Source organism: Phoenix dactylifera, unplaced genomic scaffold, assembly GCF_009389715.1.
Source record: "Phoenix dactylifera cultivar Barhee BC4 unplaced genomic scaffold, palm_55x_up_171113_PBpolish2nd_filt_p 000857F, whole genome shotgun sequence".
In the NCBI taxonomy this organism is placed as follows: Eukaryota; Viridiplantae; Streptophyta; class Magnoliopsida; order Arecales; family Arecaceae; genus Phoenix; species Phoenix dactylifera.
The window spans coordinates 1-144,179 of record NW_024068220.1 but is presented as its reverse complement, the minus strand read 5'-3'; the positions used below and the strand labels follow the sequence as shown (position 1 = coordinate 144,179).

The 144,179-nt window shown below is 38.6% G+C and overlaps 2 protein-coding genes and 1 non-coding gene across 3 annotated transcripts; 1 reads left to right on the top strand and 2 right to left on the bottom strand.

The window, feature by feature from the left end:
- Positions 1–25,896: 25,896 nt before the first annotated feature.
- On the bottom strand, positions 25,897–26,528 carry LOC103697639 (flowering-promoting factor 1-like protein 3). Its single transcript, XM_008779546.4, has one exon. It carries the CDS (start codon positions 26,462–26,464, stop codon positions 26,144–26,146), a length of 321 nt encoding a protein of 106 aa, XP_008777768.1. The 5' UTR covers positions 26,465–26,528; the 3' UTR covers positions 25,897–26,143.
- Positions 26,529–49,332: 22,804 nt separating this feature from the next.
- Positions 49,333–143,834, bottom strand: LOC103720437 (NADPH--cytochrome P450 reductase-like). Its single transcript, XM_039120689.1, is given in 15 exon segments — positions 49,333–49,720; positions 50,193–50,306; positions 50,422–50,544; positions 50,658–50,735; positions 50,827–50,976; positions 52,096–52,192; positions 52,279–52,430; positions 52,507–52,590; positions 52,687–52,864; positions 52,866–52,904; positions 139,742–139,834; positions 139,936–140,130; positions 140,707–140,776; positions 143,616–143,652; positions 143,771–143,834. Coding segments are annotated over 12 exon segments (1,251 nt in total). The 5' UTR covers positions 139,998–140,130; positions 140,707–140,776; positions 143,616–143,652; positions 143,771–143,834; the 3' UTR covers positions 49,333–49,639.
- Positions 132,580–132,650, top strand: TRNAG-CCC. The gene has a single exon. It is a non-coding gene; the product is annotated as a tRNA-Gly (tRNA).
- Positions 143,835–144,179: the final 345 nt, after the last annotated feature.

Below are 144,179 nucleotides of genomic sequence, written 5' to 3'. Positions count from 1 at the left end.
ATTTACTTTTCAGAGCATTATTGCATGTTGAGTGGCTATACTGGTAATGAGAACAAGATAGCTCTTCACTTTAGTACTGCCTTTTGGCCTAATGTAGAAGTTTTAGGAATGGTTGCTCCAACATCATATGTCTGTGGCTATTTTCTCAATCTCCACAAAGCAACAGGACATCCTGTTCTTATGTACATGGCTGCTGGAAGGTTTGCTCATGACATTGAGAATCTATCTGATGAAGAAGCTGTTAACTTTGTGATGCTACAACTTAAGAAAATGCTACCATATGCCACAGAGCCGGTAAGATTCTATCACCTGTATTCATTTGTATTTGTGTTGTACTCCAATGGTGATTTTAGCTTCAGACTAATTTTTTTAACTGTAATTTTTCTTTTTCAGGTTCAGTATTTGGTTTCTCGGTGGGGTACAGATCCAGATTCCCTTGGGTCCTATTCTTGTGATCTGGTTGGGAAGCTAGCTGATTTGTATGAGAGATTTCGCACTCTTGTGGATAATTTATATTTTGCTGGGGAAGCAGCAAGTGTTGATCATTCTGGGTCTGTTCTTGGAGCTTATACATCAGGTATCTTGGCTGCGAAGACTGCCGAAGGCATATATTATTGCAGCATGGTATCTCGGATCGTTTCCAGATTGTATTAAGGGAGGCAATGTCAAAAATGATACCCTTCCAAATATCTAGGATGTAGTTTATTTTTTGCTGGATCAATAACGAAACCGTGTATTATCTGAGAATAAATGAAAGTAGATTTTTGTTTTTTTTGCCATATTTCAAATGGTGCCTTCATCATCCTCGAGTCTTTTTGTTGATGGTGGTGCTGTGCTCTTTTTGACACTCTCAATGCTACATAGGCCTTTGTCAGCCAAAAAAGTAAAAGAAAAAAAAATGCAGCTTTCATTCAAAATTATTTTTTAAATATATTTTTTTTAAATATTTATAACGACACTTTAAAGCGTCGTTAACTAAAACCAAAAGGTTAAAAGCCGATGCTTTAAAGCATCGCTAGCTGGGTTTTTAGCGACAATTTTTAGCGACGCTAACTGGGTTTTAACTAAAAGGTTAAAAGCGTCGCTAAATAATGTTGCTAAAAACCCCTTAGCAACGCTTTCTAAAGCGTCGGCAATTCTTTTTTCCACCGCCGACACTTTGGCGACGCTTTTAAAAGCGTCCGAAGAAAACTTACTGACGCTTATAAGCATCGGTAAAAGCCTTAAAAAGCATCGCCAAATCTTGTTTTTCTTGTAGAATTTTATTTGGTTCGCGGGAAGCATTTTTTCTCTTAGAAATATAATTCTTAAGAAGCAGATTTCTAGAAAGAGTATGCCTGAAAAAATACTTAATAAAAATTAGGTTTTTAATGCCTCTTTAATGTTAAAGGGCCTTTTTGGAAAAAAATAAAAATAAAATAATTTTCGGCTCATGAAAAAGTAACTTTTCCATGTTTCTCATGTAAAAGACTTTTTCATAAAATGTGTAAATCATATTTCTATGAGAATACAACTTTTTCGTCTCTCTCCTTTGAAAATTCCAACCAAACAAAAGGCATTCCATTACTTTTCCATTGAGCATACTTTTTCTCCTCCTTTTCCTGCAAACCAAACGAGCCCTAAGGTTATTAGAGGAATATGGCTTTCGGGAAGTGCCAGCAGCGCTCATTAATGCTCTTCTAACTACTGCTTAACTTTGGACAACCCTTTATATCCTTTTTGTTACTTATATATATGAGGTAGGCATACTTTCCATACAATTCAAAAGCAATGATAGCTAATACATGTTGATATGACATAATAGAAGGGTTTTGGTCGTTTTTGACTTACAAAAAAAAGAAGGGGAACTAATCAAAAGTTCATTAATTGTCTTATTTTGAGATAGTAGAGTGACATTATATAGAAAGTCATAGAGGAAACCAATATGACAATGATGGCATGGTCATTGAATCTAAAAAGCTAATATTGGCAGTATATTTTTTTGGCTTGCATCTATCACTACAGGAAAAAGAGGTATTAACGACCTATTTTTGTCGATGCTTGTATAAAGCGTCGGCAATTTCCAGCACAGCGCCAACAATAGCCAACGCTTTTTAAAAGCGTCGGCACTATACGACGCTTATTAGCGTCGTCGTAGACTTGGCCTATGACGACGCTTATTCGCGTCGTTGAAAACCAGATTCCCATCAAAACTCGCGGCCGTCCCCCCTCCTCCATCCTCGATCGATCAAGCCCTAAAATAGCCGACCCTCCTCTCCCTCCTCCTCCCTTCTCTCCGGCGCCGATCCTTGTCCCATCCTTCTCCCTCCTCTCCGGCGCCAAGCGACCTCCTCTCCTACTCCCTCCTCTGCGGCGCCGACCGGGAGAGCCTTGAAGGTATTATTGTTCTTTCCCCTTTTCGATTCCATTGTTTTCGTTCGGTTTGATCAGATTCTTGGTATGTTTGATTGAATCCCTCCTGTATTTGATCATTTGGGTAGAAACCTTTTGTTGGATTTTTGTTTTTGTGGATCCCTAGAAGGTATTGGATTAGGGTTTTTACGGCTTATTTATAGATAAGAGCATATATTCCATCTTGCGCCATTTACTCCGCTCCCAGATCAGATTTAGCTGCATAGGGACATCTAGTTTGAGCATATATTCCATTGTTATGCTTTCTGAGTCTAAATGTGCTTCTAAACTGCTGTATGCTCAATGCGGACGATGCATTCTGCTGTTTGATCTACAGTGTCATCATTGGTTTTGATGGTTTGCGCAAGGACAGCTCCTTAGATAATTCTAGCTCGAGGAAGAGATATAAAACCAGCTTTAACTTCTTCTGACTACTATAGAATCAAAGTGACTTCTTCTAACTTCTTCGTGTTCTTCTAGCTCCTTAAAGCTTCAAAACTGGATCATATTATGATCTTGTACAATTGTTCACTGACGTGCATTAATTTATCTATTCGCCGAGAAGGATTCAATTACAGACATTTGGCACCTTTCTCCTAAATCGATAAGCAGAGCCGTTGTCTATATCTGGAGGGGATACGGGATTGATAGCCAAAATTAATATGACACTCAAATAGAAAAACTAAATTAACCCACACAAATAGGTGCAAAAGTACAAAGTTTACCACCATCATGAAATGCATGTTCATTTCTTGTTTAAGCTGTAGTTTATGATGCTTCAAATTTTGTGAGGGAAAAATTTACTTTAGCTGATTTCTAAAACTTCCTGAGTAATTTCTTAGTTGTATTGCTGGCTAAGTGCATTTAAGAAAGTGCCATGATTAATTACTAGGCCACGTATGTATACAATCAATAGGGCTGTTGCAAGGATTTCGTACGAGGAAGTGCTAAGAAATGCATTACATCAAATAGTATTTCTATTATTTATATACAAAGCATACTAATTCTGTAATATCACTAAGATGCTTTGTGATGTAGCATCAGATCAGCATTCTAGGCCTAGGTTCAAAGGAACACCAGTAAGTGGAAGCCATTCATTTTCCATCAATGAACACTCCAACTGTATATGTCTTTGCCTCTTCCATTCTATGCAGTAAAATGCATCACTTTTGAGTTGTCTCGCTTTTGAGCCAGCATAGTTATTTTTATACCATGAGTTCATATTGGTGATTCATACCCTAATTTTGTTTATTATTATTTTATATTAGTTGCAGTTCAATTAGTATTTTAATAGAATGGACAAAAGTTGGATAAATAAGTCGAGATCCAGTGCCGAATATTTGAATGGAGTTCAGAATTTCGTTAAATTTGCTTTTGAGAAATCTGAAATGAATGGGAATATTTTTTGTCCATGTCAAAAATGTGTAAATTGTTTTGCTATCGCTCCACAAACTGTTGAAAAATATTTGGTATGGAATGGTTTTCTGAAGGGTTATACAGAATGGATATTTCATGGAGAGTCTAAATTGTCGTCTTCATCTAACGAACCCTTAATTATAGAACACACTGCTAGTATTGGATCTAGTAGCACTGATAGAAATCCTTTTGTAGAAGATGATATAAGGGGCTTACTCAGAGATGCTCTTGAACATAATATTAGAAATTTAACAGATTTTAGTGGAGAGCAAGAAGAAGCTCCAATAGGTGATGAGCATACCGTTACTGAATCTATACATGTTGAGGAACCTATAAACTCTGAAGATAACACAACTCGGTATCATAACTTGCTGAAAGATTGTGATAAAGAACTATATCCGGGTTGTAAGAATTTTACGAAGATTTCTTTTATGGTGCATTTATTCCATTTGAAATATTTGAATGGATGGTCTGGGAAGTCTTTTACTATGCTTCTTCAATTATTAAAAGATGCATTTCCAGAAGGTGTTATTTTGCCATCAACTTCTTATGAAGCCAAAAAACTAGTAAAAGACTTGAATCTTGGATATGAGAAGATACACAGTTGTCCAAATGACTGTATTTTATGCCGTGGTGAAAATATTAATGAAGATTCGTGCCGAACATGTGGATCTTCACGATGGAAAAAACAAAATGAAGATGAGCATGATTTGTCGAATGAAGTGGATGCTAAACAGTCTAAAAAAATTCCGGCTAAAGTTTTGAGGTATTTTCCTCTCATACCTCGATTGAAAAGGATGTATGCATCATCAAAGACGGCTTCCTTAATGAGATGGCATGATGAAGGACGTACAAGGGATGGAATGTTAAGACATCCAGCAGATAGTTTAGCATGGAAAGCATTTGATGATAGGCATCACGAATTTGCTTCTGATGTTCGCAGTGTTAGGCTGGGTTTGGCAACTGATGGATTTAATCCATTTCGAACGATGAGTTCTACATACAACACTTGGCCAGTTGTTTTGGTTCCATATAATTTGCCACCATGGATGTGTATGAAACAGTCTTCACTTATTCTGTCAGTGGTTATTTCCGGTGATAAGAGCCCAGGTAATGATATAGATATTTTTCTGCAGCCTTTAATAGATGAATTGAAAAAGTTATGGCAGGGTATTGATGCATTTGATGCTTTCACTGGCTGAACATTCAAATTGCGTGCAGCTCTTATCTGGACAATCAATGATTTTCCTGCATATGCTAATTTATCCGGTTGGAGCACTAAGGGGCGTATTGCATGCCCTTCTTGTGGAGATTCAACTCATTCATATTGGTTAAAACATGGAGGAAAATTCTGTTATATGGTCATCGTCGATGGTTAGAAGCAAACCATCCATTTCGACATCAGAATAATCAGTTTGATGGCACCATAGAGTTGCGATATGCACCTATTCCGCCAACTGGAACTGAAGTTCTTAAACAAACTCATGGCACTAACTATATACCTGGTAAGGTATCCAACAATTCAAAGAAGCGGGGAAGGGGGGATGTTGGCAGCTCAATGACACAAGTTTTTGAAGACGCTGACAACTTCGATAATGATGACAACGTTTATGAACAGGAAAATGACGATGGCACAAACTCGGTATCTACACAGAAGCAGTTATGAAAAAAAGAAGAATTTTTTTTGAATTACCTTATTGGGAGTATAATCTTCTTCGACATAATCTTGATGTCATGCATATAGAAAAGAATATTTGTGATAACTTGATTGGAACAATGTTAAATCTTGAAGGAAAGACCAAAGACAACTTGAAAGCGCGTCTTGATTTGAGAGACATGGGCATAAGACAAGAGTTTCATCCGAAAGAACAACCCAATGATAAATATTTTATACCTCCTGCATGTTATACAATGTTTACTCCAGAGAAAGATCTTTTTTTAACGGTTTTGAAAAATATGAAGGTTCCAAATGGATATGCATCGAATATTTCAAGATGCGTTAATCTTAAAGAGCGAAAACTTTCGAATCTTAAAAGTCACGATGACCATATTTTGATGCAAGATATCTTTCCATTGGCTTTAAGATCGTTAACACAGAAACAAGTTCTTGCAATTGTGTCTCAATTATCATCCTTCTTTAAGGCATTATGTTCCAAAGTTCTTGATCCCAAGAAGCTTGATCAATTAGAGTCTAATGTTGCACTAACACTATGCCTTATGGAGAAGATCTTTCCTCCTGGGTTTTTGTAATAACCCCAAAATTTTTTTTATATAAAAAAGGATAGAATAGTCCTTTAAAATTGATATAAGGGGTAAAATGGGAAGGAATCAAAAGTTAATGGCATAACTGTAGATCCGTTGAAGTGGCAAGGGCAAAATAAGAATTTTCAGAGTTTGATTTGACTTAATTAGGGGGGTTTGGTGGCTCAGACGTGCAACAGAGAAGGAAGGGGGGAAGTCTCAGGCGGTGGAAACACAGAGGGAGGGAAAAAGAGAAGAAGAAGAAAAAGAAGAAGAAGAAGAAGAAAGAGGAAGGGGATTCGAGGAGGAGAGGGATCCCGGTTGCACTTCCAGCTGAAGAGAAAAACGTAGATCTCCTTCCCCTCTACGCAAGGACCTCGATTTTCAAAAAGAAAAAGGTAAATATCCATTCCTATCTAGTCTTTTGATGATATTAGGCTATACAAAGGGTGGATGTAGTCTAGAGGGGTCGGATAAGGGTTGTAGAGGTGGTTAAAAGAGGAAGAATCGGATTTCGACAAATTTTTCCGACATTACGAAAAAATTGTGTCACAGTCCCAACTTCGGTGAATTATTTAGGGGGACAAACGGCCTCCGATGATGATGCATGTTATCTCTTTGGAATCCTCTATGAGTGTAGAATGTTAGGTAAAAATTTCATCAAATTTAGAGTCCTGAAAGTAGATCAAAACCGAGATGAAGTAACCCACTATCAGTCCGGGTTACTGTTCATCCGGGTGGAAAATAAGGGATTTCATGCTATAATAGAGTATTAAGCCTAGATCAAGCTAAAAGGGACCTTGTACTCATGCAAGGAAGTCCCTAATACACATAAATGGTGAGTTAATTAATTAAAAAGAAAAAGAGAAAGAAAAGAAAAGATTTAGGGAACGGAGGAGTTGAATCAATTAAAGTTCCCTATATTATAATTGACACGTAAATTATGGCTCTTGATACAAGACTAAATGTATTATAAATGCATGTCACAGTTGGGCAAGAAGCTAGAGAACAAGAAGAAGAAGTTTTTCACTGCCTACTGTAGATTTTTGGAGGTGTATCAGGGCTGTGCCGGATTGACAGGTGAGTGGGAGTCATGTACTTTGCACCATGAGCATCCTTAATTCATTTTCATGAATGTCGCCATGTGTGAATTGATTCTACCTGAGCCTATTGATTAATTGTTGTTGTAGATTTCTCTATATTTTGATTCTCCATGCTTGATTATTCTGTTAATGCATTTGAGGAAACATTGAGAGGAATTACGAGGGGTTGATGAGTAATCAAATTGATTCCGAATTGTGAAATAATTTCTTTTGTAAATTGATTTCATTTCCTCTATTTCAAAAATTTGTAGAGCCTTTTTAGTGGTATATTGAGTTGTATTGCACTTCCTTGACCCTCACTTCTAACCCTGATGTTAGTTTATGATTGGGTCATGATCAAGTGAGTGGTCGTCTTGATTATACTCATTTTTAGTAGAGTATTGGGAGGGTGCATTATGGCATTTATGCATGGCTTGGCAGTATCTGCAGGACACCTATAGTCGATGGGGGTTGAACATCGGCCTTTGTGCACATAGTAGCCTTCTGGGTGGGCGGAGCCCAGTCCCTTCCTAGGGGGGACACGGCCCTAGGCGTAGGATCGGCCGGTCCTACGACTTATATTCTGCTTGCCGCCGGGCATAGTAAGACCCCGCGAGGTGCAGTATGGCTTTCCGCGGATGTAGAATTTCTGCGAGGTGCCGTTTAGTATATTGATGTGAGATGGATTTCTGTTCTGGATACTGGCCAGCATTTACATCATCAGTATGGTGTCTTATCCTGCATATGCATGTGACAGTGGGGAGTTGTTGCTGGTTCGCCTGGGGCGTAAAACCCACCTTCCGACAGCTGTCTAGCATTTACATTATTGATAAAGTGTCTTACCCTGCATATGCATGTGACAGTAGGGAGTTGTTGCTGGTTCGCCTGGGGCGTAAAACCCACCTCCCGACAGCTGTCTAGTGATGATTTACATATTGGTGTGGTGTCATATTCGATGTATTTATATGGCAGTAGGGAGTTGTTGTGGTTCGCCTGGGGCGTAAGACCCACCTCCCAATAGCTATTTGTCGATGATTCAGTATATTGACACCTGATTTGTATGTTCCAGCATTATGATCTATTGAGCATATTCATGAGTAGCATATATGTTTACTTGATTATTCCATATATGCTTCAGATGAGTTGATATTGATTGTGGTGATATTGATGACTTACTCCATATTCTCTATGTTGAGATCATGTTCATCTTGTTATTGATCTTGAGATTTCACCTCGAGCCATGATTATATCTTGTCTCATGTGCATAGTACTCTCTACTCCACTCACTGAGTATTCATATACTCACTCCCCAGTTTGGTGTTTTTGATTGCAGGGCAGGTATTGTATAGAAAGGAGCAGGATTAGTGGTTGCCTGCTAGCTGTGCCGCTCCATAGTATAGTATAGTATAATGTAGATAGAGGGTTATACCTTTTGGTGTATTATAAACCTTCTATTGTATATAGTGCATAGTTACAGTCATAGATCCTGTTGTGGATATGGATTTGACCATGGATGAATTGGGAAGCAGGTATATATATATATATATATGTACAGATCAGTTATATGCCTGAGATAATGTATTGATATATACTGTCCAGGTTCATTATGTGACAGATTATGTGATTGCTGCTCTGACAGGTAGTGTTGTTGTATGTAATGAGATAATCCTGACAGGTCACCATAGAAAAGATGATCATTTTGTGCATGCATCATGCCAAAAATTTCAGAATTTATTGATAATTGATAGGTAGTAGGGTTCTACGTGGTGGCTGGTGGCCTTATGCCTACCCGTGCCCTAGGACCGTCGCGGCGGCCCGCCGGAAATGGGGCGGGGGTCATGACAGTTTTTTACTATTATGATTCATCTACTCATTCACTTGGTTGGGGAAGCTAAATTTGGTGGACCGGTTCACTATCGTTGGATGTATCCTATTGAGAGGTGATATTCTTAAACTCGAATGTCCATATTTATTTTTAATATATAAATGTATCCTATTATCTTCCTCAATGTTGATGTTGAGCATTTAAATTTTTTGTTGAAGGTATCTTGTACGCTTAAAGGAATATGTACACAATCGAGCCTATCCCGAGGGATCGATTATTGAGGGATATATTGCTGATGAGTGTTTGATATTTTGCTCGAGATACCTTGAAGGTGTTGAAACTGCTTTTAGTCGACCGCAAAGAAATTACGATATTATCCATAATGCAGAGGAGTACAAGTTCTCATCTGGTGGAAGATTTATGGGGAAAGCTGAAAGTACTGTAGTTCATCACAAATTATTGGCACAGGCACATCGTTATGTCTTACTTCACAGTGACTTAATATCCGAGTATCGCAGGTCAGTATGGTTATAAGTGTAAAGGCCCGCATGTGGTTGGGCCGGCCTCCAAGTAAGGCGGCCCAACACATGAGAAAGGGGGGAGGGAGACTCCCGATTGGCTCCCTCCCCTGTTTTTTTTTTCAAAACCCTTCTCCCCTCCTTCCGAATCCATCGGAGGGGAGGTTAGAGGGCGATAAACCCTACCATATCGGGTGAGGATCGCCTCCCTTCTCTTCCTAGGGTATCAGCCGAGAGGCTTCTACACACAGAAGAAAAAAAAAAAAAGAGAGGAAGAGATCGGGTTTCTACCTTGCCGTGGGAAGGATCGGAGCTTTCGCCGTCGATCCGGTCGGGAGAACCTCGCCGGAGGCAAGGTGAGCATCTTCTCCCTCTCCTCCATCATCTTTGGCCCTTATCTCTTTGGGGAATGAGGTCGGAAAGCTGCCGGGTTGATGGAGAAGCCGACGCCTTGTTCGGCCTTCTCCTCTCTCGTTCCGGCCGGTCGTCACCGGTCGGGGACACACCGCCGGCACACCGGCCCTGCCACCGGCCGACGACCAGGGGCATTGCCAGCCGTGGGCCACTGGCGGCCGAACCCCCTTCTCCCCTTTCCGTCGGGAAGAAGGAAGAAGAGAGGAAGAGAGAGGGTTTTTCTCTCTCTTTCTCTTATTATATAACCCTTTTATTATATTATTTGTTTATTTGTTGTTGGGTTTTCTTTTACTCTTGGATCCGAGAATATCATGGCTTTAAGGACTCTAGATAGACTTGGGATGCTAGATTTTAGAGGACCCTTTAGAGGATTAAACAGGGATCCTAGATCATCATATATCTTTGATAAATTTTAATAATGACTTGGTTCTGTAGGGGAACAATCTATTGGACGAGAGGACGCTGAGCAGAGTTCTGTACATCTCGGTTCGTAGATCACCGTGAGGGCGGGTGATTAGCTTCCAACAAAGGGTAAGAATCCTTGTACGCCAATCCTACATGATATAAATATTTTGCACTATATATATATGTTTGATATGCTATGATCCAGACAAAGCAAAATGGTTTTTATATTTAAATTGTATTTTGATCGTCTTTGCTTGTGATTGGTATAATGATGGATGTATGCATGCGCATAACCTACACCTGCAAAATTTGACTGATGGATGTGGTGCTCTAAACTAACCATGTGATATTGGTTGCCCCGTCACGGGCTGGAAACGTGACTGTGGTTAGTTTATAGCCGGAAATAAATAAAAGAAAATTGATGTGTAGATGTAAACTGGATTGTATGAAAAGAAACTTTGGGTTTATCTTGTTATTATGGCAGGCCCCGTCACAGGCTGAAAATGTGGTATTTTGGTAGGCCCCCTCACAGGCTAGAAATGTGGAACTATAATGTGCAGGCCCCGCCACAGGCTGAAAATGTGATACTTTGGCAGGCCCCATCACAGGCTAGAAATGTGGAACTATAATGTGCAGGCCCCGCCACAGGCTGAAAATGTGATAATTTGGTTGCGCCACCATAGGCTGAGAAATGTGACCGAGATTTGACCCAAAGTCGGAAAGATAATTAATCCGGATCAAGTTGAAGAAAAGGCATTGAAACTATAATACAGGTTTATAAGCTATCATATGCTATATCATTCTTGTGTGGCTGGACTTTTATTGATGTTTTATGTACATACTTATATTGATTATTTGAGCTTTGATAGTCGATTTATGACTTCATGATATGTGCATCGACTTGTCGTGATTTTCAGATTTATATTATTATTGTGTTGGTGTGGATGTATAGAGATTCTTACTGGGCTGTAAAGCTCATCCCCTTTTCTTCTTTCTTTTTATCAGAGTTGCAGGATGCTTAGATTTGGATGGGATGGGCGCAGAGTGCAAGTATCAGAGTCATTAGCTAGTTAGTTTGTTTGTCCTTGTTTGATGTCGATGAACATTTGAAGATCTTGTAATTGAACTAATTTGTTTATTTGGACATGTCGGACTGCTCTATTTGAATTACTAGATTAATTGTGGATTTATTGGAATTTTTGTTAATCATAGGCCTTGCATGATCTTTAGGGCACTGCTCTAGGGCTCATGCGGCCGGTCGCGTACTGAACCCGGGTGCTGGGTTCGGGGCGTGACAGAGTGGTATCAGAGCTTAAGGTTTAGGTATCCTAAGGTTTAGGTTCAGACGAGTGTGAGTGGAGAAAAAATATTTAATGATTTATTAAAGTACCCTCTAGATACATTTTCTTTGCAATCTTGAAATGTTAAAAGTAACTTGTGTAGGTTGATATGGCACGAGGGAGTGGACGTGGGCGTAATAGGAGGCCGACTCACTTTGCCGATGGCTCCGCTGCTTGGGCGCCCTCCGAACAACAAGAAGGTGCTCCACCCTCGCCGGCCAGGAGTATGCACCCACAGGAACACCACGTCAACCCTGTTGGTAGTGCACTGGAAATGGGAACCCCGGAAACTCCAAGGACGGGAACCTCGGGTGAGCCTGGAATTCAGCCTAATGAACCACTGAGTGCCTCTCAGATGATGCAAACAATGATGCAACAACAAGCTACTTCCCGTTCAGACATGATGAGAATGATGGAGATGCAACAACGCTTCATGGAACAGCAGCAATAGTTTATGCAGCAACAGTTACAACATCATCAGCAGCAGATGACTCCTCAGCATTTACAGGGGGCTACAAGTCGGCAAGAGCATCATGTCAGTTTGGCAGAATTCAAAAAGTTTGCACCTTCAGCTTTTAAAGGCATTTCTGACCCTTTAGAGGCCGAGATTTGGCTGAATGAAATGGAAAAAGTTTTCAATGCTCTGAGATGCCCTGATGAGGATAGGGTCACTTTTGCTACATTTATGCTGCTGGGAGAAGCGGATATTTGGTGGAATGTGGAAAGAGGAAAGATGGGACAGAATGCTACATCTTTGACTTGGGAAGGATTTAAGGAGCTTTTCCGTGATAAGTATATTTCCCAAAGTGTGAGACGACAGAAATTTTGAGAGTTTATCCGGTTAGAGCAGGGGAATATGACGGTCGCAGAGTATGCTGCAAAGTTTGAGGAACTGGCCAGGTATGCCCCAGGACAGGTGGAGAATGAAAGAGAACGAGCTGAAAAATTTGAAAGTGGACTTAGAGCCCGAATCAGACAACAGGTGTCTACCTTCGAGCTTTCTTCCTACAAGGATGTGGTTAACAAGGCTTTAGTAGTTGAAAGGGGCTTGAATGACACTCAAGAAGAGAGGGAAAGAATTTTGAAAAAGAGAAACAGACAAGCTGAGTTACAAAATAAGCATGGCAAAAATACTGAATTCAGGCCCAAGAAACAAACTACTGTGAATGATAAGGCTCAGCGCAAGGATACTGTGAAATGCTATAGATGTGGCGGACCCCACTATCAGAGCGAGTGCAACTGGTTCAATGGGAATTGCTTTTCGTGTGGCCAGCAGGGCCACAAGGCAAATACTTGTCCTAATCGCAGTGAGCAACAGGCTCGACAAACGTCTCAGCCTATTTCGGGAGCTCCAGCAAATCAAGTATCTCAGAATGAACAACAACGAGGAGGACAGCAGAGGCCTAGAACTCAGGGGCGAGTCTATGCTCTTACACAACACGATGCCGACGCCTCTAACACCGTGGTGACAGGTACAATTGAAATCTCATCCATGAATGCCTATATTTTGATTGATCTTGGAGCTACTCATTCTTTTGTATCTGCTAATTTTGTTGGAAGAAATAGTACATAGATTTCTTTGCCACTAAAGACTGAACTGTGTATCTCCATCCCTAATGGAGATGTAATCTTAGTTAACTTTGTCTGCAAAGATTGTATCTTGAATATTGAAGGCAGGGAAATGAAAGTAGATTTACTAATCCTAGGGATGAAGGATTTCGACATGATCCTTGGGATGGACTGGTTGGCAGCATATCATGCCATTGTTGACTGCTTCGAGAAAACAGTAAAATTTCAAATTTCTGGTCAGCCAGAGTTTACTTTTAATGGCAACAGAATGTTACCTGCGCCAAAAGTAATTTCAGCCATACAGGCCAAGCGACTCCTTCGAAAAGATGATGAAGGATTCTTAGCCATGATAATGGGCACCCAGCTGGAAGAACTCAAACTAGAAGACATTCCTATTGTGAGGAAATTTCCTGATGTCTTTCCAGAGGATTTACCAGGATTACCCCCTGATAGAGAGGTTGAATTCTCCATTGATTTGATTCCTGGCACTGGACTGATTTCTAAGGCCCCATACCGGATGGCTCCAGCTGAATTAAAAGTGCTAAAGGAACAACTACAGGAGCTGTTGGACAAGGGTTTCATCAGGCCTAGTGTTTCTCCTTGGGGTGCTCCTGTACTATTTGTGAAAAAGAAAGATGGCAGTTTCCGGCTTTGCATAGATTATTGAGAAATAAATGGAGTAACAGTGCGGAACAAATACCCTTTACCGAGAATTGATGATTTGTTCGATCAGCTGCAAGGGGCACAAATCTTCTCAAAACTTGATCTACGCTCCGGATATCACCAGTTGAGAATAAAGGCTGAAGACATACCAAAGACAGCATTCAGAACTAGATATGGACACTATGAGTTTTTGGTTATGCCCTTCGGGTTAACAAATGCACCAGCGGCCTTTATGGATCTTAAGAATCGGGTGTTCAAACCCTACCTGGATCAATTTGTGGTAGTATTTATTGATGACATTCTAGTCTATTCCAAAAGTCCACAAGAGCATGAAGAGCATTTGAGGATAGTATTACAAACTCTTAGAGAAAACAAGCTTTATGGCAAGCTGCAGAAATGTGAGTTCTGGTTAAACAGTATCACCTTTCTCGGGCACGTGATCTCTAAGGATGGCATCTCTGTCGACCCAAAGAAAGTAGAGGCAGTAGTTGATTGGAGTAGACCTACTAATGTGTCCGAGGTGCGCAGCTTTTTGGGAATGGCGGGATACTATCGGAGATTCGTTGAGGGATTCTCTCGTATTGCCACGCCTCTATCTCGCCTAACCCAAAAGCAAGTAAAATTTGAATGGAAGGAGGATTGTGAGCAGAGTTTTCAGGAGTTGAAAAGACGATTGGTGATAGCTCCGATATTGGCCCTTCCATCTGGATCAGGAGGCTTCAGCATCTATAGTGATGCATCACGCAAGGGCCTCGGCTGTGTTCTTATGCAGAATGAGAAGGTGATAGCCTATGCTTCTAGACAGTTGAAACCATATGAGCTGAATTACCCTACACATGATTTGGAGTTAGCAGCTGTGATCTTTGCTTTAAAAATATGGAGGCACTATTTATATGGTGAACATTGTAAAATTTTTACGGACCACAAAAGTTTGAAGTATATTTATACTCAAAAGGAGCTAAATTTGAGGCAAAGGAGATGGTTAGAGCTATTAAAAGATTATGATCTAACTATCAATTACCACCCGGGAAAAGCAAATGTTGTGGCCGATGCTCTAAGCAGGAAATCTTCAAGTAAATTAGTGGCTCTGATCACTACACAAAGAAACATTTTGTTGGACTTGGAGAGATATGAAATTGAAGTACGACTGCATGATCCTCAAATACGACTTGCTAATCTTATGGTGCAGCCTACCTTGATTGAAAGGATTAAGTCATCTCAAAAAGAGGATTCAGAATTATAGAGGGTAAGGGGAATAGTAGAGTCTGGTGTTCAAAGCGAATTCCATGTGTATGAGGATGGTTCCTTAAGATTCGGTAGCAGATTGTGCGTCCCTAAAGTTCCAGAATTAAGGAATGAAATTTTAGAGGAGGCTCATAGCTCGGCTTATACAATGCATCCAGGAGGCACCAAGATGTATCAGAATTTAAAGAAACATTTTTGGTGGAGTGGTATGAAAAAGGATATTGCTCAATTTGTAGCCCAGTGTCTAGTATGTCAGCAAGTAAAAGCAGAACATCAGAGACCTGCGGGACCATTACAATCTCTACTTATTCCTCAATGGAAGTGGGAGCATATCACCATGGACTTTGTGACTAGCTTGCCAAAAACCCTACGAGGTAATGATGCCGTGTGGGTAATTGTTGACCGGCTAACCAAATCAGCACACTTTTTGCCTTTCAGAGTTGGTTTCTCCTTAGAGAGATTGGCAGGCTTATATATAGAGCATATTGTGAAGTTGCATGGGGTCCCAGTTACCATTGTGTCAGACAGAGACAGTAGATTTGTATCACAGTTTTGGAAAAGTCTTCATAAGGCTCTTGGAACCAAATTGAGCTTTTGCACAGCTTTCCACCCCCAAACCGATGGACAGTCAGAAAGAACCATCCAGATCTTGGAAGACATGTTGAGAGCCTGTGTCATGGATCTAGGAGGAGCGTGGGATGGCCACTTATCACTAGTAGAGTTTGCTTACAATAATAGCTTTCAAGCAAGTATTCAAATGGCCCCTTTTGAGGCGTTGTATGGCCGGAAATGTCGATCTCCTATTTGTTGGGATGACGTGGGCGAGAAAAAATTATTGGGCCCAGAAATAGTACAACAGAATGTTGATAAGGTGCAAGTGATCAGAGAACGACTCCGTACAGCTCAGAGTCGCCAAAAGAGTTATGCTGATAATAGAAGGAGAGAACTGGAATTTCAAATTGGAGATCATGTTTTCTTGAGAGTGTCACCTACAAAAGGTGTGATGAGATTTGGGGTTCGTGGCAAATTGAGCCCTAGGTATGTTGGTCCGTTTGAGATTTTGGACAAGGTTGGGGAGGTGGCGTATCGACTGGCTTTACCACCGGCTTTATCCAGTGTGCACAATATTTTTCATGTATCAATGTTGAAGAAATATGTCCCAGATCCGAGTCATGTGGTAGCATATGAGCCATTACATCTTCAGGAGGATTTGACCTATGAGGAGTTTCCGGTACGAATTGTGGACAGAAAAGATCAGGTACTACGACATCGAACCATTCCTTTTGTAAAGGTACAATGGAATAATCATACAAAAAGAGAGGCTACTTGGGAGCTCGAAGAAGAGATGATAGTCAAGTATCCGCAGCTTTTTGAAACCTCAGGTATGTCAATTTCGAGGACGAAATATTTTTTTTTAGGGGGGGAGAATGTAAAGGCCCGCATGTGGTTGGGCCGGCCTCCAAGTAAGGCGGCCTAACACATGAGAAAGGGGGGAGGGAGACTCCCGATTGGCTCCCTCCCCTGTTTTTTTTTTCAAAACCCTTCTCCCCTCCTTCCGAATCCATCGGAGGGGAGGTTAGAGGGCGATAAACCCTACCATATCGGGTGAGGATCGCCTCCCTTCTCTTCCTAGGGTATCAGCCGAGAGGCTTCTACACACAGAAGAAAAAAAAAAAAAGAGAGGAAGAGATCGGGTTTCTACCTTGCCGTGGGAAGGATCGGAGCTTTCGCCGTCGATCCGGTCGGGAGAACCTCGCCGGAGGCAAGGTGAGCATCTTCTCCCTCTCCTCCATCATCTTTGGCCCTTATCTCTTTGGGGAATGAGGCCGGAAAGCTGCTGGGTTGATGGAGAAGCCGACGCCTTGTTCGGCCTTCTCCTCTCTCGTTCCGGTCGGTCGTCACCGGTCGGAGACACACCGCCGGCACACCGGCCCTGCCACCGGCCGACGACCAGGGGCATCGCCAGCCGTGGGCCACTGGCGGCCGAACCCCCTTCTCCCCTTTCCGTCGGGAAGAAGGAAGAAGAGAGGAAGAGAGAGGGTTTTTCTCTCTCTTTCTCTTATTATATAACCCTTTTATTATATTATTTGTTTATTTGTTGTTGGGTTTCCTTTTTACTCTTGGATCCGAGAAGATCATGGCTTTAAGGACTCTAGATAGACTTGGGATGCTAGATTTTAGAGGACCCTTTAGAGGATTAAACAGGGATCCTAGATCATCATATATCTTTGATAAATTTTAATAATGACTTGGTTCTGTAGGGGAACAATCTATTGGACGAGAGGATGCTGAGCAGAATCCTGTACATCTCGGTTCATAGATCACCGTGAGGGCGGATGATTAGCTTCCAACAAAGGGTAAGAATCCTTGTACGCCAATCCTACATGATATAAATATTTTGCACTATATATATATGTTTGATATGCTATGATCCAGACAAAGCAAAATGGTTTTTATATTTAAATTGTATTTTGATCGTCTTTGCTTGTGATTGGTATAATGATGGATGCATGCATGCGCATAACCTACACCTGCAAAATTTGACTGATGGATGTGGTGCTCTAAACTAACCATGTGATATTGGTTGCCCCGTCATGGGCTGGAAACGTGACTGTGGTTAGTTTATAGCCAAAAATAAATAAAAAAAAATTGATGTGTAGATGTAAACTGGATTGTATGAAAAGGAACTTTGGGTTTATCTTGTTATTATGGCAGGCCCCGTCACAGGCTGAAAATGTGGTATTTTGGTAGGCCCCCTCACAGGCTAGAAATGTGGAACTATAATGTGCAGGCCCCGCCACAGGCTGAAAATGTGATACTTTGGCAGGCCCCATCACATGCTAGAAATGTGGAACTATAATGTGCAGGCCCCGCCACAGGCTGAAAATGTGATAATTTGGTTGCCCCACCACAGGCTGAGAAATGTGACCGAGATTTGACCCAAAGTCGGAAAGATAATTAATCCGGATCAAGTTGAAAAAAAGGCATTGAAACTATAATACAGGTTTATAAGCTATCATATGCTATATCATTCTTATGTGGCTGGACTTTTATTGATGTTTTATGTACATACTTATATTGATTATTTGAGCTTTGATAGCCGATTTATGACTTCATGATATGTGCATCGACTATCGTGATTTTCAGATTTATATTATTATTGTGTTGGTGTGGATGTATAGGGATTCTTACTGGGCTGTAAAGCTCATCCCCTTTTCTTCTTTCTTTTTATCAGAGTTGCAGGATGCTTAGATTTGGATGGGATGGGCGCAGAGTGCAAGTATCAGAGTCATTAGCTAGTTAGTTTGTTTGTCCTTGTTTGATGTCGATGAACATTTGAAGATCTTGTAATTGAACTAATTTGTTTATTTGGACATGTCGGATTGCTCTATTTGAATTACTGGATTAATTATGGATTTATTGAAATTTTTGTTAATCATAGGCCTTGCATGATCTTTAGGGCACTGCTCTAGGGCTCATGCGGCCGGTCGCGTACCGAACCCGGGTGCTGGGTTCGGGGCGTGACAATAAGAAATCACAATTTACGGTCATATCAGATATAATATTCAAAACAAATGTATTTTTTATCGTGCAGAGAATTTTTAGTGGCTCAGCGAAGCGCCAACAATAACATTCAGCCTACTCCAAGGATTGAGCAAAGATGGTTGGTTGAGTTATTTCCTGAATGGTTATTAAAACAAGTTAGACGTTGAATCCTATTAGATCTTTTATTATATTCTACGATTGAAACTTTGTAAAATTAATTATTATTTGACTTAAATTTTTCGGTACCGACCATGATGGAGAGACATTGTTCCAATGAATTAATAGTCCTTGCTCGAGGTCCGAACAATATTGTCAACATATATGATGGGTTCATTATAAATGGTTTTAAATTTCATACAAAAAAACGTGAAAAATTTAGAAAAACCCAAAATAGTAGAGTTATGGTTGAGGCGGACGGAAAAATTTATTATGGTACCCTAACAGATGTTTATGAGTTGGATTACTACGGAAACTTTAAGGTAGTATTATTTCGATGTGATTGGGTGGATATAAACTCATCTAAAGGTTTGAGGCAAGATATAAATGGCTTCACACTAGTAAATTTTTTAAGGTTGATACATACTGGTGTGCTATTGAAAGATGACCCATTTGTTTTTTCATCTCAAGCTCAACAAGTGTTCTTCGTGCAAGACTCTAAAGATAAAGATTGGTCTGTTGTTATTAAGACTAAACCTAGGGACTTGTATGATATGGAAAAAGGGTTAGCAGAGGAGGATGATGAGACTTATACTCAGTGTATGCCTTTTAATGTTCCGCCAATTGATGAACTGAATTCTACTAGTTTGGTTAGAATGGATGTTGAATGAGAGCTAGCTAGTTTCTTAATGGTAAGTAAAACATTAGTTTTATGCATTAAATTATTTTGCAATTTATAAATTATTTCTATACTTTTAATATTTAACTAATATTGATTCTTTTTTGTGCATACTAGATTACAATATGCCGTGAGGAAAACGTTTCAAAGATATTGAGTTTCAGCACACATCCGTGGGACCAAAGACTCATATACAAAAATTAGCAAACAATTGGCATTCTTTTTGATCAAAAGTTCAATTATGATCTTCAAAAAGAACAACTTTTATTATATTTTTTTCATATGAGTGAGGATGGTAGTATTCCTTAAACCCACTTATTACGAGATATCTATTTTGGCGAAGTGTCTGTTTGACAAAGGAGGCAATTTTAGTGGCTTAAGTACAATCTTAGAGTGGGATAATTCTTACTCTTGCAAATTTGCCTTTATATTTTACTAATGGCATTTACATAGGCTTCAGCTTTTGTCATGTATCTTTGCTGTTGTGTGTTTATTCCGGATTTTCAGATATCGTAACTTTTTTGCTTTTATTGTTGATTGAGTTCTTTATTATGTGTGACTGCAAGTACAGGCAACCTAACAAATGACAAGGAGAGCTCTTTCCTACATCATTCTTTATCACGTATTGTCAATTTATGCTTCTGGTGGCTTCACATGTTTATCTTTCATTGATGTTTTGCTTTTTTTTCTTTTTTCTCCTTTCCACATATAAGTTTATGTCTCTTATTTTCTTATCATCAAATAATATTCGCAGAACACCTCCTTGTTAAATGGCATTCCTATTGTTTACATCAAGATTCTTGTACCTTTTGAAGATTAAAATCTGAATATGGGAAAAGGGTTATACTCAGTGTATGCCTTTTAATGTTCAGAAGATTTTGGTATTAAGACTAAACCTAGAAACTTGTATAATATGGGAAAAGGGTTAGCAGAGGAGGATGATGAGACTTATAAAGCGACGCTATAAAGCGTCGGGGAAAACCAACAGGACACCCACGACGGAATTGTCCGTCGGGTTATCGCCGACGCTAAACAAGCGTCGGTAAAGCCAGGTTTTTGCCGACGCTTTCCTCCTGCGTCGGCAAAAACTTTTGCCACTCTGGTACCTCCAACGCTTTGGCGATGCTTGTCGTTGCGTCGGCAGAACTTTAGCGGATGCTAAAAAGCGTCGCTAAAGGTCCAAAAAAGCGCCGGGATAGGTCTTTTTTCCTGTAGTGTATGGATAATCGGCAGATTAATTTTTCGTCATAGTCAAAATATATGGCCATCAAATGACGGGAATGTGCCTGTTATAACACGAATAACAGCATCCTACCACTTGCTTACAGAAGTTGTGATGCTTGCATGTGGTGTCCTGATCCACCGCATATGTCTATTTCAATTTAATAAATAATCAACTACCTACCTGAAGCTAGCATGCATAAGTTCCATGGACCCATGTCAGTTGTCGGAACTATGCAGGTGCATTAATTACGCAAAAAAATAAAAACTATCGGCAAAACGGTCCAACGCTTTCCAAAGCATCGGTAAAGCATCGCCTATATAATAGTAAAAAAAATATTTTCCAATGTTTTCAAAAGTGTCGGTACGTAGCGACGCTTTACCGATGCTTTTTAACATTGGTAATTACTTGCAATTTAGCAACGCTTTTTAGAAGTGTCACCAATGAACCACCAAATTTAGCGACGCTTTAAAGCACCGGTAAATGTTCGGATTTAGCGATGCTTTAAAGCGTCGTTAATTAAAATTTACCGACGCTTTAAAGCATCGCTAATTGATATATCTTCCTGATTTTAACGACACTTTAAAGTGTCGTTAGGGTAATTTTTTTAACAAAATTTTAAATTTTTTTTAAAACTCTGTTTACAAAATCAAATGCATACACAATAAACGCGATATCCACATGTCACAATCAAATATATTTATCTAAATATTCATATTGTCAAATTGCATTCATATTGTCAATTTATATTTACAATATACTTCGAAAAACATAAAAAAAAATACATATAAAACTCCAAAATAAAAGCTATCAGGGTCGATGGCATCATCATCTCTACGCGCAGATAAAGTATCAGGAACCTGTAAAAAAAAATTAAGAACTTAAGAACACGAAAATCGTTAAGCTCATTAAAAAAAATATGATACTTATGTAAAATGTTCCAGTAGATGTAGTTATTTACCTAAGGAGGGACAAACTAATGCAATAAAGATGTAATCTAATCAATCTGAGCCCTCAAAGATTGTATCTCTGTCTGATAGCTCTGCTTCAACTCTTGTATTTCTGCCTTCAGATCATTAACCTCTATAGTGTTACTACTCTATTTGGCATCTTGAGTATATCTACCTACTGCAAACAACTGAGTGGGGTTAACTCCAATGCCAAAACCTCTCACTCGACCATAACGCTCCCATCAATTCGGTAAACACTTGAGCTTCGATATATCTGGTATTGCCGATTAAAGATGACTCCCCGATACGCTATGAAATAAGTGATGTAGCCCTGTCCTATATCTCTAAAAAATAATCAAATTAATTTTTAAAAATTGAAATTCATAAAAAATTATTGCACAAATCATTAATGAATACATACAACTATATCTCTCAACTTCTTCCGGACAAAGCTGCCATCTCGGTGGGTGTGAGTCATCTTATAGAACTCCACCTCACCAGGCTCCCTCCATTACTCTTCCATCTACAACAAAAAGTATATTGGAGTGCTATATATCATGATACATGCTATATGATACAAGAGTTTCAAAGAGTTTTAAAGAAACTTACGAATTCAGCTCTGAGCCTCATATAACTCTTCGAGCTTGAAGTGTAAAGAACTGTCTGAGATGCTCATGCAGCTCGACCAATATCAGAATATGTCTACCACAGAAAAAGTAAACAATGTAATATATTAAATGTATTAAATATTATATAAGGTATCGAGAGAGTATACACAACCTGTCCTCTCTCGAAAAACCAATAGTGAACAAGCTTTCTTCACGAATGAGGGTATACATCAGGAGGACAAACACGAGCGACCTCCTTTGTTATACCCTCGTGCTTCCAGTCAGCCTTCAACTTCGACTTATATTCTTTCTATTTGCGGTTGAGGGACTTTAGCACCCAATCATGGCTCTCTGAAGGGAGCACAAACTGTTTCTACACCAAAGTAAAGAATAATATAACAATGTTAAATCAAAAAGTTAAAATTGTAATAATAAGCAAATTAACATACAATAGGTATCAAATTAACAATATTAAATTCAATTCATTACCTGTACAACTTTAAGAAGCTCAACTTTATATGAAGGAAGCATATTATTCCACTTATAATAGTTGAGCAGACATAACTGACCCCTATGTGCAATCGATCCTAGAAAACTTGATAAAAAGCTTCCAACCTTTTTAATAGGCTGCCCTAGTTCGTTGCATCCGACGACGATCTTCTCATCCTCACGAAGTTGCCACACATCCTTTGCTCGAGAGGAACCCCATGTCGTCCTCACTCTCCCCTGTCCATCTATTAAAAATAATAAAATATCGATTAAAACATTGGAGACAAATTAATTAAAATAATTAGATTGCAACAAAACTTAATATATGAACTTTAAATCAAATTATTCTGGATCTGCAAGTCATAAATATTGGCTAACTAAATAAAAGGGCCCAACTTGCAATTATGGACCTATTCAGATAGGGCCGCCACTGTTCCTTTTTTTTGTTTTTTTGTTTGTGAAGCAACCCGTAGCTGCTACCCATCGCTGCCCTATGGTGGCACCCCGCGGCTGCCACCCATGGCCGCCACCCACGCCGGCCACTGCGAGTGGCCGGCGAGGCTCCCCGGGCTGTCGCGTTGCCATGAGACGCGTGGCCGGCCGTGGGGTGGTCGGGAGAAGGCCCCCATGGCCGAGCCTGGCGGCGTCCCGAGCGACGCCCACGACCTGCGGCCGGCCGTGGGGTGGTTCAGGATGCGCCTGCGGCTTCCCAGCCGCGAGACCATGCTGTTCGCCTCTCGGGGAGGCCGGACACGAGTCCAGGGAGGCCTTGCCTCCCCTTCCTCTTTTTTTTGTTTCATCATCCTCCATGTTTAGATCTATAAGGGAATTTGAAATGGGAAGATGGAAGAAGATGAAGTCTGCGAGAGAAGGAATAAACAAGGATTATTTTTTTTTAATCCAAAAATAATATACAATCATGTTACTGGCAAATCTGAATTAAAATTAAATCAGATATTTGATTATCAATGAAAAATCTGTGTATGCATATTTATGCAAAAGATCCATTCACCAATGCATAAAATTAATCTGTAAGTCCAGATGAAATCATAATTGTGTATGAAGGATTCTAATCTTAGCATGGAGGCTCTGATACCAATTGTTAATTATAAATTATAACATGCTAAGATTTAGAATCACAACAATATAGTATTGAAGTTTGAGAGATATACCTGCGAAAGACATATTGAATATTTTCTTCAATCACCCAAAATAATAGCAGCTAGATCTTCCCTTCTTTGCTCCTCACAAAAGATAGCCGTCAATGGGACAAGCTATCAATCATATGGAGAGAAAAGGAGGACCTAGCCTTTATATAGGAAACATAAAGAAGCCTTCTCATTAAAGGTTCCAAAACCCTAATTAGGTCTCGTGGCCTACATACCAAAATTACCACAATAAATAGGACTCAATCCTATACATTCAAGGTGCACTAAAGCTCATAAAACAAAATGATCACACATCATATTAGGCTTAACCATAATACCATTTTGAGCCATATGTCTGAACCATTTTATAAAACAAAAATACACAATTAGTATAAGCTTATATTTTGAAATTATTCAAACAAGATGATCATCCAAAGCATCGCTGGATCAGATAATTATGTTTGGAGCAAAAGGTGGTAATGGGCTCAAGTGGGCGAGTCCAACCAACGCAAACAAGAGCCAATATATAAGGTGTAAGCAGCGAGGAGTCCGCATTGCGAAATAGGTGGCACATCCCCACGTGAAAAAAACGGAAGCTTAATATTGTTCAAATAATAATAAGAAGAAGCCGAAAATTTTGCTCCAACGTCGCTCTCGCAAAAGATGTGAAGCTGGTCGCTGCCACTTGGGAGGGTCGACACCTTTCAGCCCCGGATAATGATTCGGTACGCCTGGGTGGTCCACAACTTTAAGACTCATTTAGTTCGCGTCAATGGAGGAAAAAGGAGATGCTTTATAATAGATGATAGTTTGCCAAAAAAAAAAAAATCATGCAAAAAAAAATTATTTTATGAGAAAAAATTTATATAGAATATAAAAAATTAATTTCCTCCGATTTGGAATGGGATAATTTTTGTCAAACCTAAATTTAAATTTTTAGGTAGAAATTTTTTTCTTTTATTAATAGAAATTTTTTTCTTTTATTAAGAATATAATAAATAACCAACATAAGCAACTCCAAAATATAAAAAATTATATTTTTATTATTTTTTTAAAATATATTTGAGTACTAAAAAATATTTTTTGCGAAGCAAATGAGTTCTAATCCATCCGGTGTACACACTACGGGATAAGATCGAATAATTTTATATCAAACCTCCTATCGGCTCCCTGGTACTAAATTTGCGTCACGTTTAGTCTGCTTGGATTGTAGGGGCTTTGCTTTTTTTGCACCATCAAGGATAAATTAAAACTAAAGTACATTTTTGCACCAATCATCTCCGTCTTGTACCAGCAAGGTACCATAAACTCAATTCTCTCTCTGGGCGAGTGTGGGTGTGTGTGTTGTGGGCCTGGCAGCAGGATCGACCGACAAATCTTAAAACAATCAACAGTAAGTCGATCTGGATGTCAGCGCACTTTTCTTAGCAATTGAATGCAATTTGTGATGGCAACGACCACAAAGGAAATAGTCCAATGAGAGCTTTTCCCCCTTCTCTCTCTCTCTCTCTCTCCCCCTGGTGCAAGCACGGGGTACCACCAGCTTGAAGGTCAAAAACATCATTTTCGCAATCTATCTGTCAAGAAAACAGAGTATACCCCACAATTTTAAGGGTTTGTCTCTCTTTTGAGTTAACAGGATATTCCCCCTCCACTTTCGGCCACAATAACACCGCCAAATGAGTTATGGATTGCCCTCTGAACCCAAATATTGTCATTTTTTATATAGAATTGCAAGCCAAACAACTCAAGATGGAGACCACGTGTATTTGCATAAAGCGGAGCCATTGATGCCATGGAGAAGCACAGTTCTGGTCCTCCCATTTTTCTTAGTTAGCAGCTCAAATTAAAGGATTTTGCAGGTGTTCGGATTATGGCAGTCCGCTTTTAAAGGATTTCCTTTCGCAGTGCAATGCCTTGATCGATGCGACGATCTGAAAAAATTATGAAACAATGATCACAGACCTAAGAGATAAAAAAGATTCTGACTACAGCAGCAAAGGCGATCATCCATATAATTTTAACATAGATCTTTTTACAAAGCATTCGCCTCTCATGCGTCCCTGAAGCATTGCAAACACTGCAACAGACTGCACTAACACAAGTCGAGATGTTCGGATCTTAATGTAACTAGTATGCCGACACGAGCAAGCTTATTTCATCTATAAAAATTCACTGCTTGAGGCAAGCAGAACTCACGATCCACAGCAGTAGGGCTTTATAGCATTTCTGATCATCATGCATCGCGCACCTCGAAGACATTGCGGCTCTTGACGACGACGTCGTACATGTGCACCGAGGTGAGCCTGGAGAAGTCCCTCGGGAGCGAGATGAGGTGAACCGAGGAGCGCTGGTGGAACTGGACGAGCTCGGGGTTGCTGTGGTACCGCTCCCACCCGAGTGGCGCGAGCTTCTGCTCGAGCAACTCGTACGAGGTGATGACCTCGCCGGTGGGGACGTGCACCAAGACCTTGCGACGGCTGCTGCTTGGCTCACCCCCGGGGACCTCGACGAGGCGGACAACCCCTCTCTTGTTGAACACCCAAACACCTGACATTTTTGAAACTTGCTGTATTTCTAGTAGTGATTAGAATTAATCAATGCTAGGGGGATGAGAGGGAGGAGAGGTTATGGGTGAATGGAAGGAGGTGGAAGGGGGGTTGGGGGGGATTTTATACTGGAGACGGGGGGCGGCAGGGACACAGAAGGAGACCCGTTTGCCACTGGCTAATTAAGGTGGGCCCCGCCTAGGGTACTTATCTGGGGAAAAAAAGAGAGAGACGTAGTTCAGGACCACTTTTAGGGTGCAGATGCGTCCCTCCCTCCCGTCACGAGGATGCGGGACCGGGGAGAAGCTCACCTCCGGATTTTTCTTGTCTCCCCGCACGCGCAGGGTAGACAGCTCCATGGCCACTGCAAATTTATTTTTTTTCCCACTCTTAGATAATATAGCTTCCAATTCTGAAATACTGATATGGACCACCTTCATATGCCTACAAGGCAAGAGATAAAGATCAGAAAACTTGCTTGATTAGCTCCAATCGAATCCTCTGATGTTTAAGTGATACTGGTAGTGGATAATAGTGGAGCATTCATTTTCTATCGAGGTTCTTTTAAGCTTTTTTAATAGTGGGATCTTGCATCGTCAGTGAATCATATGCTCTAACAAATTTAGGATTGTGCTGTAACAAATTGCTAATGTGGCATAATAACCTAGGAACATACCTCAATCGCTTAACACGTAATGGAATCATTGAAGCCACGTGCGCACCTAGGTGACGGTACTAGGTTTCGTCTACCACGACGTAGTTCTGCTTTGCTCGGGTTGATCATCGAAGCCGTCAGGCTGAGTAGAAGGACTCTGATTCTGTAAGTTGGCTGCTTTTGGTTTGCTCGTCTTATCTTCTAAGTCGGCACAAGAGCTCGATCAGAATGCTTTGAAGAATTTTTGCGGCACTTGAGCTACCATATGGATGATAAGTTAGACGAACATGATCGCACTGCATCACCTTGATCATTTATTGACATAATGATGCCCCCAATTTCTTGTCTGAAATGTTGCTTTGGTTTGGAGAACGAAAGTAACCGTTTTGTTAGACTCCATGCCACTTTAAAAAGGGTAATAGCTCTTGGATGATGGTCCTCCGAAGAACAAGTTCTAACTCAGTCTCCTGAGGGAATGCCAACCATCACAGATAAGAAGGATGTGACATGGATCCGCTGATCTGGTCAGATGGATCGATCTAGGCCGTCCAACTCTATAAAAAGTGAGGGATAGCCTCTTGTGAATCCTTGACTATATGATGGTTTTTGCTGGATTTTTCTTGTCTCCCCGCACGCATAGGGTAGACAGCTCCATGGCCGCTACAAATTTGTTTTTTTTTCCACTCTTGGATAATATAGCTGCCAATTCTGGAATACTGATATGGGCCACCTTCATATGCCTACAAGGCAAGAGATAAGGATCATGAAGCTTGCTTGATTAGCTCCAATCGAATCCTCTTATGTTTTAGTGATACCGGTAGTGGAGAATAGTGGAGCATTCATTTTCTATCAAGGTTCTTTTAAGCTTTTTTAATAGTGGGATCTTGCATCATCAGTGAATCATATGCTCTAACAAATTTAGGATTGTGCTGTAACAAATTGCTAATGTGGCATAACAACCTAGGAACATACCTCAAACGCTTAACACATAATGGAATCATTGAAGCCACGTGCGCACCTAGGTGACGGTACTAGTGTAATAACTCCAATTTTTTTTTAATATATAAAGAAGGATAGAATAGTCCTTAAAAATTCATATAAGGGGTAAAATGGGAAGGAATCAAAAGTTAATGGCATAACAGTAGATATGCTGAAGTGTTAGGAGCAAAATGAAAAATTTAGCATTGTGATGTGACTTAATTCATGGGTTTGGCTGTATCGGTGGAGTGAAATAGAGAGGGTGATGGGGAGTCTCAGGCGGTGACAGAGAGAAGGAAAAGAAGAAGAAGAAAAGAAAGAAAGAAAAGAAGAGGAAGAAGGGAAGGGAGCCCCGGTTGCGCTGCCAACTGAAGGAAAAAGCGTAGATCTCCTTCTCCTCTACGCAAAGACCTTGATTTTCCACAAAAAAAGGTAAATATCCATCCCTACCTAGTCTTTTAATGAAATTAGGCTATACAAAGGGTGGATTTGGTATAGAGAGGTTAGATAGAAGTGTTAGAAGTGGTTAAAGGAGAGCAAATCGGATTTCGACAAGTTTTTCCGGCATTGCGAAAAAATTATGTCGAAGTTCCAATTTCGGTGAATTGTTTCGGAGGTCAATCGGCCTCTGATAGCAATGAATCTTACCTCTTTGGAATTCCCCATGAGTGTAGAATGTTAGGTAAAAATTTTATAAAATTTGGAGTTTAGAAAGTAGACCAAAATCGGGATGAAGTAACCCGCTGTCGGTCCGGATTACTGTTCATCCGGGTGGAAAAATAAGAAATTTCATGCCATAATGGGGTATTAAGCCTAGATTAGGCTAAGGGGGACCTTGTACTCATGCAAGGGAGTCCCTAATACACATAAATGGTGAGTTAATTAATAAAAAAAAGTAAGAAAAGAAAAGATTTAGGAAAGGGGGGAGTCGAGTCAATTAAAGTTTTTTATATTTATGATTGGCACGTAGATTATGGCCCTTGATACAAGTATAAATGTGTTATTAATGCATGTCTCAGTTGGGCAAGAAGCTAGGAAACAAGAGGAAGATGTCTCCCACTGCCTACCGTAGATTTTGAAGGTGTATCAGGGCTATGCCAAATTGACAGGTGAGTGAGAGTCATGTACTTTGCACCATGAACATTCTTAATTCGTTTTTCTGAATATCGCCAAGTGTGAATTGATTCCACTTGTGCATATTGATTGATATTATAGTGGATTTCTCTATAATCTTGTTTCTCCATGCTTGATTATTTTGTACATGCATTTGAGGGAACATTGAGAGGAATTACAAGGGTTAGATGACTAGTTAAATTGGTTCCAAACTGTGAAATGACTTTTTTTTTAAATTGATTTCATTTCCTCTATTTCAAAGACTTGTAGAGCCCTTTTTCAGTGGTATATTGAGTTGCATTGCACTCCCTTGACTCTTCACTCCCAACCCTGATGTTAGTTTATGATTGGGTCGTGGTCGAGTGAGTGGTAGTCTTGATTATACTCCTCTTTAGTAGAGTATTGGGAGGGTGCATTATGGCATTTATGCATGACTTGGCAGTATCTACAGGACACCTATAGTCGATGGGGTTAGACATCGGCCTGTGTGCACATAGTAGCCTTCTAGGTGGGCGGAGCCCAGTTCCTTCCTAGGGAGACATGGCCCTAGGCGTAGGATTGGCCGGTCCTGCGACTTATATTCTGCTTGCCGCCGGGCATAGTAAGACCCTGCGAGGTGCAGTATGGCTTTCCACGGATGTAGAATTTCCGCGAGGTGCCATTTAGTATTCAGATGTGAGATATTTTTATGGATTTCTGTTCTGGATACTGGCCAGCATTTACATGATCAGTGTGATGTCTTATTCTGCATATGCATGTGATTGTAAGAGGTTGTGGTTCGTTGGAGCGTAAGACTCACCTCCCGACAGCTGTCTAGTGATGACTTCGCATATTGACATCCTGATTTACATATTGGTGTGGTGTCATATTCTAAGTATGCATATGGCAGTAGAAAGTTGTTGTGATTTGCCTGGGGCGTAAGACCCACCTTCCGATAGCTATTTATCAATGTTTCAGCATATTGACACTCGATTTGTATGTTCCAGCATTATGATCTGTCGAGCATATTCATGAGTAGTATATATATTTACTTGATTATTCCATATGTGCCCCAGATGAGTTGATTGTGATTGTGGTGATATTGATGATTTACTCCATATTCTCTATGTTGAGTTCATGTTCATCTTGTTATTGATCTTGAGATTTCATCTCGAGCCATGATTATATTCTGTCTCATATGCATAGTACTCACTACTCCACTCACTGAGTATTCATATACTCACTTTTCAGTTTGATATTTTTGTTGCAGGACAGATGTTGTATAGAGAGAAGCAAGATTAGAGATTGCCTGCTAGCTGTGCCGCTCCATAGTATAATGTAGATAGAGGTTTATACCTTTTGGTGTATTATAAACCTTCTGTTGTATATAGTGCATAGTTACAGTCATAGATCCTGTTGTGGATATAGGTTGATCATGGATGGATTGGAAAGCAGGTATATATATATATGTGCAGATCAGTTGTGTGCCTGTGATAATGTATTGCTATATATTATCCAGATTTATTATGTGACAGATTATGTGATTGCTGCTCTGAAAGGTAGTGTTGTATGAATTGAGATAATCCTGACATGTCAATATAGGAAAGGTGATCATTTTGTGCATGTATCATGCCAATATTTTCAGAATTTATTGATGATTGATAGGTAGTAGAGTTCTACGTGGTGGCTGGTGGCCTTATGCCTATCTGCACCCTAGGACCGTCGCGGCGGCCCGCCGGAAGCGGGGCGGGGGTCGTGACAACTAGGTTGCCTCTACCACGACGTAGTTCTACTTTGCTCAGGTTGATCATCAAAGCCGTCAGGCTGAGTAGGGGGACTTGGATTCTGTAACTCGGCTGCTTTTGGTTTGCTCGTCTTATCTTCTAGGTTGACTCAAGGGGCTCGATCAGAATGCTTTGAAAAATTTTTGCGGCACTCGAGCTGCCACATGGATGATAAGTTAGACGAACATGATCGCGCTGCATCACCTTGATCATTTATTGACATAATGATGCCCCCAATTTTTTGTCTGAAATGTTGCTTTAGTTTGGAGGAAGAAAGTAATCATTTTGTTAGACTCCATGCCACTTTAAAAAGGGTAATAGATCTTGGATGATGGTCCCCCAAAGGACGAGATCTAACTTAGTCTCTTAAGGGAATGCCAACCGTCATAGATAAGAAGGATGTGACATGGATCCGCTGATCTGATCAGATGGATCGATCCAAGCCGTCCAACACTATAAAAAGTGAGGGATACCTCTTGTGAATTCTTGACTATATGATAGTTTTTGCTAGGATTTTCTTGTCTCCCCGCACGCGCAGGGTAGACAGCTCCATAGCCATTGCAAATTTTTTTTTTCCACTCTTAGATAATATAGCTGCCAATCCTGGAATACTGATATGGACCACCTTCATATGCCTACAAGGCAAGAGATAAGGATTCAGAAAGCTTGCTTGATTAGCTCCAATCGAATCCTCTGATGTTTAAGTGATACCGGTGGTGGAGAATAGTGGAGCATTCATTTTCTATCAAGGTTCTTTTAAGCTTTTTTAATAGTGGGATCTCGCATCGTCAGTGAATCATATGCTCTAACAAGTTTAGGATTGTGTTGTAACAAAATGCTAATGTGGGATAACAACCTAGGAACATACCTCAATCGCTTAACACGTAATGGAATCATTGGAGCCACGTGCGCACCCTGGTGACGGTACTAGGTTGCCTCTACCACGAAGTAGTTCTGCTTTGTTCGAGTTGATCATCGAAGCCGTCAGGTTGAGTAGAGGGACTTTGATTCTGTAAGTCGGCTGCTTTTGGTTTGCTCACCTTATCTTCTAGATCGGCTCAAGGGACTCGATCAGAATGCTTTGAAGAATTTTTGCGGCACCCGAGCTGCCACATGGATGATAAGTTAGACGAACAAGATCGCGCTGCATCACCTTAATCATTTATTGACATAATGATGCCCCCAATTTTTTGTCTGAAATGTTGCTTTGGTTTGGAGAAAGAAAGTAACCATTTTGTTAAGACTCCATGCCACTTTGAAAAGGGTAATAGCTCTTGGATGATGGTCCTCCAAATGACGAGTTCTAACTTAGTCTCCTGAGGGAATGCCAACCGTCACAGATAAGAAGGATGTGACATGGATCCGCTGATCTAATCAGATGGATCGATCCAGGCCGTCTAACACTATAAAAAGTGAGGGATAGCCTCTTGTGAATTCGTCCTGGAGGGCTTTTGAACATCCTTTTTGTAGCTCTAAAAAATTTTCACAAAGCCAATTTGCCGAATCATCCTTGACTATCTCTATATGATGGTTTTGGGGCCTTTTCTCTTTCTTCTTCTCTGAGGAGGTCGATTCTTTTTGCTAATCTTCCTCTTTCAATTTTACATGCCCATTTGCTTTTGTGAAGGGTCATGGAGAAAGTAGTTGAGGTTGAGGCTGAGTTGGGATTCCTCCAAAGCAGGCTAGTGGCCGAGATGGCTCTCATGATACTAATGTCAGTTGAAAGGTGGCTATATGGAGGTCGAGCTGAGGGCCATTGAGGATATGGTAGAGGTGTCCAAACTCTAGGCTGTTGAAATTGGAATGGAATTATAGGCAGCTAGGTGACAAGCCGTTGAGGCTCAAAGAAGGGTTCTCCAAGCAATGGAGGAGTACAAATCTTCGACTGACTTCTGGTAGGAGATCACCAAGTCATTCCTACAAGATTTCTAAGAGTGTCAGAAAGGAGAAACAAAGCTTTAACCCGACCTTATCCATCTTGCACCTAGTGGGAGCCATACTAAGGGTCAAGATTCGATAGGCGAGCATGGTTAATTGGAGTGGGGCGTAGACATCCATGTAGGCCTCCTCCTTGAGCTTCTTCATGCCACCATGGAGACGCAAGACAAGGTGGAGGGTAGTCTCCTGAGCATGGTGACTTTGAGAGAGTCATCGACCTTGCGGGGCTGAAGACGGGTTGGTCTGAACCTCCGTTTCTTGTAATATAGTAGTCTAGTTTGGTCTTTGACTTGTCATGCAATCGAACATTGCCATTGTAACAAAATTATTTTTAGGTGTACCTTTTCTTTTGCTTGTTGTTTAAAGTCATCTCAAGAACGCCGAGGCGGTCTCGGTTAGGTTAAAGATATAAGTTTTTGATGTCGGCTAAATAAAGTCAGAAAATTGAGATAAGGTCTGATTCGAATAGGTCGAAATATCTGAGATCAACCGAATGCTTTGAGATGAGGCCCTGGCATCTTTAGTTGTTAGCCGAGATAAAGATAAGATCATGAGTTTATAGTAAGATGAGATAATAGCAAAACGAGCTAAGCTGAAGTAGAGACTAGCTGAGATAACCATAAGTGCTTCAGAAACATGATTACAGGTAGGCTGAGATATGAGCAAAATTCCATAGTGGTCATAACATTGGCATATGGATATACATTAAAAATATTAGAGATTTTTTTGTTGGAGTAGAATATAATCCTTCATGGGCCTTCGAGTCTTTGATTAGTTGGTTTTTTCAGGTTGGCGATGCTCGAATGATTGAACCAACAGTGCTTCCTCCCATTCGAGCTTAATTTATATTAGAACTTCTAATCAGTTGGGTTCTTGTAGTTGATGATGCTTGAATGTTCGAATCAAGCATGCTTCCTCCCATCCGAGCCTAGTTTGTATTAGGACTTTTGATCGGTTGGTTCTTTTGGTCGGCGATGCTCGGGTGATCAAATCGAGCGCGCTTCCTCGCATCTGAGCCTAGTTTGTACTAGAACTTCTTATCGGTTGGGTTCTTCTGGTTGGCATGCTCGGATGATCGAACCAAGCATGCTTTCTCCCATTCGAGCTTATTTTGTACTAAGACTTCTTGAACTTTCCAGCCAATCCTGAGGTGTCTCTACTGGAGTACCCAGAGTTTAGCCCTTTGGGTTTAGCTCTCCAGCCATGTTGGCTCATGGAATGGTGGTCCCAGGCACTTATAAGATGTCTCCATGGAAGTACCTAGAGTTCGACTCTCTGGGTTTAGCTCTCTAGCCATGTAGGCTCTTGGAACAAAGGTCCCTTGACACTTCTAGGATGTCTCCATGGGTTAGTCATGATTAGACGTTTCAAAATGTTGCTTTGGAGAAGGACTAAAATATATTTTCATTGCTAATTAGTAACATAAGGCACAAAGTTCAATTTAACAATTCTTACAATAGCCAACCTCGAGAATATTAGAGCTTGATTGCTTGATGGTCTCCTTATCCAATAGTCATGATCTTTCCAGGATCTGGTCTTGTTGCTTGGGCCTTTTGATCACAGGCTTAGTCTTGTCAAAGCCCTTCTATGGATGGAGATCACCAAGATGAGTGGTCTGTCGTTGTCTTTCATGTTCGGGATTCACACATTCCGCTCAACACTCTCCCACTGGATGCTGATATAGTGGTGGAATATTCCCATTGAATGATGGCTTTGATCTCATCCCTCACCTGGAGGCATTCTTCAGTGTCATATCCGTGGTCTTTGTGGAACCAGCAAAATTTGTTTGTGTCCCTCTTATTAGCAGGCGCCTTCATTTTCCAACGTTGGCTGAGATATTCTCAATTTTGGACTTCCATCATGATCTAGGCTCTTGGAGCATCGATAGGGGTTGTGCCTCTCGAACTTTCAAGGTGGGCTCCGAGGTCTCATAGCGACCCCTCCTTCTCATCTATTCTTTCTTCTCAACTCGTCCTTCTTCTTGCGGCCTAGGTAATTTTTTTCCATTTCTTCCTTTCACTACCTCTCTTCGACCTGCCACGACCTACTCAGCTTGGATATATTTGTCCGCCTGGGAGAGGAATTTGGCCAAATCCTTCGGGGGCCTCTTATCCAACGAAAAGCTGAAGTGCGAGGTGTTTAGCTCATTCATTGCTGCAGCCACCATGATGGATTGATCTAGCTCTCACACTTCCAAGGTTCTAGTGTTGAGCTAGTTAATATAGCTTCGAAGGGACTTATCCTCCTTCTGCTTGATGGCAACAAATCAGTGGAGGTCCTCCTCTGCTTTTTGGTACTAAAGAAGTGTCCGATGAAGTGGTGGCTAAGTTTATCAAAAGCGCTGATCGAGCTCGACCGAAGGCTCGAAAACTATATTTGAGCATCTTCTTTGAGAGTGGTCAAGAAAGCTCAGCACATCACATGTCATTGACTCCTAGAAGCAACAGAAGAGCTCCAAAGCTTCTTAGATAGTCCACCAGGTCTGTGGTGCCATCATAATGCTCGAAATGCAGCATCTTGAATCTTTTCAGATTAGGCTCTTTCAAGATCTTCTTAGTGAAGGGAAGATCATTGATCGCCTCTAGATCATCTTTTGCTTCAGCCCTTTACTCTCATAAGGCTTTGATCTATTGGTGCATCTTCTCAATCTTGTTGTGGAGGTCAGCCTCCAACCTGTAGTTTCTTCGGACCAACGTGAAGAAGAGTCACTAGAGTTGGAACTTGTACCAGAGGAAACATAATCACACCCTCGGCCTTGCCTAGGACATTTAGGATGACAATGGCTGCTAGCATGAGGGTATCTTGGTGGTTTAGCTGGTTAGGAGGGGGTTACTAGTCTGCCGTTGCAAATCTTGCATTGCTGTTCTTAGGGCTTGTACTTATTGGGCAAGTAGGTCAAATCATTCGACATTGATAGCTCCTGCAGCTGGCCAAGAAGACTAAGATCTTGAGGGGCTGCACGAGGAGCTACCAAAGGATGGCCAGATGGATGCTCGACGATCGCTGCTCCTGAGCCTCATGACCTATCTTTCTCTTTTCCAAAAACACTATTGCTTCTGCTGTGAAGTAGTTTTGCTTAGCTTAGATTGGTCATTGAGGTTGCCAAACTGAGTTGAGGGATTTCAGTTCTGCAATTTGATTGCTGCTAGTCTACTCATCCCAGCTTCCAGATTGGCTAAGGGGGCCCGACCAGAATATCTTGAAGAATTTTTGTGGGTGCTTGGATCGCCATATGGATGATGAGTCGGACAAATTTAGTTCACATCACCCAAATCATTTATTGCCATAATAGATAATATTTATTTTAAATTTATATCTATGGCCTTTTAAAAAATAACTAGTGACTTTTTATTATAAAGTTGAAAATAAGATAACATATGCTTCATCTACTTCTATGATTGATCCGATGCTTAGTGTCAATCAGTTTTTTTAAAGTGCACGAGCACCTCCCCCTCTCGTTGTGGTGTCAAGGTAAGAAGAATCTCACTCGTAATTTTCTCCTCTCTACACGCACTAGCTAGAAAACTACACCAAATGGTTGTTCAAGTTGTCCAAATATATTCCGAAATTGAGTGCGTGCGAGAGAGAATATATTATCAAGATAATTATATACAAAGGAGAACTAGCTGAGATAGATGCATGTACAATAAGATAAAGTTTAGTGCAACTACATATCAGTTATCTCTTTAGAATTCGGAAAATGGTCTTTGTGTGAGGAACACCTGATTATTTGCGTTACCATCGTATCTAAAACTTGGGCTCTTAGATGGATACGCCCAATAGTACATAAGCACCATAAAAATTCTTAAACATATAGATTAGTAAGGAAAAAAGGATCGATAGGCTCTGATACTGTGTTAAAATCGTATTTAAAAATCTGGATGTTTAGTTGGATGGGCTCAAGAGTATATAAGCACCATAAAAATCTTTAACTAATAAGATATGGGACTATTATTCCTCAACACATGATTGTAGGTGATCAGCGTGGTGACCAACGTGTGATGTGCTTTTAGAGACCGTTTAGATGCCCAGTTTTGCTATCCAAGCAATACATGGTGGTAGTAAAAAATAAAGAAAGTTCTATCTAGACAACGAAAATTTGGTCTGTATGATGTCTAATAAAGAGGATGCCAGAACCCAAAAGTCACCTTTCGGAAGGTATCCCGTTTCTCTTTCTTTCTTTCTTTCTTTTTGAAGAGTAGGAACGGCAAGCTTCCCATTTCCTTAATCATTCTCTGCTTCTGTTTCTAAAGATTCAATTTTATGGAGGAGTACTTATCCTTGAATAATTAGTCCAAGCATCCAGCACACATCATGCAATGGAACATCGAGATGGGCCAATGATAACGATCATCTCTAAGTACCATGAAATAATGCATGGACCATGAGATGGAGATTGCAAAGGAAGCAAGGAGAATCATGTCTAGCCATCTTCATAGCTTTTCAAGCCCATGACAAAGATATATACCACCAAAAAAAAGAAAAAAAACCCAGGACAAAGTCCGTGACAAGAACGATGGTGATGACAATAACGATAATGATGAATTCATAAAATCAGTTAAAATTAGCCTTGCCTCAACCATCTTACTTTTAGCAATTCTAGCTCATAATGCCACATAGGGTCCACAGGTAATAATTCTTATTCTAGTAATCAACAAAGGTAATTTTCTTTTTATGTTCATGTTTTATATCGTCAACTGATCATGAATACATGATGTCAAGTTTTATCTTTCCTATATATAAGAACATGCTTATGTAACTCAATTTGGCAGCCTACCTTTCTTAATAGATTCCTATTTTAATTTGCAGGTTTCACTTTTCACAAAGTAGCTTTGTTAGGGATTTGCCGACTCCTCATGTACTTCTATGGTCCTTTCATTTAATTAGATTATTTTAATAGTAAGATCCTTCTTTGCACCTAAATCAAAAACAATTATAGATGCTTTAATGAAACTTCGTAAGAAGATAGCTCGAGAAATATTTGAAGATAGAACTGTGTCCCAACAGAAAAATTGATATTTTTTTACCAACCACAAATCTTATGTTCGACATAGCTTGTCAATACTGAAGAATACATTGATGGGCAATATCCAGAAACTCTTGGACAGATACCGATAAGGCAATTAATTGATACTCAAAATGTTATTTGCTATGTTTTTATATGTTCAGAAAATCAACATCTCCTGCAACTAGCGGTTATATCAATTTGTTCAAACTGAACTCTTTATGCATTAAAATAAACTAAATACCTTTGGGCCCTCCCCATGCAGGTGTGCTAAGGAAGAGAAGGAAGAGAAGTAAACCTGCGAGGTGCTGAAATACAATTCAGAAGGCATGAGGGTGTGGACTCCATTTTGGTAATCTATCATATGGTTACATAACTCATGCTGACTGCTTGTACTTTGGGGATGATCGTCTTTGTCTACATTTCGCTTTTGGCATGCCAGATGCAACAATATATATGCTGTAGCTTCCGTGATGTACCAGAAAATGAAGAAATCGAACATAAATGTGGCAAACGGATTTGAAGACCACAGGCTTCAGGTCAGCAACCAATCACCGCTGGTCAGCTTTTGCTGTTCACCGTCAGATCCGGATCAATATGGCTGTGATTAATAAAGAAAGATATATACATATATATGTGTGTGTGTGTATATATATGTATGTATGTATATATGTATGTATGGTATATATAATACTGTTAGAGAAAAATTTGCAGATTGGTATGTTATCCGGAGCAGAGAGAAACTTGCTAGTTTACGATCCAAAACAAATACCAAAACAAAAAATAGAAGGAAAAATTTAAAATATGTATATATATATATATATATATATATATATATATATATATATATATATATATATATATATATATATTAAAAAAGGTTAAAATAATGAGTTTTTTTTTTTTATAAAGAAGCCTTAAGTCTCTTCAAAACATTTTCTCGTCATCAAAAAAAAAAAAAAAAAAACCCTCTAATGCTTCATATGACTCTCTCTCTCTCTATTTATAAAACTATACTCTTTCTGCCACTACGTATAAAACAAAAAAGTCAACATTTCCTACTAAAAAAAGGTGAAAATATCACTATCCCTATCCCACTCCAACTAAATAATAAACTCAAATATATTAAGTTTAAGGCTCAATCTAATAAAAGTGAACTAGCACTAAAAAGCAAACTATTCCAACATAATTAGAATAAGAAACAAAGATAAAGTAGAAATAGAATCCTAGTATGCTTAGAACTAGATAATCAATCTGAACAAAGATATTGAATATTTAAGTGTCCATGATCTCCCTATCTCAACAGTCACTTCAGTCCAATATGGCCTGATCTGAAACATTTAAAGCATGATGAATTATAGAGCCGGCAACCTGTCAAGATATGAGAACCCATGCGAACATGTGTTTAATCTCGTATTTCACATCGACTATACGATAGATTTATCTTTGATACTTATATAAGATCAAAAAAATTTAAATAATACTTTTTGGTTAATATTTTTAGATGAAGTTCTGAATGATTACAAATAGAATCAAAGTGAATTAAGGGATACCATGACACGAGCTTATTTGAATTAACCACGGACGGGTCAAATTTTAGATATTTATATAGGATAAAAAAAATTTAACTAATACTTTTTAATTATTGTTTTAGGTGAGATTCTAAATTATTATGCAAGAATTTTGTTCTTTTCTACTTTATTCGGTTCGGAGGAAAAAAAAAAAGAAAAAGAAAATTGTTGCTTCACCTAGTCATAGTCGAAATTCCGTCTTAACCGTCCCTTTACACGTCTATGAGTCATGGACCACGCACTCCAGATCTCTCTCCTTGGCTTCTCGGCCATTGCTTTAACTTCTCGAAAAGAAAAAAGTAGTTAAATTTGGCAGAATATATATAAAAGAACACACGCAAACCACGAGAGAGACGTCAGTTGTGTGCGATGGCATGGATCAGGTTGCGGGCCAGAGGGGAGGGAGCTGGAACGGGAACAGTGCCACGTGAAACGGGAGGTAGACGACGGTGCAACAGCGGCCGGGAGCCGAACGGAGACAAATGTTCACGTGAAGACCGGAGAAGACGGACGGGGGAACCACCTTTTCGCCTTCTGATCCCTTCCGACGTTGATGTGGAATTGTTGATGGCGTGGTATAACCGCGACGACGGCGGAGTCTTATGCCACAAAATAAAAAGAAGAATTTAGCCACTTCAAGGGTTGCGTCTCACAAGTGATGTCTTCGATCATGCATGGCAGGCTGGTGTCATGCTGTCGCTTTGGATGCAGGGGACTTGTAGTGTTTTCTTCTAGTGGATAGGAAAGCCCTATCGTTTGATTCAGGTTGTATCTTTCACGCGAACGAATGGTTAGTCTTTTCACAGATTTTTAAGCACCAGAACTTCTGCATTTATCGGTCTGCATCGATCTTGATGCGACTTGCACCATAACGGTGGATTCCTGGGAATAAAGGTAAAACCTTCTTTTGCGTGAAGGATACAACTCTATCCCTATATTGTTCCCTCGAGCAAAGGTAGCAAAAATGGGCGGCAGGGCTTGTCAGTTTTGTGGGAAGGGAGGGTTCAATCTTTACCAATTCACTACTGGATTATGCAATGGTTGCTTTGAAATCTATACAAATGGATATGAATGAATAAATTCAAAGTGTTTGGAGATCTACATAGGATGTGATCTAACAATCGACGTCGTGAAAAAAGATCAATTATTCCTTCATACAAAAGTTGCAACTCTAACCCAATGGAAATATCAATAGTTTTTTTTCTTCTGAGTAAATTATATAGCCCTCGAATAAGTACATCCAAACTCCAAATGATCTGCCCCTCTTATAAGTACATCCAAATTCCAAACTCCAAATGTCAATTGCATGAACTTCCACACATCCTGGAGTTGCATGTATTTGTTGAAAAAATAATTTGTAATTTTCTAGAAGCTGGAGAATTATGGATTGATCTCCAATGTATCTGGAAGCTAAAGAATTAAATAGAAGAACCTAGAAGATGATGGTTTAGTCTCCAATGTATTTTGGATTAAGTGTCCATAGTGAATAGTTAATTTTCTATGTACTTAGAACTTAAGTAAACTAAGAGTCATGTAGAGATCTAAGAGTTACCTTTGTAGTAGTCTAAGAGTCACCATTGTATCTAAACTAGTCTAGAAAATTCTGTCTAGGCTTATAAATATAAGAAGCTGAAGTCAAGTTGAATAAGCCAAAAAATAATATTATCAAAAATATACATTAAGTTGTAGTTAAAGTATTCTACAAAAATTCCTCAAGTTTTTTTCAACCTTGCAACTCTACAATATTTTCTGTCTATTTTAATCCACCATCTGCTGCTTGCCCAACAGGATTACTGTATCCATCCATTCTTGCCAAATTTTCAAACATTGACATTTTAACTAGGCTTTCTGGGAGATATTAGTAAGCACCAAAATTAGCCTTCCTTTTGTCATCAAAAAAAAAAGAAGAAAAGAGCCGGCATCAGCAGTCATCATCAATTAGATAACAATGTAATCATTCAAGATTTTTCAGAAAAGGATTAACCTAATAAATAAGATCGATGTATTCTGAAAAGATGAAAAGAAAAATAGGACCCATGCTTTTTATTGACTTTGATGAAGGAAAATTTAACATATAAGGGTTTCTTTTTCTTCCCATAAGAGGGAGCATTTGAAGTTTGAATGTACCAAGAGATTGCATCATTTTTCTGTGGTCCATAAATAACATCTTTTCAAAAGTAAACAAATACCTTTAGCAAATATTTGATCACAATTTTTGAGCTCAAGATTTTTACCTTATTCAAATTTTATCCTTTCAGTTCAACTTTGATGATTTGATTATTGCTTAATTTTAAGATAGGAAAACAAGGTATAATTTTAATATACAATATTCCTGACAAACTAAGATGTTGCTATTTTTGTAAATTAAAATTTGACTTGCAATTTGTTAATTGTTGTTCAGAAACTTTCAAAAGAGCCTATAACACACCATAATCTTAATGACTCATTTCATACTTGCAAGCAAATTGTTTCTGTTACATCATGCTATGCTATGCACCACCTGTGCACCACAACCATTGGTCTTTATTTTAATAACAAATTAGTACTAATAAAATATATTATTTTTATCACAATCATTGATACGAGCTATACACATATCAAACAGTGATATATCTAAAACACGACTCAATATATAGCTTAACAAGCTTTTACATTTTAATTACCTTATCTCTAGAGCAATCTAGATACTCATGGATCTCTCATCATTGTAGGATATATATGGGAGAGTCGGATCTATGCATGCTCACTCTTTCATGCGAAGAGGTTGTTTTCGAATCTTGAACCGTAATCTCTGAATCATAATAAAGCAACTTTACTGTTGCAAGAAAGTTGATCCTCATCTAAAATGGTGTCCCTTTTTGTCAAAAGGATAGACATTCTTGTTGATAATCCTTTCTTGTTTCTCTTTTTTATAATGTTCTCAACTAGTAGATTCTAGTTAGATCCGAGAATCTATAATTCTTTTACTACACATGCACGCGTATGTGCTAGGTTCAGCTGGTTGCTACGTTTGTCCCAAGTCGACCGTTGACCCTTGGCCAAGAGTTACATGGATCGGACTCTATAATTAGTAGCCCAACTTGAGTACCTTCACACATGCAATTTAGTCTCTATCTCATCTTGTGGGCAACCGAAGGAGTCAAGGCTAAACCCTAAATTGATTTCGGATCTTTATTTTTGAACAGTTGACAAAGTCGATTGGGTAAGTTTTCTAGAAAAGAGAGCTGGCCAAGCCACAAATTGCATTTAAAAGATTTTTAATCACGATTTTGCAAGATTTATTGCTTTCTGATTTTCTACTAATTACCTATGAAAAGCTTCACAAACAACTTTAAAGCCTTGTTTGGAGCATTTAATTACTAGCATATTCTAATGCTAATTTATAAGCAGCAACTCTCTAAAGCAAGGTTAGTCTTATGTAAGTTTCAGCTGGGCTAGTTCTATTTCTTTAGGCATGTCTGCATTAGTTAAGATCAGAATGCTTCGGTGGTCCATCATGTTTCCATCTCAGCCTAATGGGTTTGTAACAATACAGATGGTCATCGATCTGGTATGTATAAAATCTCATTCCATTGCATTCCTCTCTTTCTCTCTCTCTCTCTCTCTTTCTTTCTTTCTTTCTTTCTTTCTTTCTTTTCTGGGAGAAATGGGAGGGCGAGGGCCCACAGAGATTATTATCATTGATGTAAATCAATGTTTCCCTGCATGTCCATTGAGATTTTCTAAGCTTTCTTTTAGTTCTAAATAAAAGAGAAATGTTGTTATTATCATAAAACATAGTTACTTTTAGAGAATGTTATAAAATAGTTATTATAATGGTAAATAGTAGTTAATATAAGTTTTGCTGCATCACTCAATATTACAGTATATTGGTCAGGATCTAAAAACATCTCAATTCTTTCCATCTGTGATTGAGGATCACCCCAAGTTCATCAATTCAGTTTGTGTACAGCCGTGGTGAACTCTAACCAACGTGAGCAAATAATAGATTCGAGCTTAGTAGCTTATGTTGAATGCATGGCCATTTGAGGAAGAGTGATACTATCATGCTGCTCGATCGCAAGAGGAGTTTGTGGTGCAAATGCTGCGCGAGAAAGTTGGTGCAGTTGGTGAATATGGTAGCAACCTTTAGGATTTTTATGTCAAATCATGGAATGCCATGTATATGCCTTCCTATGACACGTGAATGGACCCACATTCTGCACAAAGTCGAGTTGGGTTGAGATCGACTCGACTAATTTGAATCCAAGGTTGGCAAAATATGGACCGACCTGTCAACACGATTTATGTTTGACCTGCTATAAGCAGATTTTGATTTAAACTAAACAAATTTAGATCATAAATAGATCGACCTGTTGAACATTTGGGTCAGATTTGGGTTTCAGACATCTGATCCATTTAACCTGTTTAACTAATTCAATATTGATGTTGGATTGAGCTTGGTAACACATGTAAGATATGTTTAACTTATTTAAAATCTACTTAATCTATTTCTGTCATGTTTAATCAGACCCGCTTAACCTATTTTACCAGTTAAAAATCTAAAACTTGTTTAATTCATTTAATCTGACTTGATCTGTTTAATAAATAAATTATTCAAGTTGGATTGAGTAACTTGTTTAATAAACTGGTTAGGTTTATATCTAAATTTTTGACTTGTTTAATAAATAGATCAAGTTCAGGTGGGCGAATTTTTAATCTGACCTGCATTTAATTCGATCTATATCTAATTGGACTCCATTGCCACCCTTTTCTGCAGCTGGCCCTACTCTCTAGATAAGTGAACCAAAAATAAGGAAAAGCAATGAATTCGCCCGGACCGCAGCCTCCTTTGGAAAAATGGAACTCGGCTTCGACCCCAGTCGCACGGGAGACGCCCTTTCCCTATCCAAAGACCGGTCAATCCGCTTGGAAAGAGGCCCATTTGAGGACATTGCGGCGCCCGTTTCTCTTCCAGAATGCTGTCTAAAATTCGTTGAGTTAGGTTTGACCACCACAAATGGCGCACTCAATTTATCGTTAACATGGTCATTGCTTATACTGTAATCATCTCCTCAAAATTGTTTTTGCAACCATCCTCTGCTCTTACTCATTTTCCAGGAGTTCAAGGGATCAGAAAGGAACGGAATAGCTGTGATATCTTATTTCTAATTTTTTGGAGTGTTAGAGACCTGGATACAACGTTTTAAATTGTGTCTTTCTGAATTGGAAACTACGATGTGATGAGCAAAGCGAGGCATGGATATTATAGTTTGAAATACATCTCATTGGCTTGTCAGCTATGATTGCAGCTGTTAGGTTAATCTAAAATCAAAGTAGGGGGTTATTTTCCAACTATCTTTCTTTGAATTTGGTTTGTTTTGTATTCATGTCATGCACATATGTAGACACATGTTATCGGACCCACCCAAAATAGCCATCTGAAAGGTAATATTTAGATTTCTTGATCCTGTATAAGTATCCAAGTTCTACCTACTGAAAAACAGTTCAGGCTAAGGGTTCAAATCCATTCAGCCTCAATAGATTTGTATTGTATTATCTTCTACTCTACATAGATTATAGGTCGGGTCCGCTCTGATACTATTTGTAATAACTCAAAATTTTATCCATAATGGCTAGCCGGAAGGTATTATTTGAATTTTTTGATCCTATATAAATATTTAAGATCTACCTAGCAAATAATTGATGTGAGACTAAACACATGCCTATATGGATCCTCACAGCAATACAGTTAGAGTTACAAATGCTTTTATAAGTGGATCATCTGATATGTTGATCTCAACTTCCAGATTTCAAGTTATGATTTGCATTAGACATTCAACTGCTATGTTGTGTCACTATATAGTCGTTTCTTTGTTATTAAGGTCTATAATTGTAATGACACGGTTGCTTCATGTTTCCTTTGAGGATGACAGTGAGGTGCTCCTTCTGTTTGCCACCGGTAGGATCGATTCTCATGATTTTGTACGTATACCCATTTATGTTAAATGCAAAGCCATGACCTACAAAATTTTATTATTAATATCATTACATTTGTGACCCAAACTATATGATTGCAGGGCCTGAGGCTGGTCACATCGTAATAACTGTATGATTGCCGGGCCGGCTATTTTTATACTATCATGAAACACTGGGCACCGAAATGTACTTTCCGGCTGAAAGACCTCGTTTTCCGGCCATGTCACTTTGTTTCTAGCCATTGCACTCACTCGGTCTTTTTCTAGAAATTCGAAATAACATATCTTGGATGCTGCACGAAATTTTTTTTAGAAAATAATTGCCGATAAGACTTGATATAAATAATAATTCCTACCATATTTATGTAAGGTAATCTGAATGGTTCTTGTCGTGCCGATGGATGCATGCCTAGTGCCAAACTTTGCACAGTGCAAATTATCGCCTCTCTCATAACTTCCATTCAAAATTTACTTAATTTTATATTATTTTTTCATCCTTCATGACCTTATCCAAATAAATAAATAAATAAATAATATAATTGAGCCCTATGAAGTTAGGCTTGTGAGCTAAATTTTTGATAGAAAAAGAGGAGGAGGAGGAGGAAGAAGATTGACAGCAAAGAGGAGAGCTCCATGCCTTGTATTTTAGCCTATCAATTAATATAACTTGGCATATAATAATAGAATTCATGTGTTCTATATAATGATAGATTTCTTGCATTTTTCGTCAGTAGTGTGCATTGAGCTTAGAGCTGCTTGAAAGTGACTTTCAGCTATATTGGGTGAAAAGAACATCAAAAAAACTCTTCATCAAAACAAAACTATATGTTGGTCTCCAACCCTGGATTTCCTACCACTGGGGCGAAGGGAGCGGTTGATCGGGGGGGGGGGAAATATGTGGGTATTTTTATAATGTTTATTGTGCTTGATACTTAATATATTAAAAGAGTTTTGGACTCCTTTCTAATATATGTGTGTGTATATATATATATATATATATATATATATTGTAAGAAAATATAAAATATATAAATAAATCTACCTCATTCTATAAACTTAAATTTTTAGGATGAGTGGTTATTTTAATATACTGTTGAGCAATATTGATTTTATTCTAGTTCTTAAAATATCCAACAACCATGGTGCCACAATGCGCATCTGGATGCGCATTGATTTTTATAATTTTTCGTTTTTATTGTTTACTCTACAAATAACAATAGGCTTCAGCATGTCTTTTCTGTTAGAATAGTCAGAGTTGTTAGTTTGAAAATATATGGATTAGGTATTATTTCAATATCTACGATGAAAAACAGTGTTCCTTAGTCTCACATTTAGGTTTTACTGCATATTGTAGTTAAATAAAGTTATTTATCAAATTCTTAGTTGACCCTTCACTTGAGAATTTAGTTATTTAACTTGTTTGCTTGGAAAATTATCAATTTTAATATGCATGGATTACTTTTTTCTATTCCGAAAACAATGTGCAGCACATGATATAAATTATTAAGCTCGAAGTAGAATTTAGAAGGAAAAGCAGTATTTTTTCCACTCGGGTGACATAGGTGCGGCAAACTAGTTGATCTTTTTTTTTTTGGCCAATTCCTCAATTGTGACGGATGGAACGTATTTGATGTTTACAAAATTTCTGTCCATTTTCTTCCTTTTAAATTAGAAAGTGTTTGGTTAAAAGGTGCCTTAGATCTGCTTGAGCAAAACTTTGTTGCCATCCTTGACTTTGTTGTATCATAAATTGATTTGAGAGACAAGCTTTTTTTTGAGATATTAAAAGTCATAAATATGTTCGTTGGCAGGGGACTTAGAAAACCTTATTCTATGTGTTAGTTGTATATGAGTTGTATACATGAGCTGTACATAGCAACCCTCAACTATAAGAGGTGGGCTATGACACCGTTTGAAATATAGAATAAAGATCTTATTCTTCTCCCTCTATGTCTCTCTCTTCTTTTCTTCTACATCTCTCTCTCTTCTTTTCTTCTACATCTCTCTCTCCTCCCTCTCTACACTTAACACCATGCCATGGCATTCGGGCTAAATATGCTTATTGTCGGAGGCTAATGCCTAGTATTTTGCTACCCAAAAAACCGCAGTTATGTTGTTTTTCATCCAAGTTTGTCTAAATCTAAACCACCCCCCCCCCCCCCCCCCCCCCCCCCTTCTTTTTTTTTATGGTTGTTGCCGGGGAGGAAAGGGTGGAAAGAGTCCCCTAGACAATGGATACAAAACAGTGATCATCCTTCCTCAATAACCCTAAAAATTCCAACATCCGGTCCCGGAACATTTCATTCGCTCGATGGATTCCGATTGGAATTTTTTCTTTTTCCTTTTTTTCTTTAGAGAGAGAGAGAGAGAGAGGAGAATTTAGATTGGATTTTAGTTTATAAGCCAGAACATTTTTTTATTGGAAAATGCCTATAATTTTCTTTTAAATTTTTGTGTTTTAGTCACAGTGAACCTGCTATAAAAAGTAAAAATCATTGGCTACTCATACATGTAAGACATACTTGGGGCAACGTATACTGAATCACACTCGAATAATAGTTTGGGTCAAATCACATCAAGCGTGCATGAAAATATAGCGTGATAGTGAACTTAAGCTTTTAGGAGATTTAGCAAAATGTTGGCACCTTGTTTAGGTGATTTAGTACCCGAAATTGGGTTACATTGAAATCGGTCCTCAACTTGTGACCAAGATCAACATTATATGTCAACTTGAGGATATCGAAAACTTTCACGTAGTATTTTATTCTCCTAATAATGTGAATATTGACCTAATAATCAACAGCAATTTTGTCATCGTCGTCGTCATTATCATTCCAATTATGATCATTGCTTAGGTCAGGATACAAATCTGGAACCCAAAACCACCACCAAAAAGAGGTGTGACCTACTCAGTGAACAGATACATATCGTATTCAGTGAACAGGCTGCTAAGAGGCATGGGCTAGGCTTTATCTAGCACAATTAGGATCAGAGCTGATCACGGGCCTTCTGGCCCGCCCAGCGCGGCTCGAAATTTTTCGGGCTTGGGTATTAAAAAAAGGCCCATGGGTCGAGCCTGGGCAAGAAAAGCGGCCCGACCAAAAAAATCGGGTCAGGCCTGGTCGGGCCATTCTGCCCCATTTCCAGATTCCAAACAAAGAATACATCGGACCTGTCGCGTCGGGCCTATCGGGTCGGGCCTAGAACCATATTTATAAAGTCGGGTTCGGCCTGAACAAAAATTTAAGCCCGATAGTCGGGCCAGGCCGGGCCGGGGCATAGCCATCGAGCCTAATTTCTGCTGTAGAAACCGGCCCGGCCTAGGTTTTGATCAGCTCTAATCAGGATCATCCATCTTGGGTCAGCCTGAGCATATACTGATCTCTACTCAATCTGGTGATTTAAAATATCAAATGCTAGAGCCGGATACTAAAAATCCAATTTGATTGGTAACTTCATTTGATACAAAACATTATATTAGTAAAGTACTTTTAATTAATAAAAAAGTATTGGAAGACTTAAAACAGATTTGCGCAAAAAAAATTTGAGGGATACTCAAGGATTGCTAATCCAACCTACGTGAAATATTAAGAGAATATAACGAGACTGGACTGCACCTCGTTGACATGACGACGAAGATTTTATGTGATAATAAGCACGATCTCAATCATTGTTCTAATTCAAAACATCACTTTTGTTTTTGTTTTTTTCGACCCACCAGCAGTAAACTGATTCAAAAATGTCGAAATATGTTGATCAAAACGTAACAAGAACACAGCCTATGCAGAACCAAGCTTGGTCACATTGTGATAACAAGCACAATGCTCCACAGTGCATGAAACTTCAGAAAGAAGTGAGTGTCAGAGTTCAACATCGCCAACATCGCTTTATCTGGATGATCTCATCGTAAAATTGATGGCATTATTCATATATTGTTAAAGGCCGACACAGAAAGTTTTCCACATACCAACCTGACCACTCTTTCAACTACACAGAGTTACACTCTTTATTCCTTCTCCAACGAATACATAAAACACAGCAAAATCGTCGTCAGATGGTCAAAAGAATCAAGGAAAAAGATGACACGCACTTCCAGATGTGTGAAATTGGAAACTCATTCTGAGTTTCAAATTGCTGTATTAGGCAACCGAGTGCTACAGCTTTAAGCAATCCACTGGAACGCTTTCTTTTTTCAGGGGAAGCTCACCAGACATCGCGCAAGTACCTCCCTTCCATTTGCAGATTTTTCACCATGCTCTCAGCCTTGGAGCTATCCAGAGAACCCTGAAATCCAATTGCAAGGCAATTGCCAGTGATTTGGTACTTCAATGCATAATTAGAGGGGGGAAGTAGCATTGTTCTACCCAGTAGTTAAGGGCTTGTTTGCTATTCTTGTTGTTTTTGTGTTTCTTATTTCTCTACAAATCAATGAAATATCATATGGAGATTGATGTTAGCATTGTTACAAAACTTTTGCTATTCCTTGCTTTTATTTACAAAACTTTTGAAAGTAACAAATCTTTGCTGCCAAAAATTTTAAGGATTTTATGAACGATCTGTTTCTTGGGCTCTTGAAAACAAAAACAGGTTCATTAATATCTTAAGAACTAGCAAAGCTGGTTCGAAGATGAAAACAAGCACATTCAGCAATTCAATTTTAGAGATTGTATTTTCATGAAAATTCGGAGTTCACGAAAATTCGGAGTTTAATCAAACCAAAGGGTTTGTACCAGAGCAAGATCAATTTTGCCTTTACCTTCTCTTGAACTATGGTGTGAAGATCTCGGTGGATATCTTTAGCCATGCCTTTAGCATCACCACAGACATATATGTAACCACCCTTGGAGATGATGTCCCAAATGTCCACAGCCTGAAAACAAGGAGGAGAAGATATTAATATCAAAAAAAGTTGCAAAATGTTCAATGTTTTTTTGGGATAAAGCATCATGAATAACCAGCATAAGGAAGTATCATTGTTATTCAACCTTTTCAGCCATCTTGTGCTGCACATATTCTTTGGCTGGACCTTGACGAGAGAAGGCAACAATCAACTCAGACAGTGCTCCTGCTTTTACAAAATTGTTCAACTCATCCTCGTAAATGAAGTCCTGCATGCCATCATTCAAATTAAATCCAGCTGAAATTTGCAAGGGTATTTCCAAAAGCGACACAAGGGAAATACCAATTGTACATCAAGATAGATTTATTATTACAAATTTACCATTTCACGATTCCTGCATCCAAAGAAGAGAATAGCAGGGCCAAGTTCAGCTCCAGATTCTTTCAATGCCAACCTTTCCTGGAGATATCAAAGTGGAGGTAGCTCACACTGTAAGGCCTTTATCTTAACCCAAGACAATATTTATGATAGCATCAGTTATGAAACAAACCTGCAGGAAGCCCCTAAAGGGTGCCAAACCTGTGCCAGGACCAATCATGATAATTGGTACAGAGGTATCTGCAGGCAATTTAAAATTTGATTGTCTCACAAAAATAGGAGCCCAGCTACATTCTTGGCTGTCTTCTAATGGAACTGAATTCTGTAAAAATACAAAATCTCAGCTAAGACAAAGTGATCATCTAATAATGGACCCACAATAGTAACTATTCCATTTTCAAAGTAAAATTGAATTAACCTTGGTCTAATCTTTTCTGTTTGTTTTTGAGAGAGAGAGAGAGAGAGAGAGAGAAGATAATGGACCAAAAATAAAATGAAAAGTAATCACAGTCTAATACATAAGAATCATATCACATAAGACCGAAATGATAAAGCCAAAATTAGTGCAGGCAACATAATAGATTTAGAATAAGTAGCCACAAGTTGGGTGAGGACCTTAACTTGCCATAACATGCACTCTTATGACAATTCTAACATGGAGTTTCATATGGAGAATTTGCGTGTCATGTTTTCAATAGGCATAGGATAGGAAGATTTAATTTGATGACATATAGGCAGAATTTTTTTTTAATTTGAATTATAGTTTAATCAAAATTGGTAAGTTGGACTGACAAGAAAAGTGTGCCACAACTAGAAAGAACCATAACCATTCAAGCCTTGTCTCAGCTATTTGGTGAATCCTCATTCACCAAGAATTCTCATTTGCAGTTAGATCAGGTGTTACTTCCTTCCATATTGTTCACACAATTAAGTGCCTCGCAAAAACAGATGGGAGGGGGAAAATGGCAATTGTTTTTCTTATTATTTTCCTTTTCTTTTGACTGAAGAATACAATTTTAAAAAGTTTTTTCTTTCTAAAAACATGGGGAAGTAGTGTTTTTCAAAATCATGAATCACTAAATTCAACAATGACCAAATGAGACAGCAACCAATGTTATTCTAGCATGTTTATTGTGCTCAGCTAGCAGATGGAAGAAGCCATCACAAGCAGCAGAGAAACCAGCAATCAATTGATATACTAACCAAAGGCTGTGAGAACAAAGAAGTTAGATGCATCGCGATGAAATTTAGAATTATGCAATTAGAGATGGAGAGCAGCATCATAGGTCAAAGAATGCTAGATGCTAAGGATACACCTAAAATATCCAGCACTAGCTTTCAAGTCTGCAAATATATTTTGAATACTCCAGCTATACCAATGCTACCTAAATTACTTTCAAAATCTGAAAACATATGCAATCCTATGTTAAATAGTCAATACCTTCATCCAGGTTGAACAAACTCCTTTGTGAACCCTTCCTGTTGGTGTTGGTCCATGCACTAACGCACATGTGACATGAATTCTAGAAGGTACCATCCTGCGTAGGATAATGATAAATTTAGTATTAACATGAGAAAAAATAATAAATAAAATAGAACATATGAAACATGACATGGCGCTCACCTTGGAGAAGATGATATAGAGTAATATCGAGGTTGCAAGCGAGGAGCTATAGCTGCAAAGAAAACACCTAGAGGAGGCTTAGCTGTAGGAAATTCTGCCATAACTTCAAGAAGGCTCCTCTGACTTGCAACTACCCATTGAGAATATTCATCCTGAAGCCAAAAGTTACATGTCAACCAGATTGACACTAATAGTGCAGCATTTCATTTCCTGTCAAATAATACCAACCTTTCCTGCAGGAGAAGCTAGATATCTTAATCGTTCAGCTTCGCTTGGATTAGAAGCATAAGCAGCTAGAGCAGATAAAGCAGCCTGAAGATTCATTATAAATACACAATTAAAAAAAATCAATTGAAGAATTCTGAAGTAAAAATCTTGAAACTGTAAGCTATACAGAATATAAAAGACCTTTTTTGGTGAATTTAGAAGGTCTGCATATCGAGCAAGTGCTGTTCTCAAAGTGCATGGAGATGGGAAAGGAGGCGCTAGAGAGCTGCTACTTAATGGTGTGCCATCCTTTTTGTCTGCATGTATGGAGAAGAATGTACCTGATGAATAGCCTAAGAGCCTTTCAGCCTCCTCCACAATTCTCGGAAAAAACACCAACGTGGTCTCCAGTTTCATACCTGACATTTCACATATGATATATCCTCCAAGGTGAGCAACCACTTATGATAAATTCTGAATACTGTAAATAGTTTCAGCAGCATTCAAATAAAGTATCGGTTCTGAAGCATTAATTATATTGTAACACGAAGCTTTCAATTGATACAACTCAATATCGTCAAGTTAAGAGAATGAATATTTTACTTTGCAGAAACTCTGTCAGGAGAAATTCTGCTTTAAAAAACAATAAGATGACACATTCAGCAAGGGCCTCTAGAATGTGTCGCATGTTCACACGAAGGATCAACTTGCTGACTTATTGACTAAGCCTCTCTTGCATCAACAGTTTTAGCAATTGAGGAATAAGATTGGCATTGCTGATGGATCGCCTATCTTGTGGGGGGCGTAATAAGGATATAGCTCATGACAATGACAATCATGTATATTAATAAATGAGATTTACCAAATCAACTTAATAAAGATATAGCTCATGACAACGATAATCATGCACCTCAATAAATGGGATTCATCAAATCAGCTTGTTGTTGTATTTGTCTATGTGTTTACTATTGTACAGTGCAGTTAGCTTGATCTTAGGACGTGATTGTAACTATACCCATGTGTATATTCCTATGTGAGTAACAGTAATATAAGTTTACAATCTTCTTTATTTTTTGCACGAGGAAGGAATCAGATTGCTTCAAAATCTGTGCAAATGTGCAAATGGATGGATGAAAGAGTTTGGAGTCTTTGGAGATCTTTGCAAAGCGCGATCTATCGGTCCACATCATAAAAAAAGATCAGTCATTCTTTCGTACGGAAGATACCATCCGAATCCAATATGTTCACAATCTTCTTTATCTTTTGCGCGAAGAAGAAATCAGATCGCTTCAAAAACTGTGCAATTGTGCAAATGGATAGATGAAAGATTTGGAGTCTTTGGAGATCTTTGCAGAGCACGATCTATTAGTCCACATCATAAAAAAAGATCAGTCATTCTTTCATACGGAACATACAATCTGAATCCAATATGTTCATAATCTTCTTTATCTTTTGCACGAGGAAGAAATCAGATGGCTTCAAAAACTGTGCAAATGGATGGATGAAAGATTTTGGAGTCTTTAGAGATCTTTACAAAGCGCGATCTATCGGTCCACATCATAAAAAAAGATCAGACATTCTTTCGTACGAAACATACAATCCGAATCCAATATGTTCGAAATCTTCTTTATCTTTTGCACGAGGAAGAAATTAGATCGCTTCAAAATCTGTGCAAATGTGCAAATGGATGATGAAAGAGTTTGGAGTCTTTGGAGATCTTTGCAGAGCACGATCTATCAGTCCACATCATAAAAAAAGATCAGTCATTCTTTCATACGGAAGATACAATCCGAATCCAATATGTTCACAATCTTCTTTATCCTTTGCATGAGGAAGTAATCAGATCACTTTAGAAAGTGTGCAAATGTGCAAATGGATGGATGAAAGAGTTTGGAGTCTTTGGAGATCTTTGCAGAGCACGATCTATCGATCCATATCATAAAAAATGATCAGTCATTCTTTCGTACGGAACATATAATCCAAATCCAATATGTTCACAATCTTCTTTATCTTTTGCACGAGGAAGGAATTAGATCGCTTCAAACTATGTGCAAATGTGCAAATGGATGGATGAAAGAGTTTGGAGTCTTTGGAGATCTTTGCAGAGCACGATCTATCGGTCCATATCATAAAAAAGATCAGTCATTCTTTCGTACGGAACATACCATCCGAATCCAATATATTCACAATCTTCTTTATCTTTTGCACGAGGAAGGAATTAGATCGCTTCAAAATCCATGCAAATATGCAAATGGATAGATGAAAGAGTTTGGAGTCTTTGGAGATCTTTGCAGAGCGCGATCTATTGGTCCACATCATAAAAAAGATCAGTCATTCTTTCATACGGAACAAACAATCCGAATTCAATATTTTCACAATCTTCTTTATCTTTTGCACAAGGAAGGAATCAGATCGCTTCAAAATCTGTGCAAATGTGCAAATGGATAGATGAAAGAGTTTGGAGTCTTTGGAGACCTTTGCAGAGCGCGATCTATCGGTCCACATCATAAAAAGAGATCAGTTATTCTTTCATACAGAACATACAATCCGAATCCAAAAAAAGATATCCTTCCATAGGTGACTAAGTTCCATGGTGCTTATCCAAAGGCATTCGAGATATTATAACTGTGCATCATATGGCCATACATGCCACCAATCACAATCACTCATTTCTGTAGATCTTATTCATCAGACGTTTATCTCGGTATATTGCTATAGAAACAAGAGGCTACGATTGGCGGCGTGCACGATCACATGGTACATGCCGTGTATGATGTAATTTTTCAAGGCAATCAACATGAACATGGAAAGGCAAGCAATAGGAACATGCCGTGTCAACATTTTCTGATAGGTGTGTTAATCATAAATTATAACATGCTAAGATTTAGAATCACAACAACATAGTATTGAAGTTTGAGAGATATACCTACGGAAGACATATTGAATATTTTTTCAATCACCTGAAATAATAGTGGCTGAATCTTCCCTTCCTTTCTCTTCACAAAAGATAGTCATCAATGGGGCAAGCTATCAACCATATGGAAAGGAGAGGGGGACCTAACCTTTATATAGGAAACATAAAGGAGCCTTCCCATTAAAGGCTCCAAAATCCTAATTGGGTCTTCTGGACTACATACCAAAATTACTACAACAAATAGGACTCAATCCTATACATCCAAGGTGCACCAAAGCCCATAAAACAAAATGATCATACATCATATTGGGCTTAACCATAATACCATTTTGAGCCATACATCTAACCCGTTTTATAAAACAAAAATACACAATCAGTGTAAGCCCATATTTTGAAATTATTCTAACATTCTCCTACTTGAGCGAACACGGATCGTCATATTAATTTAAAAACTTTGTTTTGAAAATGACTCTTGAGTTAGACTACAAAAGTGGCCACACATATAGCTCAAATGATAATCACCTTTGATACATGATCCGGTCTAACAAGAACATCAATATTGAACATAGAAGTCGTTACACCATTTAATCGTTGTAAGACCACTCTACAGCTACAAATGCTAACATCCTTATCGATATGGATCCCCATCCTCCAACCAATGTGGTAGTATATAGTATGAACTTAGCACCAAAATGTGATCAAATGTGTGCTAATTCATATCGGTCCTCATAAATGCTTCAAAAGAAGCAACATGTCTCAAAAGAGACTCACATCATGGCTTTATGCATTATATCTTGAGATAAAAATGATATCATAATAAATTAAAGACATATGTGAAATGCATGCTCAAATATAATTATAATTTCTGTGCACAAAATACAAAATTATAAATGGGGAGATAAATGTTATTATTATTGGAAGAGGCTGTACCCGAAGCATATGGGCTACGTACCTTGTAAAAAGGATCAAGCCAAAACATAATTCTTTTACATAAATAACTCCCACTAACCAAAAATATCAAATGTTTCCACAATGCCCATATTGGCAATATGTGTCTTAAAGACTTTTGGTGCGAGTCTTTTAGTCAATGGGTCCGCAATTATTGCCTCTGTATTTATATGCTCTATTTTTGTCAGCCCTTCTTTAACTTTATCTCTGACCACCAAGTACTTGATGTCTATATGCTTAGAGCCACCAGAACTCTTGTTATTTTTTGAGAAGAACACCGCTGCACTATTATCATAGTAGATGGTAATTGGTCTCGAAATGGAATCAATAACTTTCAGTCCAGAAATAAAAATTTCTCAACCAAATGGCTTGGACTGTAGCTCCATAACATGCCACAAATTCAGCATGCATAGTAGAAGAAGCCACTAGAGCTTGCTTAACGCTTATTCAAAAAATAGCACCACCAGCCATCATAAAAACATAACCTAAAGTTGACTTCAGATCATCTTGACATTCTGCAAAGTCAGAATCTGAATAGCCTACCACCTCAAGATGATATGTATGCTAAAAGGTAAGCATATAATACTCAGTCTTTTTCAAATATCTCATAACTTTTTTAGCTGCTTTCCAATGCTCTTGTCCTGGATTCGATTGAAATCTACTAAGGACGCTCACTGCATAGGCTATGTTAGGTCTAGTGCAAACTTGAGCATACATCAGGCTCCCTACAGCACTTGCATAGGGTATGTTCTTCAAAGATTCTCTTTCAAGTTCATTTCTTGGACACTAGGCTTTGCTAAACTTATCCCCTTTTACTATAGGTACATCACCGGATGCACAGTTTTGCATATTAAATCTCTCTAGGATGCATTGTATGTATGTCTTCTGTGAAAATTCCAACAAGCCACGGTCTATATCACGCTGTATCTCAATTCCAAGTACAAAAGAAGCTTCCCCAAGATCTTTCATTTCAAAATTAGCAGATAATATTTTAATTGTCTAATAAAGTAACCCTAAGTCACTATAGGCAAGTAAAATATCATCCATATACAAAACAAGAAAAATAAATTTTCTCCCACTGATCTTGAGGTAAATGCATTGGTCCATTGTATTTTCAACAAAACCAAGAGAAGTCACAACTTCATCAAATTTAAAATACCATTGTCGGGATTCTCACAACTTTAATACTTTTCCCACATTGTTTTTCTACTTCCATTTTAAATATCTCGAATTTTTCAAGAGCGAGGAATTTATCATTAATCAAGTAAATATAACCATAATGTGAGAAATCATCAATAAAGGTTATGAAATATTTGTTTCCACATATAGTAGAACGTAACGGTCCCCTAATATCGGTGTGAATTAGATCCAAAAGACCATCGCTTCTAGTGGATCCCTTCCTTGTAGTTTTAGTCAGCTTTCCCCTTATGCAATCTATGTAAGTGTTAAAGTTCGAAAAATTTAGAGAGGATAGAATCTCAACTTTCATCAATCTCTCCATTCGCTCTCTTAAAATGTGCCCTAAACGCTTATGCCACAATATAGAGGATGATTCACGAATTAAAACCCTTTTCTTTCCAACTTTAGTAACACAAGAGACTTTATCAACTGGAGCCAAATTCAATTTGTACAAACCATCACACAAAATACCATGTCCATGTTGGATTGCCCCACAGCGGCGCGACGTTCGCGGCGGAATCCGCATGCCGGGCCCGGTGCATCGCATACGCCGGAACAGGATCGGGTAGATTTCAAAATTTTTCTGAATCAAAACGATTCAGAACCCTTTTGAATTAAGATGGGGACTAAACTAAGATCTAATAATTAATTATGAATTGTTAAACTACTAGAAAAACAGAAATATAAAAGTTCAAATGAAGATCTCATCTTCACCTTTGTGCGGGTAGAAGAACACCGCAACCGATGATCGTGGTTTGGTTCCTTGTAGCCGCACAAATGTCCGGCCTCTACAAGTATCCACACGAGGTTGCTGAAGATCAGAGATGGGGCTTCACCGGGGTGCTAGCTCCTTGCAAAAGCCTCTCTTGGATGTCGAAGAAGAAGGAAGAAGAAATCACAAGGATCCCACCTTGTGCAGCCTTCAAAAGGAAGAAGAAAACCCTTCACTGTTTTGATTCTTTTCTCTCTCTTTTTGCTATTTAAAAATCCCCAAAAACATGGCCTTGCTGCCCCACGCCTGGGAGAAGAGCTCTGATTTTTCTTGGGGCGTGGGGCTCCCTTTTTATAGGGTTCAAAACCCTATGCGCCAGGAAACTTATTCCTAATAGGTTTCCTGGTGCCTTTCTTTATTGGCGGGCCCCTTGATTCTTGGAAAGAATCAAGAGGCGTTGGCTCCCAGCAAAGAAGGAGAGGGGGCCACGCCCCTCCTTGTCCTCTTGGCTGCCCCCTCTTGCCTATTTTGACCCCTCAAAATAAGGCATCAAGAGGGAGGCTCCAATAATAGGAAAAAGGCTGAATTTGGCAGGATTTTCAAGGACTCGATCTAGCCAACTTTTGACTAGGATTTGAGTCAAATTTCTTTGGGTCAGACCCAACATAATTTGACTCAATTAATCAGCAAATCAAAGACTTAATTATAATCTAATTATAATTATTTAATTCTTCCATTTAACTCACTAACTCTTAGTGGGTTATTTCAAACATCAATCTCATTGACATTGTGATTCCAAATCACAATTCGACAATCCTAATAATCAGAACCCCTAATGTGTGTGACCTCGTAGGTTCTAATCTAACTGGTAATGAGACATATTGAGATCTCCATCTCAATATCACTGAAACACCTTTCAGTGGACTGAAACACTTTCAGTTCTACTCGTCAGGATTTACCGATCATCAGGTAAATTCCTGTGAGTCCCAACATCCACAAGTGACACCTAGCAGTATGTAGTGGCAACCCAGTAGAATAGAATAATGAACCTCTAGGTGCAGTTATCGTGTGATACAGTCCTACTATCGTGGATTCCTACAGGACGGAGGTCATGGACAACTCATCAAACCCCATCGTCTGTCATATGTCAAGATTTATTCGACTTAAGTTCGAGAGTGGAAAACTCTTTCTCCACTGTGCATACTGCCCCGGCCGAGGTCTTACGAACTCAGTCTTATAAATCACATAGGATCTCTCCTTATCTATCAAGGTCGATAGATTCCTTATAGGTGCATACCCTACTCCTACAGTGAACTTACTGCAGCCAATCTACACTGCATGGACCCATATGGCTAGAGACCATGTATGTGTGCAGTCAAACTACAATAACCTCACTGTGAGTAGCCGAAGCACCGCAGGTCAAAGGACCAGTCACACTACTGCAACATCAAGCAAGTCACTGACGAGTGGATAGACATCCAAGTGACTTCTTGTCTTGGTCACGCTCAATACCCTTGTTCTCCAACAAGCACCTGCACTATCACTTCAGTGTCCCTACACTGTGGACTCAAGTCTCGTCCATCCAGAAGGAAAGTGATCTGTGCACCGATCGGATCGATCACCGTCCTCGTTGATGATCCATTGATCAGGAGCATTTAGAAATTAATCACCAATGATACATAGCTCAAATTCTCAACTCTTGAGAATATGCATCGTCATCTTATTAATTTCTTGGACGATTCATAGACACATAAATAATATGAATGAAAAGATGCCTTTTATTTATTCAATAATAAATAGTCAAGTACAAAATTATGCCCCTAGAATTAATAATGTGTCAACTAGATTGGCTTCTAGGGCATACATCTAACAATCTCCCACTTGCACTAAAGCCAATCAGTCATATATCTAAGCCCCATCTTCTCAAGGTGGGCTTCAGTCTTTTGCTGTCTTAGCTGCTTAGTGAACGGGTCTGCCACGTTATCCGCGGAGTCTACTCTCTGCACCTCTACATATTTCTTCTCAACATAGTCGCGTATGAGATGGAAGCGCCGCTCTATGTGCTTGGACTTCTGATGAGACATTGGTTCCTTAGCAAGAGCTATGGCGCCATTATTATCGCAGTAGAGTGTTATGGCATCTAATGACATTACACCTAACTCTGCAATGAACTTTTAACCAGAAGGTTTCCACTGCACCCTTAGATACGGGCTTAACATTCAGCTTCTAAGGTAGAATCTATAATGATCGGTTGTTTGGAACTCTTCCAATTTACTGAACCACCATTGCACATATTCTGATGTAGACTTTCTATCATCAATATGTGTGCATCCTTCTACCTTCAACTCTGATCTTCTCCCAAAGACCAAGAATAAATCTTTAGTTCTTTTCAAGTACTTAAGAATATTCTTCACAGCTGTCCAGTGATCTTCACCTGGATTCGACTGATATCTGCTTGTGACACTCACAGCAAAGCTATATCAGGTCGTGTACATAGCATGGCATACATGAGGCTTCCTATTGCCGATGCATAGGGAATCTTGCTCATGCGTTGAATCTCTTCAGATGTGTTGGGGCACATCTTCTTGGAGCGATGAATTCCAATGCCTAAGGGGTAAGAGACCCCTCTTGGAGTTTTCCATGCTGAACCTCTTCAGCACCTCCTCTATGTACATCTTCTGTGGAAAGGCCAAGCATCCTTTTAGATCTATCTCTATAGACCTTTATTCCCAAAATATAGGATGCTTCCCCAAGGTCTTTCATGGAGAATTCTTTGACAACCAGACCTTGACCGGGGGTTAGCATGGGAATATCATTCCCAATCAGGAGAATGTCATCTACGTACAGTACGAGAAAAAACGACAGCACTCCCACTAACCTTTTTGTAAACACACGGTTCCTCTTCGTTTTTGATGAAATCAAACGTTTTGATTGCGTCATCGAAACGAGTGTTCCAACTCCGAGATGCTTGCTTTAGTCCATAGATGGACCTTTGTAGCTTGCAGACCTTGTAATCTCTATTACTGGAAGTGAAAATCCAAAGGCTGTTCCATATAGATATCTTCATCAAGATATCCATTCAGGAAAGCAGTTTTCACATCCATCTGCCAGATTTCATAATCATGAAATGCTGCAATGGCAAGCAATGTTCGGATGGATTTTAGCATGGCTACAGGTGAAAAGGTCTCCTGATGGTCAATGCCTTCGCGCTGACTATACCCCTTTCGCCACAAGCCTTGCCTTATAGGTCTCTACCTCTCCCATCCGAACCTATCTTCCTTTTGTAGATCAATTTGCATCCAATAGGTACAATACCTTCTGGTGGGTCTACTAAGGTCCAGACTTGGTTGGAATGCATGGAGTCTAACTCTGACTTCATAGCTTCCAACCATTTCTCAGAATCGACATCAGATATCGCCTCGTTGTAGGTTTTGGAATCCTGTATGTGATCCCTATCTTCCACTAGGAACATCTTTCCTCGGTATCTCTCTTCTAGTGATACCTAAGTATCTATCGGGAGGATGGGAGACCCTAACTAGATCTACGAGGTGGTCGAGGGACATCGTGTACTGGCTCTGTATGAATGGGTTCAATAGGATCCATGACTCGTTGCTTTTCAGAGACTTTCTCTTCAAGCTCAATTTTTCCTCCCACTGCCTCTATCAAGATAAACTGGTTTTCCAAGAAGATGGCATGACGGCTCATAATCACATTGTGATCCTCTGAGACGTAAAAATTGGTATCCTAATGACTCTTTAGGATATCCTATAAAACGAGCACTTATGGTCCTAGCCTCTAGCTTGGCCGCCTGTAGTCTTTTGACGTGGGCCGGACATCCCCAAATCTTGAGATGACCAAGACTTGGTTTCTTACCATGCCATATCTCATACGGTGTGGTAGGAACGGATTTAGGAGGGAACTCTATTCAGTAGATATACTGCGGTAAGTAAGGCATCTCCCCAAAGAAACATAGGTAAAATCAGTGAAGCTCATCATGGACGCTGACCATATCCCAATAGGGTCCGATTCCTCCTCTCTGACACCCCCGTTGAGTTGAGGTGTACCCGGAGGTGGTCCACTGTGAGACTATGCCATTTTTCTTGAGATAGTCCCGGAATTCTCCACTAAGGTATTCTCCTCCTCGATCTGATCGAAGAGCCTTAAGAGGTTTTCCAGTTTGTTTTTCTACTTCATTCTTGAACTCTTTGAACTTTTCAAAAGATTCAGACTTGTGTCTCATAAAATACACATACCCATACCGTGAATAATCATCGGTAAAGGTAATGAAGTACGAATAACGTCCCCTGGCTAGCACATCGAATGGGCCACATACATCTGTATGTACTAGGGTAAGTATTTCAGTGGTCCTCTCCCCATGTCCTACAAAGGGCAATCTAGCCATTTTTTTCTTGAAGACAGGACTCGCAAACTGGATATGACTCGGAAGTCAATGAGCCGAGAAGCCCATCTTTATCCATTTTGTTCATCCTATCCTCTCCAATATGGCCAAGTCTGAGGTGCCACAAATATTTTTGGGTTTATCTCATCTCTGGATCTTTTGGATCCTTTGGCACTCACTTCTTGCTCAGACACATTATATAGATACATCCATATGCAAATGATAGAGACTGTCAATCATAAAACCACGTGCGACTATTTTATTTCTTAAATAAATAGAACAGCAGTCTTTGTCAAATGTAAAAAACATGACCTTCCTGTGCTAGACATGAAACAGAAATCAAATTTCTGCTAGCAGCAGGTACATAATAGCAGTCTCTAAGTAATAAACTAAAACCAGACGGTAGTCGCAGATGGTAGGTGCCCACAGCCACAGCAGCAACTTTTGCCCCGTTGCCAACCCGAAGGGTTACCGCACCTTCTGTCAGCCTTCTACTTTCCTTTAGACCCTGCATGGTAGTGCATAGATGAGCACTAGAATCAGAATCTATAACGCCACACTAGAAGTAGAAGGAAACCGTTAGATTAGTTTCAACTATGAGCAAGTCTATACCTTCTGAAGGTGTGTCACCTTTCCTTGTTCTTCAGGGCTCTCGAGGTATGAGGACAGTTTCTCTTCCAGTGGCCGTCGACATTGCAGTGGAAACATTTTCCTTGTCGTTAGCCTTTTTCTTTTGAACTTCCTTCTTTGGCTTCTTGTCTTTCTTCTGCTTCTTAGCAGGCTTCTTTTTCTTCCAAGTAGAACTTTCTCTTGGAACCAGAAGTCAACTCAGCAGCAGGACATTGCCCCTTGAACCTTTCAAGGCTCCCTCAGCAGTTACCAACATGTTAATTAGTTCAGTCTTAGTGCATTCAATCTTATTCATGTGGTAGTTTACTATAAACTGACCAAATGAATCAGAAAGTGACTGTAGGATCAAATCCACTTGTTAATTCCTTGTGCATGTTCATTCCGAGCTTCTCAAGCTCCTCTAGGTCCTTGATCATAGTCAGACCGTGATCATGGACAGACTGCCCTTCGCGCATCTTTGTCTTGAAGAGCCTCTTGACACTTCAAAAACGAGCTGTGCGACTCTGCTCACCATACAACTCTTGCAGGTGGTGCCAGTATGTCCTTAGAAGTCTTCATATTTTCATGCTGGCATTGGAGTTCATATTGACATGGATGCCATCATATAGCATTTAACTGCTAATGTCATCATCCATCCACTTTTGATGCATCTGACGCTGAACATCAGTAGGACGTGTTGGTATGTGGGGCTATCAGAATCGAGTATTGATGACCCACAAAGATTGATTCATAGATTGATTTTGATGATCACAAAACCTTGAAGTATAGATACTAATGTTTATGTTGCAAGGAGAAAGATATTTATTTTGCAAGGAACATAGCAAGTTGGAAGAAACCAAGAAGGGCCTCCAAAGCTCTGCAAGTTGGAAAGAAAGCTACAATTTATTGGGCCCAAGCTTAAAGTTCAAAGGATTCAAATTGGAGGAGTAAAATCAAAGGAAAAATTCGAAAGAATACGTCTTCGAGTCGACTCCTGAGGAATCGAGTCGACTCCAATGTTTACCGAGTCGACTCCGGGGAAGTATGAGTCGACTCCTAGGAGTCACAGGCAGAAAAGTCAGAGAGCAGGTTTTCGGGTCTGAGATTCGAGTCGACTCCAGTGGAACGCGGAGTCGACTCCGATGGTTGGTAAGTCGACTCCAAAGAAAGCAAGAGTCGACTCTCAGCGGAACAACAAGGAAAAAGTCAGAGAGCATTTTTGGGACTCTGAGATTCGAGTCGACTCCCGCATTGCACGAGTCGACTCCGAGACTGCGCGACCATCAACAGACAGAAGATCAAGTTACTGCCGTCTGAGGATTCGAGTTCGACTGCCCCAGACAGCTCGATGTCGACTCCACGATAGCTTCACGTCAAAAGGGAGAAGACCAACTTTCAGAAACTGAGAGCCGAGTCGACTCCGAGGAAGTTCGAGTCGACTCCAAGACTGGACGAGCCAAAAGACAGAGGATCGGAAGTTCGGGCTCTGAGATTCGAGTCGACTCCCAGGACAGTCGAGTCGACTCGAGAGGACAAAATTCAAATTGGATCCACGGACTTCAGTGGATGAGCCGACTCTGAAATTGCCAAGTCAGCTCCAGAAGTTGGCGAGTCGACTCCAGGTTAAGACGAGTCGACTCCCAGTCGAGGCAAGCACATTAATTCAAATTTGGAACAGTGGCCGAGTCGTCTCCGGTAAAACACGAGCGACTCCTGCAACAGGCGAGCCGACTCCTGATCGCGCGAGTCGACTCCAATCCCAACGGTAACATTGTCAGGAAATGCAGACTGTGTCCAACGGCTCTTTTTCTTGTCTCTAACGGCTATATTCTTGTTTCCACGCCATCTAAAGCTATAAAAACAAGAAGAGAGTAGGGGGGAATCATGGAAGTGGGAGAGATCATCTAGGAAAGAGATCTCAAAGAGATTACAAAGGAAATCTCCCATAAGTACAAAAGGGCCATCCAAAACGAAATAGAGAGAAGAAGAGCATCCAAGTGAATCCGAAAGCTTCCTCTCATCCGTGTGCTGCCTCCGGGGATCTCTACTTCATGCCAAATCAGAGGAGGATCAAGTAAAGAAGAAGCCGAGCTCCTCCATCTTCAAAACTCGTTTGAGGGCTTCTTTTTACTCTATTTTGTTTATATTGTCATATTTGCTTGTTTAAGAAGCTTTGATTTGTTTATTCTTTGTTTTAATATCTTGTAACTTGATTCAATCAAGGGATTGAATCAAGGGGTTAAAGATTTGTTGTGAGCCAAAAGGAAAACCACGGTGTAAGGTTGTTGGTGATCCAAAGGGAAACCAACGGGGTTTAGGTTTGTTGGTGAGCCGAGGGTAAACCACGTGTAAGGGTTTGATTGTGAGCCCGGGAAAACAATCGGAGTGGTTCTAGTCGGTGAGCCTGGAAAACCGACCGAGTTCGTTGTGCCGCTCGTAAAACAACAAGTTGGGTTGTGAGCTTGTAAAACAACCGGCTGTATCTGTAGGATTAGTGAAATTTCAAAGGGTCTTGGGGAGTGGATGTAGGTGCTGGGATGCACCGAACCACTATTTTTTGTTGTGTTTGTGATGCTCTTTGTTAACTGACCCTCACTCACTTACTTAGATATTAAGCTTGCTTAACCTTCTTCGTGCATCCTTTAGTTGCAAGCATAATCAATTTACTCAATCATTAAATTGAATAGCATACTAGGGCAAAATTAGACTAATCTTTTATTGAACCCACTGCCTAATAGTTGATTAGATTAGAATCATACTCTTGCTAAGGTTAAGCTTCACTAAGCATCCATACAATTAGCATAATTAATCTAAAGATTAGAAGTAGTTTAAAAGTTTTTAAAAGACCCAATTCACCCCCCCTCTTGGGTTGTCACCTTGGGCAACAAGTGGTATCAGAGCAGGTGCTCAAGATTAATTATTGATCTCACGATCAAGAGCCAAAGATCATGACAACTCAAATAGATAGTTTTCTAGGAGAGGGACAGTTAATTGATAGGCCTCCACTGTTTAATGGCATAGACTACACATATTGGAAAGCACGCATGCGCATTTTTATTCAATCACAAAACTATTATTTATGGAAAATCATAATAAATGACCTTCATACACTCTCTAAAACTATTAATGAAAAGGACTTAGCACAATTGAATGCTAATGCTATGAACATATTATATTGTGCTATTCATGAAACGAAGTTTAATGAAATTTCTGCATGCTTATCTGCTAAGGAGATCTGGGATACATTAGAAAATATTTATGATAAATCTCAGATTAGCTCACATGTGCTTCAATTACATACTAACAATGAGACTGCAGAAAAAGGTGTTGAATCCTCCACAGTAGCCGAGTCGACTCCCCGTTTGTCCGAGTCGACTCCTAGAGAAGAACAGTCTGAAAGGCAGAGACACAGTCTTGAAGACCCTGTGAACGAGTCGACTCCAAGTATTTCTGAGTCGACTCCCAAGTTAGCCGAGTCGACTCCAACAAGGCTGAGTCGACTCTGAGGCAGATTAGTTCAAAAAACAAAGAGTCCGGTGATGGAAACAAGGATCCATTCGCAAACACCGAAAGATTCAAAAGCTTCCTAAAGACAAGGAAGAAGAGGAAGCAAGAAGAAAGGAGGAAAAAGATAAAAAGCAAGAAAGTCTTGACCAAGGAAGAGTCAAGCAAGAAATTGAAAGCTAGAAGCAACAATCAACTACAAGAGGTAACTAACTTATGTTTTATGGCACTAGAAGATAAAGTAGAATCTGAATCTAATGAACTTCATGAAGAATTTTCTTATGATGAACTCTTAAATGCTTTTCATGATTTGTATGGTGAATGTAGAAAATTAGCTATGAAAAATAAAAATCTTAAAAAGCTAAATTTGCAAATTTCAAAAGAAAGAAATTCTATTGCTGAAATACAAGACAAACTAAATTCTGAAAATGAAAGTTTAAGGTTAAATTCAGAACAATTGATTCAGAAAAACCAGTATTTAATTAAAGAAAATCAAAAGTTAAGTGAAGAAATTAACCAATCAAAATCTCTTATTAACAGATTCACTGTAAGTTCAGAGCGATTAAAAATGATGTTTGAAAGCCAATATGTTGCTTATGATAAATCAAAACTTGGCTTGACTCCTTTACTTAACAATAAATCTCTAGAGAAAAAGATTATCAATTCACCAAGCAAATCATTAAATAAGATAACATATTTCAAACATGAAAAGAATGGACATAACAACTTTACCTATCGTTCTAACATAATTAAATCAAGTGGTAAAGTTATTACAATTAAACAAATTTGGGTTCCAAAAGGAACCATATGTCCTAACTCTCAAGGACCCAAGCAAGCTTGGGTACCCAAAATGAAAATATGAGGATGTAGACATAGGTGTGCCAAGATACCCATGGAATAAATAGAACTTTCATACAAATGGGTGTTCTAGACACACGTCAAAAATGAAACTTAAAACATACTTATGAAAAGTAATTTTAAATAATAAAATAATAATAATAATAATGAAATCAGTAAACCTTGCATTTCATCATTATTTTTGCTTTAGTATTTGATTAAAATATGAATTGCAAGTATTGACCAATTTTGTGATATAGAAAATACTTTTGGAAATATAATCAAATCACTTCATTTTATAGTATACTTTACTCACTATTGGATAAGTTGCTAAAAGATTAATCAATTTATTAAGAATAACTCTATGAATTCTCTATATGCTTGATTGAGAGTTTTTATCCATGGCATTATTGTTTATTGATCATAGATATGATAATGTGTACTTGGTGTGCTTTTGAATATATGACTATGAATACCAAGATTAAAGAAACCATCTTTGGCATATAAAATCAACTCATGCTAGTATGTACTTAATCTCAAAAGATCTTGCCATTGGATTACTTAGATTATCTTCTGAAAGGTCAAAGTTTACTATGCATGCTAACTAAGGAAACAAACAAAAATCAATTTCTAAATCTAAAGATGTTGTTTCCATCACTAAGTTTTCAAAAGCTTACATTGGATGTGTTCTTGGCAAATAAAATTGAAATATTTTCTGTATTTGCTAAATCTTGTAAAAATGTTTCAAATGATAAAGGTTTCCAAACTGTGAAGATAAAGAGTATCATGGCACAGTGTTGAAAACCAAAATCCTGATAAAGTTTATACAGAAATTAATTATTTCAGCACCAAGGACACCTTAAGTAAAATAGGATTAATAGAATTCTTGAAGAAATGAAAAAGACAATTGTGTATGATAGTCATCTACTTAAATGATTTTTTTTGGCTATCATCACTGCTTGTCATACATATGACTTCTATTAGATCTATTTTTGATGAAAACTTCTTTTGATCTTCTGAAAAATAGAAAATGAACCATTGCATATCTCTCATATTTTTCAGTCGTACATACTATGCTTGATATGGTCTTATGAAAATAATGCCAAATCTGATAAAGATATTTCTATTCTTGGATATCATTCATCAAGCAATGCATATAGAATATTCAATGAAAAGATTAGTTGCAGAAATATCAATTCATTTTATTCTTATGAGATAATGATTTATTATCAAGATACTAAAATCAAATTATATATGTATATGGTTAATCTTTTACATATAACAATCTGAAAACATGTTAATAATTATAACCAAATTGAGTTTTTCAGAAATGCACTTAATGAAGAAAAATTGATGACTACTAAAAGACTAAATCAAGAAAAGATGAAATAGATCTTGATTCTTGCATGATTAAAGTAAAGATCACCATTATCATTTGCTTGCTCATGAGCTTTATATTCTGTCAAATGATGTGTAGAATCACTCCTATGTGTTATTTATTAAAAAGAGATCTAATAAATAACCACCATATTTAAAAACACATTACATATATGATAAAGCAATATGTGATTTGAAACAAGCATCAAAAGCATGATAAAAGCTTAAGTAACCTTTTTGATAGAAAGTAATCGTGATAAATCTATGCATCAAAAAAAAATGTGATCTTTTTGCTCAAAGTATACATAATTTTTGGTTCTACTAATGAAAGTTATATGAAGATTTTACTTAGCTCATGTTAAGTGAGTTTGAAATATATATGATGAATGAATTAACATCTTCTCTCAAACTCCAAATTAAGACAAACAAGAAAGGGGATCTTCATTGACCAACATTAGTCCACAAGAAAACTCTGATAGAAGATTGGCATGAAGAAGGTATGTCTATGACCCCATCTTGTAGAATTTGTAAAGGATGAGCAAAGTAGATCTATTGTTTAAAGCTGTATTGAAGCATGATAGAATAATTATTTTATCATACAGCTAGTAGACCAGATTGTATGCTCATTATGTGACCTTGTGCAAGACTTCAATCTAACTTTAATTAATCATATTTTATTGATAACAAATACGTCATAATCTGAATTTTGATAGAAACAAACGTTTAAGATAAGTTGATTAAAACTTAGTTAACACATCTTATTGATAATTATCTTAAGCAAATAGAATCTAAACTAAATTGATTTGACCTTGATAAATCTGTCTATTGCCTCACATGCTTGTCCTTGAACATCTTGGTTAATGAACTATCTCTTTAGTTCAAGTGATATGTGCTTGCTTATATTTAGGCAATCTCTTGAGTAAAGTGACTCAACATGCAACTATTGTCATATCTTATATTGAGTCATCTAGTTAAAAATATATATGTTGGATGAATGCTTTGTATCTTAAAGAAACTAATGACCTTCCTTCAAGAAAGAAAAATGAGAAATTTCAACTTGAAGGATATCTTCATGTAAGATACACTAAACATTCACATGCAAACAAGAGAGAGGATCTTCTTCAGCCAAAAGTTCACACATAAGAAATCTAGTTTGGCTTGAAGAACATATAATGAATAGGTAATTTAGATACCTTTCTCACAAATTTTGAGCAAAGTCAATAACTTAAATCTTATTATGGCATGATTAAATTCTTTAATTATTAATTTTTGATATCATGTCTATATGTGTATTGACTGACTTATACTTTTAGAAATTGTTTCATGGTTTGCCCAAACTAAAATATATCTTTGCCTATGTCATAACCATGAAATACACAAGTATATGCTTAAAATTTTGATGTAAAATAACTTGTGAGAAGTTATGAATCCTTGAGCACAATGAAAATGTTGTTTGCATGATATACATCTATATGATACATAAGATTATTCTCTTTATTCTGCTCTTTCATGTAAATTACTTGAGAATACAAAAAGAGAGAGAGATAAAGAAAAGAAAATGGACATTATTCAAGAGATGAAAAATCTGAGCAAAGGCAAGTACTTCAATCTTAAGGAAAAGCAAAACAAGCATAATATATTCGGCACATTTGGAAGGGATAAAATCTATAATTAATTACACTAAACAGGGAGAGTTTGAAGTGAACATTTTAACCTTTCTATATTGCTCATCATAGGGATGGTGCCAATGGGGAGGCTAGTGGTAGTACCCGGCACTATTTGACCCAACTATTCGGTGTAGGGCATATTAGGGACGGCACAAGAGGGAGGCTAGTGGTAGTACCTCGTGCCCCTTCCCAACTCCACCGGATAGGGAGCAAATAGAGTATAGAGCATAAGAAAGTAAAAATGAAAGACAAAGTAAAAAAAGTATATAAGAAGAATCAAGTCAATTTTATCACTTGAAAACATACTTTAAGGATGAAATCAGTGCAAGATTATATTTAAATAGGGGAGTTTATTTGAAAAGAATTGATTTTGATCTTGACATGCTTGTTCTTATATTTTAATGCATGACTTAACACATGATATATTTTGCATATGGTATGATGTCTTGATTATGGGTTCTCAATATTTTGTAATGCTCCATGCTTGGACAACTTGATTGAATGTTTGAATATTACATAAATTTTTGTTTGATTATTGAAAAGAAATTTCAGATTTGTTGTTACAATCATCTTAAAATCTGAAAGTTGAATAAAAAGGAGAAGAGAAGGATATCTCTATTTAGGAAAATAAATTGATTTTGTTCTATCCTTCAACTTGCCTAAATTTGGTATATAATGTTCAAATTCGTACCAAAACTCAACATTTAATACAAAGATTCTGAATATGCTCTTATATGTTTGAAATATGTATTTTCAATCGTAATGATTTAAGATGAGCTATAATGTGGAAGATACATATCTCAAATTATGATTTTGAAAGCCTCAATTGAAAATCCTATGTAATTCAGAATCTGATTTTGTATAAAAGCTTAAACTCAATATGATTTCTAAATAAAATCTTAATAAGAAAAACAGAATTAATTTTGATGCCTTGGTGATTGCTCCGATACGCATCCGAAACATATCATTTCTTATCTTCAAAGTGTACTAATATTGGTCCAAATGATGTGTCTTTCGATGATCTTGATTGCAAACAAAAATTTCTAAATATATGATTTTATTTTGATATTAAAAAGATTTATTGTGCTTCATGTATACATTGTGAAAAACTATGATTAAGAAATTGAGTTCTATAAATATATATACTCAATGATCATCTATATGTTTTTCTCTCCTACATTATTAAAGACTTCCATCTATAATAGAGTGAATGATCTTAAAGCTAGAAATATTTCAGCTCACTCAAATGATTCTAAAAGAAAGAAAATGTAAATTTTTGAAAGAAACTGAGCTTCAAATGAATCATTTTCTGATTAATATTTCTATACATTTTCTCTAAGATTAGAGAAAGCATAACTTGTTCTTAAAGATTAAAAGAGTGATTGCTATAAATTTTGAATAATCTAGATACTCTACATTCTCGATATCAGAATTTCAGTTTATTCACGTTTATCATTAAAATCTGAAATTCAACAAAAAATGATTAAAGAAGAATGCATCTTTTGAGGGGGAGCTTTAGTGATGCATACTTGATTTTATGGATTGATTTTGATGAACCTCCTTATATTGCAAGACATGCTTTAATTACCTTGAGATGAGTTCTATAAAGGTTGTCTTATCTCAAACCTTGAGTCTTATGAAAATAAGCTGAAACTTATAGAAAACATATTTTTGAGATTGACAATTTTATTGAACATTATCTTAGGATTCTAAACTCTTAAATGGAATGATCAATTGAGGGGAGAAAGAAAATTTCAGAAGGAGAGGTCTTATGGAACTTAATCGCATAAATCTATAACTAAAGGAGAGAGAAAGAATACTAAATGAAAAGTGATTCTAATACTCTCCAATATGTATCATCTGAAATTTAAATCTGAAATTTAAAGTGGTACTTCTTGAATTAACCTAAGGAAGATTCCACCTACACTTGATTAGAAAACTATCTGTGGTATCATATTAAAAAAAAACCTCTTGAATTCACACTCGATGTGTTCTGCTCTGATCTTTTTGATGATGTCAAAAAGGGGGAGAAATATCTAAGTATATGCTATATACTCAGAATGCTTTATTACTTTGAATTGAATACAAATCAGCTTAAAATTTAAATATGTTGATTGTGTTAAGCTGATTAAATCTAAAGCATTATCATGAAGTATGTTTTTAAATATATATGTTTTCTACTTCATGCAACTTAGCTATGTATTACTTCTAGAAATCAATATCTTTTATATTGCATATACTCCAAGTTTTGTCATCATCAAAAAGGGAGAGATTGATGACCCAAAGATTGATTCATAGATTGATTTTGATGATCACAAAACCTTGAAGTATAGATACTAATGTTTATGTTGCAAGGAGAAAGATATTTATTTTGCAAGGAACATAGCAAGTTGGAAGAACACAAGAAGGCCTCCAAAGCTCTCAAGTTGGAAGAAAGCTACAATTTATTGGCCCAAGCTTAAAGTTCAAAGGATTCAAATTGGAGGAGTAAAATCAAAGGAAAAATTCGAAAGAATAGTCTTCGAGTCGACTCCTGAGGAATTCGAGTCGACTCCAATGTTTACCGAGTCGACTCCGGGGAAGTATGAGTCGACTCCTAGGAGTCACAGGCAGAAAAGTCAGAGAGCAGTTTTCGGGTCTGAGATTCGAGTCGACTCCAGTGGAACGCGAGTCGACTCCGATGGTTGGTAGGTCGACTCCAAAGAAAGCAAGAGTCGACTCTCAGCGGAACACAAGAAAAAAGTCAGAGAGCATTTTTGGGACTCTGAGATTCGAGTCGACTCCCGCATTGCACGAGTCGACTCCGAGACTGCGCGACCATCAACAGACAGAAGATCAAGTTACTGCCTCTGAGATTCGAGTCGACTCCCAGACAGCTCGAGTCGACTCCACGATAGCTTCACGTCAAAAGGGAGAAGACCAACTTTCAGAAACTGAGAGCCGAGTCGACTCCGAGGAAGTTCGAGTCGACTCCAAGACTGGACGAGCCAAAAGACAGAGGATCGGGAGTTCGGGCTCTGAGATTCGAGTCGACTCCCAGGACAGTCGAGTCGACTCGAGAGGACAAAATTCAAAATTGGATCCACGGACTTCAGTGGATGAGCCGACTCCAAAATTGCCAAGTCAGCTCCAGAAGTTGGCGAGTCGACTCCAGGTTAAGACGAGTCGACTCCCAGTCGAGGCAAGCACATTAATTCAAATTTGGAACAGTGGCCGAGTCGTCTCCGGTAAAACACGAGCCGACTCCTGCAACAGGCGAGCCGACTCCTGATCGCGCGAGTCGACTCCAATCCCAATGGTAACATTGTCAGGAAATGCAGACTGTGTCCAACGGCTCTTTTTCTTGTCTCTAACGGCTATATTCTTGTTTCCACGCCATCTAAAGCTATAAAAACAAGAAGAGAGCTAGGGAGAACTCATGGAAGTGGGAGAGATCATCTAGAAAAGAGATCTCAAAGAGATTACAAAGGAAATCTCCCATAAGCACAAAAGGGCCATCCAAAACGAAATAGAGAGAAGAAGAGCATCCAAGTGAATCCGAAAGCTTCCTCTCCATCCGTGTGCTGCCTCGGGGATCCTCTACTTCATGCCAAATCAGAGGAGGATCAAGTAAAGAAGAAGCCGAGCTCCTCCATCTTCAAAACTCGTTTGAGGGCTTCTCTTTACTCTATTTGTTTATATTGTCATATTTGCTTGTTTAAGAAGCTTTGATTTGTTTTTATTCTTTGTTTTAATATCTTGTAACTTGATTCAATCAAGGGATTGAATCAAGGGGTTAAAGGTTTGTTGGTGAGCCAAAAGGAAAACCAACGGTGTAAGGTTTGTTGGTGATCCAAAGGGAAAACCAACGGGGTTTAGGTTTGTTGGTGAGCCGAGGGTAAAACCAACGTGTAAGGGTTTGATTGTGAGCCCGGAAAAACAATCGGAGTGGTTCTAGTCGGTGAGCCTGGGAAAACCGACCGAGTTCGTTGTGCGCTCGTAAAACAACAAGTTGGGTTGTGAGCTTGTAAAACAACCGGCTGTAATCTGTAGGATTATAGTGAAATTCCCAAGAGGTCTTGGAGAGTGGATGTAGGTGCTGGGATGCACCGAACCACTATATTTTGTTGTGTTTGTGATGCTCTTTGTTAACTGACCTCCTCACTCACTTACTTAGATATTAAGCTTGCTTAACTCTTCTTCGTGCATCCTTTAGTTGCAAGCATAATCAATTTACTCAATCATTAAATTGAATAGCATACTAGGGCAAAATTAGACTAATCTTTTATTGAACCCACTGCTTAATAGTTGATTAGATTAGAATCATACTCTTGCTAAGGTTAAGCTTCACTAAGCATCCATACAACTTAGCATAATTAATCTAAAAGATTAGAAGTAGTTTAAAAGTTATTAAAAGACCCAATTCACCCCCCCTCTTGGGTTGTCACCTTGGGCAACAAGTATGTAGCCTATTTTCTCACAGTCCAAAACAATTTTGAGGTTTCTTAGCCAGTCCTTGTAATTGGTTCCGGTCAGTCGGTTGGTCTCAAGAATACGGGTCAAAGGGTTTGAAGCTGACATTGTACTGCAGAGAGTAAAAGATTCTAGTTAGACTTTTTACTTGATCCTAATCTGTTCTAAGGTCTTTTTAGAACAAATGTAACTCCCTATTTTCTCGAATCCCTCACACTCCCTTGGTAGGAAAACGGAAATCCCACACGACTAGAATTTCTAGTGGGTACTGCGGTCCCACCGATTTACATGCCACCTCACCTAACAGTTATTGGTGACACATAGATTGATGAATGTACAACTCTTGTACAATGCTTCTCAAGCATGTTGCAGTGTAACTTGGTCTCTAAGCCATGAAAACCTCACCTAACAGTTATTGGTCCATTTCTTAGTTAAGTCAGACCCACCGTATAACCGTAGGAATAAAGTCGTCATTGGGTCCTCACCTAACAGTTATTGGTGCCCAACCCCATCTTTACCCTACAACATCTCATGTCTATAGAGAGGTCCAGCCCCCCGATGCAACTTGCCCACTGTGTCCAGCCGAGACAAATCAACATCAGAAAGACCTTAGCAGTCTCTACAGTGGAAGACCTATTGACTTAATATTGGTTAATCAGGTCTTAGTGTTTGCAACTTGAGCTCTTCATAAGAGGTAATCGAACAATTGGCCAGGTAAGCAGGGGAGGAGGCTCCCCTTACTCAGAGAGTAAGGTCCTAATTAAGTAACCACCTTTCATGCTTTCCTAGACACCAATTAGATCAATTAATCTAATATGACTTGCTCATGTCGGTTCACTCTCGACTTGATTGAGGAGGTTTTGATTTAGGTCTCAATTGGGTTTGCTACATCACATGTAAACCTATCTACCCGACTCACATTCACATCACATGCAAACGGCACATTGCAGGCAGTTATAATCGCAGCAATAATTAAAGCTAAACTTTAAATAGGTGATGATCATGGATTCTAGTTAGGTCGTATTACAAGCACATGCACGTCAATCGATCAACTGGTCTTCAACTCTTGAATTGGTTCCAAGCCTTCTTGATTCGATCCTTTACCAACTCTTGATCCAATCGCCATCAACCGCTTAGACCCCTGCTCATTCATGCATCATCTTCGACTTGATCATTGACGTACATCACATCACAGAAATACAACCAGATATAAAATAAAAATAAAAATAAATTACATCTCCCTTTTAGGAGGCACGCAGGCCTCTCAAAATATTAAATAAGATGCATGCAAGCATCTGAAAAATTACATGACATTACAGATCACATCGCAGGTCATTACATTCGATACCAAAAGGGTTTGAATCCTATGATCATCACCACATGCATCTCATGCATGATTTTATCTAATCTGATTTTAATTTTATTATGCAACCATCTGAGATCCAGATCATGCAATACCTTAATTTTAAACATCATAATCATATCATAATTTTAAAACTAACATCGCATGATCGATCTAACAAAATCAGCATGCTGAAAATTTTCAGCATCACGAAATTTCAGCACGCAGAATTTTTCAGCATGCATAATAATTAAAAAATCAGAACTAATTCATAATTAATTAACTATTATCTTAATTGGATCTCCAAAACCATAGATCTGATACCACTGTTGGATTGCCCCACAGCGGCGCGACGTTCGCGGCGGAATCCGCATGCCGGGCCCGGTGCATCGCATACGCCGGAACAGGATCGGGTAGATTTCAAAATTTTTCTGAATCAAAACGATTCAGAACCCTTTTGAATTAAGATGGGGACTAAACTAAGATCTAATAATTAATTATGAATTGTTAAACTACTAGAAAAACAGAAATATAAAAGTTCAAATGAAGATCTCATCTTCACCTTTGTGCGGGTAGAAGAACACCGCAACCGATGATCGTGGTTTGGTTCCTTGTAGCCGCACAAATGTCCGGCCTCTACAAGTATCCACACGAGGTTGCTGAAGATCAGAGATGGGGCTTCACCGGGGTGCTAGCTCCTTGCAAAAGCCTCTCTTGGATGTCGAAGAAGAAGGAAGAAGAAATCACAAGGATCCCACCTTGTGCATCCTTCAAAAGGAAGAAGAAAACCCTTCACTGTTTTGATTCTTTTCTCTCTCTTTTTGCTATTTAAAAATCCCCAAAAACATGGCCTTGCTGCCCCACGCCTGGGAGAAGAGCTCTGATTTTTCTTGGGGCGTGGGGCTCCCTTTTTATAGGGTTCAAAACCCTATGCGCCAGGAAACCTATTCCTAATAGGTTTTCTGGTGCCTTTCTTTATTGGCGGGCCCCTTGATTCTTGGAAAGAATCAAGAGGCGTTGGCTCCCAGCAAAGAAGGAGAGGGGGCCACGCCCCTCCTTGTCCTCTTGGCTGCCCCCTCTTGCCTATTTTGACCCCTCAAAATAAGGCATCAAGAGGGAGGCTCCAATAATAGGAAAAAGGCTGAATTTGGCAGGATTTTCAAGGACTCGATCTAGCCAACTTTTGACTAGGATTTGAGTCAAATTTCTTTGGGTCAGACCCAACATAATTTGACTCAATTAATCAGCAAATCAAAGACTTAATTATAATCTAATTATAATTATTTAATTCTTCCATTTAACTCACTAACTCTTAGTGGGTTATTTCAAACATCAATCTCATTGACATTGTGATTCCAAATCACAATTCGACAATCCTAATAATCAGAACCCCTAATGTGTGTGACCTCGTAGGTTCTAATCTAACTGGTAATGAGACATATTGAGATCTCCATCTCAATATCACTGAAACACCTTTCAGTGGACTGAAACACTTTCAGTTCTACTCGTCAGGATTTACCGATCATCAGGTAAATTCCCGTGAGTCCCAACATCCACAAGTGACACCTAGCAGTATGTAGTGGCAACCCAGTAGAATAGAATAATGAACCTCTAGGTGCAGTTATCGTGTGATACAGTCCTACTATCGTGGATTCCTACAGGACGGAGGTCATGGACAACTCGTCAAATCCCATCGTCTGTCATATGTCAAGATTTATTCGACTTAAGTTCGAGAGTGGAAAACTCTTTCTCCACTGTGCATACTGCCCCGGCCGAGGTCTTACGAACTCAGTCTTATAAATCACATAGGATCTCTCCTTATCTATCAAGGTCGATAGATTCCTTATAGGTGCATACCCTACTCCTACAGTGAACTTACTGCAGCCAATCTACACTGCATGGACCCATATGGCTAGAGACCATGTATGTGTGCAGTCAAACTACAATAACCTCACTGTGAGTAGCCGAAGCACCGCAGGTCAAAGGACCAGTCACACTACTGCAACATCAAGCAAGTCACTGACGAGTGGATAGACATCCAAGTGACTTCTTGTCTTGGTCACGCTCAATACCCTTGTTCTCCAACAAGCACCTGCACTATCACTTCAGTGTCCCTACACTGTGGACTCAAGTCTCGTCCATCCAGAAGGAAAGTGATCTGTGCACTGATCGGATCGATCACCGTCCTCGTGATGATCCATTGATCAGGAGCATTTAGAAATTAATCACCAATGATACATAGCTCAAATTCTCAACTCTTGAGAATATGCATCGTCATCTTATTAATTTCTTGGACGATTCATAGACACATAAATAATATGAATGAAAAGATGCCTTTTATTTATTCAATAATAAATAGTCAAGTACAAAATTATGCCCCTAGAATTAATAATGTGTCAACCAGATTGGCTTCTAGGGCATACATCTAACAGTCCAACCATACGAGAGTCATAAAATAATTCAATCATTCCATTACTAAATTTAAAAGAAAATCTTGATTGATCAAGTTTTGACACAGAAATTAATTCCGTCTCATTGTCGGTACAAAAAATATATTTTCCAAAATAAGAGAAAAACTAGACTCCAAGGATAACTTCACTGCTCAAATAAACTCAACTTTAACTTGAACTCCATTTCCAACGCACAGGTTCTCTTCATTCTCACTTGGCCTTCATCTCCTTATTAATCCCTGTCGAAGTCTTCTTTTTCTCCAACCAAGCCTTAAACTTAAAGCAATCCTTTTGCCAATGACCTTTCTTTTTGCAGAATTTATATTTGTCATTCTTCTTCATAATTCCTTTAGGACCACTAGAAGTCTGCCCACCAGACCTTTTGTTTTTGATTGTAGTGAGGTTTGTTGCCCTTATGCAACTTAGCCTTATGATTATGAGAAGGCCTCTTATTCTGAGAAGGCTGATGGGTCAGTTGCATAGTTTCAACAATCTCACGACGTATTCTATACACCTCTTGGGCACACATAGCAATCAAATTATTCCAATTTTATTTGTCACGCTGGGCATTATAAGCAACCTTAAGCTGATTAAACTGACTAGGAAGGCTATTAAGAATATGATAGACAAGAAAAGGCTCTGCAATGGAAACTTTAAGAGCTTCCAATTTAGAACTTATGTGCAACATTTTCATGATGTACTCCCTAACTTCACAAACACCATCATATTTCATATTCATAAATTTATCCATTAGGTCCCCAGTCTCAACCTTATCAGACTCAACAAATCGCTGTCTTATAGCATCCAAATTTTTTTTAGCATTGTCGTGGTCCGGTATAGCACCCATAATGGAATCAGATATGGAACGCTTGATAATCTTCAAACATAGCCTGTTAGCTCTTTTCCCTTTGACATACTCAGCCTTGTATTTGATAGTGCTCTTATCTGTTGGTTTTGAAGGCTTCTCCTCCAAAGCAAAATCTAAACTCAAGAGACCTAGTGCTTTTTTTTTCGTTTTCATCTCAAATAATTATTTTCAGTCAAGATTTCAACAACAGACAATTGGCTTGAAAGGGAAGAGGCATTCAAAACTATGGAAACAACATATTTTATTTAATATCATCCAAATGTGATGCATGCAATCAATGGATGATAACATATCCATCTAATCAACTTGGGCTATTAATTAGATAGTCCGTAATCAACTTGAAAAACATATAAGTCTAATTACGGTAAGAGCTTCGGTGCATCATTGTAGAGTCGCTTTTGGGCTAACAATACAACACACTATAAAGTACTTTTAAGACATATCATGAAGCCAATTAATAAAATCACATAACTTTCAAACACCATCACCTTTGGGCAGAAGAATGATTCTAGGCTAATGCAATCCCATTAATCACTTCATATTATTTTTCCAAATCATCATACACAATAACACCTTCGGGCAAGTTATTGCATTTAATGATCTGGCAGAATGCAATGCTACCTTTTTTTATGAGAAAATCAAATAAATATCAGTGAGTGTGCCACTTTGGTGGCTACCACCCACTTCAATTTCAAAATATTCTCTTAATGGAAAAAGGATAGTCTTTATGCCCAACAAATTTCAATCACAAGAATAATGGTTCATGTGACAAAAACATAACCATCAAATATACTACAAATATAATCAAAAACATATGTGATTGATCAAACAAAAATATTAATTACAAAAAGTATATATGGTAGCAAGAAATGTCCAAAATTTAACAATTTATTAATTTGACACCTTAATAATTAATATGCATGAGGGCCTTGATTCAGATTATTCAATATTTAAATAAAAATTAAATGGGTTACTAACTCTTAGCCCCAAGTCCAAAACCCATTATGGTCCATTAGGATGCAATGCAAGTAAAATAAATATGGGCTGACTAAATAAAAAGGCCCAAGTTGCAATTATGGACATATTCAGATTGGGCTTAGTAGGCCAAAAAAAAATCCTAAAAATTATTCCTCCCTATTTTCCTTCTTCTTCCCAGCGCCACCACTGTTCCTTTTTTTTTTTTTTGGGAAGCAGCCCATGGCTGCTACCCATTGCTGCCCTATGGTGGCATCCCATGGCTGCCACCCATGGCGCACCCATGCTGGCCACTGCGAGTGGCCAACGAGGCTCCCCGGGCCGTCGCGTTGCCATGAGACACGCGGCCGGCTGTGGGGTGGCCGAGAGATGGCCCCATGGTCGAGCCTGGCGGTGTCTCGAGCGACATCCACGATCTGGGGCCGGCCGTGGGGTGGTTCAGGATGCGCCCGCTGCTTCCCAGCCGCGGGACCATGCTGTCCGCCTCTTGGGGAGGCCTGACGCGAGTCCAGGAGGCCTTGCCTCCCCTTCCTCTTTTTTTTGTTTCATCATCCTCCATGTTTAGATCTATAAGGGGATTTGAAATGGGAAGATGGAAGAAGATGAAGTCTGCAGGAGAAGGAAACAGGGAGATTTTTTTTTAATCCAAAAATAATATACAATCATGTTACTAGCAAATCTGAATTAAAATCAAATCAGATATTTGATTATCAATGAAAAATCTATGCATGCAGATTTATGCAGAAGATCCATTCACCAATGCATAAAATTAATCCGTAAGTCCAGATGAAATCATAATTGTGTATGAAGGATTGTAATCTTAGTATGGAGGCTCTGATACCAATTGTTAATTATAAATTATAACATGCTAAGATTTAGAATCACAACAGCATAGTATTGAAGTTTGAGAGATATACCTGCGGACGACATATTGAAGATTTTCTTCAAACACTGAAATAATAGCGGCTGAATCTTTCCTTCCTTGCTCCTCACAAAAGATAGCCGTCAATGGGGCAAGCTATCAACCATATGGAGAGGAGAGGGGGACCTAGCCTTTATATAGGAAACATAAAGGAGCCTTCCCATTAAAGGCTCCAAAACCTAATTGGGTCTCATGGCCTACATACCAAAATTAGCACAATAAATAGGACTCAATCCTATACATTCAAGGTGCACCAAAGCTCATAAAACAAAATGATCACACATCATATTGGGCTTAACCATAATACCATTCTGAGCTATCACTACAGGAAAACAAACCTATCCCGACGCTTTTTTGGACCTTTGGCGACGCTAATAAAAGTCGGCTAAAGTACAACCGATGTAAAGCGAGCGTCGCCAAAGCGTCGGCGATACCAGAGTGGCAAAAGTTTTTGCCGACGCAGGACGAAAGCATCGGCAAAAACCGGGATTTGCCGACGCTTGCGTAGCGTCGGCGATAACCCGACGGATAATTTCCTCACGGTTTTCCTCTTGGTTTTCCCGATGCTTTTTAGCGTCGGCCATTCCCGACACTTTAAAGCATCGGCAAAAGTGGATCTGCCGACGCTAATGTAAGCGTTTGAAGCGTCGGAATAAGCGTGCCGATGCCGTGCCACGACGTGTTTTACCAACACTTAAAAGCGTCGAATTATTTTTTTAAAAAAATAAAAACACCAATTCATATTGTAAAACACACATTACAAAACATACATTATAACAATATAAACCTGTTACATTGATACATTGACACAAACTCAGATCATTCGAAATATGAATATTGTCATATCTGATTAAAAATTTGCTTAATAAGTTTCAAATTACAATGTACTCTGAAAATAAGAAACATATACATATCAAACTCATAAAAGATAATCTAGAATGCATCAGGGATGGAATTCAACTCCATCATCATCAGCTCTATAAGCGTTTGAAGTATCAGGAATCTACAAAAAAAAAAGAGAAACCTTAGAAGTTAGGAATAATATGATACATTAACTCATATACATAATTAATAATATGTAAAGTAAAATATATATAGTTATTTATCTGAGAAGGTAGAAATCGTTGTAACATGGATGAAATATTCGTAAGCTGAGACTGCAAATTTGCTTGGTTTTGCTTCAGCTTTCAATAGTTGCTTAAAATGACGAACTTCTGCAGTGTTACTACCTTCTCTAGCATTTCTTGTATATGTGCCCACTAAAGACAACTGAGTGGGGGTAACTCCAACGCCATAACTCCTCACTCGACCATAATGCTCTGGGCCCATCAATTCAGCGAGCACTTGAGCTTCAATATGAATTTGTCACGTCAGATGATGATGACCCCCGATGCGCTCTGAAATAAGATTTGTTGCCCTATCCTATATCTCTCAAAAAAAAATTCAAATTAATGTATGTCGATAATAGAACCAAAAAAAATACAGCACAAGTCAAAGATATACATACAACTATATCTCTTGACTCCTCGGACAAAGCTGCCATCTCGGTGGGTGTGAGTCATCTTATAAAACTCCACCCTACAGGCTCCCTCCCATTATCATCCATCTACAACAAAAAGTATATTTCAAGAGTATATATGCTATATGATAGAATAATTTTAGATAAATTTAAAGAGTTTCAAAAAAACTTACGTATTCAGCTCTACGCCTTGCATAACTCATGGAGCCTGAAGTGTAAGAAACAATCTGCGATGCTCAAGCAGCTCTACCAATATTGGAATATGTCTTTCCCAAAAAAAATAAACAATGTAATTTATACAATGTATAAATTTCTAATCTATAATAATAGTAAATACAATCTAAGGTATTGAAAAAATATACACAATCTGAGCTCTCTCGGAAAACCAGTAGTGGACAAGCTCCCTCCACTGATGAGAGATTACATCTGGAGGACAAACACGGGCCACCTCCTCTTCAGTCATGCCCTCGTGCTTCCAATCCGCCTTTAGCTTCGCCTTATATTTTTTCCATTTGCGGTTGACGAACTTCAGCACCCAATCATGGCTATTTACAGGAAGGACAAACTTTTTCTACATCAAAGTAAAAAATGTTATATCAATGTTAAATCAAAAAATCAAATTGTGATAGTAAGCAAATTCAATTCTTTACCTCAACAACTCTAAGAAGCTCAACCTTATACGAAGGAAGCATTTCATTCCATTTCGTATAGTTGAGCGGACACAATTGTCCCTTCCGCGCAACCGACCTAAAAAAGTGGATAAAATGCTTGCAGCATTCTTGATGGGCTGCGCCAGTTCGTTGCAATGGACGATAATCTTCTTATCCTCAGGTAGGGTCCATACGTCCCGTGCTCGAGTGGGCCCTCGTGTTCTCCTCACTCTCCCAGTCCATCTATAAAATAAGAAGTCCATTAAAGGCAAATGATTTAAAATAGTTAGATTATAAGAGAAATTAATATAAAAATATAAATCAAAATACCAGGACGTCCACATCATCGGTGTCTGGACAATCTACAGGTGGCGCATGCGCAGACTGGGACTCGGACTGAGTATGGGGCTTATCGGGCTGTTGGGAACGATCAGAAGTAGATCCCACGATGTGTGCTGAAACTCAATATCTCTGAAATGTTTTCTCGCGGCATGTTGTAATCTAAAATGCACAAAAAAAAATCAATATTAGTTAAAAATTAAAAGTATAGAAATAATTTATAATTTGCAAAATAATTTAATGCATAAAAGTAATGTTTTTCTTACCATTAAGAAACTAGCCAGCTTCATTCAACATCCATCCTAACCAAACTAGTAGAATTCAGTTCATCAATTGGTGGAACATTAAAAGGCATACACTGAGTATAAGTCTCATCATTCTCCTCTGCTAACCCTTTTTCCATATCATACAAGTCCCTAGGTTTAGTCTTAATAACAACAGACCAATCTTTATCCTTCGAGTCTTGCACGAAGAACACTTGTTGAGCTAGAGATGAAAAAATAAATGGGTCATCTTTCAATAGCATACCAGTATGTATCAACCTTAAAAAATTTACTAGTGTGAAGCCATTTATATCTTGCCTCAAACCTATAGATGAATTTATATCCATCCAATCATATCGAAATAATGCTACCTTAAAGTTTCGTAATAATCTAACTCATAAACATCTGTTAGGGCACCATAATAAATTTTTCCGTCCGCCTCAACCATAACCATAACTCCACTATTTTGGGTTTTTCTAAATTTTTTACGTTTTTTGTATGAAATTTAAAACCATTTATAATGAACCCATCATATCTGTTGACAATATTGTTCGGACCTCGAGCAAGGACTATTAATTCATTGGAACAATGTCTCTCCATCATGTCAGTACCTAAAAAAAATTAAAAGTGCTACTTCATTTCAGTTCTCACTATCCTTTAACTTGGGTTTCAGCATGGTATGAACCACCCTAAAACTAAAATAAACATGGAAAGAACAGGAGAGCGGGTTAAACCGAGTAAAGGGGACAAATAATAAAGCTATTTGTGAACAACATAATAACCGAGTAAAGGTTACTAGGGATTAAAAGATTATGTTGCAATGATGTCCAAACTTAAATCTCTTGAATCAGAAGTACCAATTACCAATCAAGTAACTACCTAATATCACACCAACACCATAACAAGTCTGCATCAATTATCATATACTCTTGAAGGAAGATCCTGCGGGCCTGAGTTTTAGCATTTAAATAAAGCTTTTATGCCCTTTAATAACAGTATCAATCACATATACCACTGTCAGCTGCGCAGCCCGGCCTATTTTCTTCCTCCACGAGTGAGACCGTATAACTTTGATGGCAAACTTAAACACGTAAAATTAAGATTCAGCTTCGTAATTTCGACCCCATAATTTATTCTTTCATTATTTAAGTTCTGTTTTACGAGTCCCAAGTACTAGATTCCAATCCGTACCAACAAGCCATTTTTCTCCAAGAGACCACTGCTTAAACCAGTATGGAGCAAACAACACCACCTATAAACGTCTCCACTAATGTCCATATCCAAGCAAGTACTTCTGCCATAGAGACCAACCAATACCTCACAGTTCTGAAGGATCATCAAAGTGGATAGGAGGCGGCAATTTATTACAGAACCCTTATCCAAACGTTGCGAAATTTAGGTTGCAGGTCGCGCAGCAACACACATCTAGTTAACAATTCAACAGGAAAGTAAATATTAATGAACCATGAGGCATATATGGTTTGAATAACATATTTATAACCAAGGGAACTGCAAGATCCACACCATCTCATAATAAAATAAAGATCAGCATAAACAAGGGAAAAAATTTCCTTCCGCTGCTAATGAACCCTTATCAGGCTTCAAATAAAGTTTTTGAAAATAAGAGCAATCATAAAAGAAAACCAGACAAGAAACACATAATAAAGCACACCAAAGATTTTCCTAAGCAAACAAGCAACCAACATGAAGTACTGCAATAACCCTCTCTTGCAATAAAAGCTGACATAACCAATAAAAAACATCCCACTTATGTAGGGTAATGAATTTTGTTATGGTGCTTTTATTTAGAGGTACTGCCAAAAGGGCCTCTTCACTCAGGCCCTCAGTCCATGGGGGCTTCAGCCCACAGTGTGGAACAATCAGAATTTTTGAGGTGCTCATGCAAGGATAGGATTCACCTATCATAGGGTTTTTGGGATTACAGCTTTGTATCATTTGAGGTATCATGGGGCTTCCATGTGCTCCTGAGATTTAAGCAGTTATGTAGCTTAACGGAGAGTATGAGGATCACTTACCTCAGACGACGGCGATGTCGACAGCGGCGGAGTAGCTAGGGCTCGCTCGGGATGGAGGTGAGATGTCGGCGCGCAGCTAGGGCTTCGACCAACAGAGGATGAGGAGACGGGGCCGGGCGAGAGTTAAAGACAAGAAGAAAACAAAGAGGAGGAGGAGGAGGAGGAGGAGGAAGAGGAGGAAGAGTAGGAGGCTTACCTCAAACGATGGCAAGGTCGACGGCGGCGGAGAAGCGGAATCTTCGATCGCCGATCGGGGCTAGGGATGGAGGTGAGATTAGTTTGAGGAGGAGGAGGAGAAGGAGGAGGCTTACCTCAAACGAGGGCGAGGTCGACGATAGTGGAGAAGTCGGCGATGGAGGTGAGAAGTCGGCCCACGCACAGCTAGGGCATCGATCGATAGAAAATGAGGAGAGGGGGCCGAGCGAACGGTTGGGGGTTTTATGTTTTCTAACGACGCTTATAAGCGTCGTCGTTTCTAAAAGTTTTAACGACGCTTCATAGCGTCGTTGTTTCTTGAGATTTTCCGACGCTAGGAAAAAGCATCGGCAAAGGTTGGCGCTGAGTCAAACTTTACCGATGCTTTTCCCTAGCGTCGGAAAAAGACAGTCGGCAAAACCCACATTTGTTGTAGTGTATATGTCTGAACCATTTTATAAAATAAAAATAAACAATTAGTGTAAGCTCATATTTTGAAATTATTCAAACAAGATGATCATCCAAAGCATCGCTAGATCAGATAATTATGTTTGGAGCAAGAGGTGGCAATGGGCTCAAGTGGGCGAGTCCAACCAACACAAACAAGAGCCAATATATAAGGTGTAAGCAGCGAGGAGTCCGAATTGCGAAATAGGTGGCACATCCCCACGTGAAAAAAAACGGAAGCTTAATATTGTTCAAATAATAATTATAATAATAATAATATAAAAGCGGAAGTTTTGCTCCAACGTCGCTCTCGCAAAAGATGTGAAGCTGGTCGCTGCCACTTGGGAGGGTCGACACCTTTCAGCTCCGGATAATGATTCGGTACGCCGGGGTGGTCCAACAACTTTAAGACTCATTTAGTTCGGGTCAATGGAGGAAAAGGGAGATGCTTTTATTAGATGATAGTTTACAAAAAGAAAAAAAATATCATGCAAATAAAAATTATTTTATGAGAAAAAAATTATATAGAATATAAAAAATTAAATTTCCTCCTATTTGGAATGGGATAATTTTTGTCAAACCTAAATTTAAATTTTTAGGTAGAAATTTTTTTTCTTCTATTAAGAATATAACAAATAACCAATATGAAGCAACTCCGAAATATAAAACAATTACTTTTTAAGCATCATATAATTCTGACATTAGTTTTTTTAAAAAAATATTGAGTACGAAAAAATTCTTCAGGCGAAGCAAATGAGTTCTAATCCATCTGGTGTACACATTACGGGATAAGATCGAATAATTTTATATCAAACCAGCTCCATCGGCTCCCTGCTACTAATTTGCGTCACGTTTAGTCTGCTTGGATTGTAGGGGCTTTGCTTTCTTTTGGCACCATCAAGGAAAATTAAAACTAAAGTACATTTTCGTGAGAGTTTAATTCTGTATTTCTGTGCTTCCGTGGACAAACTTAAATAGATTCAACAATTACAATGAGAAAAAAAAAAAGAAAACCAAGAACAAGAAAAATGAGGCGGATGACAGTGAGCATTTTTACTTGGTCTGCCGACAATCAAAACCTGAGGCCTCTCTAATCCATTAGTTCTCTTGGAGATTTAAACTTATCATCTCCCCATTTGGGAAAAAATTATAAATAGAGATTTTCATCAAACATTTTGGTTATTAAGTTGCTGAAAAATCATACTTTCTATCAGAGAGCAAATAGCCTGCAGGGATGGAAAGGTATGGAACGCTTACTACCTCTCTCTCTCTCTCTCTGGGGAAGAAATCAGACAAGGAACCAAACCTTCTTCTGAGGAATCTCTCGTAGGAGAGATCGGGCCTTTCTTCTCCCCTTCTCTTTCCTCGGTGAGTAGAGATGCTGGCTTCCGGGTACTGTTAACGAGGGGACGGTAACAGTACCATGCAGAGACACAGTAACGTAACTATCATCTCTGTCTTGGACCAGCAAGGTACCATAAACTCAATTCTCTCTCTAGGCGAGTGTGGGTGTGTGTGTTGTGGGTCTGGCAGCAGGATCGACCGACAAATCTTAAAACAATCAACAGTAAGTCGATCTGGATGTCAGCACACTTTCTTAGCAATTGAATGCAATTTGTGATGGAAACGACCACAAAGGAAATAGTCCAATGAGAGCTTTTCCCCCTTCTCTCTCACTCTCCCTGGTGTAAGCAAGGGGTACCCCACCAGCTTGAAGGTCAAAAACATCATATTCGCAATCTATCTGTCAAGAAAACAGAGTATACCCCACAATTTTAAGGGTTTGTCTCTCTTTTGAGTTAACAGGATATTTCCCCTCCACTTTCGGCCACAATAACACCGCCAAATGAGTTATGGATTGCCCTCTCAACCCAATTATTGTCATTTTTTATATAGAATTGCAAGCCAAACAACTCAAGATAGAGACCACGTGTATTTGTATAATGCGGAGCCATCGATGCCATGGAGAAGCACAGTTCTGGTCTCCCCATTTCTCTAGTTAGCAGCTCAAATTAAAGGATTTTGCCAGGTGTTCGGATTATGGCAGTCCGCTTTTAAAGGATTTCCTTTCGCAGTGCAATGCCTTGATCGATGCGACGATCTGAAAAAATTATGAAACAATGATCACAGACCAAAGAGATAAAAAAGATTCTGACTACAGCAGCAAAGGCGATCATCCATATAATTTTAACATAGATCTTTTTACAAAGCATTCGCCTCTCTATGCGTCCCTGAAGCATTGCAAACACTGCAACAAACTGCACTAACACAAGTCGAGATGTTCGGATCTTAATGTAACTAGCATGCCGACACGAGCAAGCTTATTTCATCTATAAAAATTCACTGCTTGAGGCAAGCAGAACTCACGATCCACAGCAGTAGGGCTTTATAGCATTTCTGATCATCATGCATCGCGCACGCTCGAAGACATTGCGGCTCTTGACGACGACGTCGTACATGTGCACCGAGGTGAGCCTGGAGAAGTCCCTCGGGAGCGAGATGAGGTGAACCGAGGAGCGCTGGTGGAACTGGACGAGCTCGGGGTTGCTGTGGTACCCGCTCCCACCCGAGTGGCGCGAGCTTCTGCTCGAGCAACTCGTACGAGGTGATGACCTCGGCCGGTGGGGACGTGCACCAAGACCTTGCGACGGCCGCTGCTTGGCTCACCCCCGGGGACTCGACGAGGCGGACAACCCCTCTCTTGTTGAACACCCAAACACCCTGACATTTTTGAAACTTGCTGTATTTCTAGTAGTGATTAGAATTAATCAATGCTAGGGGCATGGAGAGGGAGGAGAGGTTATGGGTGAATGGAAGGGGGTGGAAGGGGGTTGGGGGGGATTTTATACTGGAGACGGGGGGCGGCAGGCACACAGAAGGAGACCCCGTTTGCCACTGGCTAATTAAGGTGGGGCCCGCCTAGGGTACTTATCTGGGAGAAAAGAGAGAGACGTAGTTCAGGACCACTTTTAGGGTGCAGATGCGTCCCTCCCTCCCGTCACGAGGATGCGGGACCGGGGAGAAGCTCACTTCTGGATTTTTCTTGTCTCCCCGCACGCGCAGGGTAGACAGCTCCATGCCGTTGCAAATTTATTTTTTTTTCCACTTTTGGATAATATAGCTGCCAATTCTAGAATACTGATATGGACCACCTTCATATGCCCACAAGGCAAAAGATAAGGATCAGAAAGCTTGCTTGATTAGCTCCAATCGAATCCTCTGATATTTAAGTGATACCGATAGTGGAGAATAGTGGAGCATTCATTTTCTATCGAGGTTCTTTTAAGCTTTTTTAATAGTGGGATCTCGCATCGTCAGTGAATCATATGCTCTAACAAATTTAGGATTGTGCTGTAATAAATTACTAATGTGGCAAAGCAACCTAGGAACATACCTCAATCGGTTAACACATAATGGAATCATTGAAACCACGTGCGCACCCAGGTGACGATACTAGGTTGCCTCTACCACGAAGTAGTTCTGCTTTGTTCGGGTTGATCATCGAAGCCGTCAGGCTGAGTAGAGAGACTTTGATTCTGTAAGTCGGCTGCTTTTGGTTTGCTCGTCTTATCTTCTAGGTCGGCTCAAGGGGCTTGATCGAAATGCTTTGAAGAATTTTTGCGGCACTCGAGCTGCTATATGGATGATAAGTTAGACGAACATAATCGCGGTGCATCACCTTGATCATTTATTGACATAATGATACCCCCAATTTCTTGTCTGAAATGTTGCTTTGGTTTGGAGGAAGAAAGTACCGTTTTGTTAGACTCCATGCCACTTTAACAAGGGTAATAGCTCTTGGATGATGGTCCCCTGAAGGACGAGTTCTAACTCAGTCTCCTGAGGGAACGCCAACCGTCACATATAAGAAGGATGTCACATGGATCCGCTATCTGGTCAGATGGATCGATCCAGGACGTCCAACAATATAAAAAGTGAGGGATAGCCTCTTGTGAATCCTTAACTATATGATGGTTTTGGCCGGATTTTTCTTGTCTCCCCGCACGCGCAGGGTAGACAGCTCCATGGCCGCTGCAAATTTGTTTTTTTTCCACTCTTAGATAATATAGCTGCCAATTATGGAATACTGATATGGACCACCTTCATATGCCTACAAGGCAAGAGATAAGGATCAAAAGCTTGCTTGATTAGCTCCAATCGAATCCTCTGATGTTTAAGTAATACCGGTAGTGGAGAATAGTGGAGCATTCATTTTCTATCGAGGTTCTTTTAAGCTTTTTTAATAGTGGGATCTCACATCATCAGTGAATCATATGCTCTAACAAATTTAGGATTGTGCTGTAACAAATTGCTAATGTAGCATATCAACCTAGGAACATACCTCAGTCACTTAACACATAATGGAATCATTGAAGCCACGTGCGCACCCAGGTGACGGTATTAGGTTGCCTCTACCACGACGTAGTTCTGCTTTGTTCGGGTTGATCATCGAAGCCGTCAGGCTGAGTAGAGGGACTTTGATTCTGTAAGCCGGCTATTTTTGGTTTGCTCGTCTTATCTTCTAGGGGCTCAAGGGGCTCGATCAAATGCTTTGAAGAATTTTTGCGGCACTCGAGCTGCCACATGGATGATAAGTTAGACGAACATGATCGCGTTGCATCACCTTGATCATTTATTGACATAATGATGCCCCCAATTTCTTGTCTGAAATGTTGCTTTGGTTTGGAGGAAGAAAGTAACCGTTTTGTTAGACTCCATGCCACTTTAAAAAGGGTAATAGCTCTTGGATGATGGTCCCTCAAAGACGAGTTCTAACTCAATCTCCTGAGAGAATGCCAACCGTCATAGATAAGAAGGATGTGACACGGATCCGCTGATCTGATCAGATGGATCGATCCAGGCCGTCCAACACTATAAAAAGTGAGGGATACCTCTTGTGAATCCTTGACTATATGATGGTTTTTGCTGGATTTTCTTGTCTCCCCGCACGTGCAGGGTAGACAGCTCCATAGCTGTTGCAAATTTGTTTTTTTTTCCACTCTTAGATAATATAGCTGCCAATCCTAGAATACTGATATGGACCACCTTCATATGCCTACAAGGCAAGAGATAAGGATCAGAAAGCTTGCTTGATTAGCTCCAATCGAATCCTCTGATGTTTAAGTGATACTGGTAGTGGAGAATAGTGGAGCATTCATTTTCTATCGAGGTTCTTTTAAGCTTTTTTAATAGTGGGATCTCGCATCATCAGTGAATCATTTGCTTTAACAAATTTAGGATTGTGTTGTAACAAATTGCTAATGTGGCATAACAACCTAGGAATATACCTCAATCGCTTAACACGTTATGGAATCATTGAAGCCACATGCGCACCCTGGTGACGGTACTAGGTTGCCTCCACCACGAAGTAGTTTTGCTTTGCTCGGGTTGATCATCGAAGCCGTTAGGCTGAGTAGAGGGACTTTGATTCTATAAGGCGGCTGCTTTTGGTTTGCTTCTCTTATCTTCTAGGTCGGCTCAAGGGCTCGATCAAATGTTTTGAAGAATTTTTGCGGCACTCAAGCTACCACATGGATGATAAGTTAGACGAACATGATCGCGCTGCATCACCTTATCATTTATTGACATAATGATGCCCCCAATTTCTTGTCTGAAATGTTGCTTTGGTTTGGAGGAAGAAAGTAACCATTTTGTTAGACTCCATGCCACTTTAAAAAGGGTAATAGCTCTTGGATGATGGTCCTCCAAATGACGAGTTCTAACTCAGTCTTCTGAGGGAATGCCAACCGTCACAAATAAGAAGGATGTGACATGGATCCGCTGATCTGATCAGATGGATCGATCCAGGCCGTCCAACACTATAAAAAGTGAGGGATAGCCTCTTGTGAATCCGTCCTGGGGGCTTTTGAACATCCTTTTTGTAGCTCTAAAAGATTTTCACAAAGCCAATTTGCCGAATCATCCTTGACTATCTCTATATGATGGTTTTGGAGCCTTTTCTCTTTCTTCTTCTCCGAGGAGGTTGATTCTTTTTGCTAATCTTCCTCTTTCAATTTTATATGCCCAGTTGCTTTTGTGAAGGGTCATGGAGAAAGTGGTTGAGGTTGAGGCTGAGTTGGGATTCCTCCAAAGCAGGCCAGTGGTCAGATGGCTCTTATGGATACTAATGTCAGTTGAAAGGTGGCTATATGGAGGCCGAGTTGAGGGCCATTGAGGATATGGTAGAGGTCCAAACTCTAGGCTGTTGAAATTGGAATGGAATTATAGGCAGCTAGGTAACAAGCCGTCGAGGCTCAAAGAAGGGTTCTCCAAGCAATGGAGGAGTACAAATCTTCGACTGACTTCTGGTAGGAGATCACCAAGTCATTCCTACAAGATTTCTAAGAGTGTCAGAAAGGAGAAACAAAGCTTTAATCCGACCTTATCCATCTTGCACCTAGTGGGAGCCATACTAAGAGGGGGCAAGATTCGATAGGCGAGCACGGTTAATTGGAGTGGGGAGTAGACATCCATGCAGGCCTCCTCCTTGAGCTTCTTCATGCCACCATGGAGACGCAAGACAAGGTGGAGGGTAGTCTCCTGAGCATGGTGACTTTGAGAGAGTCATCGACCTTGTGGGGCTGAAGTCGGGCTGGTCTGAACCTCTGTTTCTTGTAATGTAGTAGTCTAGTTTGGTCTTTGACTTGTCATGTAATCGAACATTGTCATTGTAACAGAATTATTTTTAGGTGTACCTTTTCTTTTGCTTGTTGTTTAGATGTTTGCATGCTCAAGGTCATCTCAAGAACGCTGAGGTAGGCTCGGTTAGGTTAAAGATATAAGTTTTTGATGTCGGCTAAATAAAGTCAGAAAATTGAGATAAGGTCCGATTCGAATAGGTTGAAATATCTGAGATCAACCGAATGCTTTGAGATGAGGCCCTGGCATCTTTAGTTGTTAGCCGAGATAAAGATAAGATCATGAGTTTATAGTAAGATGAGATAATAGCAAAATAAGCTAAGCTGAAGTAGAGACTAGCTGAGATAACCATAAGTGCTTCAGAAACATGATAATAATGCCTCTTACAGGTAGGCTGAGATATGAGCAAAATTCCATAGTGGTCATAGCATCGGCATATAGATATACATTAAAAATATTAGAGATTTTTTTTGGAGTAGAATATAATCCTTTTTGGGCCTTCGAATCTTTGATTAGTTGGTTTTTTCAGGTTGTCGATGCTCGAATGATTGAACCAAGAGTGCTTCCTCCCATTCGAGCTTAATTTATATTAGAACTTCTAATCGGTTGGGTTCTTGTAGTTGATGATGCTCAATGTTCGAATCAAGCATGCTTCCTCCCATCCGAGCCTAGTTTGTATTAGGACTTTTGATCAGTTGGTTCTTTTGGTCTGTGATGCTCGAGTGATCAAATCGAGCGCGCTTCCTCCCATCTGAGCCTAGTTTGTACTAGAACTTCTTATCGGTTGGGTTCTTTGGTTGGCATGCTCGGATGATCGAACCAAGCATGCTTTCTCCCATTCGAGCCTATTTTATACTAGACTTCTTGAACTTTCCAGCCAATCCTGAGGTCTCTCTACTGGAGTACCTAGAGTTTAGCCCTTTGGGTTTATCTCTCTAGCCATGTTGGCTCATGGAATGGTGGTCCCAGGCACTTAAGATGTCTCCATGGAAGTACCTAGAGTTCGACTCTCTGGGTTTAGCTCTCTAGCCATGTAGGCTCATGGAACAAAGGTCCCTGACACTTCTAGGATGTCTCCATGGGTTAGTCATGATTAGACGTTTCAAAATGTTGCTTCGGAGAAGGACTAAAATATATTTTCATTGCTCATTAGTAACATAAGGTACAAAGTTCAATTTAACAATTCTTACTATGGCCAACCTCGAGAATATTAGAGCTTGATTACTTGATGGTCTCCTTATCCAATAGTCATGATCTTTCCAGGATCTGGTCTTGTTGCTTGGGCCTTTTGATCACAGGCTTAGTCCTGTCAAAGCCCCTCTATGGATGGAGATCACCCCGATGAGTGGTCTGTTGCTGTCTTTCATGTTCGGGATTCACACATTCCGCTCAACACTCTCCCACCAGTTGCTGATATAGTGGTGGAGATGTTCCCATTGAATGACGGCTTTGATCTCATCCCTCACCTGGAGGCATTTATCATATCCGTGGTCTTTGTGGAACCAGCAAAATTTGTTTGGGTCCCTCTTATTAGCAGGCGCCTTCATTTTCCAACGTTGGCTGAGATATTCTCGATTTTGGACTTCCATCATGATCTAGGCTCTTCGAGCATCGATAGGGGTTGTACCTCTCGAACTTTCAAGGTGGGCTCCGAGGTCGCATAGCGACCCCTCCTTCTCATCTTTTCTTCCTTCTCAGCTCGTCCTTCTTCTTGCGGCCTAGGTATTTTTTTTCCATTTCTTCCTTTCACTACCTCTCTTCGACCTGCCACAACCTACTCAGCTTGGATATATTTGTCCGCCTGGGAGAGGAATTTGGCCAAATCCTTCGGGGGCCTCTTATCCAACGAAAAGCTGAAGTGCGAGGTGTTTAGCTCATTCATTGCTGCAGCCACCGTGATGGATTGATCTAGCTCTCACACTTCCAAGGTTCTAGTGTTGAGCTAGTTAATATAGCTTTGAAGGGCTTATCCTCCTTCTGCTTGATGGCAACAAATCAGTGGAGGTCCTCTTCTACTTTTTGATACTAAGGAAGTGGCCGATGAACTGGTGGCTAAGTTGATCAAAAGAGCTGATCGAGCTCGACCGAAGGCTTGAAAACTATATTTGACCATCTTTTTGAGAATGGTCAAGAAAGCTCAGCACATCACATCATCATTGACTCCTAGAAGCAACATAAGAGCTCCAAAGCTTCTTAGATAGTCCACCAAGTCTGTAGTGCCATCGTAATGCTCGAAATGTAGCATCTTGAATCTTTTCAGAGGAGGCTCTTTCAAGATCTTCTTAGTGAAGGGAAGATCACTGATCGCCTCTAGATCATCTTTTGCTTCAGCCCTTTACTCTCATAAGGCTTTGATCTATTGGTGCATCTTCTCAATCTTGTTGTGGAGGTCAGCCTCTGACCTGTAGTTTCTTCGGACCAACGTGAAGAAGAGTCACTAGAGTTGGACTTGTACCAGAGGAAACATAATCACACCCTCGGCCTTGCCTAGGACATTTAGGATGACGATGGCTGCTATCATGAGGGTATCTTGGTGGTTTAGCTGGTTAGGAGGGGGTTACTAGTCTGTCGTTGCAAGTCTTGCATTGCTGTTCTTAGGGCTTGTACTTGTTGGGCAAGTAGGTCAAATCATTCGACATCGATAGCTCCTACAGCTGGCCAAGAAGACTAAGATCTTGAGGGGCTGCACGAGGGCTACCAAGGATGGCCAGATGGATGCTCGACGATCGCTGCTCCTGAGCCTCATGGCCTATCTTTCTCTTTTCCAAAACACTATTTCTTCTGTGTGAAGTAGTTCTGCTTAGCTTAGATTGGTCATTGAGGTTGCCAAACTGAGTTGAGGGATTTCGGCTCTACAGGTTGATTGCTGCTGGTCTACTTATCCCAGCTTCTAGATTGGCTAAGGGGCCCGACTAGAATGTCTTGAAGAATTTTGTGGGCGCTTGGATCGCCATATGGATGATGAGTCGGACAAATTTAGTTCACATCACCCAAATCATTTATTGCCATAATAGATAATATTTATTTTAAATTTATATCTATGGCCTTTTAAAAAATAACTAGTGAGTTTTTATTATAAAGTTGAAAATAAGATAACATATGCTTCATCTACTTCTATGATTGATCCGATGCTTAGTGTCAATCAGTTTTAAAATGCAGAGCACCTCCCCCTCTCGTTGTGGTGTCAAGGTAATCAGAAGAATCTCGCTCGTAATTTTCTCCTCTCTACACGCACTAGCCAGAAAACTACACCAAATGGTTGTTCAGGTTGTCCAAATATATTCCGAAATTGAGTGCATGCGAGAGAGAATATATTATCAAGATAATTATATACAAAGGAGAACTAGCTGAGATAGATGCATGTACAATAAGATAAAGTTTAGTGCAACTACATATCAGTTATCTCTTTAGAATTCAAAAAATGGTCTTTGTGTGAAGAGCACCTGATTATTTGCGTTACCATCGTATCTAAAACTTGGGCTCTTAGATGGATACGCCCAATAGTACATAAGCACCATAATTAGTAAGGCAAAAAGGATCGATAGGCTCTGATACCGTGTTAAAATCGTATTTAAAAATCTGGATGTTTAGTTGGATGGGCTCAAGAGTATATAAGCACCATAAAAATCTTTAACTAATAAGATATGGGACTATTATTCCTCAACACATGATTGTAGGTGATCAGCGCGGTGACCAGCATGTGGTGTGCTTTTAGAGACCGTTTAGATGCCCAGTTTTGCTATTCAAGCAATACATGTGGTAGTAAAAAATAAAGAAAGTTCTATCTAGACAACGAAAATTTGGTCTGTATGATGTATAATAAAGAGGATGCCAGAACCCAGTGTTGCGAATAAAAAGCACTCACCCTTCGATCGTACTATTCCCTTTCCTGGATCCAAACTGCGGAAAGACGAATCGAGAAGAAGAAGTAGTAGAGAATAAAATCAAACAATCACAAAGACAATAATTTTACGTGGTTCACCCCAATACGGGTTACGTCCACGGAGGCCACACACACAGATTCAATATATTCAGCAAGGGTTACAATGATCTCTCTTCCTGTTGGAGATTGCACACCTAGGGCTTACAAGAGAGATAGGACTCCAAAAGAAACTCACTACAGCCGCTCTCATCTCCCTAGGGTTCACAAAAAACCTATTTATAGGTTTTCAACACATAAGGAAACTTCCCTACGAAAACCCTAAGTCAAAAAACCCATCTTGCCACGTTTCAATCAATCCCGTGATCAGGAGTCGACTCTTCACTTTCAGGGGTCGACTCCTGATAAGTTCGAGTCGACTCGGACATCCTCGGGTCGACTCCAAGTATCAGCACCGAAACTGGCACGCTCTGTCTTCCTGAGAGAGTCGACTCCTGCACTGGAGTCGACTCGAGCAGACTGGAGTCGACTCCTGCAAGCTGGAGTCGACTCCTGCAGGACTGGAGTCGACTCCTGCAGGACTGGAGTCGACTCCTGCAAGCAACCCAAAAATGCTCTCTGTTTCTTCACTGTGGCAGATGCGAGTCGACCCTCTCATCCCTGGGGTCGACTCAAGCTTCACATGAGTCGACTCCAGATGCTAGGGTCGACTCCATTCAGTTGGCACAGACTTTTTCAAGCAAACTTGAGCCGAATTCAATTTGCAGTCGTTTCGAGTTTCGAGGCACATTTTCTCAACAATCTCCCACTTGCCGAGAAACAAGCCTGAAGCAACCGTAACCCCATCAGCAACATGATCTCCAATCATCCTCCATGTGTGTGAACCTCTGTCTTCACTTCTAGCTGTGAAGACCAACAGAAGATGCACATATGTGCAACTTCTCAAGAGTAACTACCTTTGTCAACATATCTGCTGGGTTGTCCATTGTATGTATCTTCTCTAGCCGGAAAAAATCTTCTTCGAGGAGTGACCGAATAAAGTGATATCTGATATCAATGTGTTTGGTCCTTGAGTGAAAAGCAGCATTCTTTGCCAAATGTATAGCACTCTGGCTGTCGCTATACAACTTCGCATCGCCTTGCTCCATGCCAAGCTCTTTCATCAAACCTTGTAACCAAACCATCTCCTTGCTCGCTTCAGTAAGAGCAACGTATTCGGCCTCGGTCGTAGACAATGCTACAATCTTCTGCAGTTTCGAAACCCATGAAACTGCAGCACTTCCCAGCGTGAACACATACCCGGTAGTACTCTTTCTGCCATCAATGTCTCCAGCCATGTCAGAATCCACGAAACCATATAGGCAAACATCAGGACCACCATAGCATAGTCCTAAGTCTCTGGTTTCTTTCAGATACCGCAATATCCACTTCACAGCTCTCCAATGCTCCTGGCCTGGATCGCTCATGTATCTGCTCACCACTCCCACTGCATGGGCAATATCCGGTCTCGTGCAAACCATGGCATACATAAGGCTTCCGACCGCTGATGAGTAGGGTACATACTTCATCTCATCTCGATCATCCTGCGTAGTCGGACACTCCTGCTTAGATAACTTGAAGTGTGCGCCCAGCGGAGTACTCACAGCTTTAGCCCCGTCCATATTGAACCGCTTCAGCACCTTATCAATGTACTCTGCTTGAGACAACTTCAACGTTTTAAGCTTCCTGTCCCTGCTGATACGCATCCCAAGGACTTTCTTGGCTTCACCCAAGTCCTTCATTGAAAACTCCTGGGATAATTGTTTCTTCAGTTTCACAATCTCTCCCATGTTGGCACTTGCCACCAACATATCATCTACATACAGAAGTAGAATGATATATGAGCTTTTCAATCCCTTAAAGTAGCAGCAATGATCACCATTACACCTCTGAAACTCATTCTTCAGCATAAACTGATCAAACTTTAAGTACCACTGACGAGGCGCTTGTTTCAACCCGTACAAACTTTTCTGAAGTCGGCACACCCAATCTTTCTTCCCCTTCACTACATATCCTTCTGGCTGCTTCATGTAGATTTCCTCTTCAAGGTCGCCATGTAAAAATGCAGTCTTGATGTCAAGCTGCTCAAGATGTAAGTCTTTGGCTGCCACTATACTCAACACCATCCGGATAGTAGACATCTTCACAACTGGAGAAAAGATCTCGTCAAAATCAATGCCCTCCTTCTGCTGAAAACCCTTGACAACAAGTCTCGCTTTGAACCTCTCAGAACCATCTGGTTCAAGCTTTAGTCTGTATACCCACTTGTTGTGCAAAGCTCTCTTCCCCTTCGGAAGTGGAACCAAGTCCCACGTCCTGTTGGATGATAGGGAATCCATTTCATCATCCATGGCAAGCTTCCACTTGTCACTGGCTTCGACCTGTAAAGCCTCCTTATAGCTTTCTGGCTCACCACCATCCGTAAGCAACAAGTATTGTAGGGAGTCAGCATACCTAGACGGAGTTTTTCTGTTTCTTTTACCTTGCGCAAAGCAATCGGGATATCAGCTGGCAGTTCTTCTTCTTGCTGTGCTTCTCCCACTGGCTCAGCAACTTCTTCATCGTCTCGAGACATTGTTTCATCATCCAGCTCTGCATATTCCGATTTTACAGCTTTGTCGCCTTGGCCCGTCTGTTGCTGCAGGTCCTTGTACAGAACCTCTTCATTGAATACAACATTTCTGCTCCTGATGACTTTCCGATCTGTCGCATCCCAGAGTCGGTATCCAAAATCATCACCACCGTACCCAATGAATGTGCACTTCTTTGACTTTGCATCCAGCTTGGTTCGATTGTCTGCAGTATCGAGCACGTAAGAGATGCAACCAAAGTACGCAAGTGAGATAGTTTCACCTCTTTCCCAGTCCATGCTTCCTCCGGCAGTCCAAGCTCCAATGCAACTGAAGGCCCTCTGTTGATCAGATACACTGCTGTACTGACCGCTTCCGCCCAAAAAATCTTCGGCAACCCCATGAAGCCTCATGCATCGTGCCCGCTCGTTGATGGTGCGGTTCATGCGTTCTGCAACGCCATTTTGCTGTGGCGTTCCTGGAACCGTCTTCAGTCTTCGAATTCCAGCTGAGGCACAAAAGCCTCAAACTCATCACTGCAGTATTCGCCCCCATTGTCAGACTTGAGACACTTCAATCTCTGACCTGTCTCATTCTCCACTAGAGCCTTCCACCTCTTGAACTTCTCAAATACATCGGATTTGTGCTTCAAGAAGTAGACCCATAGCTTTCGGGTAGCATCATCGATGAACGTGACATAGTACCTTGCTCCTCATGAGAAGCCACTTGAGTTGGTCCCCATACGTCAGTATGTACGAGTTCCAACTTAGAATTTTTCTTGGTACTACCTCCTTTTGAAAAACTGACCTTCTTCTGCTTTGACAGTACACAATCTTCACAGAATTCAAATCCACAGATTTCAGATCTCCCAGTTTTCTTTAGGACATCACCTTCATCCCTTTCTGACTCATGTGGCCAGTCTCATGTGCCATGTCCTTGCATCAACAGTCGGATTTGCAGCACTGACGGTGGAATCAGTATCAGCTGTCATGTATAGTGTTCCTGACCTTGCACCTCGAGCAATCACCAAGGCTCCCTTAGTGATCTTCCAAGCATCATCATTGAAGGTGGTCACAAACCCCAAATCCGACAACTGACTTACCGAAATCAGATTTCGAGCCAGTTTGGGTACATGTCGCACATCTTTCAGAGTTAAAGTCATCCCACTTGATGTCTTTATCTGAGCATCTCCCTTCCTACGATGTTGCAACTGTTTCCATCACCAAGATACACCTTGCCGTGATCACCTGCAACATAGTTTGAGATGATTGCCTTGTTCCAGTAGCATGGAACGAGGCACCTGAGTCGACTATCCACGACTCCGGATGAATATCACAGGAAAGTATCAGGGCATCATCTTCACTTGCAGTTTCGGCTAAATTAGCACTTGCTTTAGTGTCAGAACCACCATTGTTCTTCGACACTTTGCAGTCTTTTCTCAAGTGACCCTTCTGCCCACAATTCCAGCACTTTCCAAGAGGTCTAGACTTGTTTCTAGACTTGGATCGTCCACCCCTATTTCTGTCTCCCTTCTTTGAAGTCCTTCCACGTTCTTCAAAAGCCAGCGCGTTCCCAGATGAACTTGCTGATGGATCCAGGGTTTTCCTTCGAGCCTCTTCACTCAGAATAAGAGCTACCACTTCATCAAACCTCGCTGTAGTCTTTCCGAAGAATTACTAACAGCCGTGATAAAGCCTTCCCAACTTTCAGGCATCTGACCTAGAAGAGCCCACGCCTTCACCTCATCAGTGAACGTGATCTTCACAGATTCCAATTGGGCACATAGGGTATTGAATTCACTCAGATGTGAATGAACACTCCCACTGTCTCTCATCTTCAAAGTGAATAATCGTCGAATCAGGAATACCTTGTTCGCTCCTGTTGGCTCATCATACATGGAAGCCAGTGTGTCCATCAAATCTTTTGCAGTCTTTACTTTGGATATATTGGCGAGGATCTCCGATGCCAAGGACAAACGGATAGCGGCGAGCGCCTTCTTATCAAGACGCTCCCACTTCTCCGACGGCATGTCTGTCGGCTTCGCTTCTTCTCCGCCCAGTGGTAGATCCAGATCCTTTGAGAGCAAGTAATCTTCCATCTGCATCTTCCACACACCAAAGTTCTGTCCGTTGAATTTCTCTATCCTCAATCTTCCTTCGTCAGCCATTGGAACACAGGGAACGTTGCTCTGATACCAGTTGTTGCGATGAAAGCACTCACCCTTCGATCGTACTATTCCCTTTCTGGATCCAAACTGCGGAAAGACGAATCGAGAAGAAGAAGAAGTAGAGAATAAAATCAAACAATCACAAAGACAATAATTTTACGTGGTTCACCCAATACGGGTTACGTCCACGGAGGCCACACACAGATTCAATATATTCAGCAAGGGTTACAATGATCTCTCTTCCTGTTGGAGATTGCACACCTAGGGCTTACAAGAGAGATAGGACTCCAAAAGAAACTCACTACAGCCGCTCTCATCTCACCTAGGGTTCACAAAAAACCTATTTATAGGTTTTCAACACATAAGGAAACTTCCCTACGAAAACCCTAAGTCAAAAAACCCATCTTGCCATCGTTTCAATCAATCCCGTGATCAGGAGTCGACTCTTCACTTTCAGGGGTCGACTCCTGATAAGTTCGAGTCGACTCGGACATCCTCGGGTCGACTCCAAGTATCAGCACCGAAACTGGCACGTCTCTGTCTTCCTGAGAGAGTCGACTCCTGCAGACTGGAGTCGACTCCTGCAGACTGGAGTCGACTCCTGCAGGACTGGAGTCGACTCCTGCAAGCAACCCAAAAAAAGCTCTCTGTTTCTTCACTGTGGCAGATGCGAGTCGACCCTCTCATCCCTGGGGTCGACTCAAGCTTCACATGAGTCGACTCCTAGATGCTAGGGGTCGACTCCATTCAGTTGGCACAGACTTTTTCAAGCAAACTTGAGCCGAATTCAATTTCAGTCGTTTCGAGTTTCAAGGCACATTTTCTCAACACCCAGAAGTCACCTTTCAGAAGGTATCCCGTTTCTCTTTCTTTCTTTCTTTCTTTCTTTTTGAAGAGTAGGAACGGCAAGCTTCCATTCCCTTAATCATTCTCTGCTTCTGTTTCTAAATATTCAATTTTATGGAGGAGTACTTATCCTTGAATAATTAGTCCAAGCATCCAGCACACATCATACAATGGAACATCGAGATGGGCCAGTGATAACGATCATCTCTAAGTACCATGAAATAATGCATGGACCATGAGATGGAGATTGCAAAGGAAGCAAGGAGAATCATGTCTAGCCATCTTCATAGCTTTTCAAGCCCATGACAAAGATATATACCACCAAAAAAAAAAAAAACCCAGGACAAAGACCGTGACAAGAACGATGGTGATGACAATAACGATAACGATGAATTCATAAAATCAGTTAAAATTAGCCTTGCCTCGACCATCTTACTTTTAGCAATTCTAGCTCATAATGCCACATAGGTCCCCAGGTAATAATTCTTATTCTAGTAATCAACAAAGGTAATTTTCTTTTTATGTTCATGTTTTATATCGTCAACTGATCATGAATACATGATGTCAAGTTTTATCTTTCCTATATATAAGAACATGCTTATGTAACTCAATTTCGCAGCCTACTTTTCTCAGTAGATTCCTATTTTAATTTACAGGTTTCACTTTTCACAAAGTAGCTTTGTTAGGGATTTGCCAACTCCTCATGTACTTCTATGGTCTTTTCATTTAATTAGATTATTTTAATAGTAAGATCCTTCTTTACACCTAAATCAGAAGCAGTTATAGATGCTATAATGAAACTTCGTAAGAAGATATCTCGAGAAATCTTTGAAGATAGAACTGTGTCTCAACAGGAAAATCGATGTTTTTCTACCAATCACAAGTTTTATGTCCGACGTAGCTTGTCAATACGGAAGAATACATTGATGGGCAATATCCAGAAATTCTTGGACAGATACCGATAAGGCAATTAATTGATACTCAAAATGTTATTTGCTATGTTTTATATGTTCAGAAAATCAACATCTCCTGCAACTAGCGGTTATATCAGTTTGTTCAAACTGAACTCTTTATGCATTAAAATAAACTAAATTACCTTTGGGCCCTCCCCATGCAGGTGTGCCAAGGAAAAGAAGGAAGAGAAGTAAACCTGCGAGGTGCTGAAAAAAAATTCAGAAGGCATGAGGGTGTGGACTCCATTTTCGTAATCTCTATCATATGGTTACATAACTCATGCTGACTGCTTGTACTTTGGGGATGATCGTCTTTGTCTACATTTCACTTGTGGCATGCCAGATGCAACAATATATATGCTGTAGCTTCCGTGATGTACCAGAAAATGAAGAAATCGAACATAAATGTTGCAAACGGATTTGAAGACCACAGGCTTCAGGTCAGCAACCAATCACCGCTGGTCAGCTTTTGCTGTTCCCCGTCAGATCCGGATCCATATGGCTGTGATAAATGAAGAAATATATATACATATGTGTGTGTGTATATATATATGTATATGTATGTATGTATATGTATATGTATGTATGTATGTATGTATTTATGTATGTATGTATAATATTGTTAGAGAAAAACTTGCAGATTGGTATGTCATCCGAAGCAGATAAAAACTGCTAGTTTACGGTCCAAAACAAATCCCAAAACAAAAAATAGAAAATAAAAATTATATATATATATATATATATATATATATATATATAATATATATATATATATATATATATATATATATATATATATATATATAAGTTAAAATAATGAGTTTCTTTTTTATAAAGAAGCCTTAAGTCTCTTCAAAACATTTTCTCCTCATAAAAAAAAAAAAAAAAACCCTCTAATGCTTCATATGACTCTCTCTCTCTCTATTTATAAACTATGCTCTTTCTGCCACTATGTATAAAAAAAACGTCAACATTTCCTACTAAAAAGGTGAAAACATCATTATCCCTATCCCACTCCAACTAAATAATAAACTCAAATATATTAAGTTTAAGGCTCGATCAAATAAAACTGAACTAGCACTAAAAGGCAAACTATTCCAACAAAATTGGAATAAGAAACAAAAATAAAGTAGAAATAGAATCCTAGTATGCTTAGAACTAGATAATCAATCTCAACAAAGATATCGAATATTTAAGTGTCCATGATCTCCCTATCTCAACAGTCACTTCAGTCCAGTATGGCCTGATCTGAAACATTTAAAGCATGATGAATTATAGAGCCGGCAACCTGTCAAGATATGAGAACCCGTGCGAACATGGGTTTAATCTCGTATTTCACATCGACTATACGATAGATTTATCTTTGATACTTATATAAGATCAAAAAAATCTAAATAATACTTTTTGGTTAATTTTTTTGGATGAAGTTCTGAATGATTACAAATAGTATCAAATTGAATTAAGGAATACCATGACACGAGCTTATTTGAATTAACCACGGGCTGGTCAAATTTTAGATATTTATACAGAATAAAAAAATTTAACTAATACTTTCTAATTATTGTTTAGGTGATATTCTAAATTATTATGCAAGAATTTTGTTCTTTTCTACTTTATTCGGTTCGGAGAAAGAAAAAAAAAGAAAGAAATTGTTGCTTCACCTAGCCATCGTCGAAATTCCGTCTTAACCGTCCCTTTACACGTCTATGAGTCATGGACCACGCACTCCAGATCTCTCTCCTTGGCTTCTCGGCCATTGCTTTAACTTCTCGAAAAGAAAAAAGTAGTTATATTTGGCAGAATATATATAAAAGAGCACACGCAAACCACGAGAGAGACGTCAGTTGTGTGCGATGGCATGGATCAGGTTGCGGTCCAGAGGGGAGGGAGCTGGAACGGGAACAGTGCCACGTGAAACGGGAGGGAGCCGACGGTGCAACAGCGGCCGGGAGCCGAACGGAGACAAATGTTCACGTGAAGACCGAGAGGACGGACGGCGGAACCCCCTTTTCGCCTTCTGATCCCTTCCGACGTTGATGTGGAATTGTTGATGGCGTGGTACAACCGCGACGACGGCGGAGTCTTATGCCACAAAACAAAAAGAAGAATTTAGCCACTTCAAGGGTTGCGTCTCACAAGTGATGTCTTCGATCATGCATGGCAGGCTGGTGTCATGCTGTCGCTTTGGATGCAGGGACTTCTAGTGTTCTTCTAGTGGATAGGAAAGCCCTATCGTTTGATTCAGCTTGTATCTTTCACACGAACGAATGGTTGGTCTTTTCACAGATTTTTAAGCACCAGAACTTCTGCATTTATCGTCTGCATCGATCTTGATGCGACCCTTGCACCATAACGGTGGATTCCTGGGAATAAAGGTAAAACCTTCTTTTGCGTGAAGGATACAACTCTATCCCTATATTGTTCCCTCGAGCAAAGGTAGCAAAAATGGGCGGCAGGGGCTGTCAGTTTTGTGGGAAGGGAGGGTTCAATCTTTACCAATTCACTACTGGATTATGCAATGGTTGCTTCGAAATATATACAAATGGATATGAATGAATAAATTCAAAGTGTTTGGAGATCTATGTAGGATGCGATCTAACAATCGACGTGGTGAAAAAAGATCAATTATTCTTTCATACAAAAGTTGCAACTCTAACCCAATGGAAATATCAATAGTTTTTTTTTTCGAGTAAATTATGTAGCCCTCGAATAAGTAAATCCAAACTCCAAATGATCTGCCCCTCTTATAAGTACATCCAAATTCCAAACTCCAAATGTCAATTGCATGAACTTCCGCACATCCTGGAGTTGCATGTATTTGTTGAAAAAATAATTTGTAATTTTCTAGAAGCTAAGAATTATGGATTAATCTCCAATGTATCTGGAAGCTAAAGAATTATATGGAAGAACCTAGAAGATGATGGTTTAGTCTCCAATGTATTTTGGATAAAGTTCATAGTGAATAGTTAATTTTCTATGTACTTAGAACTTAAGTAAACTAAGTGTCATGTGGAGATCTAAGAGTTACCTTTGTGGTAGTCTAAGAGTCACCTTTGTATCTAAACTAGTTTAGAAATTCTGTCTAGGCCTATAAATATGAGAAGCTGAAGTCAGGTTGAATAAGCCAAAAAAAATATTATCAAAAATATACTTTGAGCTATAGCTAAAGTATTCTACAAAAATTTCTCAAGTTTCCTTTCAACCTTGCAACTTTACTATATTTTCTGTCATTTTAATCCACCATCTTTCGCTTGCCCAACAGTATTACTGTATCCATCCATTCTTGCTAAATTTTCAAACTTTGACATTTTAACTAGGCTTCCTGGGAGATATTAGTAAGTCACCGAAATTAGCCTTCCTTTTGTCATCAAAAAAAAAAAAAAAAAGAGCCGGCATCAGCAGTCATCATCAATTAGATAACAATGTAATCATTCAAGATTTTTTCAGAAAAGGATTAACCTAATAAATAAGATCGATGTATTCTGAAAAGATGAAAAGAAAAATAGGACCCATGCTTTTATTGACTTTGATGAAGGAAAATTTAACATATAAGGGTTTCTTTTTCTTCCCATAAGAGGGAGGATTTGAAGTTTGAATGTACCAAGAGATTGCATCATTTTCCGTGGTCCATAAATAACAACTTTTCAATAGTAAACAAATACCTTTAGCAAATATTTGATCACAATTTTCGAGCTCAGAATTTAATATACAATATTCCTGAAAAAGCTAAGATGTTGCTATTTTGTAAATTAAAATTTGACTTGCAATTTGTTAATTATTGTTCAGAAACTTACAAAAGAGCCTATAACACACCGTAATCTTAATGACTCATTTCATACTTGCAAGCAAATTGTTCTGTTACATCATGCTATGCTATGCACCGCCTGTGCACCACAACCATTGGTCTTTTTTAATAATAAATTATATACTAATAAAATATATTTTTTTATCACAATCATTGATACGAGCTATACACATATCAAAGAGAGATATATCTAAAACACTACTCAATATATAGCTTAACAAGCTTTTACATTTTAATTACTTTATCTCTAGAGCAATCTAGATACTCATGGATCTCTCATCATTGCAGGATATGGGAGAGTCGGATCTATGCATGCTCACTCTTTCATGCGAAGAGGTTGTTTTCGAATCTTGAATCCGTAATCTCTGAATCATAATAAAGCAACTTTACTGTTGCAAGAAAGTTGATCCTGATCTAAAATGGTGTCCCTTTTTGTCGAAGGATAGACATTCTTGTTGATAATCCTTTCTTGTTTCTCTTTTTTATAATGTTCCCAATTAGTAGATTCTAGTTGGATCCGAGAGTCTATAATTCTTTTACTACACATGCATGCGTGTGTGCTAGGTTCAGCTGGTTGCTATGTTTGTCCCAAGTCGACCGTTGACCCTTGGCCAAGAGTTACATGGATCGGACTCTATAATTAGTAGCCCAACTTGAGTACCTTCACACATGCAATTTAGTCTCTATCTCATCTTGTGGGCAACCGAAGGAGTCAAAGGCTAAACCCTAAATTGATTTCGGATCTTTATTTTTGAACAGTTGACAAAGTCGATTGGGTAAGTTTTCTAGAAGAGAGCCGGCCAAGCCACAAATTGAATTTAAAAGATTTTTAATCACGATTTGCAAGATTTATTGCTTTCTGATTTCTACTAATTACTATGAAAAGCTTCACAAACAACTTTAACGCCTTGTTTGGAGCATTTAATTACTAGCATATTCTAATGCTAATTTATAAGCAGCAATTCTCTAAAGCAAGGTTAGTCTTATATAAGTTTCAGCTGGGCTAGTTCTATTTCTTAGGCATGTCTGCATTAGTTAGATCAGAATGCCACTACAAAAGAAAGGATATCTCTCGAAGCTTTTTTTTGGTCTCTACCGACGCTTTTAAGCGTCGGCGCACTTCCAGCCCACGCTCCCCAAAGCGTGGGTCAGACGTCGGGCAGGTGGGCGTGGGTCTGGTTTAGGCCGACGCGTCAAAAAAGCGTCGTTGGTCTATGCCGACGCTTTAAGCGTCGTTCATCTTCCAGGAACCCGATGCTTAAAAGCGTCGGCGTACTACGACCAACACTTCACACGGTAGTTACTGTTCGACTATGCCAACGCTTAAAAGCGTCGGCTTATGCTCCTAGACCGACGCTATAAAGCGTCGGTAAAGGCATGAAAGATTGCTTGGTATTTCCGACGCTAGATTAGCGTCGGCAATAGCATTTTTTTTAAAAAATAAATTTGTAAAAGCAATTTTTAATACTCTGTATACATTAATTCCTAACAAAACACATACACTAAATCACATAGATAACAAAATACACATCACAAACAAGAACTTTTCATTCAAAATATTCATATTATCATATTTGATTACATTGTACTTCAAAAACATTCTAAAAACATCCATCTTAAATTCCTAAGTACACAATCTACGATTTATCAAGAGTCGACGGCATCATCATCTCTACGAGTAGATGAAGTATCAGCAACCTACAAGAAAAAAAATACTTTAGAAACTAAAAAACGAAAGTCATCACGCTCATACAAGAATACATTATAATTATATAAAATATCAAATATATTTAGTTATGTACCGGAGGAGCAAATCTCTGCAAAAAAGATGAAATATGGTCAAGCTGATCCTGCAAAGATTGTATCTTCAACTCTTGGCTCTGCTTCAACTCCGCCATATCAGTCATATGACTTGCCTCATCTCCTCTATCCTTGTCTGATATGACTGCTTTATCTGTGCCCATCTCTGTCTTCAAACTACAAAACCTCTGCAGTGCTAGTACCTTGTCTGGCATCTTGAGTATATCGGCTCACTGCAGACAGCTGAGTGGGGAACTCCGATACCGTAACCCTCGCGCGACCATAACGTTCTGGGCCCATCAATTCGGCATAGACCTGAGCCTCGACGCGACTTGGCCGTGTCGGGATGATGATGACTCCCCGACGCGCTCTGAAATAAGATTTGTAGCTCTTTCCCTATATCTCTCTCAAAAAAATATAACAGTCACATTAATAATTTAAAAAGAAGTAAAATTAATAAAAAAATTATGATCAAATAAAAAATGAATACATACAACTATATCTCTCGACTCGTCCCGGACAAAGCTGCCATCTCGGTGAGTGTGGGTCATCTTATAAAACTCTACCTCACCAGGCTCCCTTCCCATGCTCTACTATCTACACATACGGAAACTATATTGGCAAACTATATATCATGATACGTGCTATATGTTAGTAGAGTTTCAAATAGTTTCAAAAAACTTACGAATTTATTTCTACGTCTCGCATAACTCTTCGAGCCTGAAGTATGAGGAACTGCTTGAAGATGCTCGTGCAGCTCTAACCAATATTAGAAATATGTCTGCCAAAATAAAAACACACAGTATAATATGATTCAATGTATATATTTGCAATCTATATTAATAATAAAGATAATAGAAGATATTGAAAATAATATACGTGACCTGTCCTCTTTCAGAAAACCATAGTGAACAAGCTCCCTCCACTGCTGAGGGTATACATCAGGAGGAGTCACACAAGGCAACCTCCTCCTCTGTCATACCCTCGCGCTTGAAGTCCGTCTTCAATTTTGCTTTATATTCTTTCCATTTGCGGTTGAGGGACTTTAGCACCCAATCATGGCTCTCTGGAGGGAGTACAGAACTTATCCTACAACAAGGTACAGAATGTTATAATAATATTAAACCTCTAAAATAAAATTATGGTACTAAGCAAATTAACATACAGAAGGTGTCGAATTAAAAAGAATAAATTCAATTCATTACCTGTATAAGTCTAAGAAGCTCAACCTTATACGAAGGAAGCATGTCATTCCACTTCGTATAGTTGAGCGGACACAGCTGACCCTTGCGTGCAACCGATCCTAAAAAGCTTGATAGAAGACTTCTAGCTCTATTGATGGGCTACCCCAATTCGTTGCATCGGATGATGATCTTCTCACCCGGAGGAAGCTTCCACACATCCTTGCTTGAGTGGGTCCCCGTCTCATCCTCACCGTCCCTTGTCCATCTATTATAATTAAATAAAATATGTCTTAAAAAGTTGAAGACAAATATGAACATAAAATATGAACTTTAAATCGAATTACCCTGGATTCGGAGCTCATCCTCCGGGCAATCAGCAGGAGGCTCGCGCTGAGATCCTAACTCGTGCTGCTGATGCTCACATGACTGCTGGGACTGTAGGGACTGATCAGAAGTAGATCCCACCTGAGAATGCTGGAACTCCACATCTCTAAATCGTCTCCCTCGGGGCATATTGTTACCTGGTATGCACAAAAAAGAATCAATATTTGGTTAAATGATAAATTTATACTAAATAAAGTTCCATTGCCATGGAGGCATCATCATCTTGCTAGAAATTTTAATGCTTTCATGGTCGTAAACATATTACTGCATGGTTGTAAGACTTGAAAAGAATGACATCAAACTTTTGGTTGTTAGACTTTAGGAGGGTAAAGGGTGTGACTTCATCCTTTAATTATGTGGTCCAAAAATCCTGAATAGGGCTGCTACCTTCGTGGCTCTCTTGTACAAACAAAGGTAATGGAGACTCTCATGAATGACGTCACTAAAGATATTACCTCCTATGAAAGTTCTAGTCCTCATCAGCATATTTCCCACAATCTGTGAGGAGTACCAAGCTGCAAAGGAGATATGCCAGCTATATAATTGCTAAAATATGGACAACTAAAGTAAGTGTTAGTGACATGAGTCTACTGCAAACTCAAATTGAACACGACATGCTACATTATAGATGTTCTTTTTGCACTGAAAGAGACCACCAAGCTCAATTAATTGACACCACAGTTGGAGAGCATACAGAAATGATATCTGTATTCAAGATGAAGGATATATGTAAATGCAAGTGGGCAGCACATACTATGCTATTTTAGATTTCCGGAAAGAGAGAAAGGGGCATTTTAGCTAGCCTAGTTAACTACTTTACCTGGATTAGTCGAAGGTACTAGCATTATACATGTATGTCAAATACTATCAATTGTTCCATGGAACGAATCTTGATTTTGTAAAATAAAGAGAGAACACATCTCAGACTTGTCCCAACAAAATGCATAAGAATCCAAAAGCTTCTTACATACTGTTGCTGCTTCTATCCCAATAGACATCAATATCTTGAAAGCATACCATGCATAAGAAAATCTAGGGACATAGCTATAACACATAGACGACATCTAGATATGGTCCATGTGGATTTAAATTCTAACAGATCACTTATATGTATAATGCATACATCATTTTGTGTTAATTGTGGCCTTCCCTAGACCCTGGTATAGTTAACTGTAGATGTTTCCATAGATTTAGACATGCCCTATCTCCTAATTAGTGGAGAATTGCATTAGCACTTCCAGCACTATTATCAACTCAAAAATTGATATACATCCACAAATTTGTCCAAAGCATAGTTGTTTAGTCAGATCCTATCTTACAAATTCAGGTTATTTGACAATGCATGCTAGCAAACAAAAACTCAGCATCCAGCCAGCATAAAAGACAAGTTTAATCCAATTCGCTATTTGAAAGTTTTAGTCCAATCTCTATTAGCTTATCATTTAAACATAATGAGCATTTACATGTTTAACTGCCCATATCCAATTAGGTAGGCTTTGGCTACCTACCAGATATATCAGTCACAGTGCTCAAGTCAACATTCACATTATCATATAGAGTACGAGATGCATACACACGAAATGAATCTTATAAGGTAATAAACATTTCAAATCTCAAAGTATTGGAAGAAATAATTTTTACCACTTGACCATCGGCAAAATGAATTTAGGTTCATTAAGAGGACTGGCAGAAGCATAAAAACATCCTCAAGCAAAAGGATGAGCTTTGTTTAATGGAAGCATTTATTGTATTCAAGTAAGCAATGAAGATGCACTTCTTCCCATTCGCAACCTTAAATACTTTCTGTCCATATGACCTAATAATGCTCCTTTGTGCTAATACGAACAGTAAAGCTTTTATGCTAGTATGAATAGTAACAATGCTGTTAATGGTGAAAAACATTGACATGTTAACAAATATGTACAAGGATGAGATTTAACTTATCCAATTGTGGTCAACAACCACAAAAATGCACTCAACACCTTCTGTATAAAATATAGCATAGCCCTCGATTTGCTGTCGTAGTTACCACTGTGTGACAAAATAAAAATGCCGATGCACATAAATACCACAAATTGCAAAAGCATTAATGTTAATCATACTAAGTTTCATAACAAAAGCAACTTAATAATCCTCTCTGGAAAAGAAAATCAGGGCCAGTTGCCACATATACTGCAAAAGGTGGAATAAAAAAAACAAAAAAAAAAATTATATGACCCCACTGGAGCAGAATCTAGTACAAACTACAGCATTAAGAGTACTAAAATTGTCACTTCATAGCTGCACAGGAAGATCCTCTAAATTCAACAAAGAGCTCTGCAAGCACTTAGCTAACATATGTTTCCTTTTCCCATATATTATTATTTTTCTGTAGAGATTATGAGGACCTAGACATGCACTGAGAACAGATATGCTTGAAACCATTCTATTATCAACTAACATATATATTGCAAGATAGGTATAGTCAAATTGCACTGAGAACAGATATGTTTAAAACCATTCTAATATGGATGTCCAATCCTTTCTCAAATAACAAAATTTAAATCCAACAGAAAGAACAATACAAGAGCATAATGCATTACCTCGTTGCTTCAGGCCGGTCGGTCGACGCAGGTCTCCGGACAGGAGGGATACCGCTCGATCGAGTCTTGAGGCCTGCTCGGACGGCGCCGGAGAGGAGGGAGGAGGAGGAGATCCTCGGGCGGAGGCGAAGCTAGAGAATCAGTTAAAAAAGAAAAAAATACCCACGAAAACACGAACAAGAGGAGGTGGAGAAGGAGTAGAACAAGCGAGAAGGAGGGGGAGGAGGGAGGAGAAGAAAACTACCTAGGGCGGAGCGGGTTGGGGTCGGTCGGTCGACGCCGGAGAGGAGGGAGGAGGAGAGGAGGTAGGAGTCGGACAATCCGCACCGGAGAGGAGGAAGATGGGGGCTAAGGCAGCGCCGGAGAGGAGGAAGACGAAGGCCGCTGGGTTCGGTGGCTTCAGCGCCGGAGAGGAGGAGAAAGAGGGGGCTCGGGAGTAGCTAGGGCAAGCATGCGGGCTCGGGGTCGGCCGCCTGGTTTTAAGGGGCCTTCGGCGACGCTTATAAGCATCGTTTTAGCATTTCGATTAACCACGCTTATACGCGTCGTGTTAGGCCAACAACAACGACGCTTTAAAGCGTCGTTTGGCCTCAGTCTACGACGACGCTTTTAAGCGTCTATCCTTCAAATTGCCGACGCTCACTAAAAGCGTCGGCAAAATTTAGCGCGGAGAAGAATATACCGACGCTTTTCCCTAGCGTCGGCATTTAAGCGTCGGCGTTTCCCCCTTTTACTGTAGTGTGCTTTGGTGGTCCATCATGTTTCCATCTCAGCCTAATGGGTTTGTAACAATACAGATGGTCATCGATCTGGTATGTATAAAATCTCATTCCATTGCATTCCTCTCTTTCTTTCTTTCTTTCTTTCTTTCTTTCTTTCTTTCTTTCTTTTCTGGGAGAAATGGGAGGGCGAGGGTCCACAGAGATTATTATCATTGATGTAAATCAATGTTTCCCTGCATGTCGATTGAGATTTTCTAAGCTTTCTTTTATTTCTAAATAAAAGAGAAATGTTGTTATTATCATAAAACATAGTTACTTTTAGAGAATGTTATAAAATAGTTATTATAATGGTAAATAGTAGTTAATATACGTTTTGCTGCATCACTCAATATTACAGTATATTGGTCAGGATCTAAAAACATCTCAATTCTTTCCATTTGTGATTGAGGATCACCCCAAGTTCATCAATTCAGTTTGTGTACAACCGTGATGAGCACTAACCAACGTGAGCAAATAATAGATTCGAGCTAAGTAGCTTATGTTGAATGCATGGCCATTTGAGGAAGAGTGATACTATCATGCTGCTCGATCGCAAGAGGAGCTTGTGGTGCAAATGCTGCGCGAGAAAGTTGGTGCAGTTGGTGAACATGGTAGCAACCTATAGGATTTTTATGTCAAATTATGGCATGCCATGTGTATGCCTTCCTATGACACGTGAATGGGCCCACATTCTGCACAAAGTCGAGTTGGGTTGAGATTGACTCAACTAATTTGCATCCAAGTTAGCAAAATATGGCCCGACCCGTCAACACGATTCATCTTTGACCTACCATAAGTAGATATGGGTTTAAGCTAAACGAATTTAGATCATAAATAAGTCGACATGTTCAACATTTGGGTCAGATTTGGGTTTCAGACATCTGATCCGTTTAACCCGTTTAACTAATTCAATATTCATGTTGGATTGAGCCAGGTAATGCATTTAAGATATGTTTAACTTATTTAAAATCTACTTAATCTATTTCTGTCATATTTAATCAGACCTGCTTAATCTGTATGTTTTACTAGTTAAAAATCTACTTAACTTATTTAATCTATTTAACCTAACTTGCTCTGTTTAATAAATAGCTTATTCAGGTTGGATCGGGTAACTTGTTTAATAAATTAGTTGGATTTATATCTAAATTCTTGAGTTGTTTAATAAATAGAGATCAAGTTCAAGTTGGCGAATTTTTGATCCGACATGCATTTAATTCGATCTGTATCTAAGGTCCTGTTTGGGGGAGCTGTTGGCAGTAGAGCTGTTGGAAATAGAGCTGTTGGAAGTAGAGCTGTCTGAAGTAGAGCTGTTATAAAAAGCTGTTTGCTGTTTGGTAACTACATTTCTAAAGTGCTATGGCACTTTAACATGTGTTTGGTAAACAAACTGAAAAAGTACTTTTGTATGACAAAATGACCATAAAGGACATTACTAGTATTATAAACAGAGCATAATAAAATATAATATGTATTAATACATAAAAATATGATATAGTATAATATTAATATTAAATAATATAATATTATTATAATATAGTACTATAACACTGTATACTATAGAATAATAATTTAATATAATATTAAATTATTTAACATAACATATCAATATATTATGGTATAATGTAATATAATATTATATTTATAGTATAATCAATAATAAATGTATAAAATATTATAATTATTAGTGTAAATTCATTTTTCATCCTTCTGATGACCATTTGCAGTTAGCCAGCGGCAGTCTCGACGGAAGGGAGCCAAGGCGGACGTACGTTGCCGTGGGCGGACGCCGCCGCCCAAAAGGCACCCCACGATTTCCAATATCATCAAAAATATGAGCATAAATTAATTTTCCATAATATAACATAATATTAAATTATTTAACATAATATATTAACATATTATGATATAATGTAATATAATATTATATTTATAGTATAATACATAATAAAGGTATAAAATATTATAATTATTAGCATAAATTAATTTCTCATAATATAATATAATATTAAATTATTTAACATAACATATTAATGTATTATGATACAATATTATATTATATTTATAGTATAATACAATAATAAAAATATAAAAAAATTTAATTGTTAGCGTAAATTAATTTTTACTCTTCTGATGACTATTTATCTCCCTAACAAATTTTCTAGCTAGATGATAAAATTGGTTAAATAATTACTAATATTTTTATTTATTTATTTATTTATTTTATCTTCTCTATTTTTTTCATTTCCTTTTCTTCTTTTCTTTTTCTTTTCTTTTATTTTTCTTTTCTTCTCTTTTCCTTCTCTTCTTTCTTTTTCCTCCTTCCCGAAGCTTCTCCCCTCCCTTCTTCCTCCCTTGCCTCACTTCTCCTGCGTGGTCATGGAAGGGGCGATCAAGCTCCCGGCGGCACGACGACGGGGGATGGGCGACGAAGCCGAAGAGAGAAGCTTTGAGGAAGAGGGAGAGCGGTCGGGGGAGAGGGAGAGGTGGTCGGGCGAGGGAGAAGAGGCGGAGGGCGTCAGGGGCAGCGACGGGGGAGAGGGAGCAGCAGAGGAGGATGGAGAAGAGGAAGACGACGTCGGAGGCGGCGGTGGGGGAGAGAGAGCGGCAGAGGAGGAGGGCGTTGGCGACAGCAGTAGGGGAGAGGGAACGACAGAGGAGGAGGGAGAAAAGGTGGAGGGCATCGAGGGCGGCGGCGAGGGAGAGGGGGTCGCGGCAAGGGAGACGGAACGGCGGCGGAGGAGGGAGAAGAGGGGGAGGGCGTCGTGGGCGGCGGCGGGGGAGATGGAGAGGAGGGGGATGGGCGGAAGAGGAAGAGGAAGAGGAGGGTGATGGGCGGAAGAGGAAGAGGCGGTGGATGGGCCACTTTGGGAGGAAAAAAGGGTTTTTAAATGGGGGTACTTTTGGTAAAATAACAGCTTTCCGATAAAGCTGAAAACAGCTTTTGGGGGGAAGCTCTAAATTAGAGCTTTCCCCCAAAAGCTGTTTTCAGCTTCCCGCAAAAGCTGAAACAGCTTTTCAGAAATTTTACCAAACACCTTTTTTTGTCTAAAAGTACTTTTGGAGGGCCAGAAAGTACTTTTTGGCCCTCCAAAAGCTCTCCCAAACAGGGCCTAAGTGGACTCGGTTGCCACCCTTATCTGCAGCTGGCCCTACTCTCTAGATAAGTGAACCAAAAAAAAGGAAAAGCAATGAATTTGCAGCCTCCTTTGGAAAAATGGAACTCGGCTTCGACCCCAAGCGCACGGGAGATGCCCTTTCTCTATCCAAAGGCCGGTGAATCCGCTTGGAAAGAGGCCCATCTGAGGACCTTGCGGCGCCCGTTTCTATTGTAGAATGCTGTCTAAAATTCGTTGAGTTAGGTTGGACCACCACAAATGGCGCACTCAGTTTATCGTTAACATGGTCATTGCTTATACTGTAACAACAAGGTCCTCCATTCATGCAACCTTGAATAATATCAAGGCTTTTCGGCAATCATGCATCTCCTCAAGATTGTTTTTGCAACCATCCTCTGCTCTTAGTCATTTTCCAGGAGTTCAAGGGATCAGAAAGGAACGGAATAGATGTGATATCTTATTTCTATTTTTTTGGAGTGTTAAAGCACTGGATACTACGTTATCAAAAGCTCCATTTAAATGGTGTCTTTCTGAATTGGAAACTACGATGTGATGAGCAAAGCGAGGCATGGATATTATAGTTTGAAATACATCTCATTGGCTCGTCAGCTATGATTGCAGCTGTTAGATTAATCTAAAATCAAAGTAGGGGGTTATTTTCGAACTATCTTTCTTTGAATTTGGTTTGTTTTGTATTCATGTCATGCACATATGTTTAATTTTGTTACAAGGTATTACCAACTGCATGCCTTCTTTGTTCCACCTGGGCTTTTGAGCTTGTAATCTTTTCATGCTTCCTATATCAGCGTGCCTTTAGAATTAGAAAAATAGTCGCCAAAAATGAGGCCGAAAATTTATAGATGTTTACTGTACTAGTGTAGCCATAGATAGAGGGGTGTTATTGAGTTGGAATAACTGTTTCTAGTTGCTTGTTTTCTTACTCATTAATAAAATTGCTGTTATACTTTTATTGAAATGGTGAAGTGCCTGCTCCAACAGGTTATGATTGCAAAAGAGGAAGCTTGGAAGATGGAGGTGATGGAAATACTAGACATATGGCCCCGGGGGAGAGGGGTGTTATTTTTTTTTTTTTTTTTTTTTTTTTGGTAAAACGGCTACTCATTCATATAACTCTAACGTGAGTACAACCTGCTAAATCGCGGGAAAGTAAAAGATACAAGTAAGGATGAACATCATCATCAGACGTCCAAGTAAAGTCTCCGGAATGCCGGGCAGCATGAGAGGCGACCCAGTCTGCAGCCCTGTTCGCCTCTCTAAACACATGTCCTATCTGAACGTCGCCCATCATACATACCATCCTACGTATCTCTCTAATGAGGGGATGGCCATCCCCAAACCGATCCGCCCCTCGGAGCCACTCGACAACCACAGATGAATCCCCCTCAAGGCATACCCGCTCCACACCAAGAACCTGCCACACATAGGACATACCCTCCCACGCCGCCCGCAGCTCAGCTCCGACCACAGAGAGTCCAGGCGTACGCCGCCCTCCTGCCGCTATCATCCTGCCATAGTGGTCCCTAACCACAAATCCAACTCCTCCAACCACACCATCCACTGACCGACTGCCATCGAAATTTACTTTAAGATAGCCAAGGGGTGGGGGTACCCAAGAAACAAGGGCAAACCGGGGCGCTGAAGCAGCGTGGAGAGTACCCCAGATGTCCCTGGCTATCCCAGAAGAAAATCGCATGGTAGCCGCAAGAACCTCCCTCGCAGCTAGCGTCGCTCTATCCACCACCCTCCTCGGAGGCGACCTCCTCCCCTCAAACAGACCGGCATTCCTATCCAACCAGATGTGATAGGATAGGTATGCCACCAGAACCCCTACCTCCACAGATCGGGGACTCAGCATGGAGGCTCTCAACATCTGTGTTGCCCAGTAGATACAACCCAAGAGGGGGGGTGAATTGGGTCTTTCAAAACTTTTATGCTACTTCTAAAACTTTTTGATTAACTATGCTAAGTTGTATAGATGCACAGTGAAAGTTAAACTTAGCAAGGGTTTGATGTATAGACTTCGACTTGATTAAATATGCTTGCAACTAAAGGATGTGCGGATAAGAATTAAGCAAGCAATTTATCTAAGTAAGTAAGTGTGTTAGTTAGACAATAACTAGAGGCATTACAAACACAAAGGACATATAGTGGTTCGGTGCACCCCAGCACCTACATCTACTCCCCAAGACCTCTTGGGAATTTCACTATAATCCTACCGATTACAGCCGGTTGTTTTACAAGCTCACAACCCAACTTGTTGTTTTACGAGCGCACAACGAACTCGGTCGGTTTTTCCAGGCTCACCGACTAGAACCACTCCGATTGTTTTTCCGGGATCACAATCGAACCCTACTCGTTGGTTTTGCCCTCGGCTCACCAACAAACCTAACACAGTTGGTTTTTCCTTTGGCTCACCAACAAACCTTACACAGTTGGTTTTCCCTTTGGCTCACCAACAAACCTTAACTCCTTGATTCAATCTCTTGATTGAATCAAGTTACAAGATGTTAAAACAAAGTATAAAACAAAACAAAGCTTCTTAAACAAGCAAATATGACAATATAAACAAATAGAGTAAAGAGAAGCCCTCAAACGAGTTTTGAAGATGAAGGAGCTCGGCTTCTTCTTTACTTGACCCTCTTCTGATTTGGCACGAAGTAGAGGATCACCGAGGCAGCACACGGATGGAGAGGAAGCTTTGGGATTCACTTGGATGCTCTTCTTCTCTCTATTTTACTTTGAATGGCCCTTTTGTGCTTATGGGAGATTTCCCTTGTAATCTCTTTGGAATCTCTTTCCTAAATGATCTCTCCCACTTCCATACATTCTCCCCTAGCTCTCCTCTTGTTTTTATAGCTTTTGATGGCGTGGAAACAAGAATCTAGCCGTTAGAGACAAAAATAGAGCCGTTGGACACAGTCTGCACTTCCTGACAATATTACCGTTGGGATCGGAGTCGACTCGCGCGATCAGGAGTCGACTCGCCTGTTGCAGGAGTCGACTCGTGCTTTACTGGAGACGACTCGGCCACTGTTCCAAATTTGAATTATGGTGCATCCTCGACTGGGAGTCGACTCGTCTTAACCCGGAGTCGACTCGCTAACTTCTGGAGCTGACTTGGCAATTTCGGAGTCGGCTCATCCACTGAAGTTCGTGGATCCAATTTTGAATTTTGTCCTCTCGAGTCGACTCGACTGTCCTGGGAGTCGACTCGAATCTCAGAGCCCGAACTCCCGATCCTCTGTCTTTTGGCTCATCCAGTCTTGGAGTCGACTCGAACTTCCTTGGAGTCGACTCGGCTCTCAGTTTCCGAAAGTTGGTCTTCTGCCTTTTGACGTGAAGCTTTCTTGGAGTCGACTCGAATCTGTCTGGGAGTCGACTCGAATCTCAGAGGCAGTAACTTGGTTTTCTGTCTGTCTTGGGGTCGCGGTGTCTCGGAGTCGACTCGTGCAATGCGGGAGTCGACTCGAATCTCAGAGTCCCAAAAATGCTCTCTGACTTTTTCTTTGTGTTCCGCTGAGAATCGACTCTTGCTTTCTTTGGAGTCGACCTACCAACCATCGGAGTCGACTCGCGTTCCACTGGAGTCGACTCGAATCTCAGACCCGAAAACTGCTCTCTGACTTTTCTGCCTGTGACTCCTAGGAGTCGACTCATACTTCTCCGGAGTCGACTCATACTTCTCCGGAGTCGACTCGAATTCCACTGGAGTCGACTCGAAGACTGTTCTTTTGAATTTTTCTTTTGATTTTACTCCTCCAATTTGAATCCTTTGAACTTTAAACTTTGGGCCAATAAATTGTAGCTTTCTTCCAACTTGAGAGCTTTGGAGGCCTTCTTGTGTTCTTCCAACTTGCTATGTTCCTTGCAAAATAAATATCTTTCTCCTTGCAACATAAACATTAGTATCTATACTTCAAGGTTTTGTGATCATCAAAATCAATCTATGAATCAATCTTTGGGTCATCAATCTCCCCCTTTTTGATGATGACAAAACTTGGAGTATATGCAATATAAAAGATATTGATTTCTAGAAGTAATACATAGCTAAGTTGCATGAAGTAGAAAACATATATATTTAAAAACATACTTCATGATAATGCTTTAGATTTAATCAGCTTAACACAATCAACATATTTAAATTTTAAGCTGATTTGTATTCAATTCAAAGTAATAAAGCATTCTGAGTATATAGCATATACTTAGATATTTCTCCCCCTTTTTGACAACATCAAAAAGATAGTGAAACATTAAGTACAAAGATCAGAGCAGAACACATCGAGTGTGAATTCAGGAGGTTTTTTAATTTGATACCACAGATAGTTTTCTAATCAAGTGTAGGTGGAATCTTCCTTAGGTTAATTCAAGAAGTACCACAAATGATATTCAAGGAAAAGTATGAGTGGAAATCTAACCTCTCTTCACTAAGTATGAAAGCTTGTTCATTTAAGACCTTTTGCCCAATCTATTAAGTATTTTATCAACATGAGAGCAATTTAATTAATTTTCAGAGTAAAAGATCAAAACTTATATATTTGGAAAAACATATCATCATGTTGGATCATTAATTCTTAATGACTTCAAAGTTCTTTTATGATAATAAGAGCATTGGGGCACAAATACCAAAATATGAGTTTATGCAATTTTTGATACATCTTTGAGCTCTTTTAAAGACTTTCTTTTATTCCTTTAGAAAATAAGCACAATTTGATACATAAAATAATGAATTGGCACAAAATAGAAGTTCTAAAGAGCAAGCCAATTAAAACTCATTAGTGAGGTTCAAAATAGATTTTCTAAGAGATACTCAAGAAAATTTAATACATTGTTCTCCCCCTGTTTTATTAAATTAGAGGCTCTTAAGATTTGTAATTTGGTTCATGAGTGATGCATAAGATATACTAACCAAATAACACGCCTCAAGGTGTATCATAAAGATTTTCAGATTTAAATTTCAGATGATACATATTGGAGAGTATTAGGATCACTTTTCATTTAGTATTCTTTCCCTCTCCTATAGATTAAGTTCCATAAGACCTCTCCTTCTGAAATTTTCTTTCTCCCCCTCAATTGATCATTCCATTTAAGAGTTTAGAATCCTAAGATAATGTTCAACAAAATTGTCAATCTCAAAAATATATTTTCTATAAGTTTCAGCTTATTTTCATAAGACTCAAGGTTTGAGATAAGACAACCATTATAGAACTCATCTCAAGGTAATTAAAGCATGTCTTGCAATATAAGGAGGTTCATCAAAATCAATCCATAAAATTCAAAGCATGCATCAAAATAAAGTGTCTTTGGGATAGGATACTGAATATCTAAAGCTCCCCCTCAAAAGATGCATTCTTCTTTAATCATTTTAAATTGTTGAATTTCAGATTATAGTGATAAACGTGAATAACACTGAAATCCTGTAATATCGAGAATGTAGAGTAATCTAGTATTATTTCAAAATTTGTAGTAATTACTCTTTCTAATCCTTTACGAACAAGTTATGCTTTCTCTTAATCTTAGAAAAAATGTATAGAAATATCAATCAGAAAATGATTCATTTGAAGCTTAGTTTCTTTCAACCGCATTTACATTTTCTTTCTTTTAGAATCATTTGAGTGAGCTGAAATATTTCTAGTTTTAAGATCATTCACTCTATTGATGGAAGTTTTTAATAATGTAGGGGAGAAAAACATATAGATGATCATTGAGGTATATATATTTATAGAACTCAATTTCTTAATCATAGTTTTTTAGCAATGTATACATGAAACACAATAAATCCTTTTAATATCAAAATAAAATCATATATTTAGAAATTTTTGTTTGCAATCAAGATCATCGAAAGACACATCATTTGAACCAATATTAGTATACTTTGAAGATAAGAAATGATATGTTTCGGATGCGTATCGGAACAATCAACCAAGGCATCAAAATTAATTCTATTTTTCTTACATTAAGAATTTATTTAAAAATCATATTGAGTTTAAGCTTTTATATAAAATCAGATTCTGAATTACATAAGGATTTTCAATAGAGGATTTCAAAATCATAATTTGAGATATGTATCTTCCACATTGTAGCTCATCTTAAATCATTACGATTGAAAACACATATTTCAAACATATAAGAGCATATTCAGAATATTTGTATTTATGTTGAATTTTGGTGTGAATTAGAACATTATATACTAAAATTAGGCAAGTTGAAAGATAAAACAAAATCAATTCATTTTTCCTAAATAGATATATCCTTCTCTTCCCCTTTTTTTTTACAAATTTTATTCTACTTTCAGATTTTAGAGATGATTGTGAATGACAAATCTGAAATAAAATAAAAATAACTTCATATAGTACTTCAAACATTCAATCATGGAACATTACAAAATATTGGAAATTCATAATTCAGAACATCAGGCCACATGCAAAATATGTTATGTGTTAAGTCATGCATTAAAATAATAAGAACACGCATGTCAAGGATCAAAATCAATTCTTTTCAAATAAACTCCCCCTATTTAAATATAATCTTGCATTGATTTCATCCTTAAATTATGTTTTCAAGTGATAAAAAAAAAGATGACTTGATTCTTCTTATATACTTTCATTTACTTTGTCTTTCATTTTTTACTTTCTTATGCTCTATACTCTATTTACTCCCTATCCGGTGGAGTTGGGAAGGGGCACGAGGTACTACCACTAGCCTCCCTCTTGTGCCGTCCCTAATATGTCCTACACCGAATAGTTGGGTCAAATAGTGCCGGGTACTACCACTAGCCTCCCCATTGGCACCATCCCTATGATGAGCAATATAGAAAGGTTAAACTATTTACTTTAAACTCTCCCTCTATTTAAGTGTAATTCATTACGGATTTTATCCCTTTCACAAGTCAAATATATTATGCTTGTTTTGCTTTTTCTTAAGATGAAGTATTTGCCTTTACTTAGATTTTACTTCTCTTGAATAATATCCATTTTCTTTTCTTTATCTCTCTCTCTTTTTGTTATTCTCAAGTAATTTACATGAAAGAGCAGAATAAAGAATTAATCTTATGTATCATATATATGTATATCATGCAAACAACATTTTCATTATGCTCATGGATTCATAACTTCTCACAAGTTATTTTACATCCAAAATTTTAAGCATATACTTGTGTATTTCATGGTTATGATATAGGCTAAGAAATCATTTAGTTTGGGCAAACCATGAAACAATTTCCAAAAGCATAAGTCAATTAATACATATATGGACATGATATCAAAAGATTAACAATTAATGATTTTAATCATGTCATAATAAGATTTAAAGTTATTGACTTTGCTCAGCTAATTTATGAGAGAGATATCTAGAATTACTTATTCATTATATGTTCTTCAAGCCAAACTAGATTTCTTATGTGTGAACTTTTGGCTGAAGAAGATCCTCTCTCTTGTTTGCATGTGAATGTTTATTGTATCTTATGTGGAGGTGTCCTTCAAGCTGAAATCACTCATTTTCTTGCTCAAGGATTCTGCATTATTACCAAACTCCTTTTCTTTCTTGAAAGAAAGTCTTTAGTTTCTTTAAGATACAAAACATTCATATAGCATATTTCTTAACTAGGTAACTCAACCTAAGATATGATAATAATTGAATGTTGAGTCACTTTACTCAAGAAATTGCCTAAACATAAGCAAACATATGTCACTTGAACTAAAGAGATAGTTTCATTAACCAAGACTGTTCAAGGACAAGCATGTGAGGCAATAGACAGATTTATCAAGGTCAAATCAATTTAGTTTAGATTCTATTTGCTTAAGATAATTATCAATAAGATGTGTTAACTAAGTTTTAATCAACTTATCTTAAACGTTTGTTTCTATCAAAATTCAGATTATGACGTATTTGTTATCAATAAAATATGATTAATTAAAGTTAGATTGAAGTCTTGCACAAGGTCACATAATGAGCATACAATCTGGTCTACTAGCTGTATGATAAAATAATTATTCTATCATGCTTCAATACAGCTTTAAAACAATAGATCTACTTTGCTCATCCTTTTCAAATTTTACAAGATCGGGTCATAGACATACCTTCTTCATGCCAATCTTCTATAAGAGTTTTCTTGTGGACTAACTTTGGTCAATGAAGATCCCCTTTCTTGTTTGTCTTAATTTGGAGTTCGAGAGAAAATGTTAATTCATTCATCATACATATTTCAAACTCACCTTGCATGAGCTTAGTAAAATCTTCATATAAATCTTCATTAGTAGAACCAAAAATGATGTCATCAATGTATACTTTGAGCAAATAAGATATCACAAATTCTTCTTTTTGAAGCATAGATTTATCACTATTACTTTCTATCAAAAAGGTTACTTAAGCTTTTATATCATGCTTTTGATGCTTGTTCCAAATCATATATTGCTTTATCATATTTGTAATGAGTGTTTTCAAATATGGTGGTTATTTGACATATATCTTCTTTAATAAAATAAGCACATAGGAGTCCATTCTACACATTCATTTGATAGAATATAAAGCTCATAAAGCAAGCAAATGATAATGGTGATCTTTACTTCTAATCATGCAAGAATTTCATCAAGATCTATTTCATCTTTTCTTGATTTAGTCTTTTAGTATTCATCAATTTTTCTTCATTAAGTGCATTTCTGAAAAACTCAATTTGGTTCTAATTATTAACATATTTTCAGATTATTATATGTAAGAGATTAATCATATATATATATAATTTGATTTTAGTATCTTGATAATAAATCATTAGTCTCATAAAGAATAAAATGAATTGATATTTCTACAACTATAATCTTTTGATTAAATGTTCCATATGCATTGCTTGATGAATGATATCCAAAAAATAGAAATATCTTTATTAGATTTGGCATTATTTTCAAAAGACCATATCAAGTTTATCATATACTACTGAAAAATATGAAAGATATGCAATAGATCATTTTCTATTTTTCAGAAGATCAAACGGAGTTTTCATCAAAAATAGATCTAATAGAAACCATATATATGACAAGCAATGATGATAGCTTTTAAAAAAAAAATCATTTAAGTAGATGACTATCATACAACATTGCCTGTTTCACTTCTTCAAGGATTCTATTAATCCTATTTTACTCATGGTGTTCTTGGTTCTGAAATAATTAATTTCTGTATAAACTTTATCAGAATTTTGGTTTTCAACACTGTGCCATGATACTCTTTATCTTCACAGTTTGGAAACCTTTATCATTTGAAACACTTTTACAAGATTTAGCAAATACAGAAAATATTTCAATTTTATTTGCCAAGAACAAATCCAATGTAAGCTTTTGAAAACTTAGTGATGGAAACAACATCTTTAGATTTAGAAATTGATTTTTGTTTGTTTCCTTAGTTAGCATGCATAGCAAACTTTGACCTTTCAGAAGATAATCTAAGTAAGCCAATGGCAAGGTCTTTTGAGATTAAGTACATACTAGCATGAGTTGATTTTATATGCCAAAGATGGTTTCTTTAATCTTGGTATTCATAGTGCACATATTCAAAAGCATACCAAGTACACATTATCATATCTATGATCAATAAACAATAATGCCATGGATAAAAACTCTCAATCAAGCATATAGAGAATTCATAGAGTTCTTCTTAATAAATTAATCATTTTGCAACTTATCCAATAGTGAGTAAAGTATACTAAAAAATGAAGTGATTTGATTATATTTCTAAAAGTATTTTCTATATCACAAAATTGATCAATACATGCAATTCATATTTTAATCGAATACTAAAGTAATTTCAATATGAGAGGATGCAATAATAACTTATATCATTATTTCTTTTATTTAACTCATTCTTCTTAATTACATTTTAAATTCAATTCCTTAGCACATGTCTAGAGCACCCATTGTTTAGATAACATCTTTTATTAGAACCTTGGATAGCTAGACATACTTGCTGAAGAATAATCATATTTTCAACTTAGAAATCCAAGCTCTTTTGGGTCCTTGTAGGTTAGCTATAATTGTTCCTTTTGTAACCCATATTTTCTTAATAGCTATTTTGTCCATGAATTTACAGATTTTAGGATTACAAGGGATGTATTTCTGTATCCTCTTGTTGAATTTAACAAACTTAGATCGAACATGAGTAGTAGAAAAACTTTCGGTTTTCTGTTTTTCCCTTTTAGGTTCATCAAATTTGTAATGTATAGATTTAGGAACAACAGAAGAGATTTTACTTAGCTTTTGTTTATCAGTATTATAAGAATCTGTTTTAGAATAATTAAAAACTGTTTTAACAAACATATTCTTAAAAGATTTTTGGGTGTACCAAGGTTGATATCCTAATGTAGCTTTATCAAATTCAGCTCTTTGATTATTTATCATTAGGTTCAATTTTTCAGAGCTAAGGGTAAATCTTTCAACAACAGGTCTTAATTTGTCAACTTCTTTAGTTAATCTTCTGTTATCTTCTGAAAGTAATTCATTGTTTTTCTTAAGTTTATCATGACTTTTAGTGAGAGATTGATCTCTTTGATTTAGTTCTTGATTTTCTTTCATTAAGATTTCAGTTTTACTAGTTAGTTTCAGTTTTTCATCTATTAGAATTTGATTTTCTTTTGAAATTTTCAGATTTAGTTTCTTAAGATTTTTATTCTTTACAGCTAATTTTCTACATTCACTATACAAATCGTGAAAAGCATTTAATAATTCATCATAAGAGAATTCGTCTTGAAAATCATTTGAGGTAAAAGTAGATTCAGATTTTACCTTGTCTTCCTGTGCCATAAAGCACAAGTCCGTTACCTCTTGTAGTTTTTTGGAGCTAATATCATCATTGTTGCTCCTAACTTTTATTTTCTGGCTTGACTCTTTCTTGGTCAAGGCTTTCTTCCTTTTTATCTCTTTCTTCCTTTCTTCTTGCTTCCTCTTTTTCCTTGTCTTTAGGAAGCTGATTTGCCTCGGAGTCGACTCGGACCTTATTGGAGTCGACTCGGCTAGCTTGGGAGTCGACTCGGAACTACTTGGAGTCGACTCGTTTACAGGGTCTTCAAGACTGTGTCTCTGCCTTTCAGACTGTTCTTCTCTAGGAGTCGACTCGGACAAACTGGGAGTCGACTCGGCTACTATGGAGGATTCTGCAATCTCATTGTTAGTATGCAATTGAAGCACATGTGAGCTAATCTGAGATTTATCATAAATAGTTTCTAAAGTATCCCAGATCTCCTTAGCAGATAAGCATGCAGAAATTTCATTAAACTTCGTTTCATGAATAGCACAATATAATATGTTCATAGCATTAGCATTCAATTGTGCTAAGTCCTTTTCATTAATAGTTTTAGAGAGTGTATGAAGGTCATTTATTATGATTTTCCATAAATAATAGTTTTGTGATTGAATAAAAATGCGCATGCGTGCTTTCCAATATGTGTAGTCTATGCTATTAAACAGTGGAGGCCTATTAATTAACTGTCCCTCTCCTAGAAAACTATCTATTTGAGTTGTCATGATCTTTGGCTCTTGATCGTGAGATCAATAATTAATCTTGAGCACCTACTCTGATACCACTTGTTGCCCAGTAGATACAACCCAAGAGGGGGGGTGAATTGGGTCTTTCAAAACTTTTATGCTACTTCTAAAACTTTTTGATTAACTATGCTAAGTTGTATAGATGCACAGTGAAAGTTAAACTTAGCAAGGGTTTGATGTATAGACTTCGACTTGATTAAATATGCTTGCAACTAAAGGATGTGCGGATAAGAATTAAGCAAGCAATTTATCTAAGTAAGTAAGTGTGTTAGTTAGACAATAACTAGAGGCATTACAAACACAAAGGACATATAGTGGTTCGGTGCACCCCAGCACCTACATCCACTCCCCAAGACCTCTTGGGAATTTTACTATAATCCTACCGATTACAGCCGGTTGTTTTACAAGCTCACAACCCAACTTGTTGTTTTATGAGCGCACAACGAACTCGGTCGGTTTTTCCAGGCTCACCGACTAGAACCACTCCGATTGTTTTCCTGGGATCACAATCGAACCCTACTCGTTGGTTTTGCCCTCGGCTCACCAACAAACCTAACACAGTTGGTTTTCCCTTTGGCTCACCAACAAATCTTACACAGTTGGTTTTCCTTTTGGCTCATCCAGTCTTGGAGTCGACTCGAACTTTCTTGGAGTCGACTCGGCTCTCAGTTTCCGAAAGTTGGTCTTCTGCCTTTTGACGTGAAGCTTTCTTGGAGTCGACTCGAATCTGTCTGGGAGTCAACTCGAATCTCAGAGGCAGTAACTTGGTTTTCTGTCTGTCTTGGGGTCGCAGTGTCTCGGAGTCGACTCGTGCAATGCGGGAGTCGACTCGAATCTCAGAGTCCCAAAAATGCTCTCTGACTTTTTCCTTGTGTTCCGCTGAGAGTCGACTCTTGCTTTCTTTGGAGTCGACCTACCAACCATCGGAGTCGACTCGCGTTCCACTGGAGTCGACTCGAATCTCAGACCCGAAAACTGCTCTCTGACTTTTCTGCCTGTGACTCCTAGGAGTCGACTCATACTTCTCCGGAGTCGACTCATACTTCTCCGGAGTCGACTCGAATTCCACTGGAGTCGACTCGAAGACTGTTCTTTTGAATTTTTCTTTTGATTTTACTCCTCCAATTTGAATCCTTTGAACTTTAAACTTTGGGCCAATAAATTGTAGCTTTCTTCCAACTTGAGAGCTTTGGAGGCCTTCTTGTGTTCTTCCAACTTGCTATGTTCCTTGCAAAATAAATATCTTTCTCCTTGCAACATAAACATTAGTATCTATACTTCAAGGTTTTGTGATCATCAAAATCAATCTATGAATCAATCTTTGGGTCATCAATCTGAATCATATCCTGTGCAGAGACTATCGAGTCGGGTAGTAGGACCGGTGATCTCCTCCATATCTCTCTGGCTCTGGGGCACTGCAGGAGGACATGCTCGATCGTCTCCTCACTATCTGCACACTCCAGAGGGGTGTTATTTTCAATTGATCAGATGTTGGCAACAAATGGAAGCCCTTAGTTTTGTTAAGGATACAAAGGAATTAGCTTATAAAGAATGTTAGGCTTGAGACACATGTTATCGGACTCACCTAAAATAGCCATCCGAAAGGTAATATTTAGATTTCTTGATCTTGTATAAATATCCAAGATCTACCTAGTGAAAAATAGTTCAGGCTAAGGGCTCAAATCCATTCAGCCTTAACAGATTTGTATTGTATTATCTTTTACTCCACATAGATTATAGGCCGGATCCTCTCTGATATTATTTGTAACAATTCAGAATCTCATCCACAATGGCTAGCCAGAAGGTATTATTTGGATTTTCTGATCCTATATAAGTATTTAAGATTTACCTAGCAAATAATTGATGTCAGACTAAATATATGCCTATATGGATCCTCACAGCAATACAGTTAGAGTTACAAATGCTTTTATAAGTGGACCATCTGATATGTCGATCTCAACTTCCAGATTCCAAGTTATGATTTGCATTAGACATTCAACTGCTCTGTTGTGTCACTATATAGTCGTTTCTTTGTTATTAAGGTCTATAATTGTAATGACATGGTTGCTTCATGTTTCCTTTGAGGATGACAGTGAGGTGCTCCTTCCGTTTGCCACCGGTAGGATCGATTCTCATGATTTTGTACGTATACCCATTTATATTAAATGCAAAGCCATGACCTACAAAATTTTATTATTAATATCATTACATTTGTGACCCAAACTATATGATTGCAGGGCCTGGGGCTGGTCACATCGTAATAACTGTATGATTGCTGGGCCGGCTATTTTTATACTATCATGAAACCCTGGGCACCGAAATGTACTTTCCGGCTGAATGACCTCGTTTTCCAGCCATGTCACTTTGTTTCTAGCCATTGCACTCACTCGGTCTTTTTCTAGAAATTCGAAATAACATATCTTGGATGCTGCACGAAATTTTTTTTTGAGAAAATAATTGCCGATAAGACTTGATATAAATAATAATTCCTACCATATTTATGCAAGGTAATTTGAATGGTTCTTGTCGTGCCCATGGATGCATGCCTAGTGCCAAACTTTGCACAGTGCAAATTATCGCCTCTCTCATAACTTCTTCAAAACAAATAAATAAATAATATAATTGAGCCCTATGAAGTTAGGCTTGTGAGCTGAATTTTTGATAAAAAAAAAAAAGGAAGAAAAAGAAGAAGAAGATTGACAGCAAAGAGGAGAGCTCCATGCCTTGTATTTTAGCTTATCAATTAAGATAACTTGGCATATAATAATAGAATTCATGTGTTCTATATAATGATAGATTTCTTGCGTTTTTCGTTAGTAGTATGCGTTGAACTTAAAGCTGCTTGGAAGTGATTTCTAGCTATGTTGGGTGAAAAGAACATCAAAAAAACTCTTCATCAAAATAAAACGATATGTTGGTCTCCAACCGTGGATTCCCTACCACTGGGGCGAAGGGAGTAGTTGATCGGGGGAGAAAAAAAATATGTGGGTATTTTTATAATGTTTATGGTGCTTGATACTTAATATATTGAAAGAGTTTTAGACTTCTTTTTAATATATATACATATATATATATATATAATAAAAAAATATAAAATATATAAATAAATTTACTTTATTTTATAGACTTAAGGTTTTGGGGCAAAGGGTGATTTTGGCAAGTTGGGCAATATTTGTTTTATTATGGTTCTTAAAATTAGCCAACAACTGTGATGCCACAATGCGCATCTGGTGTAGTGGTATCATAGTACCCTCCCACGGTACTGACCGGGGTTCGATTCCCCGGATGCGCAATGATTTTTATATTTTTCGTTTTTATTGTTTACTCTACAAATAACAATAGACTTCAGCATGTCTTTTCTGTTAGAAACTTAGAATACTCAGAGTTGTTTGTTTGAAAATTTATGGATTAGGTATTATTTCAATATCTACGATGAAAACCAGTGTTCCTTGATCTCGCTTTTAGGTTTTACTGCATATTATAGTTAAATAAAGTTATTCATCAAATTCTTAGTTTGAGAATTTAGCGATTCAACTTGTTTGCTTGAAAAATTATCAATTTTAATACGTATAGATTACTTTTCTATTCCGAAAACAATGAGCAAAACATGATATAAATTATTAAACTCGAAGTAGAATTTAGAAGGAAAAGCAGTATTTTTTCCACTAGGGTGACATAGGGGCGGCAAACTAGTTGATCTTTTTTTTTTTTTTGGCCAATTCCTCAATTGTGACGAATGGAACGTATTTGATGTTTACAAAATTTCTGTCCATTTTCTTCCTTTGAAATTAGAAAGTGTTTGGTTAAAAAGTGCCTTAGATCTGCTTGAGCAAAACTTCAGCTACAACTTTGTTGCCATCCTTGTCTTTGTTGGATCATAAATTGATTTGAGAGACAAGCTTTTTTCTGAGATATTAAGGTTCATAAATATGCTGATTGGTAGGGGACTCAAAAAACCTTATTCTATATGTTAGTTGTAGATGAGCTGTATACATGAGCTGTACATAGCAACCCCTATGACACTGTTTGAAACATAGAATAAAGATCTTATTCTTCTCCCTCTATGTCTCTCTCTCCTTTCCTTCTACATCTCTCTCTCCTCTCTCTCTCTACACTTAACACTATGTCATGGCATTCGGGCTAAATATGCTTATCGTCGGAGGCTAATGCCTAGTATTTTGCTACCCAGAAAACCGCTTGAAGGTCTGATAAATATAAAAAAAACATAAGGAGAATGTTCTCGCCTTTAGTTGTAATTATGTTGTTTTTCATCCCAGTTTGTCTAAACTTCCCCTTTTTTCTTATGGTTGTTGCCAGGGAGGAAAGCGTGGAAAGAGTCCCCTGGACAATGAATACAAAACGGTGATCATCCTTCCTCAATACCCCTAAAAATTCCAACATCCGGTCCCGGAACATTTCATTCGCTCAATGGATTCCGATTGGAATTTTTTCTTTTTCCTTTTTGAGAGAGAGAGAGAGAGGAGAATTTTGATTAGATTTTAGTTTATAAGCCAGAACCTTTTTTTTATTGGAAAATGCCTATAATTTTCTTTTAAATTTTTGTGTTTTAGTCACAGTGAACCTGCTATAAAAAGTAAAAATCATTGGCTACTTATACATGCCAACATATACTGAATCACACTCGAATAATAGTTTGGGTCAAATCACATCAAGCGTGCATGACAATATAGCGTGGTAGTGAACTAAAATAAAGCTTTTTCGGAGATTTGGCAAAATGTTGGCACCTTGTTTAGGCGATTTAGCACCCGAAATTGCATGAGTTACATTGAAATCGGTCCTCAACTCATTACCAAGATCAACATTATATGTCAACTTGAGGATATCGAAACTATCACGTACTATTTTATTCTCTTAATAATGTGAATATTGACCTAATAATCAACAGCAATTTTGTCGTCGTCGCCAATTATGATCATTGCTCAGGTCAGGATACAAATCTGGAGCCCAAAACCTCCACCAAAAAGAGGTGTGACCTACTCAGTGAATGAATACATATCATATTTAGGGCTCGTTTGGTTCGCGAGAAACATTTTCTCTCTTAGAAATATGATTCCTGGAAAATAGATTCCTAAGAAGAGGATGCTTAGGAAAGTACTTTTAGCATGTTTGGTTAACCATAGGAAAGTGACAAATTTCCAAAGTGCTTATGTTTGGATGGCCATCCACTTTCGTGGAAAGTTATGTATAATTTCTATTATGCCTTTAATAAAAATTAGGTCTTTAATATCTCTTTAATGCTTCTTTAATGCTAAAAGAATTTTTTGAAAAAAATAAAAATTGAGTGATTCACGTCTCATGGGAAAGTAACTTTCCTATGTTTCTCATGGAAAAGACTTTTCCATGAAATGTGGAAATCATATTCCCATAGAAATACAACTTTTCCGTCTCTCTTCTTTGAAAACTCTAACCAAACAAGAGGTATTTCATTACTTTTCCGTTGACCACACTTTTCCCCCTTCTTTTCCTGCGAACCAAACGAGCCCTTAGTGAACCGCTGTTAAGAGGCATGGGCCAGGCTTTGTCTAGCAAAATCAGGATCATCCATCTTGGGTCAGCCTGAACATATACCGATCTTTACTCTATCTGGTGATTTAAAATATCAAATGCTAGAGCCGGATGCTAAAAATCCAATTTGATTGGTAACTTCACTTGATACAAAATATTATATTAGTAAAGTACTTTTAATTAATAAACAAGTATTTGAAGACTTAAACAGATTTAAGCAAAAAAAATTGATTGCTAATCCAACCGAGGTGAAATTTTAAGAGAATACAACGGGACTGGACTGCACCTCGTTGACATGACGACGAAGATTTATGTGATAATAAGCACGATCTCAATCATTGTTCTAATTCAAAACATCACTTTTGTTTTTGTTTTTTTCGGCCCACCAGCACTAAACTGATTCAATAATGTCGAAATATGTTGATCAAAATGTAACAAGAACACAGCCTATGCAGAACCAAGCTTGGTCACATTGTGATAACAAGCACAATGCTCCACAGTGCATGAAACTTCAGAAAGAAGTGAGTGTCAGAGTTCAACATCGCCAACATCGCTTTATCTGGATGATCTCATCGTAAAATTGATGGCATTATTCATAAATTGTTAAAGGCCGACACAGAAAGTTTTCCACATACCAACCTGATCACTCTTTCAACTACACAGAGTTACACTCTTTATTCCTTCTCCAACGAATACATAAAACACAGCAAAATCGTCGTCAGATGGTCAAAAGAATCAAGGAAAAAGATGACACGCACTTCCAGATGTGTGAAATTGGAAACTCATTCTGAGTTCCAAATTCCTGTATTAGGCAACCGAGTGCTACAGCTTTAAGCAATCCACTGGAACCCTTTCTTTTTTCAGGGGAAGCTCACCAGACATCGCGCAAGTACCTCCCTTCCATTTGCAGATTTTTCACCATGCTCTCAGCCTTGGAGCTATCCAGAGAACCCTGAAATCCAATTGCAAGGCAATTGCCAGTGATTTGGTACTTCAATGCATAATTAGAGGGGGGAAGTAGCATTGTTCTACCCAGTAGTTAAGGGCTTGTTTGCTATTCTTGTTGTTTTTGTGTTTCTATTTCTCTACAAATCAATGAAATATCATATGGAGATTGATGTTAGCATTTTTACAAAACTTTTGCTATTCCTTGCTTTTATTTACAAAACTTTTGAAAGTAACAAATCTTTGCTACCAAAAATTTTAAGGATTTTATGAACGATCTGTTTCTTGGGCTCTTGAAAACAAAAACAGGTTCATTAATATCATAAGAACTAGCAAAGCTGGTTCAAAGATGAAAACAAGCACATTCAGCAATTCAATTTTAGAGATTGTATTTTCATGAAAATTCGGAGTTCACGAAAATTCGGAGTTTAATCAAACTAAAGGGTTTGTACCAGAGCAAGATCAATTTTGCCTTTACCTTCTCTTGAACTATGGTGTGAAGAACTCGGTGGACATCTTTAGCCATGCCTTTAGCATCACCACAGACATATATGTAACCACCCTTGGAGATGATGTCCCAAATGTCCACAGCCTGAAAACAAGGAGGAGAAGATATTAATATCAAAAAAAGTTGCAAAATGTTCAATGTTTTTTTGGGATAAAGCATCATGAATAACCAGCATAAGGAAGTATCATTGTTATTCAACCTTTTCAGCCATCTTGTGCTGCACATATTCTTTGGCTGGACCTTGACGAGAGAAGGCAACAATCAACTCAGACAGTGCTCCTGCTTTTACAAAATTGTTCAACTCATCCTCGTAAATGAAGTCCTGCATGCCATCATTCAAATTAAATCCAGCTGAAATCTGCAAGGGTATTTCCAAAAGCGACACAAAGGAAATACCAATTGTACATCAAGATAGATTTATTATTACAAATTTACCATTTCACGATTCCTGCATCCAAAGAAGAGAATAGCAGGGCCAAGTTCAGCTCCAGATTCTTTCAATGCCAACCTTTCCTGGAGATATCAAAGTGGAGGTAGCTCACACTGTAAGGCCTTTATCTTAACCCAAGACAATATTTATGATAGCATCAGTTATGAAACAAACCTGCAGGAAGCCCCTAAAGGGTGCCAAACCTGTGCCAGGACCAATCATGATAATTGGTACAGAGGTATCTGCAGGCAATTTAAAATTTGATTGTCTCACAAAAATAGGAGCCCAGCTACATTCTTGGCTGTCTTCTAATGGAACTGAATTCTGTAAAAATACAAAATCTCAGCTAAGACAAAGTGATCATCAAATAATGGACCCACAATAGTAACTATTCCATTTTCAAAGTAAAATTGAATTAACCTTGGTCTAATCTTTTCTGTTTGTGTTTGAGAGAGAGAGAGAGAGAGAGAGAGAAAGAGAAGATAATGGACCAAAAATAAAATGATAAGTAATCACAGTCGAATACATAAGAATCATATCACATAAGACCGAAATGATAAAGCCAAAATTAGTGCAGGCAACATAATAGATTTAGAATAAGTAGCCACAAGTTGGGTGAGGACCTTAACTTGCCATAACATGCACTCTTATGACAATTCTAACCTGGAGTTTCATATGGAGAATTTGCATGTCATGTTTTCAATAGGCATAGGATAGGAAGATTTAATTTGATGACATATAGGCAGACATTTTTTTTTAAATTTGAATTATAGTTTAATCAAAATTGGTAAGTTGGACTGGCAAGAAAAGTGTGCCACAACTAGAAAGAACCATAACCATTCAAGCCTTGTCTCAGCTATTTGGTGAATCCTCATTCACCAAGAATTCTCATTTGCAGTTAGATCAGGCGTTACTTCCTTCCATATTGTTCACACAATTAAGTACCTCGCAAACAGATGGGAGGGGGAAAATGGCAAATGTTTTTCATATTATTTCCCTTTTCTTTTGACTGAAGAATACAATTTTAAAAAGTTTTTTTCTTTTTAAAAACATGGGGAAGTAGTGTTTTTCAAAATCATGAATCACTAAATTCAACCATGACCAAATGAGACAGCAACCAATGTTATTCTAGCATGTTTATTGTGCTCAGCTAGCAGATGGAAGAAGCCATCACAAGCAGCAGAGAAACCAGCAATCAATTGATATACCAACCAAAGGCTGTGAGAACAAAGAAGTTAGATGCATCGCGATGAAATTTAGAATTATGCAATTAGAGATGGAGAGCAGCATCATAGGTCAAAGAATGCTAGATGCTAAGGATACACCTAAAATATCCAGCACTAGCTTTCAAGTCTGCAAATATATTTTAAATACTCCAGCTATACCAATGCTACCTAAATTACTCTCAAAATCTGAAAACATATATAATCCTATGTTAAATAGTCAATACCTTCATCCAGGTTGAACAAACTCCTTTGTGAATCCTTCCTGTTGGTGTTGGTCCATGCACTAACGCACATGTGACATGAATTCTAGAAGGTACCATCCTGCGTAGGATAATGAAAAATTTAGTATCAACATGAAAAAAAATAATAAATAAAAGAGAACATATGAAACATGACATGGCACTCACCTTGGAGAAGATGATATAGAGTAATATCGAGGTTGCAAGCGAGGAGCTATAGCTGCAAAGAAAACACCTAGAGGAGGCTTAGCTGTAGGAAATTCTGCCATAACTTCAAGAAGGCTCCTCTGACTTGCAACTACCCATTGAGAATATTCATCCTGAAACCAAAAGTTACATGTCAACCAGATTGACAATAATAGTGCAGCATTTCATTTCCTGTCAAATAATACCAACCTTTCCTGCAGGAGAAGCTAGATATCTTAATCGTTCAGCTTCACTTGGATTAGAAGCATAAGCAGCTAGAGCAGATAAAGCAGCCTGAAGATTCATTATAAATACACAATTAAAAAAAATCAATTGAAGAATTCTGAAGTAAAAATATTGAAACTGTAAGCTATACAGAATATAAAAGACCTTTTTTGGTGAATTTAGAAGGTCTGCATATCGAGCAAGCGCTGTTCTCAAAGTGCATGGAGATGGGAAAGGAGGCGCTAGAGAGCTGCTACTTAATGGTGTGCCATCCTCTTTGTCTGCATGTATGGAGAAGAATGTATCTGATGAATAGCCTAAGAGCCTTTCAGCCTCCTCCACAATCTCAACACAATTCTCTGAAAAAACACCAACGTGGTCTCCGGTTTCATACCTGACATTTCACATATGATATATTCTCCAAGGTGAGCAACCACTTATGATAAATTCTGAATACTGTAAATAGTTTCAGCAGCATTCAAATAAGGTATCGGTTCTGAAGCATTATATTGTAACACGAAGCTTTCAATTGATACAACTCAATATCGTCAAGTTAAAAGAATGAATATTTTACTTTGCAGAAACTCTGTCAGGAGAAATTCTGCTTTATAAAACAATAAGATGATTATTCAAAATTTTCGTCAAGAACAGCATAACAAAATATTAAGCAGTAATTAATTGATAGGCCCCAATAAGATGAGATGACTAATTTTAATACTTGACATTCAGAAAATAGGATTCTAGACTATGAAGTTACACATCAAATTTCTGGTTCGACAGAAATCATTTATGCACATCAAACAAAAGATAACATGCTAAAACAGTTTTTACTTGTTTAGACAGAAAGAAGCTCATATATGAGAAAACATAAACGCCTAAAGAAGAATCAAGGAAAAACAAAAAGCACCATGAAGCAATTCCAAAAAGCAAAATGAATTACCACCCATCCCTTATGCACATTATGACCAAAACTTGATGATGGCAATGCACATCAGAATCATTTTTATAATAATGAGAAGTTGCACTATAAGAAGCAGACTAAACGAGGAAGAAATTGCCTCAGTTGCATGTGTGCGAAGCAAATACGAGGAAACTTACGCAAGTCCAGTTCCAGAAATGTCAAACTCAAGATGAATGCAGGAACGATCCGAAGATGGTGTATGTAGCTCCCGCCGCACAGCCACATTAGCTCTTCAAAGTTGAAAATTAGCACTTGTTAGGTTCTAAACTACACAGACAGCAGGTCCTGTATAATAGAAAATCTTGGCAAAATATTGACATTTCTCCAGTACCTGCAAGGATGTTGAAGGTCATGAACAGCATGGCCGTTGGCAAGACTCCAGTTCCTCTCCATATGTAATGCACCTGTGCTGTCAAGAAACACAACCCGGTATTCTGGTATGGCAGCAGTGTAATGGCTAGATGCCCCTGGTGCATCATCTTCATCTCGAAGCAGTTGATCCAACTCTGGCCACACCAGCTCCTTCCTGAAATCAATCATAAAGTAGATTTAGTCAAGTATACAATTTATGATTATATTAGGAGGCAAGGGCTGTTTTAAATGGGCAGTATAAAGCCCTACAATTGGGTTTTTTTAGACTATTGCTAATATAGGCCCCATTTGGGATCACTGTCCCATTTCCAATTTTCAGGTTTTCTTTTCAAAAACACAGAAACCAAGAGAGAAATGACGTTTGGTTTTCACTTTTGTTGAAAACCAAAACCATCCATGATCACCACAACCACCTGTGTCACCACTGCCACCACCAGTCACACGGCCCCCACTAACATCACTGCTGCTTGCCATCGCTGGCCACCGGCTATAGACTGCCACTGCCACTTCCACCACCAATTACCAACTGCCACCATGGCACACCACCACCAGCCATAAATACCACCTCTGTGGCCGGCCACCACCACCACCTCCGCCAAATACAGCCTAAGTGACTACCAAACAAGTTTTGGGTTCTGGTTTTCAAATAAAGAAAACTAAAACCTGTCTCAATTTCTATGAAAACGGAAAATTGAAAGTGATGTCAGATGTATCCATAATGTTTTCATACCATGCAGTAAAGTCATCCTCAATGCATTGATCATCATCTCCAAGGCCCACTGGAACTAGGCGCTTCGCACCTGCAATAAAAAACAAAATTAATTTCAGTAACAAGTGAAACAAAGGGGAATAAGACACATGCAAGAAGACCTTTAATGACCATCATCTAGCAATCAGATTTTAAAACATTATTTTGGTTTTGGTCCTCTAGGTAGAGTTATGGTTTTGGTAGTTTCGATGCTTGCAATAGTTTCACTCCGAATTTCAATATTTTGCTCAAAAAGTCAGGAAAAATTCAAAAGTTAGAAAAAGTTAAGAAAAAAATTGCAAGTTATCACGTTATTTAATTGTTATTTAGGATCATAGTTTGGGTTTCTGTTTTAGGGATTTGTGCATTAGATATATAATACTTATTGCTAACTTTTATAATCATCATACACATTCTCTAAATTTCACAATTTTCCTACATTTTCTTTTTTTGTTTATAGTTTCCATATTTGCTCTAATTTTTTGCATTTAACTAATTTTCTAAGAATATTTTATTTTATTTTATTTTAATAACTCATCTCAGCAAGAAAAAGCCATTTAAGCATATTTCAATATCTGCCAGCAAGAAAAGGATCCATCAAAATAAAAAAAAACCATTTTATATCACTATTTCATTTTAATATAACAATTTATTCTAAAAGAAGGAAAAATTCATTTAAATTGAAAACAAAGCATAGGAATATATAATACTTTTTAATTAGTAAAGATAGACAATAAGATTGCATCTTCCTCATTATAATAGCAAGTCCTAGTCAAAATAATTTAAATGAGATCGTTAGAGACTTAGTTGAATGTGATATTGAACAGTTAAGTACTAGAAAAATATTAGAAAATATTGAACATATATACCTATGAAATTAAAAATAACAAAAATATCAGTATCGATCGGTTTTGGCCAATATTGCCAAAACCAGCCAAAACTAACTGAACTAAAAATTTGGGTCAGTTCTGGACTGGTCTCAGCTCAAACTTCAAACCTCATTTTACAGAAGAGTCCCTAACTCCCAAGTTACTGAGGTAACAGTTTCAAATAATGAAGTTGATTGCTCCAACCAATACAACCATTAATGCATAGTCTTTTGCATTTGGGCAACTGCAACTTGTTTCATTTTTCGTTCTTCCACAAAAAAAGAAAAGCACCCAATCAAAAGAATGACAAACTACTAATAAGCAAACAAAAATGATAGACTGATTAGTAATTGTTTCCTGCAAAACTTTGATCGGATTCATAAGTGTCTAGTTAACTACATGCTATAAAAGGGATATTTTCTATAAGCAAACCTTGGAAAACATATTTAACTTTAAATTGGAAGGTAAGAAGGGGGAGAGCAGGACAATTTGCTATGAGAAAATTTCAGATGTGCAGAAATATTAACAACATATGCCACGACTAACTTAAAGTGAGAGATAATATTCATGGAAGATGGCAACATGCTTCAGTGACTCAATGGAGGAAGAGCTCCTGGAAGGGAACAGTACTAAATCTTCGAATGACCGCACCTAGGGTTTCTGTTTTGGTGCCTCAATCAAAGTGAATGCAATTTTAGAAACTTCAGATTCAAATGTTCTTTAGTTTTATTGAAGTTTTTTCCCCCAAAATGTTTGATAATTGTAAGAGATGATATTTGCTGCCCTTCACAAATAGTACCATAGGACACTCAGTCCATAGGATTAACTAAAGCACTGTACAACATTCACCAGAAATCCAAAACCAGATTTGCTAGATCCCAGAGCACATATGATTTAAGCCCACAAGCTGTGACAATCTAAACCCAAAAAATTTTCTTCTTAACATGTCAAGACCCCTTAAAACTCATGAATCATATAAATGTAAAAGAGGTGTCCACCATTCATGCATTAAAGTTTCAATTGACCTCATGTTTGTCATAAAAGACTGTTCAAAAAGGATAGTTTTATCACTTTTTTATCAGATTTCAACATCGAATTGAATAATCAGTACCAGTTATCCACTGATGTTGAAATGATTTTATGCATCTTGACACACGGACAACATCAGAGAGCCCGGTAGAAGAAATCCTATGAACTATATGTTTATAAAAAAATTAAAAATCATCCTCTTAGGATGTCTGGAACACTAGTTGGCCGGTAAATTAGTGACAATATCAGAACCTCGTATGGTTGTGTGGGGCTAGGATGGGGTGAGAGCAAATGCCATGAAATGCTAAAATTGACTGCCAAGAACAGTTAGTAGGCAGATATACAGATATTGATAATGTTTATATCAGAAATAAGATTTGTTTTTCTTGGTGGGAAGAAATAGGTTACTGCATCTGAGGGTCAGTATTGTAGCAAAACATGATTATATACAACTATGTAAAAAATTAATACTGACATTATGTTCTTTTTCCTAATTGAGTTATAGTTGTTTGGTTAATATTAACATAATAACAAGTTTATTTAAATGAAAGATTTGTCAGGATTATTGAAGCTACAACCTCTTTTGATAGATATTTATTCAGCATCCTGTTTGGATTGAGAAATATAAAGAGGATAGAAAAGCAAATGAGGAGAGAAATCAAATTTCTGTCGTTTGGTTAGAAAAATAAGCCAATAAGTGGAGGGAAAAGAAAGGGAACATGGAGAAGTTATGTCTCCAAAATCACAATTTTTTCTGTCCAAAAGCAGAGATATTCAAAGAGAAAAGAAACCAAATGCTGACAAGAAGTTTTTTGTTATTCATCCGTAAGGAGCTCTAGGGTACCAGCTTTCTTAAAACGTGTAGGTTCACGAGAACTTACTATATCAGGTTGCTTAACATCGTACTGGGGGCACAGACAAGACAACAGTCGACAACACCCAAGTCAAACAGAACATGATGAAAGAACAAAAGGCTAAATGCTAAGTACGTACCTTGTTCAGCAAGATTCTCATCCACTGCTTTGGCGACCTATATTTTTCCAAAAAAAACACATTTAACATATATTGAGTATCAGCAGAAATATGTTCCTCATCACAATTACCAGGAATCATAAATAAATACATTCATAAATAAATTATATTCCAACCTTATTAAAATGTTCATACTGTCTGTTCCCCAGACCAAACACTGCATACTGAAGATTCTGAAGCCAAACTCCCTCTCCTTCCCTAAAACCAAACAGCCAGACAATGCCTTCAGTACGCCATTGCAAAAGACAACATAGTATAAGACACGGTTTTACTAAAGGCTATTAAAATCTTCTCTAACCTCGGTAAACCATTTGTAGAACCTAGCAGCATTATCCGTTGGTTCACCATCTCCATAACTGAGATTTCCAAACAAAATTGGTAAATAAAAAAATAATTATAGGGGAAACTGGAAAGAAAGAACAACATACAAATGACAACTCACGTTGCCAAGAAGAACAACGCCAACGTCTCTTTCTTGATCTTCTCCTCGTATTCATCATCATCAGCTGCGTAATCATCCTATGA

What these genes read in the sequence shown, in the direction of transcription:
- LOC103697639 (XM_008779546.4), bottom strand. Translation starts at nt 26,464, where the DNA reads ATGTCAGGTGTTTGGGTGTTCAACAAGAGAGGGGTTGTCCGCCTCGTC.